Source organism: Salvelinus alpinus, chromosome 4 (assembly GCF_045679555.1).
Source record: "Salvelinus alpinus chromosome 4, SLU_Salpinus.1, whole genome shotgun sequence".
NCBI lineage: Eukaryota > Metazoa > Chordata > Actinopteri > Salmoniformes > Salmonidae > Salvelinus > Salvelinus alpinus.
Genome location: NC_092089.1, coordinates 50,824,569 through 50,957,703, shown reverse-complemented (window position 1 = coordinate 50,957,703; position 133,135 = coordinate 50,824,569). Strand labels below are relative to the sequence as shown.

At 42.6% G+C, this 133,135-nt stretch overlaps 3 protein-coding genes across 11 annotated transcripts; 1 reads left to right on the top strand and 2 right to left on the bottom strand.

The window, feature by feature from the left end:
* Positions 1-18,593: 18,593 nt before the first annotated feature.
* Positions 18,594-37,077, top strand: LOC139573882 (protein eva-1 homolog B-like). The gene is made up of 4 exons (XM_071397841.1): positions 18,594-18,915; positions 32,802-32,954; positions 35,072-35,171; positions 35,370-37,077. Exons 3-4 carry the CDS (start codon positions 35,105-35,107, stop codon positions 35,804-35,806), a joined length of 504 nt encoding a protein of 167 aa, XP_071253942.1. The 5' UTR covers positions 18,594-18,915; positions 32,802-32,954; positions 35,072-35,104; the 3' UTR covers positions 35,807-37,077.
* Positions 37,078-45,512: 8,435 nt separating this feature from the next.
* On the bottom strand, positions 45,513-65,312 carry sh3d21 (SH3 domain containing 21). Of its 4 annotated transcripts, XM_071397838.1 has the most exons (18): positions 65,132-65,312; positions 63,757-63,914; positions 63,409-63,466; positions 62,768-62,877; positions 61,713-61,803; positions 61,538-61,599; positions 61,380-61,425; positions 60,131-60,225; positions 58,666-58,767; positions 58,096-58,147; positions 51,835-51,885; positions 51,501-51,624; positions 49,921-50,086; positions 48,976-49,029; positions 48,550-48,740; positions 48,069-48,132; positions 47,703-47,770; positions 45,954-47,589 (listed from the first exon to the last, which is right to left on the bottom strand). In XM_071397838.1, exons 1-17 carry the CDS (start codon positions 65,133-65,135, stop codon positions 47,738-47,740), a joined length of 1,461 nt encoding a protein of 486 aa, XP_071253939.1. In that variant the 5' UTR covers positions 65,136-65,312; the 3' UTR covers positions 45,954-47,589; positions 47,703-47,737. The 4 variants fall into 4 exon arrangements, with proteins under 4 accessions (XP_071253938.1, XP_071253940.1, XP_071253939.1 ...); XM_071397837.1 differs by having other exon boundaries at positions 45,513-47,770; XM_071397840.1 differs by lacking the exon at positions 48,976-49,029.
* Positions 65,313-66,536: 1,224 nt separating this feature from the next.
* On the bottom strand, positions 66,537-94,092 carry LOC139573880 (thyroid hormone receptor-associated protein 3-like). 6 transcript variants are annotated; one of them, XM_071397831.1, is made up of 11 exons: positions 93,650-94,090; positions 86,000-86,121; positions 75,833-76,762; positions 74,375-75,103; positions 73,835-74,007; positions 73,171-73,282; positions 72,680-72,764; positions 70,358-70,539; positions 69,783-69,975; positions 69,351-69,500; positions 66,537-69,136 (listed from the first exon to the last, which is right to left on the bottom strand). In XM_071397831.1, the coding sequence occupies exons 2-11, from the start codon at positions 86,089-86,091 to the stop codon at positions 68,882-68,884; spliced, it is 2,901 nt and encodes a 966-aa protein (XP_071253932.1). In that variant the 5' UTR covers positions 86,092-86,121; positions 93,650-94,090; the 3' UTR covers positions 66,537-68,881. The 6 variants fall into 6 exon arrangements, with proteins under 6 accessions (XP_071253932.1, XP_071253931.1, XP_071253934.1 ...); XM_071397830.1 differs by having other exon boundaries at positions 75,833-76,768; positions 93,650-94,089; XM_071397833.1 differs by having other exon boundaries at positions 69,783-69,963; positions 93,650-94,087.
* Positions 94,093-133,135: the final 39,043 nt, after the last annotated feature.

Genomic DNA, 133,135 nt, shown 5'->3' with positions numbered 1-133,135 from the left:
ATCGGCAGACTCAAAAGCCTTGGTTTCTCAAATGATTGCCTCGCCTGGTTCACCAACTACTTCTCTGATAGAGTTCAGTGTGTCAAATCGGAGGGCCTGTTGTCCGGACCTCTGGCAGTCTCTATGGGGGTGACACAAGGTTCAATTCTCGGGCCGACTCTCTTCTCTGTATACATAACGGATGTCGCTCTTGCTGCTGGTGATTCTCTGATCCACCTCTACGCAGACGACACATTTGCAATCTTCAGTGGTGTGATAGTTTGCCGGCATCTTACCAGAATCCCCCAGAAGCGGCCCGATGCAATTTTAAATAAATTAATACTTATGTAAATGCTGCAACAGGCCTTTTTATCTCTCGGGTTGCGGCCAGCACAGGTCTCGAAGCAGCATCTGTAGCAATGCAGTTTGCACTATGATGCAGTGTCTTAGACCGCTGCGCCACTCAGGAGGCCCCATCCACAAAGTTTTTAATGCTTATCAATTGCCTTGCACAAAGTATCAAAAATACAAAAATAGTACTTAAACAGGTCTCTTAAAGAATTTCATTTTAATGTGAATTACATTTTTTGATTACAGAAAAATGTAGAAAAAATGAGAAAATACATTTGGGCTAGATATCTCACACCGGAATCGGTCCGAGCTCAATCCCCGCATCCTAGCCAGTATAAGTAATACTGCCGAAGGCGGCCCAGACTTGTGCCACATGACATCGGCCCGAGTCTGACTCTCAGCCGAGTACCCCGAGTCTCAGCCCGGAATCGGCCCAGATCCACTGTGCTAGCTGGACATTTACCCAGTACTTTAATTTTCTTCATTTTCAAATCTGCAGAATGTTTTTGGTCCCCCTCCCCAGATCTTTGGCTCGACACAATCCTGTCTCGGAGCTCTACGGACAATTCCATCGACCACATGGCTTGTTTTTTTGTTGTTGACATGCACTGTCAAATGTGGGACCTTATACAGACAGGTGTGTGCCTTTCCAAATCATGTCCAATCAATTGAATTTACCACAGGTGGACTCCAATCAAGTTATAGAAACATCTCAAGGATGATCAATGGAAACAGGATGGATCTGAGCTAAATTTCGAGTCTCATAGCAAAGGGTTGGAATACTTCTGTAAATAAGTTATTTCTGTTTTCGCTTTGTCATTATGGGTGTGTAGATTGCTGAGGAATTGTTTTTAATTAATACATTTTAGAATAAGGCTGTAACGTAACAAAATGTGGGGGAAAAATCGAGGGGTCTGAATACTTCCCGAAGGCACTGTATATATACTGTATATATATATACATATATCTGGACCACGGACAGGCAGCATTTTAATTAACCAGACATTTCAGAAATGTACTGGACCATGCATTGGGTGCTTAATCTGATTAGGACGTCCACCCATGGTTCTCAGAATGACAGAAATCCCATTTAGATTATGGTCATTCATCTTAACGGAACATGCAAGTGAGGTTGCAACGAAGTGCGTCCTTCTTACCGAATTTCGATGTGCCCTTTGAAAATGTTAGAATAACTGTCCACATGTACTTTTCCTCAGCCAACAAGACTAGTAACGAACAGCAGAATCACTAGCCTAGGGTCAATATACTATTTCCCATAGTAGAACAGTTGACCTATTCTATTGTTCAGCTTGTCGACAAAGAAAATCCTATTCCTAACAGACTCTGGGACAGTTGTGAGACGGTAGATCCCAAATTTATACAACCAGTGGGCCTAGGCTACATAAACAAAATGTAAAAATCAATGAGCCTGATGCAGCAGATCAGAACGTTTAGCTTAACATGTTGATAAACTGTTATTTCTTCACATTATAAGCTTAGCAATGCGCACAAGGCCGTAGGCTACGGGCGAATGTTCGTTTCATAATACAACTGGCGGAAAACACCATTGTCAAAGTGACAGATAAAAATATCCTTTAGAAATGTAGAGAGGGGAAATCTAAAGATGCAGCAACTATGGGTTGCTAATATGACCAGGATTGTGCCTTTGGCTACCGGACAATGAAAGAAAGTTGAAATCCAATAGAACATGAGAGAAATAGGCTAGTGGTTTCAATAGCATATGGAAGTCTTCATAAAATATTTGCCTCCACATATACTTTTCCTAGGCTACTTTGAAGCAAGGTAAAACATACCTCACAATGAGCTGGAGTAGTAAAACATTCAGGATTCAAATATGTTTTCAAAATGCATACTACCTCCAGCTCATTGTAAAGTAATGTGTGACACACTGATGAAGCCTGCCTTCCTGGTCGGACGCATGAAATGTGTTTATAAAAGGCCGATTTCTTCCCTTACCCTACTAAATAAAATCCCCATGCGTGGAAATCCAAAAAATGTGTGCGCTCAAACGTATGCTACGCAAATGTGATTATAGATGCATGCAATACGTTACTAAATATTGTTTTATTTTGTTTTCCTCCTATCCAGCACCCCTAACTCACAGCTATGCACTCTACCCACAGCTATGCAAAGGACTCCACATGCTATGTCAACATCAGCATCTCCTTTCGATTTTTGGCCCAAACAGTTATGAACTAATATAGCACTGGCTGGTAGGTTCAGATATAAGGTAACATGTGGTTAACTCAGGGTTTTCCAGAAAATTGTTGAAAACAGGCAGTATGTGTAAGTAAAACTGAATGTTCAAGTTATACAACGCTGCACAGAAGTGTTTCATATCCCCCTCTCTCTAGCACAAATGCTACAGGGGTAAAAGTTATACTTTCAGTGTAAACGAATGGTTCAGATACTCCAAAATTCCAATACTTGGAAGGGTGAATGGCAACATGTATACCTTACTTTGAAGCCCTGTCAACAGCCATTTTATAACAATGTTAAGTGTTCAAACTTCGTTCTGAACTTTCTAACCCTGTCCGTGTCCCGACCTACAGTAAATCAGTAACTGGTTGAACTCCTTTCAGGAAGGGGGTTCTAGAATGGTTTTAATCAACAACTGTGTGACCGAACGGCCCATGACAGGCATAGCTCGTAACATCACAGTCAGTCAGCATACAACGTTAATCTTATCCCCATTCACTTTATTAACATTTGAAACCAAGTTTATTTTCAACACTTTCAAAAGTGTTATTTTGACACCAGTTCAGTGAGTTAATTCAAAACAACACAGAAAAGTATTAAATGACATGGAAAAGTATGGAATGGCATTTAATGTAATTTTAACCCTAAACTAAAATCAACCCCATGACCAGAGTGGTTTTAACTCTTGCGCTTCTACTGTGAATCCTAAACTGTTTCAATCTGTTTTCTTCCGTTTGGTGCCTAATGAACATGACCTAGTATCCCTCCCTGGAATTCCATTCTGCAGGCGTAATAATGAGTGTTTTGGCCTTGTGAGTGTTTGATGCCGGTACCCATTAAATACTGATAATGACACATACTGTACAGGGGTTCAAAGGTGCCAGTCTGCAACTCCTGCCTCAAGGCTGAATGGGGAAGTAGTCCCGTCACACTATTTCCTCACAACACACACACACTGATCTATTTTGTATGCAAATCTAGTTCTTTGAAAAACTGCATTTTGACAATATCTCAAAGAATATGTTTCAAATTGTCATGAGTTTAGTCCCTCCACAAATGAAGACTAGTAATGACCGAGATGTGTCCAGTCTTTTGAGTTCATTCTGTAGAAAATAAATAGAACATACGCATTACTGCTGCTTTAGGTACCGTTTCACCCCACAAAGAGCAGTGGATGTCAATGGCCTATACAAAGCTCTCAAAATGTTCTCCTTAGGCAAGCTAATTGTTGACAACGACCGCTGTATGTGACCTGCCAACAATCCACTTTGTTGAATGAAACAGTTAATACCAACTAGTATGACGTTAGCGTATCATCTGGACAAGCTGAAGCACAGGAATGTAAGGAGTGCTTCCGACGTGTCTGCTGCAACCTTGCAGGGGCCTACAGCCCTGGGGGCTTGGCACAGGGCTGTCAAGGAGAGAGATGGAGGGAGAGAGGGACGGAGGGAGGGATGGGAGAGATGGGAAGAGGTAGATGGATGTCAAGATGCCTAGCTGCCAGGGTGTTGAACTGTTTATGTAATCCCTTCCCCTCCACCCTCTCTCCCCCAGACCTGTGCCTGGCTTGCACCAGTTCAAACTCTGTCACCTCCTCCTGAGGAGAGGGGAACACAGGGGCCTTATATTCGGCCCTCGGCCCTGGGGTTGCATGACGGGACCGCTGCCCACTACCGTGCAGGGGCCGCCCTCCCCAGTCTTCCCTGAGCCATTTCCTATACAAGCCTACCCAGCCTTTCCCGCCTAATAGAACATTTCTTCAGTCCTGAGGCTTACTGTATATTTTCCTCCTTCCTTCCACGCTGCATGGGTGTGCCAGAACCTTCAAAGTTCACACCCATTTCTTCATAGATACAGTCCCTCCCCGGAAACATAACAAGCCTTTAAAACCCCAATGGCTGGGTAACACCTCAATGTCCCTGATATTCCACAATATGGTCAGTTAACGAGGGGTTAAAACTGGCTGGAATAGAAGAATTCAGGCTTCTGTGAGGCTTCTCACTTAGGAGTAGAGGCAGGGGAAGGAGTACCGAGCTGGCTGTAATCACAACTCTAGAATCACAATGTAAGCAATGGCTCAGCAGGGAGTCAAGAGGTAGAGAGTGGAATCTGTGTGTGTGTGTGCATGCATGTGCACATGTTCTGTGTGGGTTCTGCGTATGTTTGTTTGTGTGCGTGTCAGCCGGCATGCGTGGGTGTGTGTGTATAGGAGTAGTTGAAGGAACGTGGTGTGTATAGGAGTAGAAGTAAGGAACGTGGTGCCACTGCCATGGAATCCCATGTGTGTCATAAAGTGGCTCCTGGCAGATGCCTCCAGTTGGTTTAATGAGGGACCTCTAGGGCCAAAAGACAAAGACATGTCTTTATGTACTGGGTGGAGGGTGTAGGTGTGGGCTCTACCTGCAGGGAAAACTGCAGTGCTGTGTGCCAAAGTGTACCTGAGAACCCTTTCAATAGAGGCATGGGGGAGAGGTATATGCCTGCCCACCTTAGGAAGAGGCTCAGTGACCCTGTGTGGTTGGACAGCTGGCAGCCCTCCGGTAGCTCTTGCCCCAAACTGTCATGTCCCACCTCGGTCAAGTCCCCCAAGAGCCCCCCCTGTCTCCGCAGGGCCACTGGACACTGTAGCCAGAGAGGCCACCTACAGGGCCATGGAGGAATTTGGCTCCCCGGAACTGATGTGCAGATTGGCAGCCTACAGCCCAGACAGTAGCCCCAGCATGTCTCGGCACTACCAGCAGCAGCACCGCTGCCACTCCTGGGGTGGGTCCCCGGTCCTGCCTAGGGGTGCCAAAATGCTGCCAGTCAATGCACGCCTCATAGACTCAGACAGGAACCGTGGTTTGAATGGCCTCACCAGAAGCCCAGCTTCTCACCAGCTCTCTGTTCAAGCTCTCTGTTCAAGGCTCTCTGACCTGGTAGAGTTAGCCTGGGACGGAGTGGGGTAGGGAATGAACCAGACGAGAGACAGAAGAAGTATCTCCCTGGCCACTAGCCCTCACAGGGCCCGTAAGCTGGCTGAGGAGGTTACCAAGCTGTCCACCATCTTCATGGACAGGTGGACTCCCTACCCCACTTCATCCCAGGCTAACTCCACCAGGTCAGAGAGCCCCAAGCCTGGCTACATCTCCAGGGAGTCTCAACCCTACGCCACCCTCCATGGCCAGGGTTCTCCAGCACAGCCCCACCCTGAAGCTAACACCCACACACACCTACAGGACCATAGGTGGACAGAGAAGGAGTCTCTTAGAGCTGGACCCCACTCCAGAGAGTCCAAACCAAGTCAAGGACAGGAGCAAGCCTTCCCCTCCTACAGCAGAAGGGCATCTCCTCCCCTGCTATGCCAGATACGCTGCACCTATTGGTGGCGTCCCGAAAGACAGCTCCACCCTGCACCGCCACCAGCCCCATCAGTACATGGGAGACCGGGACTCCCCCAGCCTGGAGAGGACACCGTATGACACCCGCTTCAACAGAGGGGGTCTGAGGGACAACCTGGAGAGCAGCAGCCGCCTGGTTATAGGACTTGACATGGAACCTCCAGAGAGCTGGAGCTCCAGGATGCAGCAGTCTTTAGCTAATGAATGGTTGCGAGGTGCCAAGGCATTTTGTTTTATCTTGGCATGCTATCTTCATCTTGGCATGTCTGACAGTCCATGTAAACTGGAAAAGGAACATGCTTTGCTCTTTCTCCTCCCTCCATTCCTTCCATCTTGCTCATTTTTTAAGATTTATATAATTTCAGTGTCAGTCAAGCTGAGCAATCACAGCTTGAGCCGAGGCTGAGCAACATGTGTTTGGAGTTTGAAAATGTTTCATACGTTTCTGATTTATAACAAAGTATGCTAATACCCTTAGGGAGCTCTCCCATGATATTCATTTCCAGGGTACTGCATTTCTACAGATAACTATTACAGTGGTGTGAGGTGTGTTAATCCCATGGATTTAACTCTCTCACTTTTGTCTGGGATTTTCAATGGCCATTGAAGCTTGACTGATGAAATCATTATAGTCAATTATCAGATTAGTGGCTGTGTAGAAAAATTGTGCAGTTGTTTATTACGATCTATGTTCCTCATCTTGAAGCTAGCTACTAGCTAGCATAACAGCTAACCATGAAAACTTAATGCCTTGTTCTGTTCACAGTTAAAGTGTAACATGTCCTTTAAGGCTTACATGTGGGATAAGGGGCATTTTTACTATGCATATGTAGCCTACATTATTTATGTATGTATGTATGTATGTATGTATGTATAAGGTTGGCTCCAGTGTTTGCCAGGCGTTTTCTGTCTTTGTGTGAATGTGTCTGTAAAGCAGCCCAGCCCTTCATCACCAGTGTTCCCAAGTACCATTCACACATCCACCCACACAATACAAAGCATCAACAAAGGAGTTTAATGGAAATCTTTTGGATTGCGTGGGCGAATCCTTATTCCTTTCTCTCAAACACTGTTCTATGAGGATTAATCTGAGCTAGAGGCTATACTTTCATAGGCTTTGTTCTTCCAAAACCTGCTTAACATTTATAGTCAACCTGGACTCAGGGGTGGACGTAACAAAGTAAACGTCTATCTCCCTCCATTTTATAATTTACATTTTGTATGGAATGTATTAATTTGTGGATGTCCATTAATTTTGTATGATATGTTTACGAATTACAATTAATATGATATGTTAGAAATTGCAACTCTAGAGGGCTAGGTGGCTCAGGCAGAAGAGTGAATTATAAATTGGACCTCTAGCCATGTCTTGAGGACGTCGGGAAAGTCCTTCAAAACCAGCCACTAGGGGCAACAGCAAGGGAGAACGACTGCCCCCCCCCCCCCCTCATTGAAGCCCCAGAGGTTCAAGGCGGACCGCAGTATTGCAGGCATTAGCAGAAAACAGGATCCCCCATTATCCTGAATAGAAAATGTTTAATCTTCATGGTCAATCTTCATGGAAAAAAATATAAAATGGAAGGCAATCATGGTACCAATACTGTATGTCCTTGAACCGATTATTTTAAAATCGCTCACAGAAAAAGTTATAAGGATAATTTAGTTGCTAATGGCAGCCTGCAGTACCCTGGTCGGCCTTCAACTTGAGTTACTTAAAGAGAAGGGGCAGCACTGACGTAGCCTGCAACGTCATTCCTGGAGTAGCTAAAACGGTGCATGTCAACCGACTTAATTTGGCTTCAATGCGCTATTTGAGCCTTCACAGAGGAATGAATGGTGTCACATGATCAATGGCTTTGTCCATTCATATATACAGTCATTGGGCAACAGTGAGTGCTATTACCATCAAGTATCAAATCAAATCAATTGTTATTTGTCACATACACGTACGTGTTCAGCAGATGTTATTGTGGGTGTAGCAAAGTGCTTGTGTTTCTATCTCCAACAGTGCAGTAATATCTAACAAGTAATATCTAACAATTTCACAAAAATACACACAATTCTAAAGAAAAGGAATGGAATTAAGAATATATAAATATTTGGGCGAGCAGTGTCAGAGCGGTGTAGACTAAGATACAGTAGAATAGGATAGAATACAGTATATATATATGAGATGAGAAATGCAAAATAGGTCAACATTATTAAAGTGACCAGTGTTCCATTATTAAAGTGGCCAGTGATTTCAAGTATATATATGGCAGCAGCCTCTAATGTGCTAGTGATGGCTATTTAACAATCTGATGGCCTTGAGGAAGAAGCTGTTTTTCAGTCCCTCGGTCCCAGCTTTGATGCACCTGTACTGACCTCGCCTTCTGGATGATATCGGGGTGAACAGGCAGTGGCTGGGGTGGTTGTTGTCCTTAATGATCCTTTTGGCCTTCCTGAGACATTGGGTGCTGTAGGTGTCCTGGAGGGTAGGTAGTTTGCCCCCGGTGATGCGTTGGGCAGACCGCACCACCCTCTGGAGACCCCTGCGGTTGCGGGCAGTGTAGTAGCTGTACCAGGCAGTGATACAGCCCGACAGGATGCTCTCAATTGTGCACCTGTAAAAGTTTGTGAGGGTTTTAGGAGCCAAGCTAAGTTTCTTCAGCCACAGGTTGAAGAGGTGCTGTTGCGCCTTCTTCACCACACTGTCTGTGTGGATGGACCATTTCAGGTTGTCAGTGATGTGTATGCCGAGGAACTTGAAGCTTTCCACCTCCTGCACTGCGGTCCCGTCGATGTGGATAGCGGGGTGCTCCCTCTGCTTTTCCACAATCAGCTCCTTTGGTTTTGAAGACATTGGGTGAGACGTTATTTCCTGGCACCACACTCCCAGGGCCCTCACCTTCTCCCTGTAGGCTGTCTCGTCATTGTTGGTAATCAGGCCTACTACTGTTGTGTCGTCTGCATACTTGATGATTGATTTGGAGGCGTGCATGGGCACGCAGTCATGGGTGAACAGGGAGTAGAGGAGGGGGCTGAGCATGCATGCATCCTTGTGGGGCCCCAGTGTTGAGGATCAGCGAAGTGGAGGTGTTATTTCCAACCTTCACCACCTGGGGGCGGCCCGTCAGGAAGTCCAGGACCCAGTTGCACAGGGCGGGGTTCAGACCCAGGGCCTCGAGCTTAATGATGAGCTTGGAGGGTACTATGGTGTTGAATGTTGAGCTATAGTCAATGAACAGCATTCTTACATAGGTATTCTTCTTGTCCAGATGGCATAGGGCAGTGTGCAGTGCGATGGCGATTGTGTCGTCTCTGGATCTATTGGGGAGGTAAGCAAATTGAAGTGGGTCTAGGGTGTCAGGTAAGGTAGAGGTGATATGTTCCTTGACTAGTCTCTTTAAGCAATTCATGATGACAGAAGTGCGTGCTACGGGGCGATAGTCATTTAATTCAGTTACCTTTGCTTTCTTGGATACAGGAACAATGGTGGACATCTTGAAGCATGTGGGGACAGCAGACTGGGATAGGGAGCGATTGAATATGTCCATAGACACAGTGAAGTTCTTTGAGAACCGTCATAGTATCGGCTTGAGGGGGAATATACACGGCTATGACTATAACCGAAGATAATTCTCTTGGGAGGTAATACGATCGTCATTTGATTGTGAGGTATTCTAGGTTTTGTGAACAAAAATATTTGAGTTCCTGTATTTTCTCACAATCAACCCATTAGTAGTTAATCATGAAACATACACCCCCACCCTTCTTCCTGGAAATATATTTATCTCTGTCTGCACGATAAACTGAGAACCCAACTGGCTGTACGGACTCAGACAGTATATCCCGAGAGAGCCATGTTTCCGTGAAACAGAGTATGTTACAATCCCCGATGTCTCTCTGGAAGGAAATCCTCGCCCTGAGCTCGTCAACTTTATTATCCAGTGACTGAACATTAGCGAGTAATATACTCCGAAGTGGTGGGTGGTGTGCGTGCCTACTGAGTTGGACTAGACGTCCACCCCGAGTACCTCTCCTCCGCCGGCGGTGTTTTGGGTCAGCCTCTGGAATCAGTTCAATTGCCCTGGGGGGTAAGAAGGAGCCGATTCAGGAAAGTCGTATTCATGGTCGTAATGCTGGTAAAACTGTTGAGTTACCGTCACTTTAACATCCAAACGTTCTTCCCGGCTGTATGTAAAAACACAAAAACTTCTCTGGGCTAATAATGTAAGAATTAACGCAGAAAAAACAAAATACTGCAAAGTTTCCTAAGAGCTATAAGCACGGCAGCCCTATCTGTCGGCACCAAGTAGGCTTGGTTTTTGCTAAGGTGTGTACAGGGGTGGCGGATGGGTGTAATCCCATGACTCTGCATCAGAAAGTTGTGTGTTTGATCCCAGTGGTGACATTTATATATTTCTTTTTTTTGTTTGAATCCCCTCCAAAACCTTAACCCATAAAGGAGAAGTTTACCCAAAATACAGAAACTCCCAAGTGATTCCATACATTGAAGCAAGTCCAGTGGAGTTTGCCCTCTCCTATCACATTTGAGCTAAGACCCAGATGCAGACAACGTCGAATTAACAACAGTTTATTAATCCAACAGGGGGAGGCAAAAGACAGGTCAAGGGCAGGCAGGGTTCAGTAATCCAGATATGTGGGGCAAAGGTACAGGATGGCAGGCAGGCTCAGGGTCAGGGCAGGCAGAAAAGGTCAAAACTGGGAAAACTAGTAAACAGGAACAATCAAGAGACAGGAACAGAGGGAAAAAATACTGGTAGGCTTGACGAAACAAATAAACTGGCAACAGACAAACAGAGCACACAGGTATATATACACAGGGGATAATGGGGAAGATAGGAGACACCTGGAGGGGGGTAGAGACAATCACAAAAACAGGTGAAACAGATCAGGGTGTGACAGTAACCCCCCACCCCAGGGGTGCCAACCTACATGGGCGCATACCTGGTTGACCGGGGTGTCTCCGTTGGAAATCTGTGATGAGGCCTGGGTCCAGAATATCCCTGTCGTGGACCCAGCACCTCTCCTCCGGGCGATAACCCTTCCAGTCAACCAGGTACTGGAACCCCCTGCCCCGAGGTCGAACCTTCAGGAGACGCCTCACAGTGTATGCCGGATGGGGAAGACGGGTGGGCCTGGAAACAGGAGGCAAAGGACTGTGAGTCATGGGTTTAACTCGGGACACATGAAAGGTGGGATGTATACTAAGGGTACGGGGCAACAGAAGAAAAACAGCAGAGGGGCCTACCAGTATTACGACCATGAATACGACTTTCCTGAATCGGCTCCTTCTTACCCCCCAGGGCAATTGAACTGATTCCAGAGGCTGACCCAAAACACCGCCGGCGGAGGAGAGGTACTCGGGGTGGACGTCTAGTCCAACTCAGTAGGCACGCACACCACCCACCACTTCGGAGTATATTACTCGCTAATGTTCAGTCACCTGAGGTTGAAGAGGTGCTGTTGCGCCTTCTTCACCACACTGTCTGTGTGGATGGACCATTTCAGGTTGTCAGTGATGTGTATGCCGAGGAACTTGAAGCTTTCCACCTCCTGCACTGCGGTCCCGTCGATGTGGATAGCGGGGTGCTCCCTCTGCTTTTCCACAATCAGCTCCTTTGGTTTTGAAGACATTGGGTGAGACGTTATTTCCTGGCACCACACTCCCAGGGCCCTCACCTTCTCCCTGTAGGCTGTCTCGTCATTGTTGGTAATCAGGCCTACTACTGTTGTGTCGTCTGCATACTTGATGATTGATTTGGAGGCGTGCATGGGCACGCAGTCATGGGTGAACAGGGAGTAGAGGAGGGGGCTGAGCATGCATGCATCCTTGTGGGGCCCCAGTGTTGAGGATCAGCGAAGTGGAGGTGTTATTTCCAACCTTCACCACCTGGGGGCGGCCCGTCAGGAAGTCCAGGACCCAGTTGCACAGGGCGGGGTTCAGACCCAGGGCCTCGAGCTTAATGATGAGCTTGGAGGGTACTATGGTGTTGAATGTTGAGCTATAGTCAATGAACAGCATTCTTACATAGGTATTCTTCTTGTCCAGATGGCATAGGGCAGTGTGCAGTGCGATGGCGATTGTGTCGTCTCTGGATCTATTGGGGAGGTAAGCAAATTGAAGTGGGTCTAGGGTGTCAGGTAAGGTAGAGGTGATATGTTCCTTGACTAGTCTCTTTAAGCAATTCATGATGACAGAAGTGCGTGCTACGGGGCGATAGTCATTTAATTCAGTTACCTTTGCTTTCTTGGATACAGGAACAATGGTGGACATCTTGAAGCATGTGGGGACAGCAGACTGGGATAGGGAGCGATTGAATATGTCCATAGACACAGTGAAGTTCTTTGAGAACCGTCATAGTATCGGCTTGAGGGGGAATATACACGGCTATGACTATAACCGAAGATAATTCTCTTGGGAGGTAATACGATCGTCATTTGATTGTGAGGTATTCTAGGTTTTGTGAACAAAAATATTTGAGTTCCTGTATTTTCTCACAATCAACCCATTAGTAGTTAATCATGAAACATACACCCCCACCCTTCTTCCTGGAAATATATTTATCTCTGTCTGCACGATAAACTGAGAACCCAACTGGCTGTACGGACTCAGACAGTATATCCCGAGAGAGCCATGTTTCCGTGAAACAGAGTATGTTACAATCCCCGATGTCTCTCTGGAAGGAAATCCTCGCCCTGAGCTCGTCAACTTTATTATCCAGTGACTGAACATTAGCGAGTAATATACTCCGAAGTGGTGGGTGGTGTGCGTGCCTACTGAGTTGGACTAGACGTCCACCCCGAGTACCTCTCCTCCGCCGGCGGTGTTTTGGGTCAGCCTCTGGAATCAGTTCAATTGCCCTGGGGGGTAAGAAGGAGCCGATTCAGGAAAGTCGTATTCATGGTCGTAATGCTGGTAAAACTGTTGAGTTACCGTCACTTTAACATCCAAACGTTCTTCCCGGCTGTATGTAAAAACACAAAAACTTCTCTGGGCTAATAATGTAAGAATTAACGCAGAAAAAACAAAATACTGCAAAGTTTCCTAAGAGCTATAAGCACGGCAGCCCTATCTGTCGGCACCAAGTAGGCTTGGTTTTTGCTAAGGTGTGTACAGGGGTGGCGGATGGGTGTAATCCCATGACTCTGCATCAGAAAGTTGTGTGTTTGATCCCAGTGGTGACATTTATATATTTCTTTTTTTTGTTTGAATCCCCTCCAAAACCTTAACCCATAAAGGAGAAGTTTACCCAAAATACAGAAACTCCCAAGTGATTCCATACATTGAAGCAAGTCCAGTGGAGTTTGCCCTCTCCTATCACATTTGAGCTAAGACCCAGATGCAGACAACGTCGAATTAACAACAGTTTATTAATCCAACAGGGGGAGGCAAAAGACAGGTCAAGGGCAGGCAGGGTTCAGTAATCCAGATATGTGGGGCAAAGGTACAGGATGGCAGGCAGGCTCAGGGTCAGGGCAGGCAGAAAAGGTCAAAACTGGGAAAACTAGTAAACAGGAACAATCAAGAGACAGGAACAGAGGGAAAAAATACTGGTAGGCTTGACGAAACAAATAAACTGGCAACAGACAAACAGAGCACACAGGTATATATACACAGGGGATAATGGGGAAGATAGGAGACACCTGGAGGGGGGTAGAGACAATCACAAAAACAGGTGAAACAGATCAGGGTGTGACAGTAACCCCCCACCCCAGGGGTGCCAACCTACATGGGCGCATACCTGGTTGACCGGGGTGTCTCCGTTGGAAATCTGTGATGAGGCCTGGGTCCAGAATATCCCTGTCGTGGACCCAGCACCTCTCCTCCGGGCGATAACCCTTCCAGTCAACCAGGTACTGGAACCCCCTGCCCCGAGGTCGAACCTTCAGGAGACGCCTCACAGTGTATGCCGGATGGGGAAGAGGGGTGGGCCTGGAAACAGGAGGCAAAGGACTGTGAGTCATGGGTTTAACTCGGGACACATGAAAGGTGGGATGTATACTAAGGGTACGGGGCAACAGAAGAAAAACAGCAGAGGGGCTAATCATTTTTTAGATGGGAAACGGGACGATAAACCGGGGGAGAGTTTGTGGGATTCCTCCCGGAGGGGGAGATCCCGGGTGGATAGCAATACCTTCTGCCTGAGACAATACAGAGGAGCCGGGGTCCGATGGCGATCCGCTTCTCGTCGACACTTGGAGGTGGTCTTGAGGAGGGCCAACCGGGCGCTAGCTTGGAGTTGTCACGACTTCCGCCGAAGTTGGTTTCGGCGGTCGTCGTCACCGGCTTTCTAGCTGCCACCGATCTACGTTTCTTTTTCCATTTGTTTTGTCTTGATTGTACACACCTGGTTCCCATTACGTTATAATTTATTCCCTATTTAACCCTCTAGTTCCCACATGGTTTTGTGCGTGTTTGTTCTTTGTTATGTGTTCAAGACTTCTGTGAGCTGGTGTGTTTTCCCTGCGTGGAAATGTTGTTGTTTCTTTTCGAGGACAGTACGTCTTTTACTCAGTTCTGTGTCCTGCGCCTGACTCCGTCCTAACTGCTGCACATTGACACTTGACAGGAGTTGTATTTTTATGATAACATGGCTACAGTACTTCACTTTTTAATGTGTATAGTATTGCCTACTAGGTGTCCATAGTACTATGGAATGTATTGCTTTCTTATTCTTGACACTTCTCCCAGTCATGTTTAAGGTTAGAACTACCTTTCTAAGTGTTCTGATACTTCTAGCTTGGAGTTGTATTTTTATGATAACATAGCTACAGTATTTCTCTTTTTAATGTGTATAGTATTGCTTACTAGGTGTGTCCAATCAATTTTGTAACCACTCCCTCTTCAAATTAGGGCTAATTGGATAAGCTGTTCAAAAGAGGACATTGTATTATTTCTTTGTACTCCCTGACGAAGGCCATGCAGCTGAAACGCGTCGGATTTAAAAAAAAAAACTTTGTTTCTATTGAACATGCCATACAAATAAAGGCATTTTAATATATTATATGAAGTGCCTTGGTCCTCCTTTCTTTTTGATGACCAATTCACCCCTTTTACCAAAGAGCACCTTCTGTCTACCAAAATGTACTATTGTGTACCTTAGTAGCGCTTCCCTTCCTCCTCTTTCTACTAGTATAGGCTATATTGTGTTTTGTAATGTGAAAACATGTGCAAATGTGAAAACACAACCCTAATAACGGTCCCGCTCATAGAGATTCATGATAAGCAATCATTCAATAAAGTAAAGTTTAGCTACTTATTCATGAAATAACTGTCCATTTTACCCAGCTGGAACAGGGTTGCGTCACCAATACATTTTTGGAATACCGAAAATTGTTTCCAGGACACCAGAGTTTATGTGGGCAGCAAAATCCCTGTGTTCGCAAAAGCAACCTTACCTCTCTTCATCATCATTACGTTCCTCTATTTCTGTAGGAATTGTAGTCACGTATTCAAATTCTCTGCAGCTCAAACATTCCTCATTCGCGCCATTGGAGCACAATTGCCACATCTGCACCACCAGTCTGTGTTGATCCTGGGGATGGGTTGCGGCTTTGGTCCAGCTACTGCTGCGGCTTTGTTGGCTAGAGCGGCAGCGACCATCTGAAGCTCAATTTGCCTCAATTCTTCATCCAAATACTCAGGCTCATATAAATACGGTTCAACAACATCATCGGTCACCCTCCAGTAGCGAGTATTTTGTTGTCAGACAATTGTAGGTTGTGTTTAACTTTGTTTAACTAACGTGTAACACTGTCTTCACTTCTCTGCCCAAACAAACGTGCATCTGTGAATAAGGGCATAATGTGGATTTTCTACATGGCAGGGATTCCCCCGAGAGCACACATGCACAGTTGTTACCCATCTCCACTGCTGTGGCAGTCAGCTACATGAAATAATGATATAAAATAATCACAAATGTTAATACTAAAACCGACAGTACTTTTGAAAATAAATCCTCATTCGGCCGTAAGCTTTCAATAAAACAACAAACTTGTCTGAATCATAAATTCACTGTCAACGGAGCAGAGCGAGGCCTGCATCCAGCAACGTTTTTGAAGCTGTTTCAGTACAGTAATACAGGCAGAGAGACGGAGAGGGCAAACTCCACTGAACTAGTTTCAATGTATGGAATCAATTAGGAGTTTCTGGATTTTTGGTCAATTTCTCCTTTAAACTTCTAAATTTGACTTTGGAGCAACCTCGAAATTTTACGTTTGGATAAACGGAAAATAAACGTCTAATTTTGGAGTGAGACTGTGAGAGCTTTTTGGGCTAACCTTAGCTAGGTTAGGGTTAGGTGTTAAGGTTAAGGGTTAAGGTCAGGGTTAGGGTGTAAGGGTTAAGATCAGGGTTAGGGTTAGGAGAAGGGTTAGCTAACATGCTATGTAGCTGTAAAGTAGCTAAAACGTTGTACGGTGTTTTAAAGTTGCTAATTAGCTAAAATGCTAAAGTTGTCCTTGATGTGATTTGAACACGCAACATTTTGGTTGCTAGACGTACGCATTATACGCCCACCCATCTTCCCCATACCAAAATTAACATATCATACTAATTTCAGTGTCACAGATTTACTTTTACTATGTTACATCTCGTCTTTGAGGCCAGGCTGTTATAGTTTATCACCTCAAGCAGCAGCTCGCTCAATGAACAAGCGCTATCTTGTCTGAGATCTTCCCCTCCTCCTTCCTTCATCCATCCACCTCTCATTTCATCGTCCTCCGTTCATTTTATTCTCCCACCTGGTCTAGAGATCCTTCACATCTCTGAACAAAGTCTCACCCACTCCTTCTTCCTGTGACAAAAGCCTCTCATAATCTATGGTCTACACTACCTTGACTCGCTGCGCCCCACTGTAAGGTATGCTTAAGTAACAGCCCACCTCTCCAACCCTTACAGACACACACACACACACACACACACACACACACACACACACACACACACACACACACACACACACACACACACACACACACACACACACACACACACACACACACACACACACACACACACACACACACACACACACCTCTCTCTCTCTCTCTCTCTCTCTCAGTGTTGGAGTGTAAATCAGTCCCAGGGACAGGGGGACATCTGCCAGCCATGAGAAGATCATCCAGGCAGGAATGCGATCAGGGATGGAGCTGCATGGCGACCTCAGAAAAAACACTGAGATCCTAGAGCTCAATATAGTATGTGTGTTCGCACGTATGGGACTGCAGTCTAAAAACCAACTGCTCCAGCCAACCCCACACTCCTCTCATCTCCCCCATCTTTTCAGCTGACACGGGGGGGGGGGGGCTGGAGAGATGCCTTCTGCTGTCTCTCTTTCTTCTCCAACTTTTATTAGGGACAAGGGAAAAGCAAAAAATCTGGGAAGAGAGGCAGAAAGGGAGGATGTTTGAACTGGAGTGGCGAAGAAGTCCAATTGAACTGAATCCATCTCCAGAGCATCCAAAGAGCTTGTGTCCCTTCATGGGCTGTAAAATTCTTCTCTCTTGTGAGCGTGGGTTAATGAGTGAAATATGTGGACGGATACCAAGGATGCATCCCAAATGGCACCCTAATCCCTTTATAGTGCACTACTTTTGACCAGGGCCCATAGAGCACTACATAGGGAATAGGGTGCTATTTTGGATGTTTCTTTCTTTTTCCACCTCAGCAGCAGGGTGTATCACAATAACAGCTTTGCGCCGACATTGACCTCATTGAGAAATAAGGAAACTCGATGACGCACTTTTTAATGCAGCTTCTCAAATATTGATTTCACAGCACTTTGTAGAGAAGAAGTCTTCCCCTCCCTTGATTCCCATGGAGGCCCGGTCCATGTTGATGGGAAATACTGTATCTCCATGCCCACCCACTCCGTCTGGCTTTAATTAAATCTGCTCAAGGCTTTGCTTGGTGGCCCAGTGTATTTACTGCTCACTCTCTTCAGTTGGTTGGGGGTATCCTCCCTGCTAGTAAGTCTGGGTTACAAAACAAGATGAGCATGTGCTGTGAGTCCGTAATGTAGGACTTATGGCCGTGTCATGCTGTCATGGCCAAGTGCTAAGCCTGAAAAGTAGGCTTTTTTTCAAAAGCGTTCAAAAGACAATGGATACTTACATGACTTTGTGGTTTTGCGTTATTTTGTTATTCAGCAAGGACAGTTACTAGATAGATATCATATATTATGCAGTCAAACCTGTCCAGTCTTCATTTTCTTCTCCATAATGGATTTAAAATCATATTGATAGCCATATGTTTATGAGTGTGGCTCACAACTGTGAGGGGGTTGTCTTATTATTCAGACTACATGTTTACTCCTACCCCCCAAAAGTCCCACTTTCCCATTCATCTTCAAATCAAAAAGGTTTAAGCTGCAATACAGGGTGTTTTGTTTCTTATATACAGTGATTATTAATAGCTCCAAAGGTAAACGATAATCCATCACTGTCGTGCCTCGTGTTTTGTTTTTGTTCGTGTTTTCTGTGGAAAATCAACCTTCGTTTGTCGGGGGTTGTGCTTTTCCTGCCCGTTTCCTTAACAGAGGGGACGAGGGGTAAGAACTCCCCTCCCACCCTCCCTCCCTCTTTCCGTCCTCCCTCCCTCTTTCCCAAACCCTGGTCATTTTTGGCAGTTCCTCATTCCTCCTTTTTTCTCTCTCTTTCTGAGAGGGATTGTATGACAGCTTTTCCTGCTGCTGGCAGAGAGAGTGGAGACCGTGAGGGAGAGGGGAAAGTCTGTTATTCAGAGCAAGCTGCCACCTCTTCCCTATAGGTTTCTCTACACCCTCCAGGACTGGAGAACAGCAGTAGTCACACACAGGGAATCGGCAAGATTGACAAAGTCAGGATTGCTTGTTGTGTTGATTTTCCCAACCTGGAGGAGAGAAGTGGACTGTTTTGACTGAGGCTAGCATTGAGCCTTACCTTATCTCGACAGGAATTAACTTTCCTAAGAGGACACTTTGACAGTACTACTTACTTGGTGAGTGTGACAACCCCAGTCTGTGTATGTACAATAACATATGAACCTCAACGAGGTATTTATATCACTGTATTTACAATATAAAGGCTGTAACTTTTTGCGTTTCCCTTAAAACCCATAAGCGTCTAAGCCATGCTTAAACCGGGGGAGAGGTTCTTTTTAAGAAGGTCATACCAAGGATAATTTTGCTATTTGATTTAGAATTTTAAGACCCCTTGAAGTATCCCCCCAAAATATTTTTTAAAAATTGTATGAAAAAGTATTTTGGGCCGTCCTATTATCAGCCCATACAAACGCGTTGAATAACAGATTCACTACATGGAACAACAGATAGTCCCCAAAAAAGATCAAAAGGAAGTTTGTTCTGAAATGTCTCTCCTATATCTGAGAGATATAAGAAAGATCAGGAAACATTTGTAAGTTATTTTTTGCATGTGTTTAACCCTTATTTTTGGCACAAAACAGTCTTCACATATATACATACTTCCATTCATTTTTTCAACTGGTATCATATTAGTGTGTAGCCCAAACTGTTCGGACTCTACAGACGGAAGTTGACAGATCGGCTGTACCGACTTCAGACGAGTCCCAAGACGCTTATTGGGGTTGTAGAGCAAAACGGAGAACACCATCGTGTTCGTGAAAGTCTCATCTTTCCATAGAGGGGTAATAATAGTTTGGGAAGACTGATTTTTGTGATGTCTCGTGGTATGACAAACACCGTTCTAGCTCTTTCATCTTCCACCACAGATGTGGAAGTGCGACATAGGCAGATGCAGTGGATTGAGATGCATCAAATGGAAAACTGATATCTCTAGCTTAAACTGACTGATTTTTATGTGGGTGCGACCTGTGGTGTGTGTCTAGGTACAGTGGGGTTTCAATGAGTGTCTGCTGTTTCATGTTTTGCAGTTTCAGTTCCTTCAGAACTCTGCAAAGCAGTACTCTTGTGGTTGCACGAGTTTGGGAACACTTTAAAAACTCTTTAAAACTCCAATGATGACTAGAGGTTCCCGTTTCTGTCAGTACACTCAGTAGAACACACAGCTATAGGTTCCCAGCGCAGTGTGTTGTAGCTTGTTTCCTTCCTTCCGGGAACAGTAGCTATATTCATATCTTTACGTGATCCAAGCTCATTTATAGGGGGTTATACTGTTCTTGTTGGAGTGTCCTCAAGAGAAGCAACGCTCACCTTTGAGTGTCTCAACAAGTGTCTCAACGTGAGCTCTTACAGGAGCTAAGAGCTCACTGCCCCAACATGTATCTGATGGATCAGTGCCAGAGAGCAGGGCTGATGCAGCTAGCTGCACAGTGGCTAACCTTGCGGTGATAAATTACTTCACTTTCGCCGCAATAAATACAAAACATCCTGCCGCATTCTGTATATTTGGTGAGGGCCGCATCAACAGCGTAATGCGATCAGGGGGAGCCGAGGTGGGAGCATCATGCTTCACTGATGTGCAGACCTCCGTTTCATCAACATATAGGGGTTCTGTGTGTGTGCGTATGTGTGTGTGGGGGGGAGAATAATGGTTTTGTCGCACACACCGTCTCTACTGGAGTGCTGTGGTCAGCTCTTCTTATCAGTAGGAGATAGTCATTCTCAGAGGTCCCCTCTAATTAGCATTTCTAAGTGGGCAGGCAGCTTGCTGTCCCTCCCTGTGTCAATCTGATAAAGTGACAGATAACAGAGGATAAGTGTGAATGCCTTAAACCCTCAAGCGTGTTTTGGGACAGTTGACTTGTATCTGACCTCTCCCAGCTATGTTCCCCACCATCCTCTTGTTCTCCTCAATCTCACTGCCCCATGTTTTATCACTGGGGTTTTTGCCTTATCTGTGACCTCTAAGGAGTCACAGGTCAATCCTTGACTTGAAACGCTTGTCTAAACTCTAAACCATTTGCCTGGCCCTCTGCTGCACAGGAGACAACAGAGCGCTTCAGAGTGCTTTCACAGACACACATACAGTGCCTTTCAAAAGTATTCATCCCCCTTGGCGTTTTTCCTATTTTGTTGCATTACAACCTGTAATTTAAATGGATTTTTATTTGGATTTCATGTAATGGACATACACAAAATAGTCCATATTGGTGAAGTGAAATGAAAAAAATTACTTTATGCAGAAAAGTGGTGCGTGCATATGTATTTACCTCTTTTGTTATGAAGCCCTTAAATAAGATCTGGTGCAACCAATTACCTTTAGAAGTCACAAAATTAGTTAAATAAAGTCCACCTGTGTGCAATCTAAGTGTCACATGATCTGTCACATGATCTCAGTATACATACACCTGTTCTTCAAGGTCCCATAGTCTGCAACACCATTAAGCAAGGGGCACCACCAAGCAAGCAACACCATGAAGACCAAGGAGCTCTCCAAACAGGTCAGGGACAAAGTTGTGGAGAAGTACAGATCAGGGTTGGGTTATGAAAAAAATATCAGAAACTTTGAATATCCCACGGAGCACCATTAAATCCATTATTAAACAATGGAAAGAATATGGCACCACAACAAACCTGCCAAGAGAGGGCCGCCCACCAAAACTCACGAACCAGGCAAGGAGGGCATTAATCAGAGAAGCAACAAAGAGACCAAAGATTACTCTGAAGGAGCTGCAAAGCTCCACAGCGGAGATTGGAGTATCTGTCCATAGGACCACTTTAAGCCATACAGTCCACAGAACTGGGTTTTACAGAAGAGTAGCCAGAAAAAAAGCCATTGCTTAAAGAAAGAAATAAGCAAACACATATGGTGTTCACCAAAAGGCATGTGGGAGACTCTCCAAACATATGGAAGAAGGTACTCTGGTCAGATGAGACCAAAATTGAGCTTTTTGGCTGTCAAGGAAAACGCTATATCTTGCGCAAACCCAACACCTTTAATCAGCCCGAGAACACCATCACCACAGTGAAGCATGGTGGTGTCAGCATCATGCTGTGGGGATGTTTTTCATCGGCAGGGACTGAGAAACTGAAGGAATGATGGATGGAGCTAAATACAGGGAAATTCTTGAGGGAAACCTGTTTCAGTCTTCCAGAGATTTGAGACTGGGATGGAGGTTCACCTTCCAGCAGGACAATGACCCTAAGCAAACTGCTAAAGCAACACTCGAGTGGTTTAAGGGGAAACATCTAAGTGTCTTGGAATGGCCTTGTCAAAGCCCAGACCTCAATCCAATTGAGAATCTGTGGTATGACTTAAAGATTGCTGTAAACCAGCGGAACCCATCCAACTTGAAGGAGCTGGAGCAGTTTTAACTTGAAGAACGTGCAAAAATCCCAGTGGCTAGATGTGCCAAGCTTATAGAGACATGCCTCGAGACTTGCAGCTGCAATTGCTGCAAAAGGTGGATCTACAAAGTATTGACCCTGGGGGGGGTGAATAGTTACGCACGCTCAAGTTTTCTGTTTTTTTTTGTCTTATTTGTTTCACAATAAAGCATATTTTGCATCTTCCAAGTGGTAGGCATGTTGTGTAAATCAAATGATACAAACCCCCCAAAAATCTATTTTATTTCCAGGTTAAGGCAACAAAATAGGAAAAATACCAAAGGGGGTGAATACTTTCGTAAGCAACTGTAGCCCTGGATCAAGATGAGTGGTGTATTTTATGAGTGGTGTATTTGCTTTTTTACCACTACAATCCTGTAATGATGCCTTGGTATTGCTATTTAAGCCATTGCCTTGGTCTTGCTGTTCTCGCCTAGCAGAAACTGATAGAGTAACTCACATCTGGCAACTTCTTAGTGTGAGTAAAACATTACTCTCACATTTGTTTTGGTTAAATTTTTGTTTTGTTGTGTAACATGAGAGAGAGTTTGAGACATGCTATCTAAATGAAGTGGGAGGTACAGTATATTATATTTTGTAGACCACTAGCCATTAAATGTTATAGACAGGTTTTCAAAGAGACGCAGAAGCTATGAACTGCCTCGTCTAATCAGATGTAAAGCCAACAAGACTGTATTCGATTCAGGTTCGCCATTGACAAATAATAGGTTGATGAGTGATTTTTCTCTGAAGCTGTGTTTAGCAAGACTCCAACTAAAACCACTGCTGTCTCATAAAGCCTCAATGCCTTCTAATGACTGCTTCTCCCTGGTCTCCTTAGACGTAGGGGGATGTTTGACATGCTTAATCCACTAGGGTTTGCCTAAGCCTCTCTATCTCTGCACACATGTGAATGTCCAAGAACATAAAGAGCCCTGCATTTAAGGTTGAATTTGTTTAAACTTTACATGGCAGGATTTAGGCTACCAACTGTTGTAGCTCAATCTTAAGCTGTCGGCTATATTAGCCACGACTTACCGTTCTTTGTGCAGCTTCAAATGTCGAACAAAGTTGGAGTTTCGAGTCCTAAACAAGTCATAATGTGCTCTTCACCAAATGTAATACAATTTCATATTTCTAACAAGAGTAATAGTTAGTATATTACATTTACACAAATCATGAATGCTTTTTAAAATATATATTAATTACTTTCCAAATAAACTTTATATTTCCATGGAGATACTACATGGGTAGCCATGAGAAAGACCCCCCCAATAGTGATCGACTATCGAGGATCGCTATGGGGCGCAATCGGGCGATGTAGGCTTGTACACAATCGCCCAACCTTCACACACACACACACACACACACTCTCTCTCTGTGTGGTTACAGTAGGCTAACGTATGTCAATAGTTTTAGGAACAGCAGTGACATCAGGCAGGATTTAGGCTACCAACTGTTGTAGCTCAATCTTAAGCTGTCGGCTATATTAGCCACGACTTACCGTTCTTTGTGCAGCTTCAAATGTCGAACAAAGTTGGAAATTGTTGCTGAGTCTTTTTTTTTTTGCAAGTTGCAATCCATTTTTTGTTGATACAGCGTCGTCTTTATATCCGAAAATAATTATTTTGGGTATCATCTTTCCAAGGGCTCCATCTGAATTCACCCACCGACATTCCTCTGCACTGCCACGCACAACTTTTTCTCAGCTGGCACAATTTGATTGGCTGCTGTCCGATTCAAACGGTAATCCGTTAAATGAAGAGTTAATGCGCTGCACACTTTTTTAAATAGCATAATTTTAAATATTTGGGCTTGGGGAGGGTATCAAGTCAGGTCGAGTCATAACGCTCAAGTCCAAGTCAAGTCACGAGTCACTGGTGTTAAAGTCAAAGTCGAGTTGCAAGTCATCATATTTGTGACTCGAGTCTGACTCGAGTCCAAGTCATGTGACTCGAGTTCACACCCCTGGAAACTGGTACAGTGACGTTTGCAAAGTATCTCTAGTATTCATTGATTGCACATTAAATAAGAGACACTTGACTCAGAAGCTCAATCTTATGATTGAATCATAGTTTAAGGTCGGTTATCAAATATTTATGGTCTACACCAAACAAGTCGTTTGTCCAGCTCCGACAAAACTGTACCCTGACGAACTAAAGAATTCATACCATACAGACTAAAAATGACACCACGTGTCACTTTCCCAGAAGACTAGGCTTAATTTATGTCCAGGAAACCAGCTCTACATGTTTGTGGACAGGACATGGTTAACTCTGCCCAGCCACTCATGGAAAGGGTTAACACATTTTGTGTCATAGGGTAATCACAAGTCTTGTGTAATGAATGCAGTGTGTGGTTGTGGTCGGATGGTACATGCTGGCCCAGATCGATCAGAGATCACAACTCTATTTTTGGAGCTTGAGGTTGGAGATCACCTGAGGGTTACTGTGCTTTAAGAAAGCACAGGGGTGCATATGAGAAGGCAAACATTAACACACATATGGGTGTATGCACGGACACACATCATCACGTTCTGTCTCACACACACTTTCCCGCGCACACACACACACTTACACTCTCTCGCACACACACAAACTCATTAAGTTCCAATTCTGAGCATCAATGTCCTGGGCCCTGTATGTACAGTATTTTATTTTTTATTTTTATTAATTTCACCTTTATTTAACCAGGTAGGCTAGTTGAGAACAAGTTCTCATTTCGAACTGCGACCTGGCCAAGATAAAGCAAAGCAGTACGACACAAACAACAACAGAGTTACACATGGAATAAACAAAACATACAGTCAATAACACAATATAAAAAAAGTCTATATACAGTGTGTGCAAATGAGGTAAGATAAGGGAGGTGAGGCAATAAATAGAACATAGTGGCGAAATAATTACAATTTAGCAATTAAACACTGGAGTGATAGAGACTGGAGTTATAGATGTGCAGAAGATGAATGTGCAAGTACAGATACTGGGGTGCAAAGGAGCAAAAAAATAACAGTATGGGATGAGGTAGTTGGATGGGCTATTTACAGATGGGCTATGTACAGGTGCAGTGATCTATGAGCTGCTCTGACAGATGGTGCTTAAAGTTAGTGAGGGAGATATGAGTCTCCAGCTTCAGTGATTTTTGCAATTCGTTCCAGTCATTGGCAGCAGAGAACTGGAAGGAAAGGCGGCCAAATGAGGGATTGGCTTTGGGGGTGACAAGTGAAATATACCTGCTGGAGAGCATGCTATGGTGACCAGTGAGCTGAGATAAAGCGGGGCTTTACCTAGCAAAGACTTATAGATGACCTGGAGCCAGTGGGTTTTGCGACGAATATGAAGCGAGGGCCAGCCAACGAGAGCATACAGGTCACAGTGGTGGGTAGTATATGGGGCTTTGGTGACAAAACGGATGGCACTGTGATAGACTGCATCCAATTCGCTGAGTAGAGTGTTGGAGGCTATTTTGTAAATTACATCGCCGAAGTCAAGGATCGGTAGGATAGTCAGTTTTACGAGGGTCCAACCGTCCAGAGTAGTGATGCTGGACGGGCGGGCGGGCAGGTGCTGGTAGCGATCGGTTGAAGAGCATGCATTTAGTTTTACTTGCATTTAAGAGCAGTTGGAGGCCACGGAAGGAGAGTTGTATGGCATTGAAGCTTGTCTGGAGGTTAGTTAACACAGTGTCCAAAGAAGGGCCAGAAGTATACAGAATGGTATCGTCTGTGGAGAGGTGGATCAGAGAATCACCAGCAGCAAGAGCGACATCATTGATGTATACAGAGAAATACAGCTGCACAGTATTGTCTCTTATCGATGGAGGTTATGATATCGTTTAGGACCTTGAGTGTGGCTGAGGTGCACCCATGACCAGCTCGGAAACCAGATTGCATAGCGCAGAAGGTACGGTGGGATTCAAAATGGTTGGTGATCTGTTTGATAACTTGGCTTTCGAAGACCTTAGAAAGGCAGGGTAGGATAGATATAGGTCTGTAGCAGTTTGGTTCTAGAGTGTCTCCCCCTTAGAAGAGGGGGATGACCGCGGCAGCTTTCCAATCTTTGGGGATCTCAGACGATACGAAAGAGAGGTTGAACAAGCTAGTAATCGGGGTTGCAACAATTTCAGCAGATCATTTTAGAAAGAGAGGGTCCAGATTGTCTAGTCCCGCTGATTTGTAGGGGTCCTGATTTTGCAGCTCTTTCAGAACATCAGCTATCTGGATTTGGGTGAAGGAGAAATGGGGGAGGCTTGGGCAAGTTGCTGTGGGGGGTGCAGGGCTGTTGACCAGGGTAGGGGTGGCCAGGTGGAAAGCATGGCCAGCCGTAGAAAAATGCTTATTGAAATGCTCAATTATCGTGGATTTATCGGTGGTGACAGTGTTTTCTAGCCTCAGTGCAGTGGACAGCCGGGAGGATGTGCTCTTATTCTCCATGGACTTTACAGTGTCCCAAAACTTTTTGGAGTTTGTGCTGCAGGATGCAAATATCTGTTTGAAAAAGCTAGCCTTTGCTTTCCTAACTGCCTGTGTATATTGGTTCCTAACTTCCCTGAGAAGTTGCATATCGTGGGGGCTATTCGATTCTAATGCAGTACGCCACAGAATGTTTTTGTGCTGGTCAAGGGTAGTCAGATCTGGAGTGAACCAAGAGCTATATCTGTTCCTGGTTAAAACATAAATGAATGGGGCATGCTTATTTAAGATTGTGAGGAAAACACTTTTAAAGAATAACCAGGCATCTTCTACTGATGGGATGAGGTCGATATCCTTCCAGGATACCCTGGCCAGGTCAATTAGAAAGGCCTGCTCGCTGAAGTGTTTTAGGGAGTGTTTGACTGTGATACGGGGTGGTTGTTTGACTGCAGACCCATTATGGACGCAAGCAATAAGGCAGTGATCGCTGAGATCCCGGTTGAAGACAGCAGAGGTGTATTTGAAGGGCAGGTTGGTTAGGATGATATCTATGAGGGTGCATGTGTTTACAGATTTGGGGTTGTAGCTGGTAGTTTCATTGATCATTTTTGTGAGATTGAGGGCATCAAGCTTAGATTGTAGGATGGCCGGGGTGTTAAGCATGTCCCAGTTTAGGTCACCTGACAGCACGAGCTATGAAGATAGATGGGGGCAATCAATTCACATATGGTGTCCAGGGCACAGCTAGGGGCAGAAGGTGGTCTACAGCAAGCGGCAACGGTGAGAGACTTGTTTGTGGAAAGGTGGGTTTTTTAAAGCAGAAGCTCAAATTGTTTCAGCACAGACCTGAATAGTAAGACAGAACTCTGCAGGCTATCTCTGCAGTAGATTGCAACTCCGCCCCCTTTGGCAGTTCTATCTTGTCGGAAAATGTTATAGTTAGGGATGGAAATGTCAGGGTTTTTGGTGGCCTTCCTAAGCCAGGATTCAGACACGGCTAAGACATCCGGGTTGGCAGATTGTGCTAAAGCAGTGAATAAAGCAAATTTAGGGAGGAGGCTTCTAATGTTAACATGCATGAGCTGGATTGCGATGGAGCACGTATGATAAAGTTGATATGGTGATAGAGCATGTGTTTTCTCTTCTGGATTTCCATAGGAGAGCAGCACTTTGTGTCTGTCTAACATCAAACCCCTCAACCCCACATCTGGCCACTATTAACCTCCACCCCCATGGGCTCGTATCTCCATTACTCCCCATACCCCCACCAGCCCAATCCTCACGGGGTAAAGAGATTGCTCTCTAGATAATTTCTTATGTCACTAAATTACCTGCTTCGGTTTGTCACGGATTGCAGTTACATTCGCACTGAAAAGCATAGAGGCTTCTCTGCTGAACCAAGTTGGAGTGGAGTTGAAGATGACACTCTCCGTTTAAATGAAATCATGGCCTCACGTAGAGAAGTATGACATAAAGAAACCAAAACAACTTCTTTATTGAGTAGCTGCCCTGTGAATTAGATCCGAATGTTTAGTAATGCCTTGGCTGAGAAGAAAGTTCTGGTCCTTGAAAGCTACAGTGTTAACTAGCTGTTGTTAAGTGAGAATAAAATCAAATTCAACAACTTATCAAAACTGTCCACCCACTGTGCACAAATGTCGGTACAACGCCAAGTTTCGATTTATATTTGATTGCGTTGTCAATGAGCCTGAATTGAAAGTGAAATCAAAACAATCTTTGAGCCATGTAAGTGCATTTTGGTTAAAAGAAAAAGATCTACAAAAATGGTTGATTCTCCCAGTTTGTGCCTGGTGGGCAGTTTAAAATGGCTCACTTATAACCCAGAGAAAGTTCATCCAAGGCTAATGTTTGGAAACCACCTTCACTGGGTGGCAATCCAGCTCGCTGTTCGGGAGGAGAAAACGAAAGCAGATTTTCTAAGTTTGAGTCTCAGCTCAGTGGAGCTCCCCATACTCTCAGCTGGCAGACATCTTTGGGGTCAGCTCTACCTTGTGCTCAGTGTCACTGGGCCTGATGGCAAACACATGTCTGACTGGGCTCAAACTGAAATAATTCCCCCCACAGTACGAGCCCATGGCCAGGGCACGGTGCAATGGAAAACAGCACCAACACTTAGCACAGCTTGATTCCCAAGATCCTATGTCAAGAGAAAACAAGAAAGAAAGACACTCTTTTCTCTGAAATGCCCTTACAACCCTTTACTGTCGTCAAGAAAAATCAGCCGCGCTGGACAGAAAATGCCTTCACCAGATGCTTACCCTCTGAATGCTTTTGCAGGCCCCGGCGAACAGAGCCCTAGCTCTTAGGAAAAGTGTCCGTGTTTATTAGGTGGAACATTACCGCCTGCACCTCTGCCTGTCTGTCTCAGGGAGAGGGTCATGGCTAGAAGGGATACAGCTTCTGTCAAATTAACATCAAAAGTTTTTGGGGGGGGCATTTTACCTAACCCTAACCCTTTTCTTAACCTTAACATAAATATCCTAACCTGCTACGTATATTCTCCTAACCTGCTGCGTATGTTCTCCTAACCTGCTTCAAAAAAATCTAAATGACAAAAGCTGTATCCCATCTAGTCAAATCCCAGAGGGAGCTTGAACTTGAAGTTCAGGCTTTGCTGGACTTGGATGCTGTCCTGCCTTGGTTGGTGGTCAGGTGATCTTGGTTGGCTGGTTTTAGGCTAGAGAAAGCCTGGGAGACCATACACTGCCGTGATTGAAGCCACATGGTAAACTCTTTTACAGAAATCTGTTAAAATGGGAAAGGTATGGAAAAAAACATCCAGTAGATTTTGCTGTGTTACAACTTCAGTTTATGAGCATCTAGGGAATAGCCATTAATCTGCTTTTCTGCTACTTACAGAATCTCACATCATGGCTTTCTGAGAAAAATGGGGAAAAAGTCAATCAAAGCAGTAGCTCGTCAGGCCGCACAATTCTAGCATAGAGTATTTATTCACGTTGCAAAAGTCAAGTGGAGTATATTGAGCTTAGAACTGCCTCCATGTGCTCAAAACACTGAATAAATTACTCCTCAGTGGTCCATTTGATCCCATGGATCATTAATCCCAGACAGATTTTCTCTCTCAGTAGCAGAAATAAAAAAAAAAGAAACAAGGATCTTTTTAATTAACATTGTCAGGGGCAAAGTTGATGAATGCTATAAAATTGTCCTCACTTTACACTCAAACTCAAAGTGACACCAGCTATGTATCTGATCTCCCATGCCAGAGTTGTTGTATAATAGGCTATATCTGTGTATAAAAACAACAAAATGCAAATTCAAATCTTTGCTTTTCACTGAAGACCTATGCCAGGCAAACCACAGAAAGAGCATCCATTGTGCCAGGGAAATATTGCGGCAGCACAGAAATTCTAGGTTTCAAAAATATCCCTTTCTCTCTGTGGTTCAAAGTGTGTCATTATCATGAGGAAACAGGTGTTCCCTTGTGGGATTTGTATTTTTTCATGCATTTTCTCATTGTTATTCAATTATGGCTACACTCCCTGGATAAATTCCTACTCATGGGTTGTTAATGTGATTTCTCAGACGTGGCAGAGGAGTACTATGGTTAGATACTTTATGAATGGTTTATAGTGTACACGTATCTGGGGAAAAGGGCTTCTGTTTGGTAATAGGAGCAAAACTCTTGCCTCTGAGGTTGGCCCCTGTCACTATGTGGCTAGTCAATCATTTAGGAACTATCTTTATCTAGAGAGACGGCATAATCAGCTTTTCCCCACAAGACAATAACAGCATGATTAGCTCAGACAATCAGACAATGTTATCCTTCACTTTAAAGGCCCAATTTAAAACTATCATGTTGACTTCGTGGACAGTCAGTCATTGTTTCCATACCTCCATCTATGAATTCACATTTTTTACATTTCTTTGACCCAGCTTTATAGCAAACCAAGTGGCGGGGCTGCCGTTTAAGGAGTGGGAGTTGAGGGCATTTGTCTGGACTAGGTTCCGGACTGACAGTACAACCGGATGTATGGGGGGAAACTTGGTAGGAAAGGAAAAGCTATTGTGCTCTTCTCCAAGATGATAAGAACAAAAATATCACACAACTTAACGGACAGGGTTTTCCTTCATTTGGTTCCTCTGTCCTCCCAACCAAATGGTTTGAATGGTTGAATGGTTTGACCTGAGGATATGAGGTCAGTTAGGAATGAATGACAGGCATTATTTGGTAACATGCGAGTTGATGTAATCCTATGAGTGAGGCCTTCAAAGCTGAAGCCTTCTCACACAACATTAGCTTGGAGTGTGCCTCCATTTATTTTCCAAAAAAGGTCCTAGTACCATAAAGGGTCTTTGGCATGTCGGTGTAGGAAAACCCTGTTTGGTTTTATGTCCATTTTTTTTGTAGTGGCATAATGATCCAGTTAGCATTTGAACCCCTTTAGAGGCTCTTGAAGGGAGTAATATGCCAGAACATTTTCAGCACACATTCAAGGTCCCCAAAACTGCAGAAACACTGAAACATATGTGAACAGTGTTTTTCTCTCCAGCAGTCAAGGGGCATGGTAACATCTGCTATTGAATAGAAAATTAAGTCACTTGGAGAACATGACTGAAAGTTGAGTCATGGGATTGAGGGAGGTGGAGAGCACGTCTGTTCATAATTTCTTCCTCCGGGCAAAACAAAAACAAAACAAAACAGGCCCAGGTTAATTATTGTTTAGATTGGCTTTAAACGAGTCTCCGGTTGTCTTTAACCACCCTTCTCAGATGCCTGAGTTCTGACGAATTTCATTCTGGTGCATTCCACTGTGAGAAAAGAGCAGTTAGGCCCAGTTAGCAGTCCAATCATTAGCCATGACCTTGGAAAACTGGTGAAGTCGCTCGGACCTTACACTTTATTACCCTTAAGACCAAAGCATAATATTGCATTGGAAAGCCTAAGCTCTTGAGACAGTATCCTATGCGCATACTGGCTGCTTTGCCTAGATGATGAATTGTTTCAAATAGCTCAGCAAGGATTAGGCCAAGGTGGCCTGGTCCGAGATCTGTTTTTGTTTGGCAATTACAATGACTGTAGTTGGCTATACATACAACACAAACAGATCTGGGACCAGGCTACAGGAATGATGTGCTGGGGGAAAGATGACCTTGTCTGTTCAGCAACAAGTTGCAGTAATTGAAAAGGAAGGAAGTAAAAACAGGAAGAGTGTGCGGATGGAACCCGCTTCTGTGGTCCAAAACAAAAGGCTCACAGGGGACTGACTGAACAAATGACTCGGTGGCCTGGAGTGGAGAGATGCTGTCATGGCGACTGTTCCCTGTGTCCCTGCTAGCCCCGAACACTCTCTCGGCCCAGCATTAGTGTACATAGGGTCTGGCAAGAGTCAGCAAGATCAGAATCTGCACTGGAAAGCAGAGGCCCTGCTAAACCAACTTAAACTGGCACTGGGCTTTTTCCTCTCAACACAAAGGGTTTGTGAAAAATGTTTGAATGTTTTTCACGGTCCTCTTTCCCCACCTGGCATTTAAAGAGCTGCTCATATTCTGTGAGATATACTGTGGCTGTCGGGTTTATAGACTAGGATTTTTACTTCTTGGAGACAAAGTGCTCTGAGGATATTACAGTGGTTTGATGCGTCAGAGATGGGATGAGACTTAAGTTTATGTGTTAAACTGTTTCCAGGAAAACATCAGCCTGTGACTTTATCAGAGATATTTGATATACTTTTCTTTATTGTAAGCAGCTTTGACTTTACTTCAAACATATCAGTGCTTAGGAGTACACACAAAAACCTAGAGAGAATTCAATCTTTGTCATGTTTGATTACAAACACCATGGACAAATCCCCCACCAAAAAATGCCTCTTTCTCCTTGCACATAATTTATTGTTGTGTAGTCTCCATACATTAACAAGTGCAATGTTTCAGTGTTTAACGTTTATAATATATTTTCATCATAGTTACTTACATGCCTTTTGAACATATGCGTATGTAAACTGTATTTATACCGTATGCACTGTATATGTACGCGTTTGCGTATCGAAATATGAACTTTTGTACTACTGAAAGCTAAGCCTGTATTTTGTCTGCTGCCGGACTGTGTATCCCTCGGCAACAGCAAAAGGCCTGTCATTGTTTGCATCGCAAACGCCTCAGTGAGTTTGGATCTGATGAAGGCTGACGGCTGTGTGAGTGTCTGTGTGTTTGCTCTTGTCTCAGGGCGGCCAAATGAACTGTTCGGCCTGAGGAGCGAAGGGCACGGGCATAGATCCAGAGAGACAGAGAGAGACGGGTAGCTCAATCATTCAGCAAACCTCTCCACTTCCATCATGAGCTGGGACTGAATAGTTACCTCTACAGCTTCATTTTATGGTAAGGTTTATGATACAATACAAGGTGTACATCTGTCTGTGCTTCTTATTGCCTATCTTTATATCTTAGAGAAAGAGTATTGTGCTTTTTTTTTTAAAGAGTCAGGCATGTGCAATACATATGGTTGACCAATGTTTTTGTTGCATTTTTCTATCCTTGCTGATTTAACAAACAAGCGTGATAACAACAGTATAATATCATCGGGATTCACATTAGTGTAAAATCCATAGACTGAAGAGATCAGCCAACAATTTTGAGGTGACAGAACAAAAACAGGTGGCCTGTGCCATTTTTGATGTCAATGATCTGTAGGCTATGAGAATATCATGCCATGTGCTATGACTTAGCTTGTTGTGAGCAATTCCACGGGTTAGTGCTGTATGTGGCTGTGCTAGTCAGCCATCTTTTCCTACTTGAACAATATGTTTGTTCCCCTGGGAGCCATAACACAGAACACGTGTAGAATGAAAGGGATCGAAGGCTAATGCTAACATGCTAACACACCAAAGGGTTCAGGGATACTCGTATTGGCTGGGCCCCTGTGTCACTATCTATCACATCTTGGTTTTCCTGTGCCACGTGCCTTCCATGTACCATGTGAGGATGTCATCAAGGTGGGTCGGGGGGGAGAACAATAGTGGAGCGGACGAGAAAAGGGCGGAGTCAGCAGGAAAGGGCTATGACAAGGGTTGAGGGTGAAGAGAGGGGGTTGCACAGGAAATGCAGGAGAGACCCAGCAGGACCCTGTGGATAGAGTGTTCCATATGGGCGAATCCACCCATTCTCTCTCTGTCTCTCTCTCTCTAAAGCACAGTGGTAGCATAGGGGCTCGCCTTTATAGCCTAGCTTATGTAATTGACAGAAAATAAAAACAGACCACATAGGAAAAGAAGCAGGACCAGGCATCATACTTTTGTTGTGTGGCGAGACGTGGCGCCGCAAGGTTCTCTGTGAGGGAAACTTGAGACTTCCTGGGGAGTCTGAGGTGAGGGAGTAATGACCGGGCCATCGAGGGCCTGCAGGAACACAATGGAGCCAAACAGAGCGACAGGAAACGCTGAGGAAAAGACTCAGACGACCAGAAAGCGTCACCAGGGATAAGCCCAGTGGCCAAAACTTAAACCAATTAAATTACTTGTCTAAACTCAATCATTCACATTTGGTTCTGCTCTCCAGGCAGAGCTGCCTTCAGAACAAGATTAAAAAAGGAACACCCAGTGACTCTGTTTCAGTCAGGGACAGTAAAAGTGTGACCAAAATACATAGCTAAACAATAGCAACAACACAGGTCTTCCAGGTTTTCACCCATGTGTGTCAGTCAGGGAAATTGAAAGGGTGAACAAAACAGGTACTGTAAAAATAACACAGAGGGCCGTGGGCCTTGCCCCCATTGATCCGGGAGGCTCGTTGGAGGAAGTGCTGTTCATTGGCTTCTGAGGAGAGAGTTGACCCCTGGTCCCTCACTGTAGAGGCCTGTCACGGCTCACAGGCAGGACCATGTTCCAAATGCGTCATGATCCCAGTTTGCGCTGTTGGTATTTGAGGACGAATAAGTGGAGCTTTTGTTTGCCACAGCTGGACCAGTAGGCCTGGTCCTCACCCACCCAAAGACAGACCGGCTCAATTCGGTCTTATGTAGCACAATGTAGGATATCATACACTACAGTTGAGGAACAATGTGAAAGTAATTCTGCTTTGAAAGTTGATAAACTTGTAACACCACTTTTGAGAAAAAGTCCCTATGGAGAAATTCTGTGGTCAGTGCGTTTGGCGCGATAGCAAACAAGAAAACATCTACTGTGGCACTAGAGGCATTCGTAAAACACTTTAACTACATTTTAAAGGAGAGGGGAATTATGGGGGTTTGTAGTAGCAGAAGTGTTTCAGTGGGGTGCATGAGGGTAGCATGAGGGTAGCGTGTGTCTTTTGGCCAAATGTGTCTTTTGGCCAAGTCTCGTTGTGTCAGTTTGTTTGTTGTGGAACTTTCTGTGGTACACGGTGGGAATAACTGAATTCATGCATACATTAATGCATACAGTACTTGGCATTGCATGCATGGCATTGAAGTTGAGATCGCAAGGAATTCTGATGCAGTGGGTTGTGTTTATTTGTTCTAGGTGTAAGCAAAGGCTACTGGACATATCGTCAGCATGGACGCAAAGAGGAAAGAGATGGACCTCCTGAGCAACAGCATAGCTGCCTACGCACACATCAAAGGTCAATCAATCAATCACTTTAACATCAGCAGTTCTCACATTGCTTTTAAAGTACCACAAAATGAATCAATGAAACAAAATCACCAATGTGCCAGTCATAACAATATTGATTTAGGCTACTAGCACAATGCCTTTTTGACATATTGTGGGGTTTTGTTATACTAGGTGAATTGACCAATTATCTTTTTCTGTCCTGTAGAGAACCCAGAGAGCTTTGGGCTGTACTTTGTGATCGGGGTTTGTTTCGGCCTGGTCCTCACCCTCTGCCTCCTGGTCATCCGGATCTCCTGCAAGCCCCGCACCAACATCCCGGCCTCCACGCCCGAGAAGAAACACTTAAAGGACTTCAGTGAGGACGAATGTGATGAAGATAGCGAGGATGAGGATGAGGAAGAGGAGGGTGACGTCGAAGCACCTGCCCCCCTGCCCACCACAGAGATTCCCATTGGCAACCACCACAACCACAGCCAATCGGACGGGACACTGAGCGTTAACGTGTTCACGTCGGCCGAGGAGCTAGAGCGGGCACAGCGATTGGAGGAGAGGGAGCGAATCATACGGGAGATCTGGAGGAATGGGCAGCCTGATATCCTAGGTTCAGGAACAGGCACTATAGGTCGGGTGCACTACTACTAACGTCCAGTACTACGGGGCCACTGAATAGACATACTATATAGAACTATGGTGCTATGGAATCAGGGGGTAGACGATGGTCCACATCGTGCTACTTCGATCTGGGGTGTATTCAGTGATGTGAAATGTTCTGAACGTTGCAGATAGAAATATAATGAATAGAGCTGACACAATTCACTATTCTACCTGAAAGACAAATATGTCTGTTCTGCACGACAAGTTTCTATCTGAACATTCTGTAACGTGACATCCCTCTGAACAGGCCCCTGAAGTGTAAGTCTTGACTCTAACACTATGTGATAGTGGTGTGCTGTGTGAATGTAGTTCCCCCATCAACATTTGTCACCTACTACCACTGCCATAATGGAGTTATACCACAAGGCACCTTTGAGACCAGTTCTGCTGCTTTGTGATTTAGGCATGTGAATGGGAACATTTATCATAATTGGAGTCTACAGTGTAGAGAGATGCCTGAATAAAGTATTGCCCTTAGAAAAACACAAAGGGAGTAAGGAAGGACTAATACAGCCATTGACAAATAGCCAGAGATACTGTAGGGAGTAGGGACCAAGTATTTTGCAATGAGAGGTCACTTCCTTTTGTTTGCTATGGGGCCATGTTTCCCTCAACACTGGTGAGTTTACAGCGGGACAGCGCCGTGAGCTGTTTGTCATTATATTAGGAAATGATCCTCAATGCTTTAGAGTGGTCTTGGAACCTTCTGTGAGGAAATAGCTTTGCCTAAGTAAGAAAATAGAAATAGATTCGGTGGGACCATTTTTCACCTGATGTCAAGTCATTTTGGAATTGGACTGCTCAGTTTGCTCAGTTTAAGGACACAGTTTTAGGATGTTTTCAGAACCAATTACACTAGGGGAAATTAAGTAATTAAAGTGTGAAACTCAAAAGGCCTTGTGGTTGTTTCTGTTACACTTAATGTCTTTTAGACAAACAATGCTCTTTCTTAACATGTCCCTGGACTATGTATTTTGAATATACTGTACAATATAAAGATTGTCTAGGGCTGAAATGTAACAACTGAAAAACCTCAGTTGAACCATTTAATTACAATGGATTGTAAGGTCACTCATAGTGAATTGTTATTCTTAATCAATTGCTCCCATGTGTGCCTTGAAATGTTAAATAGATATGATTTTTATAATACAATATCTTGAAAACTTGTTTGCTAAATGTTTTGGCAAAACCCAGTGGTCTATCTAAACGAAATAAAGTCTTATTTTATTGTCTGAAATAAAACACAGGACAAAAGGATATTTGATTGCCAACAGAATCATGTTGAACGTTGATGAATAACACAATGCGTATGTATCTTGGGTATGATCATTATCCAGTTTGGTTCTATTGGGCTTTAGCTGTACAGGTTATTAAAACTTCTTAGGGCTAGGCGTAACGTCAGCGGGACACCTGTCGACAATTTCCGGTGAAATTGGAAGGCGCGCAATTCAAATAAATAATCTTAAAAATTGTGGATATTAAACATCTACGTACATACAAGTGTCTTATATCGGTTAAAAGCTTAAATTCTTGTTAATCTAACTGCATTGTCTGATTTACAATAGGCTTTACAGTGAAAGCATGCCATGCGATTGTTTGAGGACGGCGCCCCTCTAGTGGAAGCCATAGGAATTGCAATCTGGGAGCTGGAATTGCATAGGACCCATAGCTTTCCATTGGGAGAGCATGGGATCTCCCACAAAAAATTCCAGTTGGTTTTTCTTTGGATTTTCTCCTACCGTATCAATTGTGTTATAGTCTCATGCATTATTTTAACATTTCTACAAACTTCAAAGTGTTTTATATCCAATGGTACCAAGTATATGCATATCCTGCCCTGAGTAACAGGTAGTTTACTTTGGGCACATCAGTCAGGTGGAAATTCTGAAAAAAAGGACCATAGCCCCAAATAAATACCTGGCCCTCCAACTAAATATATTTATCAGTGTATCAACTGGGCACAGACATCAATTCAACATATATTCCACGTTGGTTCAACGTAATTTCATTGAAATTACATTGAACCAATGCAGTAATTTATATTGATTACTGCATTGTTGGGTTTACAGCTTGCAAGAAAGGCATTTCACTGTACTTGTGCAGGTGACATTAAGGAGGAAGGCATTGCTTGTAGAGGAAACCAGCCAAGAACTTCTGTAACATGTCGTAAACCTCCTCGAAGTACACAATGGGCTGGAAAAGCAGACAGGGTAGCAGGTTTGCCTTGGCGAGGTTTTATCTGTTGAGGTCAGGGCTTAACCCTTATGTGGTCCAGGCCGTAGCTACCGTACACCGAGGTCTGGACCTCTGGAAGTTTTTCAAATTAGAATGAATAATAATTGGGGTCTCAACTTGCTGTTGAGAGTTATAGTAGAATACACAAGGTGCAATTTCGAAACTTCGTGGTGCATCAGCAGTTTCCCTCTTGTTATATGTCACTCACTGGCAGTCACTCAATTAGCCCATATCAATAAAAAATATGTAGATTGGTAAATTAGTATAGTTAGTCTAGCCAGCTATCTAAACTTGAAGTAATCATGTTCAAATTACCGACCCAGGTGCCCTGACCTCCACATTGTTTTTGTTAGTCACACTCACTCAGATATCATATTAAGGGCTGGACACAATCAGTATCGCAGAAGTATCGCAGAAAATCTGCGTTCAAATGTTGAGGTAATATCCAACAGAGCTGACCGCTTGAGCTCTCCGCAACTGCGGGAACATTGTCTTAACATGGCATAAGTCATTAGTCTGGCTGACACCTAACTCGAAGTCCTCCTGACTCCAGAGTCTGGAAAGGCTCTTTTGATGTTGTCAGCAGGATGTGTCAATAATGAAAGGGGCTGTGCTTCTATACTGATTGGTGCACCTCTGTGTCTTCCTCACTCAGACACCCACATGGACAGCCACTGAGGGGCACCCCCTTCCAATACAACTGTTGGATTTTCAAATCCAAACAATGTGAGGTCTCAACCCCTCTGAAAAAAAACAAAACAAACTGAAACAACCAATCAAAGCTCAGCCAGAAATAAGCACATATATGAATACTCCATATACAACGGCCTCCTGTCCATACCAGTGTCAGCTCTCCCTCGCTGACCACGTGAGTTGTGACAGCCAGGCTAATAAATCATGGCAAAATGTGTAGAATTGCAGGAAATTAGCCTTAAAACTGCAAAAATGTCTCCCCACCCCACAGACCTCACTAAAACGCAAACCCTGGCTACGGCCCTGGGAAGGGACTGCAGAGATTTTTGAGAGAGGTGTTTTCTATCTTCCCTTGTTTCCAGTTGAGAGGACAAGATTCTAAAGACAGGTAGGCCTAAATTCCATTTCAAATAGGTAAACTGCTTAGCCTAAATATAATTTGAATTAGGTCTGTCTTCAATACACTTTCCATTTAAAATTGCAGTGCATTTTTTTAAGCTATTACGTTGATGATGATTATAAAGCCATAACTTACATTGCTGGACAACACTTCTAAACGATAACGCTGACCTGGAGTGAGAGGAGTCTCTAATATCCATTTGAGCATGCTGATCGGTTGAAAGACCTTTTTTACAATGATGATGATAATGAAGTTGATGATGATGATGGTAGTGGAGGTGGGGATAATTAGGATTAGGGATGAAGAATGTGATGGTGATGTCGTGATGATGATTAGGACTATGCATTGCACTATAAGCAAAACATATTATTTTCACACCCTTCAGTTACGGTGTGGGCTATTCCTCAGCATTGTGGTCGCATCCCTGCGGTCACCACTTCTGCCATGAGTGCATAGATTAGATCAAGGGGCTTGGCTCAAGTTCCAGTCCACAGTGTAAATCAGTTATTCTAAATGTGTAATCATGACTGCATATTTGCTACTTTTGCTAGCTTTTCTATTCCAATGCTATTTTATTTTTTATTTTTTGGGATAGCTTACTGTGTAGTAGGCCTAGAGGTCAAAATCAATTAAATTAATATATCTTAATATAGCATTTCAGCTAAACTCCATCCAATATAAGCAACTACTTCAGAATAATAACAAATAGGCTTAAGCTATATGATGGAGTGGCCCAAAGGTCACTATATCAAAAACAAATACTGCTTGAACTTCAATAAGCACTTCCCATCAAATTCCGCCCAGAAATTCATCTAATTTCAACCTCATAACTTGACCTTTAACCTTCAATAATTTACATGGCAGTACATAGGTCATTATTTTCATCTGCAATGTGCCCACGTGAACTAAAAAAGAAACAATCACAGACAAAATTGCCACCTTTCAACCCCTTTATTGGTGAAATTTTGGCATAATTTCAAGATGATGTCAAGAGGAGTTAGATGGGCATGACACAGGTGAAACAGACAGAGGGGAAAGTTTTTTCTCACCTATGGTCTGAACCCAAGCTAGGGGGATGTTACGTTAGCTTTACTGGGGGGGGAGGAGAGCCTTGGTCTGGTCAACCACGGTCTGGAAGTCGTCAGCCAGAGGCTTGAACTGGGCCTGCATCTTGTCGTCCAGGGCCATTAACTGGGCCTGCAGGTTGTCGGCCAGAGGACTGAACTAGGCCTGGATGTTGTCAGTCATGGGGTGGAAGTGGACCTGCTTCTCGAGTTCACTGATGAAGGGCTTCTTCTGCTCCTGGATCTTCTCAGCATGCTCCTGGATCTTCTCAGCATGCTCCTGGATCTTCTCAGCATGCTCCTGGATCTTCTCAGCATGCTCCTGGATCTTGTCGGTCAGAGGCTTGATCGGAGCCTTACCCTCCGCCATGTAACCCGTATGGGGAGAGTGACACACTTAGTGAGCCATTTTCCAAAAGCTGTAGGCCCATGGAGGAAGCTAGCTTTATAGCGGACTCTATGGTACTGATGTGAAAACTGACATGTTGATTAAAATGTAATATCCCTGTCGAGTACAATGCCATGAATAAATAAAATGAATAGCAATACAATTTGAATGAGTAATATATTTAGAATGACTTGATATCTTACTGTGGCTGATACAAGTAAACTGAAATTCCAATTCAATAATTGAAAAAGGGCATCTATTGTCAACGACTTCTCAATAAACTGAAAAGGAGACACTATTTATGCCAAATGTTTTAGAATTTTGGGATATTAAATTCAAATCACTTCCTGAATTCCCCAAAGAGTTTAATTTGAATTGGCCCCAACCCTGGTGTAAACCCTCTTCTAAAGAGCTCGGGCTCTATTAAATCTGTAACACTGAAGCGTTACAGAGTCCGCGACAGAAATGTAAAGGTCATTTCCGATGAATGTCGTCTGGTAAAGCGAGAACATTGCCTTTAAATTTCAATCACGCTGGTAAAGCTGAACTTCCGCGATGCGGATTGAATTGAGCCCTTAGTCTTTATTACACAGCCACTGGACACACATTTCTCAGAAAAAGACTGATAGTAACACGACTAACAGCACCTTTTCTACTATTCAGACCGGACATTCCCTTAGAACAGTCATGGAGAGTGGGGTAAGCTGAGCCGAAGGGGTAAGTTGAGCCATCTTTGTTTCTAGGAAACCATACACAAAATGTATAATTTGACCAAACATTTAGGAACAGGTCATAATTTCATGGAGTCTGTGAAGGAAGAGGTTTCATGATGCTTGCATCTAAACCAAAGTAGATAATTGTAAGATTGTTCTATACATCAGTTGGGGTCTATATAAGCTCCAATATGAGCTCCTAAACCTAGCATACAAGTGCATCCTTGTATCTGTGTGGGCTAATGTAGTCAAAGTGTTTGCCTTGGGGTAAGTTGAGACAATGGCAATGGGGTAACTTGAGCCAATGGTTGAGCCAATGGCAAGTTGAGCAAATTGAAGTTTTCTTCACAGGAATAATGCAAGGTATTATTGCTGGGATATTAGGTAACAACAAGTACAAAAAAACAACACGTTTTTTTTAAGGTACAAATGATGAAAAGAAAAAAAAGTGACTGTGATTGTGTTGAATTGTATTTACGATATGAAGATAGACATGGTTTTGAAAAGGTAGTGGTAATATTTCATTCAGTACAAATTTTTGTAGGTGGCTTAATTTAGGCTGTCCTGAGTCTCAATACCCGGGGTAAGTTGTGCCAAGAGACTACTTTTATTGGACATGCTATTTTTTCTGAACTGAAATGTTTACATCAATTCTGAGGATTTCCATGGATACACTATATCCTGAAATATATGTAGATATCTTTGTTAGAAAGAATACTATAAATCAAATCATATCAAATGTTATTGGTCACATACACATGGTTAGCAGATGTTAATTTGAGTGTAGCAAAATGCTTGTGCTTCTAGTTCCGACAGTGCAGTAATATCTAACAAGTAATCTAACAATTCCCCAACAACTACCTAATACACAAAAACCTAAAGGGGCGAATGAGAATATGTACATATAAGTACATGGTTGAGCGATGGCCGAGCGGCATAGGCAAGGTGCCAAAGATGGTATAAAATACAGTATATACATATGATGTGAGTAATGTAAGATATGTAAACATTATTAAAGTGGCATTATTTAAAGTGGCATTGTTTAAAGTGACTAGTGATCCATTTATTAAAGCGGCCAGTGATTGGGTCTCAATGTAGGCAGCAGCCTCTCTGAGTTAGTGATTGCTGTTTAGCAGTCTGATGGCCTTGAGATAGAAGCTGGTTTTCAGTCTCTCTGTCCCAGCTTTGATGCACCTGTACTGACCTCGCCTTCTGAATGGTAGCGGTGTGAACAGGCAGTGGCTCAGGTGGTTGTTGTCCTTGATGATCTTTTTGGCCTTCCTGTGACATCGGGTGTTGTAGGTGTCATGGAGTGCAGGTAGTTTGTCCCCGGTGATGCGTTGTGCAGACCGCACCACCCTCTGGAGAGCCTTGCGGTTGAGGGCAGTGCAGTAGCTGTACCAGGCTGTGATACAGCCTGACAGGATGCTCTTAATTGTGCATCTGTAAAAGTTTGTCAGGGTTTTGGGTGACAAGCCAAATTTCTTCAGCCTCCTGAGGTTGAAGAGGAGCTGTATTCCCTTGATGGAGGGATACTGAATGTAAAGAATGTCTCAACTTACCCCACTTTCCCCTAATATCTGGCTATCAGCCATTGCCTCACTGCACCAAACTAATGTTACAGTACCTGGCAGAAACAGAGAAGGCCTTAGAACGGTAGTTTTAATATTTCTTAGTAATATTCCTTGAATTATTATTTGATGTATGGTCTAATGATAAATGTTACTCACACTACACATAACATATTATACATAGGTTCTATTTTTTAAATCTCTGGCTAAAATAGACTTGATAGATTAAAGCTTGGACTATGATTGCTATAGACAAGTCCCATAAGTCTCAACCTTTTACTGCAGTGGGCTAAATCAGGGTCACACAGAGTGTTTCTTGGTAGTCATTAACACATTTACTTTGAAACAAAAGCATGCACCTCAGACACACGGTTATGGGCTTAAACAAAAGAAGACGTGTACCATGTCAGATACAGTTGAAGTTGGAAGTTTACATACACTTAGGTTGGAGTCATTAAAACTCGTTTTCAACCGCTCCACAAATTTAACAAACTATAGTTTGGCAAGTCGGTTAGGACATCTGCTTTGTGCATGACACAAGTACCTTTTCCAATAATTGTTTACAGACAGATTATTTCACTTATAATCCACTGTATTACAATTCCACTGGGTCAGAAATGTACATACGCTAATTTGACTATGCCTTTATACAGCTTGGAAAATTCCAGGAAATTATGTCAAGGCTTTAGAAGCTTCTGATATGGTAATTGACATATTTTGAGTCAATTGGAGGTGTACCTGTGGATGTATTTCAAGGCCTACCTTCAAACTCAGTGTCTCTTTGCTTGACATCATGGAAAAATCAAAAGAAATCAGCCAAGACCTCAGAAAAATAATTGTAGACCTCCACAAGTCTGGTTCATCCTTGGGAGCAATTTCCAAACGCCTGAAGGTACTACGTTCATCTGTACAAACAATAGTACGCAAGTATAAACACCATGGGACCACGCAGCAATCATATCACTCAGGAAGGAGACGCGTTCTGTCTCCTAGAGATTAACGTACTTTGGAGGAAAAAGTGGGAGGCTTGCAAGCCAAAGAACACCATCCCAACCGGCCTTCTAGGCAGAGTTCCTCTGTCCAGTGTCAGTGTTCTTTTGCCAATCTTTTCTTTTTATTGGCCAGTCTGAGATATGGCTTTTTCTTTGCAACTCTGCCTAGAAGGCCAGCATTCTGGAGTCGCCTCTTTACTCTTGACTTTGAGACTGGTGTTTGGTGGGTACTATTTAATGAAGCTGCCAGTTGAAGACTTGTGAGACGTTTGTTTCCAGCTACAATAGTCATTTATAACATTAACATTGTCTACACTGTATTTCTGATCAATTTGGTGTTATTTTAATGGACAAAACATTTGCTTTTCTTTCAAAAACAAGGACATTTCTAAGGTACTTAGAAATGTCCTATATATATATATATCATTCTTTCCTGTATTATTCTCCTCTAACTCTACCACCGCTCCCCTAATTGGAGTAAACTAATGAAAAACAACACTTAGGCTTCTACTTCCAGCTTATACATAATATATACATTTTACGGAAACAATCTGTTTTACAATAGTTATATTTTGTTTGTTTTTAGTCCTATTCTTCCTCTACCCTCAACCTCTCCCATCTATTTCTAATGTTTGACATTTGACGTATATTTTTAACTATTCTGTTTCACAAATGTTCTGAACCTATATAGGAAGGAATGATTGACAAAGGCATTCAAAAAGGGCCCATGTCTTTTGAATGAAATGACAGTCACAACTGTACTGTTTGTGACTTGTCTCCTTATCAACACAATGACACATTTAAAAAAAATGTCTTTGTTGTTATTTCCTGGAGGTTAACCAGCTTATCTATATAGCTCGTGCCCTCTCCTCATCCCTCATTTCCTCTCCACAGAAGAGAAAAACTGTTCTCTTTCTGTCTGTATCAGACCCTTTTTTTATGAAGGCTAATTTTAGTTTAGATTTGACCCTCCTCCAAATCTTATTTCTGGCTCCATGCCTACTGCTGATACCATTTCTCTCCTCCCAAATCCCGCCTTTTTTACAGTAACTGTTTCCCTTTAAAAACCATTGCTCTGGACTAATGAAAAGGCTGTCTATTGTCTCTTTGGTTGATTATGGAGTTTCATGAAGTTGCAAAATTGATGTGTTTAATGGCAATGCCTGTGCTGTAACAGTTGTGATTAATGGCCTATCGAATATGTTTCATGAAGTACAGTTTTCAGTTGCCTTTGCAGGTACATAAGGATGAAGGATCACTTTCCATAGGCCTTATGTTAAAGAAATTATGAAAATACTTCTGTACCAACAAACCCTATTTATTTACTTTAGTTTATTTCATGTTATACTAGCAGTTTTAGCCCGAGAGGGAATTTGCACTCGATCACGTGTATTCAATGCCATTTTTAAAAATAGTTTTTTCCCATGGCAGTTTCAGAAGCCCACTCTCTCTAATGTGTTCCAGATGCTCTCCAGATGTGCTTTCCAGCTCACAGACTTCCCGGGCCATGCCAGAAGCATGTCGCCAGTGCCGAGATGGGGGAAACAGATCTATAGGACTCACTCAAGAGAAGCCTTAGGCCTAAAATGGTAACAACAAATACTGATATCTCATCAAATATCCGACAGTAAATCTCTCCTTGTTTTTCTTCCTTCATCCTTTATTTTTGTTCATTGTGATGAGTCAACTTGTTTTCAGTTTCAGTATGCTATAAGTTAATGTTCTGGTGTGACTGACGCAACCACTTTTATCCAGCTGCAAAAGTATAATACTGACATGCTTCACTGGCGGATCACTTAATTTCAGTGTGTTTGTATTTCAAAGGTTTTAATTAGTTTCACTTTACCCTTTATATGACTAATTTAAGATTTAGATCACAAGTGTGACCCCCTGGCACCTATTCTAAAAGACACATCCAAAAATGAGAAAAGGGTTAATTTATACAGAATTAACTTATATAGTTTTGTTTTTGTGGACTGAAAGCCAAATACAATGCAGCACTGAATTCACAACAGTAGTACAAAAGTGCCTCCCAATGGATGCATGCAGCATTGCAGAATAGTTGCTGAGTCACTGGAGTATTTTGGACAGGTTCTATTTTATATTTTAAAAAAGAGACACAAAATAGTTACTCTTATATACAATGGCAGTTTACACAAAAGACACAGGTAGTTTGCTCAGTTGACTCATGTTCCGCGAACACTATGCTTCAAAATATTCCCAAACGTGCTCATAAAAATAAGAAATATGCTTTTACAGGAAAATAATCACTGAGAAACGTGGCCCACATTCAATGTATAAAACCAGTCCTCTGTAATTTCGGGTGGTGTTGTTCTTTCAATGAAATATACAATATCATCAATATAAAATAAAAACATATTTTCTATCCAAAGGCCGGGATTCAATGCAAGGCATTGAGTGTGCCGTGTTAAAGCACGGCACACTATAACATACTTTTAAAAGTGATTTAGGCTTGGTCCAACGTGTGCAGTGTTTACCATGTAAATATTGGGGGAAAGTCCTTTTAAAAGGCACATTGTCAGTTGTATTGTGCACTGCGCTATAACCCACCTTGAATTGAATCCCGGCTACAAAGTATTTTGGTCGATATATACAAAGCATTTTGGCCCCTTGCCAATTTTGGTCCCTTGCCAATCAAGTCCAGAATGCCCTCAAACAAAATGGAAGAGTACAATCTAGGGCTGTATTCAATCGTTATCGCGACAGTATCGCGGAAGGTCCGTGTTAAAATATAAAGGTTTTGCCAATGAAGCCCTTTATCCATTTCCCCAGTCAGATGAACTCAATGTCAGATGAACTCAATGTTAGAGGTAGTTTTGTGAGCCAATGCTAACTAGAGTTACGGCAATGGCTGGAAGTCTATGGTATCTACTAGCATGCTAGCACGCCGCAGCCCGTCTGGTGTTCAACTTTCCCAAGTTCTCTCACGTCACCCCGCTCCTCCGCTCTCTCCACTGGCTTCCAGTTGAAGCTCGCATCCGCTACAAGACCATGGTGCTTGCCTACGGAGCTGTGAGGGGAACGGCACCTCCGTACCTTCAGGCTCTGATCAGGCCCTACACCCAAACAAGGGCACTGCGTTCATCCACTTCTGGCCTGCTCGCCTCCCTACCTCTGAGGAAGTACAGTTCCCGCTCAGCCCAGTCAAAACTGTTCGCTGCTCTGGCACCCCAATGGTGGAACAAACTCCCTCACGACGCCAGGTCAGCGGAGTCAATCACCACCTTCCGGAGACACCTGAAACCCCACCTCTTTAAGGAATACCTAGGATAGGATAAAGTAATCCTTCTAACCCCCCCCCCCCCTTAAAAGAGTTAGATGCACTATTGTAAAGTGGTTGTTCCACTGGATATCATAAGGTGAATGCACCAATTTGTAAGTCGCTCTGGATAAGAGCGTCTGCTAAATGACTTAAATGTAAATGTAAATGTAATTGCCCTAACGCTAGTTAGAAATTGAGCTAACGCTAGTTAGCAAACTCTTTCAAACTGCACACAGAGACATAAAAATGTTATCCACGGGTTCATCTGACGCCGGGGAAGTAGATAAAAGACTTCATTGCCAAAATCCCAAAGTATCCCTTTAAAAGGTAATTTCCGATGCAGTGTTTACCTTAAATGCAAACGCGGGAACATTGCCTTTACATTTTTGATCGGATCTATTCCAGCCCTTAATGTGGCCTCAGCTGGTTTGTCTGCAAAGGAAGCAGATATGCATCATTTCTATCTGCTCTTGCACTCCAATGCCAGGAACATTTTCATTTCACTTCAAGTTTGTGTTCAAGGGAATGACATTACAGAGCCTTACTTAGATGTACCGCCCGGTCATGGTGTCAGTTAGGATTAATGTTTAGTCCTAAGACCATGTACCTCCTCCTGCATAGGGGAAACATTGTGTTAATATTCAGTTAAATCAAAAGCTTGTGTTTATGCTCCAAACATTGTATGTTCAAAACAAGTCATGCTAACCTCTCACTATTACAATAACATGGGAGGTTAGCATGTCTTGGGGGTATGCTATTTGTGCGATATTTGTGTGATATTTAACAGTCTGCACTTTAACCTCATAGTCATGGTATCATTTCAAATTCAAAGTGCTGGAGTACAGAGCCAAAAGAACAAAAAATGTCACTGTCCCAATACTTTTGGAGCTCACTGTAAATATTCCACATACCTGCAGCGCCACACGTTTGTTTCTCTCGTCTCTCAGTTCCTCTTTCATTTCCTGTATGTCTCGTCTACAAGGAAAGAACAGAAAATATATCAATCTTCAAATTAAATTTGAAGAGGTCAAAGAAGAGTTTGAAAATTAAGGAATGGTTTACATTTTTGGCAGGAGAGATGTAGCCTGGTTAACCCATACTGAATTGTTTCAACAATGGTGAGCCCAGCATTCAGTCTTGTTTAACCAGGATAGGTGAGGTCTGACTGGAAGTGTCAGACTTTTTCCTGTCTTTCCAGTTTAGTATTTAGCATTTTGCCTTCAGCACCTTCACTAATTGTTTTTTGGGTGTGCTGTAGATTCTGCCTATTATCAAAATCGTTGAAAATATCTTGGTGGAACAATTGAACAAACGGGTTAATGTCCCAGATTCCTCAAGTTTTTTCCCCCCCTGGTTATCTAGAAGTCTGAAAAAATGGGTAATACTACTTACTCATGTCTGTTTTGCAGCAGCTCCAGAGCCATCTTCAGCTCCCTGACCTCAGCGTGTAAGCTGTCCAGACAAGGCTTCTCCTCCTGGGTTGCCCTGGCCTCCAATACAGCCTTGGGAAGTGCTAGCCTGGAGGGTACTGGATTCTTGGTAGGATGCTCAGGCTTGGATGGTGGTGAATGACTTTCTGAAATCTGCAAGGTATCTCTGTTTGATTGTCAAGGATTGACAGGTCCAGAATTCAACCCCTTTAAATTCTATTCAATCTCAGTAAGCTTATTTAAAGTCAGTTGTTACTTTGTGGCTAATTGATACTTTGAGAGAGATACATTGCTGTTATGTTAATTTTGTGTTCTATATACTTGCCAGCAAGGCCTAACATGATGATAGAGTATTCATGTATATGGAATCAAAGTCAATTTTGCAAACCTCCAGCAGTTTAGGCAATTTTTCTGCTTCTGTCTGGTCCCTGCCACTCAGAGCCTAGGGTTAGAACAACAACAATGACCTTAATGACGATTTCATTTTAAGAGTCATTCCTCACATCATGGCCTCACTAACCCTTCATGGCATGCAACTTGTCAAGCCACTTATGAACAGGCCATCTCTCTCTCTGGGCGGGTGAGTTAAGACTTAGTGGGCCAGATGGGCCACGTCATACGAACGAATAGTCTTCAGGGAAACTCTGGAGGAATGTAATCTAACAAGGGCCACTATTCTCCACTGATATGCCCCTATGACTGTGATGACAATGATTCCTCTAGGCAGATATGTACTTGTGGCGTGACATTAGAAAATGACATCAGACTAACCAGAGAATGTATCATCATCTCTATGTTAACCTGGGGTTGTGGGTTCATAATGTCACTACATGTTGATTGTTGGGCCACACTGCCCCCCTGTGGTTTCAGAGGGGATGTGGAGTATAGTGTGCACCTTTGGGCAGATATGGACTGGTAACGTCATGACAATAGACAAATCAGGGATTGTATCATCATCGCTATGATAACCTAAGGGTTGGGGGTGGGTCTACTGTCATGTCATGTGATGTGTCATGCGTCATGTGATTAAGCCACATTGTCTCCCTGTGGTTTCAGAGGAAACATAACTGTGTGGTGTCCATGTTAGAACACACATACGACAATGGCACTAACTCAAAGTAACTGACAGCTTCAATGGATGTGTGACTCTGTTCTAACGTGATCTGTAGTAAATCAAATCAAATACCATTCTTTTGGTTGCATACACATATTTAGTAAATGTCATTGTGGGTGTAGCGAAATGCTTCTGTTCCTAGTATGTCATATGTACAGAGGTGCATTCTGTACCATAATAATATTAATAATAATACAATATGGAATATTGTCGCCATACCTGTGGACTGATGACGAGGGCTGATGGAGGTCGTCTCTGTGGGGGTTTGGCTCTGTTGGCTGTGGGGTGACTCAGTTTCTCAGGGGACACGTCCACTCCGTCAAACTGGTCCGAGTTACTGTCCTCTGAACATTTTGGTGAAAGGGGAGGGAGATCGCCATTGGCTCTAATGGGGGAAAATATGTAGGCATTTATTTCAGAGAAATTAAACATTCATTATTTTAGGCCTACACTGGTTGATTCATAAGGTTAACTAGACCCACAAATCTGTGATGTAGACAAAGGAAATTGAAAGATATGCTTCATTTTCTACAGTTGAGATTTTCTTTTGATTAAAATTGTTGTGGTTCAGTGTGGAAAAAGTGGCATCCTGTTGCATGTTTTTCGAGGCAGGTGGTGATGTACTGCATATTGAAACCTCAGTGAGTTAATGTTTAGCCAAGCATTAAGACTTCCCCTTTCAACGTTCACACCCTCACTAGAACAAAAAATACGCAACAGCTTTTAATAAAATATACAAACTTGTTTGACCTTTGCAAGTATAATGATTTAATCCCAAGTGAATTTTACAAATAAGCAAAATGCTTTTAGCCAAGGCCACACTATCATTGCATTGCCTCCAACATGTGACAGTTACTCGGAAAGAACAGTCCGAATGGCTTTTTCTTCGTCAGTTGCCCCTTGGTAAAGACTGCCTTTTTGTTTTCCCAGTCGTGTTTGTGTGCGTGTGTGTTTGTTCAGGAAACAGGAAATGGGCTGCTCTCATCTGTTTAGGCCCACACTGACTCTTCCCAGAGTTTCCAGTGCACCGCTCAAGGTTTGGGAATCTTGGCAATTCAGCATTAAGACATGAAGACTGTGCTATAGTAACCTAGGCACCAACCAAAACTCTCCTCCACACTCTCCTTCCTTGCCAGTTTAAAGAGAATCAACAGTTCCTGTCTTGATAGAGATCTTTTGCTTTTCTTATTAGTGGCTTTTGCAATTATATAACTACTAAGGCTTCCATATGAGTGCCCTATTTGTCCATTCCGATCAGTAACAAAATCTGAAAGCAATGCTTCATGAAGCAATCCTTCATTTACAAGTCTCACTATTCACTTTCATACTTGATACTATGGAGTGATATTAGTGTCAACATTGGATTAAGATTGCATTCATGTTGGCAATACTATAGTGTTGGCACTACTCCATACTCTACCTAAATAGTTGGTGTTGACTGAGAAAAAAATTTGGTTTGAGAAACAGACGCCTCAAGTCCTCAACTGGCAGCTTCATTAAATAGTACCCGCAAAACACCAGTCTCGACGTGAACAGGCGACTCCGGGATGCTGGCCTTCTAGGCAGAGTTCCTCTGTCCAGTGTCTGTGTTCTTTTGTCCATCTTAATCTTTTCTTTTTATTGGCCAGTCTGAGATATGGCTTTCTCTTTGCAACTCTACCTAGAAGGCCAGCCTGTTCACTGATCAATTTTATGTTATTTTAATGGACAAAAAAAAAAGTTTTTCCTTTCAAAAACAATGACATTTTATAAGTGACACCAAACTTAAAAACAGTAGTGGATATTCTAGAATCACTCACTTGCTACTACCAAACTTCAGAGGCTTGTCCTTCACTGGAGGTGGTTGTGCAGGTCTACTTGGAGCAGGGAGCTTGACTTTGGTTGGGGGGTTGCTTCTCAGGTCTTTACTCTCTGGTTTCTCATCTGTGCGCACATGTGCACACTTAAGCATTGCTAGTAAGCAAACTGTACTCGTACGTACTTGTTAACAACACACACACACCTTGGTACAATTGTAAAGCATCATCTCCTCTGTATTTTAAAGTATCATTTAATACAACATCTGGTTAAATGAGACTACAGACACAGTAAAACTGTACTTTAATTGAACGGTATCAACATACTGTATCTTACCTTTTGCTTTTGCAGGGCTGCTCTTCTCCATCGCTGAACCCTCTGCCTTGACTAGAAGACCATAAGAGCACAAAATACACACCATATTATACACGGCCACAGCTATCTAACTTGCTACTGGTGTGTTCTCCTCGCTATGACAACGGTGAGTGTACAACAGCATCAAGACACAGACCTCCAGGGTTAATAATTCTCTGCAAAAATGTACTTAGCATAATTTCATTAAAATGCAAATTAATATTCATGTAGCGCAGAAACATTGTTCATTTTCTTCCATTTGAGTTTGATTAAATCCCAACCAGTATAGTGGCATGCGAAGCCAAGATTCTGCATGTCATAGGAGCAGGCTAGTTCACAGCCGTGTCCAATAAAATCCTACAGAATCCAACATACTGTAGTTACTGTTCCTAATAATCTCCCTTGAGAAGGCCTTGGCTTGGGGGGTGGAACTAACTTATCACAAAGGAGATCCCTCAAGTGTGAACAGCTAGGTATAATAGACTTATGGGAGTGTCTTTTGACAAAGCACAATATTCTGCCTTTCAATTACCATTAAGAGTTAACCAAGTAATTATAGTGTTTAATAAAAAAAAAAAATGATTAACTAGAGTGCAGTTAAGGGAACTGACCACAATACAGTCAAGTCAATAACCACATAAATCTACATTATAGCTTTTAGGACATCTCTCAAGATACAGAGGAAGAACATGATGAGTGTCATGCCGACATGTAAGACAATAAACCACCAAAAGAGACTGGTGATGATGAATTCCACAGACCGAGTACCAATAGTAAATGAATGAGAATAGAGCCTACCTTCTCAGTTCAAAGCACATGTAAAACTCCCTGACCAAGCCCTTCCACCAATGTGAAGCACTAGAGTTGTTGCAGAGTTGGCTGCTTGGGCCGCTTGTGAAAAGCCACTGTGACAGACAGCGCTCTCTACGGTCCCCCACCCCCTGGCATCCTCCAAGGCATCTCAGCCAGGTCATGTGACCAACTGTGTTACATTCCCCTCTCCATCATGGTGTATGACTTCCTGTGACATAACTGCAACCCCCCAGTGACACTAGACGCCAATGGAGTAGTAGGAGCGATGGGGTGGAGGGATTCAAGTGCAGTTTTGAGTTGGGATGATATTATCTCCAAATGACTGTTAGGCCCTTTAATGTTTGAACTCGAACTCAAAGCAAGATATGACCGTTTGTTATTGTTCAGCAAGAGCCAGTGCCTCTCAACTTCAATCAAAGGGGTCTTGTAGCAATAGCAAACTTCTTTTGAGTATTTGTGCACAGATTTATTATTATTAAAATACATTATAAGATTAAAATATTGCACCTTAATGTTGTGTACTCCTTGTATTCAATTAGAAAGGCTTTATTTATTTAAAGCTGGGAAGAAATGTCCAGCCTAACAGCTAACTAACAGTTAACGTCTTACACACAAGTTGTAACGTCAGCAGAAGTGTGTGTTTGGAACAAGATCTGGTGCACTTAGATAAAACCTGCCTGTGAACCACATCCTGCTATGTGTGCTACTGACAGTCTCAAGATTGGACTCCCACATCCTCTTTTACTGTTTAAGGCAAAACATGTGTTACATGCTGTCTATCCCTCCCCACTGGGAACAAACTGGTTGAATCAACTTTGTTTGAATGTAATTTGTCAGCGTATTGTGACATGGAATCTACATGGAAACGACACTGGATTTGAAAGAAGTAATCCACGTCAACTCTTGTTTTGAGGGTGAAATTACAACCACAGGATTATGTCATTACCAAATTTCAACATCAAATATGTTGCACTTGTTTCTTTAAAACAATGTCAGATCATTAGGCTAGGCAGCACCTCCTACTGGATAACTTATTTATAGCTCCCCTTTGGTCTCCCATCCAGGGTTTAAACCAAGCCCTGCTTACAGTACCAGACAAAAGTTTGAACACTCCTAATCATTCAAAGGTTTTTCTTTAGTTGAACTATTTTCCACATTGTAGAATAATAGTGAAGACACCAAAACTATGAAATAACACATATGGAGTCATGTTTTAGATTCTTCAAAGTAGCCACCCTTTGCCTTGATGACAGCTTTGCACACTCTTGGCATTCTTTCAACCAGCTTCATAAGGAATGATTTCCCAACAGTCTTAAAGGAGTTCCCACATATGTTGGCTGCTTTTCCTTCACTCTGCGGTCCAACTCATCCCAAACCATCTCAATTGGGTTGAGGTCGGATGATTGTGGAGGCCATGTCATCTGATACAGCACTCCATCACTCTCCTTCTTGGTCAAATAGCCCTTACACAGCCTGGAGGTGTGTTTTGGGTCATTGTCCTGTTGAAAAACAAATGATAGTCCCACTAAGCGCAAACCAGATGGGATGGCTTATCGCTGCAGAATGCTATGGTAGCCATGCTGGTTAAGTGTGCCTTGAATTCTAAATAAATCAGACAGTGTCACCAGCAAAGCACCCCCACAACATCACACCTCCTCCTCCATGCTTCATGGTGGGAACCACACATGCGGAGATCATCCATTCACTTACTCTGCATCTCACAAAGACATGCAAATTTGGACTCATCAGACTAAAGGACAGTTTTCCACCTGTCTAATGTCCATTGCTCGTGTTTCTTGGCCTAAGCAAGTATCTTCTTCTTATTGGTGTCCTTTAGTAGTGGATTCTTTTCAGCAATTTGACCATGAAGGCCTGATTCACGCATTCTCCTCTGAACAGTTGATGTTGAGATGTGTCTGTTACTTGAACTCTGTGAAGCATTTATTTGGGCTGCAATCTTAGGCTGGTAACTGTAATGAACTTATCCTTTGTAGCAGAGGCAACTCTGGTTCTTCCTTTCCTGTGGCGGTCCTCATGAGAACCAGTTTCATCATTGCGCTTGATGGTAGAAACGTTCAAAGTTCTTGACACTTTCCGTATTGACTGATCTTCATGTCTAAAGTAATGAAGGACTGTCATTTATTTTTGCTTATTTGAGCTGTTCTTGCCATAATATGGACTTGGTCTTTTACCGAATAGGGATATCTTCTGTACTTCACCCCTACCTTGTCACAACAAAACTGACTGGCTGAAATGCATTAAGGAAAGAAATTCCACAAATTAACTTTTAACAAGGCACACCTGTTAATTTAAATGCATTCCATGTGACTACTTCATGAAGCTAGTTGAGACAATGCCAAGAGTGTGCAAAGCTGTCATCATAGCAAAGTGTGGCTTCTTTGAAGAATCTCAAATATATCAAATGTATTTTAATTTAACACTTTTTGGGTTACTACATGATTCCATATGTGTTCATAGTTTTGATGTCTTCATTATTATTCTACAATGCAGTGGTGGAAAAAGTACTAAATTGTCATACTTGAGTAGAAGTTAAGTTGAAAGTCACCCAGTAAAATACTAGAGTAAAAGTATTTGGTTTAAAATATACGTAAGTATCAAAAGTAAATTGAATTTCTAAAATATATTTAAGTATCAATAGTAAAAGTATAAATCATTTCAAATTCCTTATACTAAGCAAAGCAAACGGCACAGTTTTCTTTCTTTTCTTTCGTTTTTTCTCCAACACTCAGACCTAATTTACAAATGAAGCATTTGTGTTTAGTGAGTCCGGCAGATCAGAGGCAGTAAGAATGACCAGGGATGTTCTCTTGATAAGTGTGTGAATTGGACCACTTTCCTGTCAAAATGTAACGAGTACTTTTCGGTGTCAGGGAAAATGTATGGAGTAAAAAGTACATTATTTCTTTAGGAATGTAGTGGTAAAAGTAGCCAACAAACCTCTTAAGTAGTACTTTAAAGTATTTTTACTTACGTACTTTACACTACTGTTACAATGTAGAAAGTAGTAAAAATAAAGAAAAACCCTGGAATGAGTTGGTGTGTCCAAAGTTTTGACTGGTACTGTAGCTATGTAATTCATCACTATTACCAATGTGCTATCGTGAGAACGATGGTTGAGTGTTCTCCACTTTGAAAATAAATAGATTCGCTGTTGCTATCAAAGTCATTCCACAGGGTAGGTTTAACAGAACAAATTAAATGTGACCATACTTTACCACTCATTTATCATCAATGATGCTATTTAGGTCTATAGCATTTGCAAAGTCATCACCAGCTATTGTTGTTTACAATAGGCCTAGGGTTTCAAGCTCTGGTTGATTTCAAATGTAATGTAATATTGAATTGTGTTTCGTTGTCAACGTAACCAAATATTAACATTTGAAGGAGAGTTTTTGCTTTGCTTCCATCTCTGCGACTGACTCAATATGACTTTAATTCCAGTTTGTCTGATATGTTGAATTCGCGACTCCATCTCAACCAAAAATCTAAGTTAAAGAATAGGATTAAATCAAATCAAACTTCATTTAGTGCATTTTAAAGTTTTATTTTATTTTATTTAGTCCTATTTTTAAATGTAGATGTTTGGTTGAGAAAGAGACGTGAATATAACATATCAATTATTAATTTGTAGACAAACTTCAATTAAAGTCAGTGGTACAGATGGAACTATCCAGGAGTTGACAACCAAACACAATGTCATTTTTGAACTATAATAAATGAACTTGTCGACAAGTAACAAGTTAACAAATTCTATGTTGGATTCACATCTCCAATTAAAAAATAAAAGTTAAAGAATGCGATTTAAGCCAGTGGCTCAGATGGAACTATCCAAGAGGTAGATGCATCTCTTTTAAATGTTAATGTTTGGTTGCGTTGTCAACCAAGCACAATTCAATATAACTTTTTTAGTACAGTAAAAGTTAAGTCTATCTTACAAACGAATAACATTCATCCTGAAAATGATTAACACATCCATGGCCACTGTGAGGTTACTGTAACTATACATTTCTTCTTATGTAATCATATGTTCAAGATGGCATGAATAGGTTGTCGCAGGTCTGTGGAGAGCTTCACAATTGCTATAATCATCTGTTCAGAATCTTGAATGCCATTAACTTATTATCCACATTGAAATGATGTGGTGTGCTCTATTCCTTCATTGAACAACATACAGTCATCAAAACGTTGAGACTAAATATACCACCTATTAAAATGCTAGCACTTTAGACTTTATCAGGTCAAGAGAGGTCAAATTGAAACATTTGAACAGCTTTGAAACTTCAATGAACAATAATTTATGCATAGCTATAGATAATTGAGAGGCAAAAAAAACTATCTGAAATAGGGATGATTGGGAGCTTCCATTTATATCATAGAAACCACATTTTAGATTGTCAAAGTATCTAATATAGGTGTGGTTGTGTGAATTTGACGCCAAAATAGCTGAGTATTCTGGGGCTTTCCTGCGTTTATATTAGTCTGGACTGAAGAAATGTGAGTGTGTCTGTGGTCTGGTTTGCTAATAAAAACCTCAGTGTGGTTCGGTTACAGACAGCCGACAGACAGACAGGCAGAGTGGATGTTAGCACAAGGCCATTATGAATCATCATCCTAGATTCAAGTGTTGATGTCACAACTTTTTTTGGAGAGAATAATATGATCGTCTCTGTGAAATAGCAAAGATCCTGATGTGGTTTCAGTCTTTGCAGGATTTTCTGTAGGTCTTTATAGGTGTTAAGGTTCTGGATGAGTAGAGAGGAGGTGAGGTGTCTCCCTGTGTCATTGTCACTCAATTTTAAAAGCTACTGTAATTTGACCGTTAGGGTCACCATACTCCCTCAACCTGAGTACAGTATTACATTTTTTGTAACATGCCTATCTTAATGTCTGTTTTCCATCTACAAGAACAGTATCTGTAAAATACAAAGACCTTGATTTTGAAATATTCAGGAAGCCATTTGGACCACACAAGCATCTCATATTCAGCTGCTAAAACAACAACCTCACACACCCTAAAAACATGAACACCGTGCCAGACTGAACACCACCGCAGACGAAAACAGTAGCAACCGTAGCCATTTCGTTGTGAGAATTCTCTAATTCAGCGCCCATTTGCATCTCTAAATCATATTGGTGTGTCACAGATTGGTGTCACCATAAAATTAGGAATTAAAATATTAATACTAATTATAATAGTAATTCATTGGGAACTCTATGGTATGTTTTGTTGCACCAGCTATTCTGTTTCACCTCATAAGCTCCATCGTCAGCATCTAAATCACAAGACATTCTGTACTGTCATATTGGTATCATGGACTAACTGATGTATCATGGATCATGGACTGACTGATGTACAGTATATCCTGTTGCACTGGTCTCTCTGTTAATACAGGAAGTTGCTGTCTTTACCTGAGCGTCTTTCCGTGCCACGGCGTGCAGGTGGTTGGCTGGTGCTCCCAGACTGGAGGAAAAGGGACGGAAATCACAACAGGTTGGCTCAGTCTCTCTTTACTGCCTATTTGCAGAAACACACACCCACTGATTAGAGCACCCAGTGATGCGAGCGGCCATTCGTATTGTCTTTTTTTTTTTTTTTTTTTTTATGATATAAAATGAATACAATTAAAATTAAACTAACACACTCTTTCCACAGACAGACATTTTTGTCAGTGACTCCTAAACTGCAAATGTTGAAGAGATCTTTGAGTCAGAAACCTTTTATAAGTTAGTTATATAAGAAAGACCTGACTGGAAATGTATTTTTATGTCAGCCAACTGTAGATGAAGGGCTTTGTTTTTATTGACCTGTTGCGGTCTAATAAATAGCTCATGTTCATTACTGATGGGTGTCATGGCTGCTTAGGTCAGTGTAATGTAATGGCTAAACCCCCATGGAATGTGTGGAGGGAAATTCCCATTCACAGGGCTACAGCAGGACTATTGCTGGGAACATTTCCCTCATTCCTTGCTACAACTCACTTGGAGACCGTCTGTCGTCGGTATCACCATGACGAAGTTGTCGGGGAAAAAACCTCTGCGTCCGTTCATCTCTCCCTCCCACCAGCCCTCGTCCTCTGTTTCCTTCAGAAGAAGAGATTGTGTAAAGAGCAACTCAAAAAACTACACATAGTACAAAAAACGACAATGTCCATGCGGACCATGGTCATTGCCCACAGTGGACACTATTATTTGATCTTCAAAGTTATCATAAACCTCCCTTTTCCACTTATAATTTGGCAGTGTGGGAAAAAGTACTCAATTATCATACTTGAGTAAAAGTAAAGATTCCTTAATAGAAAATTTCTCAAGAAAAAGTCAAGGTCACCCAGGAAAATACTACTTCAGTAAAAGTCTAAAAGTATCTGGTTTTGAATATACTTAAGTACAGTGGTGGGAAAAGTATTCAATTGTCATATTTGAGTAAAAGTAAAAAGTAAAAGTTCATGCTAGACATCAAAGTCCTTATTTTATGCAAACCAGACGGCACGATTCTCTCTTTGATATATACAATATAAGTCAAAAGTTTGGACACACCTACTCATTCAAGGGTTTTTCTTTATTTTTACATTTTTCTATATTGTAGAATAATAGTGAAGACATCAAAACTATGAAATAACACATATGGAATCATTTTGGAACCAAAAAAGTGTAATGATGGACTGTCGTTTCTCTTTGCTTATTTGAGCTGTTCTTGCTATAACATGGAGGGGTTTTTCTGTATACCACCCCTACCTTGACACAACTGATTGGCTCAAACGTATTAAGAAGGAAAGATATTCCACAAATTAACTTTTAACAAGGCATACCTGTTAATTGAAATTCATTCCAGGTGACTACCTCATGAAGCTGATTGAAAGCATGCCAAGAGTGTGCAAAGCTGTTATCAAGGCAGAGGGTGGCTACAAAATATATTTTAATTTGTTTAACACTTTTTTGGTTACTCAATATTACTCAATATTCAATATGTGTTATTTCATAGTTTTGATGTCTTCACTATTATTCTACAATGTAGAACATTGACCCTTGAATGAGTAGGTGTGTTCAAACTTTTGACTGGTACTATATATATATATATATATATATATATATATATTGGAGTAAAGTACAGAAACTACTTAAGTAATACTTTAAAGTATTTTTTACTTAATGTAGTTACTTTACACCACTGTAATTTGGAATATAATTTATACCATCAGATTTCTGGATGTTTTCCCTACTTATGTAATTGTGCATGCTTTGTCGTCTAGTGGCACATATTTTCACGGAATTGCTCACAAGTCACTTAACAGGTTTGTCTGGTTGAAGAGGAGAAAAAATATTTATGAAATTGTATAACCAGGTTAATTCTAGTCCAAAACTGGAGCAGAATATTTCTTGATTTTGGTCCCTAAAGTCATACAGGTATATTGTATTGGGGAACATGGATGACAGCATTCGTACAAACCTTGGTGATGATTGTAACAATGTCTCCCTTCTTTAGATTTAACTCATCCTCGGTCAAAGCTGGATAGTCGAACATGACTTGACAACATTCTTTCACTGAGTAGACATAAAAGAGAGAAGGGAGTGTTATAAAGAGAACCTAAGCAATGCATGACTGGAATAGGTTGGTTGTGAGATCATGTTGAACAGACGCTGACAGTAATTTATCACAATACCTCATCATGACCAGTGGTGGAAAAGTACCCAATTGTCATACTTGAGAAAAGTATCGATACCTTAATCGAAAGTTACTCAAGTTAGTCACCTAGTAAAATATTACTTGAGTAAAAGTCTAAAAGTATTTGGTTCTAAATATACTTAAGTATCAAAAGTACAATTATAAATCATTTCAAATTCCTTATATAAAGCAAACTAGATGGCACCGTTGTCTTGTTTTTAAAATGTAAAGATAGCCAGGGGTACACTCCAAAATACATCATTTACAAACAATGCATTTGTGTTTAGTGAGTGCCAGATCAGAGGCTGTAGGGATGACCACTTGTTCTCTTGATAAGTGCGTGAATTGGACCATTTTCCTGTCCTGCTAAGCACTCAGCATGTAATGAGTACTTTTGGGTGTCAGGGAAAATGTATGGAGTAAAAAGTACATTATTTTCTTTAAGAATGTAGTAAAGTAAAAATTGTCAAAATATAAATAGTAAAGTAGTACTTTAAAGTATTTTTACTGAAGTGCTTTACACCACTGATCATGACTAGCCAATCGACAAGGAAGAATATCAGTCCATACTTCCATATCTTTTTCTGTGAAGGGTGTGAACTGTGAAGTTTTGAGATTAACCTGTTTGAACCATTGACTTAATTAAACTGTGACATCAAGCCAGGGTTAACGTCAACGTTTCTGTGGGCCCACACCCACATAGCCTATTGGGTAAACTGCGGGAATTACTGACTGTCACATGCCAATGATGTGGCTGTCTATTCTTTGTGGACACCTGCCTAAGTGGTAGTTTGGTCCAAAAATAGAACACTTGTCACAAGCAGAGGTCTCACTGTTGTTGTAGTACATCAGAACATATATTCAGCCGAGACATTGCTTTGCAGTTTCATTCAATGTATCAAAAAGTCTCTCCCACAAGCAGGATGAATTTGATGATGGGTACAAGGATGGACCTTTTATTTTGCAATTTAAAATGTATTTCACTCATTTATACGACATACATAAAGTAGGAATAAGAACTATAGAAACTTACAATTTTTTGTTTTGTTCCTAACACTCGTCCTCTGAGGTAGCTTTGTCTTAACAAAAAAACAAATGTATTAAAATTCATCAATGGCATCTCACACCTACGTTTTCAGGAGAAAAACATCCCATGTGTATTGTATTTTGATTTTATCTTGCGTTCCATACCTCTTTACTAAACATTGTATCTGAGAGTTTGCGTCTTGTTTTGCCCTCGTTATGCTTGACATCTGAAAAAGATTGAGGAGGAAGTTCTATAAGGATATATTGATTCAAGTCCACTCTCAGAACATGTACAGTAACTCTGCAGTGCAAAAGAAAAAAGGCCATTTGAAAATCCCACCTTTTGGAGAGACAAATATCTCTTTGGCGAAGTTTGATGGGAACGCTCCCACTTTACCACTTTTCATTCCCATCCACCACCCATCTTCAATCTGTCCGGTGTTAAAAGAGAAGTAAAAAGAAAGAGAAACAGAAATATAAGAAAAGCACCGTATAACAGAGTTTCACCAATCATCCACGTGCATAGGACTTCTCAAAACAGGTTTGGTCAGCATAGTGTCTACAGATGTAGGATCTTAATTTGATCACCCTGTTGCAGGAGAACTTTCCTGGAAATGTAAAACTCTGAGTGTATTTGAGGTTTAAAAAGGTATCTGAAGTTTAATTTATTGTGAAATATCCATGAATCATAATCCACAGTGGAGGCTACATGAGGGGAGGACGGCTCATAATAATGTCTGGAACGGCGAAACCATTACCACGAGCCCGTGCTCCTCAATTAATAAGGTGCCACCAACCTCCTGGGATCCACATAATAACTATCATTTCCTGTTACTGCTGCAGGATTATTTTCCTGCTGTAGCAAACTGGCTCAAATGAAGAGCCTACATCTGTACACACCTCAAAGTAAAGTTGTAATGTGTGCGAGAAACGTGATTTCTCAGGATAATCTTGGGGAAATATCACAATGAATATGCATTGCTGGAAATGTCTGTGTGACTATTTGTTTTTCTGAGCTTTTGGAGGGGTGACATTTTAGTATCATATCATTTTAGTATCATATATCTACTCAAACAAGATAAATGATTTGTGGTTGATCCCTCATGAATTTGCCATTAGAGATATGATGCAAAGAAAGTAAATATGATATGACACTCCAATAAGGAAGTAAAAACATAAACATATCCTTCTAAATAGAGCAGCCAATGTTCTCTCCAACAACCTACAACAAATTTACACTGATACTCTATAGCAGGGGTCTCAAAATCATTTGGGTGTAGGGCCTCGTTAAATTGTCTCGTGGGATATTTGTTTGATTCCTTCTCTAGTATGTTGGCAAGTGTCTTCCCATCTATTGATAATCTAGTGTCAGTAATGATAAAAGCAGCGCTTTACCTCTCTGAGGATCTCAATGGTCTCCCCGGCAACCAGCTCCAGCTCGTCCTCATTCAAGGGAGTGTAGGCAAAGGCCACCTCACACTTCCTTGTTTGTTTAATCATCCTTGCTGCATGAACAAAGCATTGTACCAGCCACAAAATTAGTCAAAACCTTTCTTATTATTGTAAAAAATAATAGTTCAAACTAATGATGAATAGAAATTCAGTAGAGAAATGTAGAAGTAAACAAATACAGAAGTCTCAATGTGATAACTTATAGACTCCAGACTCAAAGCATGACTAGAAGAATTGAAGCTTCTTCGTGTTGTAACTAATTGAATCCCTCAAAGGGACTGTGCCATAACAGTTGACCCTGTGTGGCTTTTATCTGTTCCTTCTTTGTACATTTATAATTATGCTGTATATCTACACAGGGCCTTTAATGACTTGTTTCAGCCTGTCTTGCTGACAAAGTGTGTGTATCTCGATGGGCACAAACCAAAACACTTCCATATTTCAGTACAAAACAGGGTTCATGTTTGATAGACTGGGGAAACAACATATCTGGATACAGTTTTTGTTACGGATCAAGTTATGGGAAACACAATAAGCAGAGTGTCACGGCGGTGGACGTTTAAAGACATTGGAGAGTGACATACATTTCCGTAGGCTTCTTGGTTCCCTCTTGCTGTCACCTATCAAAAACACTGGCACCTCCTGTGTGGGAAATAAAAGATATAAACACATACAAGGAAAAAGCTAACGAGTCAAGTAATACAGTATACAATGGGTAGTTCATGAAAATGCACATACAGTAGGCTGATCAGAGTTGTGGTCAAATCGATTTCAAATCAGTCAAGGAAGGAAGTAAACTGAAACGATGGAATTTCAGTTCCTTGACAGAATATCATTTCATCTGACTTCCTTCGTCGACTGAATTGAGATGGTATTCATCCTAATCCTGGGACTGAAGGCGTGAAGGCAAACTCTTGATGGACATACCGTACCTTGACGAAGTTAGAGGGGAAGATGCCCCTCTTGCCCCTCAGTTCCCCCTCCAGCCAGCCCTCCTCGCTGGCATTGGTGACACTCGTCACCACGTCTCCCACCTGCACCGTCATCTCATCTCCCATTGTGCCCTCAAAGGCGATCAGCACCAGCACCTCTGAGACACACAAATAGGGGAGGAGGGGGAAGAGAATATGATGTTGCAAGTTTCATTCTCTTTTCAAACAGACCTAAAAATATTGCTTGAGGAACTGCAGTTATTTAGGGTCATTTAACAAATGTGGGCCAACGTCTAGAAGGTTAACACCATAGTCTGGTAACTCAAAGACATAGGGAGGGGAGAGAGATTACGTGGACCCTTTTCACACCATTGTGCTGATCAAAACCGTGTGCTGGCATAGATATTGCCTATCACATTGTTCTCTCTAGCATGGTTTTGGCAACTATGGCGGGTATATAACCAGCTTGTTTGACTCAGCTTGGCTGCATAGTGTGAGAAGGGTAATGGTATTGCACGTTTATTTGAACTCATTAGACAGGTAATGTGCCCCAACGTCTAGAAAGGCAATGCTTGTTTCAACAGGCTATGTGGTATGTTCCAGGCAAGGCGGGGAGGAGAGGAGTAGAGTTGCAATGGACAACAATGTGACGTCAAGATGATTGTGTTTGGAACGTACAGTAAATCATAGGCGAGAAACGCGTTTGTTTTTTCCTGACTAAACACCAAGGCCTTTGTAAACCAAATCAGTCTCCTGTAGCATATTTGTGCTTGAACAACACGTATGTAAAGCAAGGTTACAGTACAGTACCGGGGCAGCAAAATGGATACCAAACATTACAGTTTGGAATTTGCCCTGGGATAGTGACAAGGTTTCTGTTCAAGTAGTTTTTTGGCAAGGAATATATATATTTTTCTTCAGTACCACACACACCCATTGCCTACAACCAACCTGTAAGTAAGAAAATAATAAAAAATGTACCTTACCCACTGCTAGTACTAGTGCTAACCTGTTTACCTGTCTTTAGGCATTTATGTCAATGTTAGCTATGAAGCAACCCTGCAACACCAAATACAAAAGTATAGTGGACACCCAGATATCTACTACCACTTTGTTTTCTGGATAATAAAGCAGCAAGATCATTATCTCTGTTGTCTGTTTTCTGACAAAGAGGGTGTATAATCTAGAAACATGAACAGGCCTACATATCTGGTATACTAAAATCACCTCCACTCGCAACTATTATTTGGGAATACAAACTATAGTTCTTGTCAATTGCCCTGAATATAACTGATTGATTGACAGACATTGTAAACATTCCCCAAACCCTTCTAGACACTGCTGAATGGACAACAGTTACAATGCACTTACTTACCCATGACTTCTTAGAAAGCTTTACTCTCTCTTCTAGACTGTTATGTAAATCCTCTTCAGAGGACAGACAGACACCTCATGCTACAGAAGGAGAACTGAAAGAAAGTATTGCCCAAGGAGCAAAGCTATATATGGCTAGCCAGGGCCCTCCTTCCCTCTAGTCAATCATTAACATCTACTTCGGCTAGTCATGACAAGCCACCAGCCAGGAGGAGGACACCAGCCAGGAGAGAGAGCAAGCGAGAGAGTAAGAGGAGAGAGAGATAGAACAGGTGGGACAGGTTTCTTTTTGGAGAGAGACGATAGGCAAGGGTGAAAAAAGAACATGACCACATATTTTCAGCTGCACAAGTAACTGTCATACATTGTATGGGAAAGAAACAAGGTAGTCACAATACGTCAATGTGACGTAATTGTGTGTGGACTGTATGTGTGTGTGTACCCCTTACGGTAGAATAGGTGTCCATTCATAGAAAAGCTTACATTGGAGATTGCAGATAACGAGCATGCTTGACTAAACCTGAACAACTCTGCAATGGCGTGCATGAAAAGGACATTGCTGCAGCAAAGAATAAATTCATTGCATTACTCTCTCAAGTTATTGAACATTTGTCTTGGAGGCTCCAGGCAGTAATATGTGAACATTTTCACCCTCTATTGCTAATACTGTTTTACTTCATTGAATGGTTTCCCGTTAAATATTATCTACCTCATGTTTACTCATGTTGACCTATATTGTCACAGAAAGAATACTACAGCGACAGGATTTAAATGTTTAGTCCATAACGTTGATTGAATGGTTAGGCTATTAACTGGCCTAAAGTAAGCTACATGAACGTGCAATACTGTTAAAGACGTCCTACAGCGATTTGGAACTTTTACTGTTGAAGAGCGATATCCCAAGCATAAATACAGTAAAGTACACACACTAAAGGGTAACTGCAAACTTCAAGGGGTAGGGCATTCAAGGAGTTGGTTTGATGGGAATCTGTGATGTCAACAGATGCTTGAGGAACAATAGAGGAGCAATAGAGTAAAAGGCCCACCGCCCCACGTGTGCTATTGTAACAGTTTAACTTTAGTACGTTTAGTACGAAAATTCTCAGCAACAAAAGAGGGATCGAATTAAGGTCCTACATCTGTAAATCAAAGCTTTCACCACTTCTCTTCCCTATGCACAGAATGCAGTAATGAAAGTCAGTATAACGACTTATACATCTCTGCACTTTTGTGTCTAGTGCATGTACTGTGCTCTGCATGTACTGTGTGGCCTATGCTCTGGCTCTTACAACCTTCCCTTACCAGTACAGTATAGACAGGTGTCAATAATGTAAATGTTAGATTTTCAACTCCTTATTGAATAAAGATACATAAAATAAGCAACACGGAAGTACATTTAACAGATGTTAAATTAACCAAAGTTCTTTTTAATTTACATCTGAAAAACATTGGCTATAGGAACCATTTAAAAAAGTTATTGCCCCCAACCACATAAAAGTGAACATGAATGTGTCAACCACAACGTTTATCATGTATATTAAAGAGAAGTGCCTCCCACAGCAAGACATACAAATCCAAATAGTGCAACAGTCTACTTTTTCTATATTTTCTTGAACAGCAAAAATAATTACCTTAAATTACCAAAAACCTTAAAACGTATTTTATATTTAACTAAAGTTGACTGTGTTGCACCCCACACAGTGTACTCTGCAATCCAAACTTAACATAGACGTTACACAAGGGGCAAAGTCCCCATTCAATGAAGAAAACCTATCACATCAAAGCATTGAGTGTGCCATGATCTAATCAATCACCAAATGTTCTTAATATACAAAGGAAGCATTGATTGCTACAAATAATTACAAATTGTCACCTAATCAAAAGTTAAATGAATGACTTTGCAAAGGTATTTCTGAGGCACAGACTTCCAATGGTGAGACATTAATACGTAGTACACACCCAACCCAAGACTAAGTTAACAGTTCTGAAATGTACAAGATATAACAAACCAATACAGGATTCTCAACACACTAGACAAGATAACAAACATCCAGGTAGCCCATTGTGACTTTGCAGACAGGGTATGCCAATTTATTTAATAACAGTCTCTGTTTGCCAGTGGTGTAAAGTACTTAAGTGAAAAATACTTTAAAGTACTACCTAAGTCGTTTTTTGGGGTATCTGTACTTTACTATTTATATTTTTGGACTTCACTACATTCCTAAAGAAAATAATGTACTTTTTACTCCACACATTTTCCCTGACACCCAAAAGTACTCTTTACATTTTGAATGCTTAGCAGGACAGGACAATGGTCCAATTCACACACTTATCAAGAGAACGTCCCTGACCCTATTGCCTCTGATCTGGCGGACTCATAGAACACATGCTTTTGTTAATTATGTCTGAGTGTTGGAGTGTGCCCCTGGCTATCCATAAATTAAAAAACAAGAAAATGGTGCTGTCTGGTTTGATTAATATTAAGTTTGAATAAGATTAATTCAAGGAATTTTAAATGATTTATACTTTAAAGTATATTTTTAAATTAACTTTTGATACTTAAGTATATTTAAAATCAAATGCTTTTAGACTTTTACTCAAGTAGAATTTTACTGGGTGACTCAACTTTTTGAGTAATTTTCTATTAAGGTATCTTTACTTTTACTCAAGTATGACGATTGGGTACTTTTTCCACCACTGCTGTTTGCTCTTCTGGGGGACTGTGAGCATCTGTTTCGCTCCACAATGCAGGTCTGTAGAATATAACCTTTGACCCGAATTGGTCCCATTGTCAAAGGGGTCATTTGCAAGATGCTGGACTAGCAAGACCACTATAAACCATACGGCCTAAACCATATAGACCATTAGAAACTGTCCCAGTTGTCATGTAAAAAGGGCTTTCGATTGCCTCTAGCTGTACTTTACCCTGGTGGAATCCAAAAACATGCTACAAAGTTGAATGTTAAGTAGTTGAATGCTACGTATTTGAATCCGTAGGTTACATTGTTGAATCCTAAAACAGTATACTGCATTTTCTGCGGTTGGCGGATAATAGTGTACGATTTATCACTACTGTATAATAAATAAATAAAATGTGTATCTTCTAGTATAGTATTAATCTGTTTGGCCTCAAAAGTAATTTAATTAGATAAATATGTGTCTGACATATTTGAACAAGTCTAAGGCACAAAAATATCCTCGTCATGCTTTGCAAAAAGGTGCGACTTTCTCGCATCAAGATATAAAAAAAACTGTTATGCAATGTTGCATCAGCCCTGTACTAAGAGGCATAACACCCCACAATGCACTGTTCATAGTGCTAACCTATCAAGCGCAGAGGTTGGTTACGTATAGTTCCTTTTCCAACACAGCAGTTCACTGTCTAACAGTGTTTCTACTATAAGCAGATAAAACAAGTTAGCTATACCCTGACAAAAGTATAACATAATGTTGCAGAAAGATATTGTGTCAAAGAGAGTCCTGATTGATTCCTAATGTGTGTATTTGTGGACGGGTAACTCTCTCCCAAGTCCAGCCATTGTGATGGATAAAGGCTGAGAGCAGGGTCTTTTCTTATTGGACAAGTGCAGGTAGTTTCTTATTGGACAATGTTTGTTACTGGACAAGTCCAGGTAGTTCTTTCCTCCCCTGTTTCAGTCTGTTTTCATCCATTTGAACACGACCCAGATGACTTGAGACAGTAGAACATTGCCACTGTGCTGGTACAATGTTTCTCTCTCCCTGTTCTCCCTCACTGCTCAGTGTTTTCAATGTCTTCAGACTTCTCCTGGTCTTTGTGGTCCTGCTCCATTACCTTCTCCTGGGGCTCGCCCTCCTCCTCCCCCCCGTTGACCTGGAACTTGTCATGTGTCCACTTGGGGCTGCTTTTGTTGTTGGGTGGGCCAACGCTGGCCTTCCGGATAATGAAACGGCCCCTGCTGCCACGCAGGAAGTTCCCCCGTCCTCGGTTGTCCACCCACTTCCTCTCGCCCTCCCTGTCATCATGCTGAAGGAGAAATGGAAAGACAGGAAAGGAGAGAAATAATTAATATCTTGACGTGAGCTTGAAGGTAGTACCATTATTAGCAAGTTCAAATGAGTTGTGAATTTGGTGAATTCACCGATTTGATTTGAGTAATGAATTAATTTGTGTATGCAATTTTATATATAGGCAAGAGGAAACAAATATATAATTTATAATGGCATGGGTACAAACCTACCAAGTAGTATTTTCGGCTCTTGGGGGTGTACTCTGGGTCCAAGTCCTCATTCTTGGGGTGAACTGGTATGGCCATGTTAGGGGGATTACCGTTAGCATTGTTTCCCTGGTCATTTCCCCTGTTCCAGCCCCTTCCTCTTATTCTAAATTGCTGCAATATGAGTCAGACACAGAGAACACAGATCACAAAAACAAGACAATTATTGCACAAATTAAAATAACTATCGATGAGTTTGATTTCCAGATAAATCTTTCCAAGTACAAAGCCAAAGAAGAAAATAAACTGCTATCATGGTATATTTTTCTATTTTAAATGGGTTTTTTTCAGGTTAGTTGTGGCGGTACTTTGTATTGTTCTTTTAATGATTCTATTCTTTATCAGATCCTTTACTTTCCAAAATTAATATGAGTGCACATCCATGAGCAGACTTACAAAGCCTCCGCGTCCTCGTCCCCTCTCCGTGGGGCCGCCATAGTCCCCCCGAGGCCCCAGCCTGGCCTTGTTAAAGCCCTCGTCTTTGAGCTCAGGCTCCTTGTGGGGATAGTCTCCTCCCCTGTGAGATTCGGCAGATGAAGAGGAGGAGCGAGAGCGAGATTGCCTCTTCTTGTTTTTCCTGGAGGAAGAGCTTAAGGTTGAGGGACCAAAGTAACTTTAAAAGTCAGTTTATTGTTAGCTCCATTGCTTGTCTTGTAAGACCCTGGCTAGTTGTAGATATGTACATGACTTGTAAAGTAAATGTAGTAAATGGAATGTAGTAAAGTAAAGTGATTGTGATGCTTGTGATAGAGAAGTGGTTCTAAAACTTCTCAGGGACCATCAGACCTTTCACAATTTTGTTGTAGCTCTGAACTAACTCACCTGATTCACATTGTCAAAGGCGTGATAATTAGTTGACAAGTTGAATCAGGTGTGCTAGCTATGTAATAAATCAAATACATGGAACTGCGGGGGGCCCCGATGAGAGGTTTGAGAACCACTGCTATAGAGTCTGAGTTGGTTGAACATACTTGGACTTCTTGTGGTGCTTGGAGGATTTCTCAGCGGACCTATCCATGCTAGCTTCTGGGGAGTCTCCTGAATCTCTCCCCCCATCCTGTTTATAATCTCTCTCCCGGGTGGAATATTTTTTACGGCGCTCAATATCCAGACGAAGGTCCATTGAGTCACCCTTAATTTTTTTACCTTCGTCCTGTGCAGGTAAAAATAAAAAGAACACAAGGACATGGACATGCTATGGGTTAGCATTGAGAGGTGCTGTCAGTCTGCAATCAGTCTTGTTTGTACACTGCATGCGAGGGGCCGGGAGAACTGTTACAAGACCATAACTAACCAACAAACTCTGGGAACTGCCCGTTTAACGGCTGCTGTGTAACATTTGACCGTCATAAGTGAAAACAGACCATTCAGGAACTACACTGAACAAAAATCAAAACGCAACATGTAAAGTGTTGATCCCATGTTTCATGAGCTGAAATAAAATATCCCAGAAATCTTGTATACGCACAAAAAACATATCTCTCCAATGTTTTGCACACGTGTTTACATCCATGTTAGTGAGCATTTCTCCATTGCCAAGATAATCCATCCACCTGACAGGTGTGGCATGTCAAGAAGTTGATTAAACATCATGATCATTACACATGTGCACCTTGTGCTGGGGACAATAAAAAGGCCACTCTAAAATGTGCAGTTTTGTCACACAACACAATGCCACAGATGTCTCAAGTTTTGAGGGAGTGTGCAATTGGCATGCTGACTGCAGGAATGTCCACCATAGCTATTGCCAGAGAGTTGAATGTTCATTTCTCTATCATAAGCAGTCTCCAACGTCGTTTTAGAGAATTTGGCAGTACATCCAACCGGCCTCACAACCGCAGACCACGTGTAACCACGGCAGCCCAGAGGACTTCCACATTCGGCTTCTTCACCTGCGGGATCGTCTGAGACCAGCCACCCGGACAGCTGATGAAACTGTGGGTTTGCACAGCCAAAGAATGTCTGCACAAACTGTCAGAAAACGTCTCAGGGAAGCTCATCTGCGTGCTCGTCGTCCTCACCAGGGTCTTGACCTGACTGCAGTTCAGCGTCGTAACCGACTTCAGAGGGCATATGCTCATATGGCCACTGACAAGCTGGACAATTGTGCTCTTCACGGATGAATCCCGGTTTCAACTGTACCAGATGGCAGAAGGCATGTATGGCGTCATGTGGACGAGTGGTTTGTTGATGTCAACGTTGTGAACAGAGTGCCCCATGGTGATGGTGGGGTTATGGTATGGGCAGGCATAAGCTACAGACAACGAACACAACTGCATTTTATTGATGGCAATTTGAATGCACAGAGATACCGTGACGAGATCCCGAGGCCCATTATTGTACAATTCATCCGCCACCATCACCTCATGTTTCAGCATAATAATGAACAGCCCCCTTTGGCAAGCATCCGTACACAATTCCTGGAAGCTGAAAATGTCCCAGTTCTTCCCTGGAAACCCATTTCATTAAGCTCCTGGCGAACATTTATTCTGTATATATAGTGTATCTGTGACCAACAGATGCATATCTGTATTCCCAGTCGTGAAATTCATAGATTAGGGCCTAATTCATTTATTTCAATTGACCGATTTCCTTATATGAAGTAAAATCTATTTTACTCAGTAAAATCTACAAAATTGTTGCGTTAAAATGTTTGTTCAGTGTACTTTCCCCGGTCTGCACAACACAATGTTGAACCTCTGCAACACAACATAATGCGGTTTCAAACTCCTGAAGGCCGAGTTCATTGACTTTCACGCTGTTTTATTCTCCTAAAATGTTTCCGTTTTGAAGAGAGTTCAATGTAGCCATACCGCAAAATGGTCTCAGTCAATGTCATCAAATGACCGAAGTTATAAGTAGGCCTAGAGACTGTATAAGCACTCTATAAGTACAACAGGTTTTGCTTTTGACTATATTTCCCCTTATTTGTTGAAGAATAATACTTACTATGACATTTGTTTAGAGTCCTTTGAATGGCTTGTACACAGGAGCAATTGGCCGTTTCCATTTCTGACCCCTCATGTTTTTCGACTCAATGGCCTCAGGCAGGCTTGTACCCACAGTATAACCAAATCATCATACGTGGAGGGGGAGTATATAACACACAACAAATTGAATGTGCCTCGTTTTGCATTTGCTTTGCTTTTAGACGTTATGCATCTCCCTTCAAAGAAAAGCACAGGCTTAGACAGAGAACGCAGTCTAAAAGGTGGATGGCTGGCTCACTCGCTCGCTTGCTGTTGTTTTGTCAGGTTTCCCAAAATACTTCATATTTCAAAATGTTCAGTCACCTTGTAACTGCCATCCCCGGAGTTTTTCATCCCCTCAAACAGGTGAGAGTGTTTCTTAAAAGCACTGAGAGAAACATCAATTATCCTGCAAGAGAGAAACACAAGGTCTAACTTTGCCACAGCTCAGGTGGCAAATATAACATAAGCAAGGGATTACTCTAAAACATTTTAGGTCAGTGCTGCTCAGATGAGGACTGAAATGACTGCCAAGAATTACTCTTAGTTTCAAGTCTGCTGCTCAGGTGAGGACTGAAATGACTGCAAGGAATTATTCTTATTTTCAGTGACGATCAGATGAGGACTAAAATTAATTGTCTACGAGCAATGTATAGACCCGGATGACTCCAGGATATCACATAGCAAACAAGACGACCATTGAACGTGCACTGAATGACAAAAGGTAAGACAAATACCTTTGCAAGCTTTGATAAAACTAAAGGTGATGCCACAGCACACTCTAGGTGAGATGGTCACTCAGAAGGAGACTCTACCTGTGTATCTCTGGGCTCTTTCTTGGCTTCATCATTTCCTTTTGTGCAGCTCTCCTTTGGTACATGGCAAATCTCTCATTTAGAGTCATTCCGTTGGATGGAAAGTGCTGTGCTGTAATCAACAGGAACCAGAACTTGTGTTACACAACAGATATGACCATACATTCTGTGCCAATGCACTTTCCTATTACTTTAAATTCATAAGTTACGCACAGTGTTAGCTTGTGACCATAAAAACAATATTTTCAGCTGTATCAAAGGTTATATATTTTAATGTGAGTTCATTAGCCTCATAGGGTCATAAAATGTATTATACCCATGCAAATGTTTCATAGCAATGAAAAACATTTTTGGAAAACTTCTCGAAACCAAATTCAATTAGATAACATTTGTGCCTGAAAAACGACTCAATGTTTTTTTGGTGTACAGCAATATTTTTCCAGAATCTTTCCCACACAGGATTGCAATGTGTGGCAGGGCTAGATAGGCATACTGGCCAAGCTATTTCACAAGCATTTGGCAACCCTTTTCAGTTTGACCTATCAAATTATATACTCTATAGGCTATATAAACCTTTTGATATCGCAATTGCACCTGTGTTAAAGCACAGCTAGCAGAGAGACTGGTCAGTTGCAAAGGATCATGGGTGAGAGAGGTCAGTCACCTTTTATGTAGTGGACAATGGTGACAATGTGCTGTGCAAACAGCTCTGAGGGACTCCTTTGTAACTGTGTGGCCTGAATGTGCTGGAAGACAGAGCGAAACTCCTGCTCCTTTTTAGTAGGATGCACAAGATCCCGTGATGACCTTCGCTCACCAACCATAAAGCCAGAGGAGCTGGGGAAGAGACAAAGCAAAAACATTTCATTTGATGTTTCACCTTTTCCCTTTATGGCGAAAATAAACAGAGAACAAAGAGAATGGGATCTTTCTCATGAGACTTTAATAAACACCTGAAAGATTTAAATCGGGAGGGGTAATGTCAGTATCTCAATTGTCATAGCACACATCTTTATTCATTTTGACAAAGCTCATGGTTTCATAGAACTATGACTCAAAGAGGCTATAAAACATGGTCCAGGCCTGAGCCAAAGAGTGTGTCTCATGATTCATGGCTTCCTGCTAATGGAGATTGAAACCTATCCAAGGCGATAAGGCATCAGAGTCTCTGTGAATCTATGTGATGATGGTGCATACTGCTTACCTTGCCATGTCATCCCTGAGAGAATCCATTCTGACACTGAACTCCGCTCCTCTTTTCTCAGAGGCCCTTGGGGGAGAGTCCTCCCCCCTGACCACGAACATCTCTCGGTCAGAGTTCCTCCATGGTGCGGGTGTGGGGGACGGGCTGGAGGCAGCTTTCTCCTTCCTCCTGTCTTTACTGACGTTCTCCGGGGAGAAGCCTCTGAGCATGCCCGCTATGGCCTCTCTCTTGGCCAGGGCCGCAGCTATGGCCGCAGCCTTCTCCTGCTTCCGGCTGCGGTAAATCTCCTCCGCCATGGCATCAAGATCATCATATTTGGCAGCCACCTGCAAGTTGGCCAGGTCCTCCCACTTGCCGAAGCGCTCCTCAAATAGCTCGCGGGCCGAGAGGGTGACTTTGCTCTTGGGCTTGGGCGACTCGTCGTCCTCCCGGTCATGCTCTTTGCGGAGCACCTTGGGACGGGGCTTGGGTATCAACTCCTCTTCCTCGCCATCGCAGGAAAAGAAAGGGGAGGCTTTCAAGAAGCGGTTCAACGACACATTCCCCTCATCGTCAAAGTCTTCCCTGTACTTCTCATTCTCCCCTTTGTCGGGCTCTCTGTCAAAGATGCCCCCAGAGGCCTTCATGCCATTCCCTTTCTCCCGCTCCACATCCCCACCTTTGGTTTCCATCTCTCTGCCATTCTCCCAACCGGACTGCTTTTTCTTATGATTGTGCTCTTCCAAGAACCTAGACAATGGCGAAGAGAGAAAGAGAAACAACTGTGTTTAAATGCATCTTGAACAACAGTTCAGGTGAGTGCCCTGCAACTTTATTACAAAACAATGCGAAAGAAATAAGGATGCTTGTCAATGGTGTAGGTAAAAATCCCATTTATTGTGGAAGACTTAGGGTAATGGATGATAAAGTTGTAAACATAGAATATGACGGCCAGGAAAAGATCTCCCTTCTTCAAAGGCCCAAGCCATGAGGGATTTGTCATGGTTAGTGCAGCGTTGACTGGCCAAGAAAACACACACATCTCAAACCTCCCAAGGGTCTGGTATGCCTTCTCAACTTACAAACTCTTGTTTCAGCATGCTATGACGACCACCGCTTCCCCAAGGGCTTAGGGCCAAGAACAAATACCAGGGACAAATCATTCTACGTGGTGCATGACGCATTGGGAAAGAACCATGAATTCTAAATACAAATAAAAGACTCATACAATTGGCACATTACAACGATCTACTAACCTCACTAAATGAAAGGTTTCAATAAATATGACAGATATTTCCTAGCCATGAAAAGGGTCTTTCACCAAAATGTTGACAATAATCGTGTGCTACAACGTGAACTTGGGGGCAGTAAATTCTTGCACCAGAAATGAGAAAAACATGGTAGTGTGTGTGTTAACCTTTCACTTCTAAAGATATTTCATAAGTGGCAAAGAGAAAAGGAGACAAATATTTGTATTACCTTTTGAACACTGAAGAGATAGCTGCTTTATCCCCTGCCAGGTTGTCTTTAGAGAAGAAGCCAAAGCCAGAGAACACAGGTGTGGGGCTTTTCTGAGAAGGGCTTTTGGTGGAAGGTGAACTGCCCACCGTCTGTATCTGCCATGAGGGGGCACCATTGTAATTGGGGCCATTAGCATTAGTGCTTTTAGGAGAGGGACTAGACTGAGTCGAAGCTGGAGCGCCCTGACCAATGATAACAGCTGAGCGCACCTGAGGACTTGACCCCTTGGGGCTGTTGCTGTGATCCGTCACGCCCTGCCAGTTAGCCTTGGGCTTGTCCCCACTGTCGCCCCCATCAGGCCCTGCAGACCCCCCTGTGTTCTCCACGGGCTCACCATGTCCTCCTCCTCCTTTCTTCTGGACCTCCTTGGAGGCAGAACGCTCCTCCTTGACATCCTTAGAGTTCTGCGTAGCCGACCCAGAGCCCGACCTGCGTGTGGGAGAGGAGGAATGTGAGGAAGAGGAGTGGTGGGAACGCCGGGATCGGGGCGAGGAAGAGCGGTCCGAGTACTTGGAGTGGCTGTGGGAATGAGGGCTACCAGAGCGCTTTTTAGGGATACGGGATCGTCCCTGTCTCGGGCTGTGGGGTTGTTGCTGCTGCTGTTGTTGTTGCTGCTGCTGCTGCTGTTGGGGGTGCTGCTGTTGGGGGTGCTGCCTGTAGTTCTGCCAGTTATTGGGGCGGTAGTTGTTATAGCCGCCTCCCCCACCCCTCTGGAAGCGCCCCCGTGGGAAGTAGCCACGCCCTCGGCCTCTGAAGTAGTAGGGCCTCCGGAAGCCTCGGTTGTAGCCCCGGAACTCGCGGTTATTATTCTGGTACTCCCTTGGGTAGTTCCGTTCTCGGTTATTGTGGGATGGAGAATGAGATCTGGAGCGCGAGCGAGTGCGGGACCTAGAGCTTTGAAAGTGGGAGAAAGAGAGAAGGCAGAAGGGATAGAAAGATGAAAGGGAGGGAAGACGAAGAGAAGATGACTGATTACACCTTCCATTGTATAAATATCATTAGAAAAAAAGTACTTTGAGGAATAAGGTGTGCAATGCTGTTTTTCTCAAGACTATAAACAACCTTATAGCCTGAGCAATACATTTGTTTGTGTTGCTTAAGAAAGTGATGCTGTCCTCCTTCCAAGACGTTTGAAACAACTAGGCCAACACATTTTGTTTCAAGTTCACATTGGGTCTACAGCTTAAAAAATAATCAAGTGCCTGCTGGTTACAGGAAGAAAAGAAAAAAAGGGACAGACACTCATGTACTTAGCAGTTTTGTTTCTGCAAAGTACATCATAATCCCATGTATATGGCACACTGACGCATCTGTGTGCATCTGACAAATATATTAACAGAGGTAGCAAACCACATCTTAAAATGTAACTGCTGGGAAGTGGGAATACATGGGTGCACAATGGAGAAAAACAGACTTCTCGATTCGTCTAGAGACATGGCTGTGAGGTCTACCCAGTCCACATGGTGGCTCCATAGCACCATGGACACTAAAGCATAACCGAAGTAGCCTTCAGTACCACTAGACAAGTTTCTCCAGGTTCTAAACAATCTATCGCCTCTGTAAGTATTAAGATTTAGTTGACCATCTGTAGCTAAGATGGTCCATCTTAGCTACAGTAAAGAAAACAACCTAATTTAAAGAGGATACATCTGAGACTACTCACATATCAGCACGATCCGACGATAAATAGCCTAGTAAATAGTCAGAATCCTTTGATAACATATGAGTTAAGTCATTAAAATCTCAAACTGCTCAGCAGCTTTGCACTGCAGTCGATATCCCTACGCAGGCAAAAAAGTCAGCATTACAGAAAAATACCTCAAATTACATCACTTAGACTAAAAGCGCACAAAATCGAAAAAGAAAACCACTATTGACAGAACAATCTAGTACTCCTAAGTAAGACCCATATGGAAACCTTTGAAGTAAACAACAGAGCCCTGCGGTACTACTCACCCAGTGTGTTTTTTCATTGGAATAAAGAGTGAGTAGAGAAGGTAGTGCACCGAGCAGCATTGCACACTCACATTGAAAGCAAGACACTCTGCATCTCTTATGCTGAGCACTAGTGGAAAGAGGCAGTCACATGGGCCATATGGGAAAAATGTCTACTCTAATCCTTCAAAGCAAAAGGAGGGGGCTCGGCTTGCCAATTACCCTGGCTGGCCAGCCTGCCCAGAAACCTAGACTAAAAGGAGAAATTCAGTCAGCCAGCTACTATATACAGGGATTTAGGACGGCTAAAAGCAGTTTTATGATGGAAATGGCCTAATATTACATAATACAGCATGTACAGCATTTTAAAACCAAACAGTGTAGGCTATCTTTGCATTGGATTTAAATTTCACTTGAAATGCTAAGGATTTGTGGGTAAATGCAGTACTTTTGATGAAGGAACATTTCATAGAATGCTTACATCTAAAATAAGTCATTTTTTTGGCGTGTGCCGTCTTGTACTGCGAGAGGGTTACATTTCATACACTAAACAGTGATAGGCCAATCCAGGTCCAGCATTGACTTGCAAGTTCAAGCCATCTCTTTTCTGAACTCACAGAACTCAAGACCATGGCTTAATAGTGCCATGCAGTGTCACTCCACAGGAGAATAGCTGCCATGCATTTTAGACTCCACAAAACAATTCTGCCAGCAGTTTCCCTTGCAAATGAACAACATTGCAGCCGACTGACAGATTCATTTCCATTTAGGGCTACACATCATAGTAAAAGCACTAGGTAGATGTTGAACATGTAGCCTATTAAGGAATGCCAATATCGTAGTAAGGGAAAAGGGGGTACCTAGTCAGTTGTACTGAATGCATTCAACTGAAATGTGTCTTCCGCATTTAAACCAACCCCTCTGAATCAGAGATGCAAATAATTCTGAAATGTTTCTGGTGCAAGTCAAAGGCCTGTGTAGTAGTGGGCGAGCTCATTACAATAGCCAAGAACCAAGTCTCACTGAGGCAAGTGTGCCATCACAGCACCAGAGCTCTTTCCCACACACATCAATTCCCTTTGTATAAAGTGCACCCGACCCTGGGTAAGGCCAGTACAAAGCTGTTGTCGCTCTGCAGTTAATATGAGCGCCAACTCACCATAAAACACAGGAAATGCATGGGTTGAGGCAGGAAATCAAAAAGTGTATGCTTCAGCACCACTGTAACCCCTTCCAAGCACACTCAAATATTACACCATGGACATCTGCAGAAAGACTGGGGTGTCAGCTATGACATGACACCTTGACTGTAACGAGTACACTGAGAGTCGGGAAGCAAGTTCAGGGAGTGAGTGAGTGTTTTAATAAATAAACAAACCAACAAACACAAAACACAAACAACGCACCGACATGAAACAGAGTCAATAACACCTGAGGAAAGAACCAAGGGGAGTGACAGATATAGGGAAGATAATCAAGGAGGTGATGGAGTCCAGGTGAGTGTCATGAGGCGCAGGTGCGTGAGACGATGGTGACAGGTGTGCGGGATAATGAGCAGCCTGATGACCTAGAGGCCGGAGAGGGAGTATACGTGACATTGACTTTGAAAAAATCTATTTTGGTTATTGAACTACACTAAGTGAAGTGGATTTACACTATTAACATAATTGAGTTAAAGGAATTTCATCATGGGTCTCTGATCTGACCTACATATAAATGCATAACTATGGATATGAATGTCATTCTCTTCATGGTGATGTATCCTGAATAGGTACACAAAGGTAGAAATATGCAATATCCTCCTTTGCATATTTGGATATTATTTTTAATGAGCTCCGCCACCAAACAAGACCCTATTTGGTTGGTCCAGAACGGACCAAATCTGAACCAATCATTGACGTCTATGTTTCACAAGTTTGGACATCAAAGTACAGCACAGTAGAGCTCAGTAGAGTATAGTAGAGTACAGCACAGCACAGTAGAGTAGAATTCAGTGCAGTACAGTAGAGTTCAGTAGAGTAGAGTATATTAAAGTAGAGTAGAATTTAGTCAAGTATAATTCAGTTCAGAACAGTATTCGGAACTGTACAGTTCAGTACAATACATTATAGTGTACTCAACTCTAGTGTGCTCTACTGTGTACTGTACTGAACTCTACTCCACTCTATTCTCGAGTACTGAACTATACACTGCTTTTCTTTACTTTACTGTTGTAAGGGGTGCGTACTGGCGGCAGAGAAGTCAGACGCAGGAGAGCAAAAACTGTGTTTCCAACGGCGCAGTTTAATAACAAAAACCCACCGGAAAACAGAACAATCAATAAATGGGTACATAACCCGACACACACCAGACAATACGTGCACAAGCACTTACAATAAACAATTCCGGACGAGGACATGGAGGGAACAGAGGGTTAAATACACAACATGTCATTGCTGGAATTGAAACCAGGTGTGAGGGAAGACAAGACAAAACCAATGGAAAATGAAAGGTGGATCGGCGATGGCTAGAAGACCGGTGACGTCGACCGCCCGAACGCCGCCCTAACCAGGAGAGGGACCGACTTCGGCGGAAGTCGTGACAACTGTACTCTACTGTGCTCTACTGTACTGTAATGTACTGTGCGTTCCAATTTTGTGTAACATAGATATCTATGATTGGTTCAGATTTGGTCCGATCTGGGCCAAATGAAGGATGAGGATGCTGCTGGTTACAGTAAATGGAAAGAGAGGGGGCTCATGGGTAGGTGTCAGTAAGAGCTGTGAGAGGTGACATTAATTGGAGGTAGAGAAGGAGAGAGAGAGGGAGGGGTTGTCCGACTCTTCACACTCTTGCTTTGACCACCTGACGACAGAAATAGAAAGGATACCGTTATCAGCTGAACATAACCATATTCCAGTGGAAGGACAGTAGCAGGTGACCCAACTGTGGTTTGTGACTACTATGATTTCCCATTTTAGCAGAAATTCTGTTACCGATCTTTCTGAAATTCTGTTACCGATTTGGTCGCAGAATTACAAGTTTTATCCACTTAATAACTCATAAACAAAGTGTATATTAGTAAAAACACTATAACTAATTGATAGCTCTACCTTTACTTGTTATTTCTGTGAACTTTCATTATCCTCTCTCCTCTTATTAGAAATTAGAAAATATCTTAAAGATAGAGAATGTGGGATATTGGTAACAGAATTTCAAGGCACAAGGCAATGTTTCTTAAACTTACTGAAGGCAGAAAACATGTTAAGTGTTGATATTATTTGGCAGGGGTCTTTACTTCAACATTATTGTGTTTTAATGTATTTCTAATTGATGACTTTATGACTTTCTCTGGTAGATGTTTTATAAGACCCATTTTCCATGTTTGACAAGAAATCAAAGCCTTCGCTTATTCCAGCTTTAAATGACGTGCAGCTTATAAAGGCTTCATAAAGCCTTCAAAAAGCCTTCATAAACACTACATAAATGTGTTACAAATAATCTATAACTATATGTCATGCCTTATAAAGAAACTAAGAAACGTAGATTTTTTTGTGTAGTTGCCCTTTAATTCTGCGCTCATGCCCTGCACTGTGGTTTGGTTAGAGGGTTTTCCGTAGTGCAATAATCGCACATGTGATGATTATGTATTCCATATACAATGATTCGTATTGTGACCGCCAATGGAATGGGTGGAGTAAATGGCAAGCAACACTTCATATTATTCAGAGCCCCAAGAAATGACACCATATATACAGTACCAGTCACCTACTCATTCAAGGGTTTTTCTTTATATTTACTATTTTCTAAATTGTAGAATAATAGTGAAGACATCAAATCTATGAAATAACATCATGTGCTAACCAAAAAAGTGTTAAACAAATAAAAATATATTTTCTATTTGAGATTCTTCAATGTAGCCACTCTTTGCCTTGATGACAGCTTTGCACACTCTTGACATTCTCTCAACCAGTGTCATGAGGTAGTCACATGGAATGCATTTCAGTTAACAGGTGTGCCTTGTTAAAAGTTCATTTGTGGAATTTACTTCCTTCTTAATGCGTTTGAGCCAATCAGTTGTGTTGTGACAAGGTAAGGGTGGTATACAGAAGATAGCCCTATTTGGTAAAAGACCAAGTCCATATTATGTCGAGAACAGCTTAAATAAGCAAAGGAAAACGACAGTCATTCATTACTTTAAGACATGAATGGACATTAGACCGGTGGAAATCTGTCCTTTGGTCTGATGAGTACAAATTTGAGTTTTTTGGCTCCAACCACCGTTTCTTTGTGAGACAGAGTAGGTGAACGGATAATCCCTCCATGTGTGGTTCCCACCATAGAGCATAGAGGAGGTGTGATGGTGTGGAGGTGCTTTGCTGATTACACTATCAGTGATTTATTTAGAATTCAAGGCACACTTAATCCGCATGGCTACCACAGCATCTTGCAGTGATATGCTATCCCATCTGGTTTGCGCTTAGTGGGAAGGCCCTAAAAATTGTAAAAGACTCCATACACCCTAGTCATACTCTTCTCTCTGCTACCGCACGGCAAGAGGTACCGGAGCGCCAAGTCTAGGTCCAAAAGGCTTCTCAACAGCTTCTACCCCCAAGCCATAAGATTCCTGAACAGCTAATCAAATGGCTACCCAGACTATGTGCATCCCCCCCAATACGCTGCTGCTATTCTCTGTTTATTATCTATGCATAGTCACTTTAATTCTACGTACGTGTACATATTACCTCAATTACCTCGACTAACAGGTGCCCCCGCACATTGATTCCGTACCAGTACTCCCTGTATATAGCCTCACTATTGTTATTTTACTGCTGCTCTTTAATTATTTGTTACTTTTATTTCTTATTTTTTACTTATCTATTTTTTACTTAACACATATTTTTCTTAAAACAGCATTGTTAGTTAACGGCTTGTAAGTAAGCATTTCACTGTTGTATTCAGTGCATGTGACAAATACAATTTGATTTTATTTGTATTTCAACAGGACAATGAACCAAAACACACCTCCAGGCTGTGTAAGGGCTATTTGACCAAGAAGGAGAGTGATGGAGTGCTGCATCAGATGACCTGGCCTCCAAAATCACCCGACCTCAACCCAATTGAGATGGTTTTGGATGAGTTGGACCACAGAGTGAAGGAAAAACAGCCAACAAGTGCTCAGCATATGTGGGAACTCCTTCAAGACTGTTGGAAAAGCATTCCTCATGAAACTGGTTGAGAGAACGCCAAGAGTGTGCAAAGCTGTTTAACACGCGCTATTTCATAGTTTTGATGTATTCACTACTATTCAACAATATAGAACATAGTAAAAATAAAGAAAAACCCTTGAATGAGTAGGTGTGTCCAAACTTTTGACTGGTACTGTACATTCTATAGACCCTACAGAGTACTCCCTACAATACTTTTACTGCAGCACCCAGAATAGTTATTGCTCTATAAGCCAATGTGAATGTGGGGTGTGGTTCTCTATCAGAGGCAGCTGTCTATCGTTGTCTCTGATTGAGAACCATACTTAGGTAGCCTTTTCCCACCTGTGTTTTGTGGGTAATTATTTTCCGTGTGTGTTTGTGTGCACCTCGGTTTGCGTCACGCCCTTTGCTGTTTACCTGTTTGTTTTTTGGTTGTTTCGGTTTCACTTTCATTAAAAGATGTGGAACTACATGCACGCTGCGCCTTGGTCGATTTATGACAGGGAGTTTGAGGATAGCGAGCGTGACACCAGCAAATGAACCTTTATTTGCTGTAATTTAAAGTAGTTAAAGGGTTGAATTAGATTATATACTGTAGCTGCCTCAGTCGTTATTTAAAATAATTTTGGTAATTTTACAGCAATTGCTAGCTAGATTAAATTTAGCAAGCTAGCTAGCAGGCTCAGCTAAATAAAAATCCCCTTAAATACATCCACGTCTCATAGTCACATCATGAAATTTGTAAATGAAAGGGGAATATAATAATATGAATCGAGTGGAATTTCCCATCTCCCCATTTAGTTTCTGGCGCTGCACAGAAATGCCCTTATCCAGATGGTGTGACAAAGGCATTTCCTAACAGACATGCTAACTTTCTTTGTTGTTACGTTTAAGGTTGGAACCAACATCCAGTACCTCCATGAGGCAGAGAGGCAAGAACCATTTGTCCGCCATCTCAGGGACAAGCTGCATATTCATAGTTCTGTGTAATGTTCAATGTAATTGCATTGCTGGACTTGAAACTTTTAACTATTTGTATTGTTTAAAAATATGCATATGAAAGGACATGTATGGGTTAAACATGTCTTTGATGTTTATTTGTTAGAGATAATTAATTTGTGTTAACATCATTAAGCCTTGATGTATGTGTTAGGAATGACCAAAGGTGTCTGACTTTATAGTAAGTACAGCATCATATGACTTTATTTTTATTTAACTAGGCAAGTCAGTTAAGAACAAATTATTATTTACAATGACGGCCTAGGAACAGTGGGTTAACTGCCTTGACAGATTTTTACCTTGTCAGCTCGGGGATTCGATCTAGCAACCTTTCGGTTACAAAATGTTTCTGACTTTAAATGAAGTAAAACATCATGTAATATAGTCTGAATGGATGTGCTATGAATGACGGAAGATGTCTCACTTCAAAAAAAGTATTACAGGACACTACATAGTGTCAGTAAATAGGTTATTAACGTTCTGCTGATTTATGAAGGTTCTCTCATGATCCACAGGTTACTGTGAGGTATTTAAATGGGTTAATGGACCTGCAAAGCTTTTGCGTGTGTCAGAGTCAAGATGATTTGGAGTAGTCCAACCTGAGACCACCGCAACAGGTGGTTGCGCAACAGGTGGTCTTCTGTTCCCATGCATGTTCCCATGCTGGGAACCCTGGGCTTGTTCACAACCTGTTACAATGGTGCCAACATTTTGTGGCTGATCTTTCAGTGGGGGAGTGGGTGAATGTGTCGAAGACCTGATGGACCCAACACCGCACGGCATGGCTCGTTTTTGTTGTGTGCGTGTTTGTGCACCGAGGAACATGTAACTTGGTTCCAGAAGAAAGACACTTTCAATTTCTTTAGGTTGGGAGCTTTCATCAAGGTAAGTGTTTCTTGGTGTAAAATCGTCTCCAGGCTATTGCACACACAGCACATATAAGCCTGGGATATCAACCATTCAAAGTTGTCCTTAGTGGGAGTGACCATATAATTCTAAAGGATTGACCTTACTGAGTAACGTATTTGTCATTGTCACTAGCTAACACAGTAAAAAATAAATAATTATGGCAAAATCCTGCCCACTTCCACAATTTATCTTCTTAAAATGTGATTTTAAATCTAACCATAACCAATAAAAGCCAAGTTTGATGCGTTGGTCGTCCAGAACTTCCGCACATTTGGGTGGAAGGGTCTGCGAATGAGATTAGGGGTCTTGTGACTAACATGACTTTTATTTTAGATCGTAATCCAATCCTTCGACCCAACATCTCACCCTTTATAAAGCACATGGTTATATCACATTCGACATAGTGATTTATGTTACATTTGACATTGGTGATTATGTCACACGGTCATGCCACATTTATGGACCCTTTATAAAGCATGATATAAGGTAATAGATACTTTGTAACACATTTATGACTCAGCTTTCATTTGACACCCAATTTGACATGCTCCTATGAACTTCACATGTTGGTGATGACAAATGAAACAGGTCATGCATTGAGGCCCAAAAATAGCATGTATAGTCCACACATAACTGTTGGAGGTCAGCAACCAATCAGGAGCATTTAAAACATTTAAAACCTTGACTAATCGACATAGCAACAACCTTTGTTGGGTCAAAAGCATTTCTTACAATCTATGTGTAGCATATCTGTCAAGACGCTGTCAGCAGCTCTTATCTCGTTTTCAATATAGACAGAAAGACGGAAACAATCTTTCTCAGAAAAAGTGTTGTTGTCTTGTTTCTGTTTCAAAATCTTCTTCAGGCTCTCTACGCATTTATTGACCTTTTGTGAAATTTATATACAGAAAAAAAATACTTCATAAGTCCTTATAAGGTGGAATATGTTGCCTCATCCATCTTAACCTGTTTATAGACAAAATAATATGAATTCATAACAATGCCCTAGTTTGAGGTGGTCCTAGTTTGAGGTGGTCCGTAATTTGTAGGTAAGCAAGTTAGATAAGTTACAGTAAGTTACGTTGTTAGCCACCTGTAGCGATGTTTCCGAGATCTGGATCGTGAGCTGCTTCTGGAGCGGGAGTGGGACCGAGACTTGGAGGCTGACTTCGTTGCCTTGGACATCACTGCAAGCTACCTCTTTGAGACAACAGCCTGTCAGACAAACAGAGGGGAGTCAGTGATCATGAGCATCTACTCAATTTCAACATTTCACCCACATTTTAATAGGCCCACATAGGCAACATTGAATAAGTAGAACAAGGAAAAATGTTATCAGCTAAAGTGCTGGTCATAGGATTAATAAACATGATTGATTATGATTTAATTTTTGCGTACAAAAACTGATATTCTTCAATGAGGCCTACTACATAGGAGATACCCACACTTTAATACAACTTAACAAGATAAAGGATTATTTTTTTGAAGATTTAGAGCAAAATGGCTGTCAAAGAGTAAAAGTGGGCAAATCTGTAAATCACTGTGACCGAAGTGTCAGGTGGCAAACTACAACCAGACGGCTAGGCCGCTGAATGATTATCTACAGTCAATGCAGAAACGGAGGGATTAAGATAAAGATCTATGACTCCAGAAAACCATGACAACAATACCTCCAAGAGACATAAAGCTTTTGTGCAAAAATGTGCAGTGAAGCAACTTTAAAAGAAGTGCAAAAAAAGCTACTAGCGTACACTAACTATTGCTGCCAAAATACTGTTGGAGAACAGTGTGGATACTGCAGCAAGTAACATAACCAGTTTCATGTAGTCAGTCAAACCAGTTTCATGTAGTCAGTCAAACCAGTTTCATGTAGTCAGTCAAACCAGTTTCATGTAGTTAGTCAAACCAGTTTCATGTAGTCAGTCAAACCAGTTTCATGTAGTTAGTCAAACCAGTTTCATGTAGTTAGTCAAACCAGTTTCATGTAGTCAGTCAAACCAGTTTCATGTAGTCAGTCAAACCAGTTTCATGTAGTCAGTCAAACCAGTTTCATGTAGTTAGTCAAACCAGTTTCATGTAGTCAGTCAAACCAGTTTCATGTAGTCAGTCAAACCAGTTTCATGTAGTCAGTCATTTGCATTAAGGAATCTGTTTCATTCCAGTGATGAGACTGAACTTTTGACTTGTATTAGTCCCAAGAAAAGATGAGGAACCTTACACTAAGTCTGCTTACGTCTAGACGTCACTATAATGGGATAGATGCATTCTAGGCTCAAGCCTCTATACACACTTTATATATCCAGTAACAAATGGAACAATCACCTTACATTCCACTAGCCTGTCACATTGTCCCTAATTATTGTGCTAGTCTAAGAATGGTTGATGGGAATGTTTGTTCTCCCAAGAGAGGAAACCTTATAGCCAGCTGTTCAAAAATAGACTAATGGCAGCTTTCAACAAAGATAAAAGAGGAAAGAGTAGGGGTTGTTTCACCACTATCTTTCTTCTTACCAAACACCCATTAGTCTCATTGTTATGACAGCATTCTATGGTATCTATCCGGCACAGAGTCATACTGAAAACTCATTCATCATTCCAATATTTAATAGTATTACAACCCTGTTTTTGTTCACTTGTAGAAGATTTTAGAACCACTTCATGTGCAAAGGTGGAAAATAAAAAGAGAGAAGGAGTATGAGGAGTGACAGCAAAGGCTTTATGGACACGATGCGACCAATGAAGAAATAGCAAAATACATGACTGATGTTTATAACACGTTTATAGCATACAAATCAGTCTCAGCGCTAAATGGAATGTAATAGAAATGACAGCCAACATTTACAGGTCAGGGGCGTTACTATATCATCATTATACACGACAGAACAAGATGGTGCCGACAGACACGGTCGCCCTGTTTCTAGCTCCTAGACAACTTTGCAGTTTTTTTTATGTTGTTGTGTTATCTCTTACATTATTTGCTCAGAGTGTTTGTTGGATTATTACAGCTGAGAAAAAAACTACTTTTGGACATTAGATCAGCAGTTGCTCACCATAAATTTGAGCAGAAATTTGACTTCCCTGACCTGAATCCTTTGTTTGAACTTTCCGAGGGAACTCTATTCATCTGGGGGCTGCACCAAAATTCTGACGTCGGTGAAGAGGAAGAAGTCCAGAGAAGTGGAAGAAGAAGTGGGGCCCTAGTCAGACTCAAGCGGCGTGTATACCATCCCTGGACAATAAAGTAAACAAGTTCAGGGCGAGGATCTCCTTCCAGAGAGACATCAGGGAGTGTAACATACTCTGTTTTACAGAACCATGGCTCTCTCCGGATATATTGTCCCCGTCCATTCAGCAAGCGGGGTTCTCCATCCATCGCGCAGACAGGAAGAAAAAACTCTCAGGGAAAAAGAAAGGCGGAGGGGTTTGTTTCATCATTAACAACCCATGGTGTGATTGTGGTAATGTACATGAACTCAAGTCCTTTTGTTCTCCCGATCTGGAATACCTCCCCATCAAATGCCGACCACATTACCTCCCAAGATAATTTTATTTGGTCATCATCACTGCAGTGTATATTCGACAGTACAGGGACAAAGTGGAGTTGCAATTCAATGGTCAGGATTTGGCATAAGCAGCATGAGTCCATGGACCCATCATGCCTGGTACAGGCTGGTGGCAGTGGTGAACTGGTGTGGGGAATGTTTTCCTGGCACACTTTAGGTCCCTTGATATCATTTGAGCAACAAACGTTTCCAACACCTTGTAGGCCCCGAATAATTCAGTCTGTTCTGGAGGCAAAGAGGGATCCGACCCGGTACTAGATGGGCGTACCCAATAACTCTGACATTGCTCGTTCTGATATTTTTTATATATTGTTTAATTTTACTTTTTGGATTATGTGCATATTGTTTCATATTGCTAGGTATTATTACTGCACTGTTGGAGCTGCACTGTTGGAGGATTTCGCTGCACCTGCAAATACGTGTACGCGACCAATGAACTTTGATTTGATTATACAAAGTTACAAGACATTACTGGAGAGCTTTATAAGTTTCACAGACTGAACAACTGGGCTGCCAATAAAGAGAAGGGAAGAGGTCCCTCTGGCTCACCTTGAATGTTAACAATGTGTGAAAAACACTCTCCGAAATAAAGTAATTGAAAGGATAATGGTCATATGGTGCCGGACCAGCAAGTGGATTGGCTCATGAGAGTTGAGAAGATGATCTGATTATTGGGCCTAATGCAACTGCCAATCAGTGGCCCGAGAGTGTCCATTCTAGAATAGCACTAACATCTTAACATGTTCCTTACCCCCGTGGAGGGTAAATACGATTCCTTAAGGGGATTCTGGCTATATTCTGAGAATGACTCATATGATCCAGCAGATGAGGTTATTCAGTCTATGGACACTCTCCATGGCACATGATCTTCGGTCTAAGTGAGTAGGGATCAAAACATTTATTTTTCATTTTGAGAAGCATCTGAGGGGGAATGCCGTGAGGAGGAAATTGCAGACTAAACATTGGGAGGACTTCAAAAACGGTGCACCGGCATCAAGCAGCACATGGTGGTCGTAGAGTATATCCCTGCTACTGTTTTGGTGAGTACTGAAATGGATCCCTCCTCCTGCTACTCCTCTATGGTACTCCTTCCCTCGCTTTTCTTCATTGCAGACTGCACTTGTTATTTTTGGCTTCCAGGGCTAATTTCCTGAAGGCACTGGAATATGCTTTTATTCTTACCGGGCACATTTCATGACCAGCATTCAGAGCGTGCTCCCGTATCCAGATTTGGAAAATAAAGGGAACCTAAACCCTGGTCAACAGATGGTATGGCATATTAGGAAATTAGAAATTTTGTAAAGTACTCTCTGCAGAAGACCTTTATCTCCCAGTCATACACAGTTGACTTAATACCCGTAGCCTATAGCTGTATAAGTGCATATACTGTAATACCAAGAATTTGTTTAAAACTCATTAAACAAACAAGAAAAACATCTGTTTTAAGGGTTCTCTCGGGACAGGTTTCATATGGCTGAGAATAAACCTTTCTGAAAGCTCTCAAATGCCTGTCAAATGAAACTAAACAAGATGGGGGCCATAACTGTGCATTCATCCACTAGGTAACTAGAGTATAATCACTTCCTTCACTTAATTTTGTGTGACTGGTTTATCTTACTGGTAAAACCGTGTAGTGCATTGCAGGGGCCAAAACTGGGCAAACTGGGCATTCACTAGGTAACTATTGTATCATGTATCATCATCTTTAACTTAAATAGATGCTCCCCTGAATTGTGTGTGACTGGTTTATCTTACTGGTAAAATGGCAAGGATATGTGTAGCCCATTCCAGGTGTAGTTAACTGTAACTTAATAAGTAATAAGTGTCAGTAAAGTGTGATGAATCATGGGTCCATTTCAGTCAGAGCACAGTGACCCACTTCCAATTGATAACCAGAGGCAGCTGCCTGTCTCCTCCTAGCAGAGTGTGCTCCCCAGCCTAATCACTAGGATTTAAACATCCAAAAGGCTGTAACAAGCATCTACACTAATTATGTACCCTCTACTGACAGACACACAAAAACACCCACCGTGGTGCAAAGAGTGACAGCTGCTCAAGCCCGGTCACCTGTTTATTTTATTTAAGGGCAGAAGTTGTTGCGGACAATGGTTGGGCAACTCGATACAGCAGCAAGAGTATAAACAGACACACCCCGCTCAATCAACTACTCTATCATTAAGACCTGGATGCCTCAGAAGCAGCTGGAATCACATTTGGCAACTATATGGACCACTGAGACAACACTCCCAACAGCAACTGTCACTGAAATGTGGGCATCATTGTCAGAGTGTCAGTGTTTTCCCTCAAGATGTGGCTTTGTAGAGGCGGTTCATGGATTGCCAAGCGGACTCTGCTGCTGGAGTCAAGATACACTGTGTCGCTTCCTTCCATACAGTTCCATGGACATCATAGGATAATTATTATGCTTCTTAAAGTTGCCTTATTACCAAATAGGCCCATTGTAACTTGATTTAGGCCTATTAATAATGGAACTCTCAGATAAGAATTAACTCAACCATGACTGCGTCATTGTGATTTTCTGAGGCAAACTCATCACTGACCGAAGCTGACAAACCAACATTGAATTGGACAATGCAACAATAATCATTAATACCACCCCCCCCCCCCAAAAAAAAATCACTTAATAACTGAAAGGCTGAGAAAGTTATGTGGTTTATTTTCTCAGAGTGAGAAAATACAGGGCCCCATAGCAGTGTCCTCACTTAAAGTTCAGTGTCTGTCTACGTGAGACAGTCCCTCTATTGGGTGCAACCGCCACAGCGGATTCACATCCACTCCCACCAATGGAGTAGGATCCATGTGCAGTACATATAATCACTCTTTGTTCCTACTCGAGATTTCTTAAAAACCTCCTCAGTCAGCACTATAATCAGTATGTTTATTTCTTGCTGTAAATAGGAGGAAAGTTCATATCTATGTGAGCTTTTGATTTACACAACTGTTGTCCTGAAAATACATAGCAGAACAGTACTGAGGCATCCTCAAATTGTGAGGACATGCTACTCAACTTGCTGCTATCAAGATGGCACTCAACAGCTAAAGGTCCTCTCTATTTTGGTCCGTTGTGAACAGCATGGCAAATGGCAAGCTATCGTTCCTTATATCAGCAATGTGATGAGATGATGTATATGTTAGGTATTGCCCATTGACAGACATCTTCATTCAAATGTAGTCTAAAGCTGTAGATATCTGATGTATTTGGTCAACTTTCAGTGTCAGCCATTCTACCAGGGCCAGGGTCGTTACATTCACACACACGTGATGTTATCCCAGAGTTGACAGAGTCAAAAACGCCATATCAAATTGTCGACTTCTCCTGTGAACTCCACCTTTTCTCATCCCGTTTTGCGATTGTCTGAAAAGAAATGTCACGTAAAGTTGTGAATCCTGTGAAAAGACAAGTGTTGATACAGCACCCTGTAGATACAACACCTTGACACTGGAGAGTGCCAGTTACAGGGGTGTCCTCAAATGTACACCACAAAGAATTGAAGGCATCACCCATGCATTCACAGCATCAACTGTAGACTAGTCAACAACAGAGCATACATACTGTAAAAGACCACAAGGCCAATTACTGTAAATCCTATTGCTTTACAATGATCCCCATTAACAGCAAATAGAAAAGTTATTCTTAATAAATAAACAAGTGACAGTACAGTACAGCCTCTTTGTTATAAGGACCTGTGCCAGGATACAGGTGGGAATGTGGTTACACTTTTCTTATCTGTGTACATTTGAACAGATATTATTAACAATAAACCAGGATCTTAGAGCAAACTGCAACAGGATATGCTATGATGTAGTGATTATTTATGAATAGGGCAGCACAATTAACCATGTCCCATTTTTTACTCAGAAATAATTAGAAATTATAATTGGGGGGTGAACTATGAACTATGAATGGGTTTTGCTCTATGCAACTGATGCATTTATGAAGAAAGCTGGATACCTCACTGGCTGACTGAACTCTAGCATTGCTGATCAATCAATTGACAACATGAAATGCATTTAAAGTGAAAGTGACATCGAGCTGTTGACTTTCTGTAACTTGTAGTGATGGGCATTCCGGCTCTTTTCAGTGAGCCGGCTCGTTCGGCTCAGCTCAACAAAAAGAGCCGGCTCTTTTGGTTCCCAAACGGCTCTTTAAAAAAAATATGTTTTGTATCGTTTCAAGTCAAAACAGTTTGCGATAGTTTGACTATGACTGGTGTTAAAACAATTCTAATTAAATTTTTAAATGAAACCATCTCTACCTTAACCACAATGTATTTAAAAATGCATTAGTTTGTTATGAAAAAGAATGCTATTAAACATTTACATTTAAAGTATAACTTTTTAATGTATATAAACAAAGTGCATATAAATCTAACCATTCAAAACGAATACAATCTGAACAGCGTAATATAATATTGCACCATATCAAAGAAAAATAAATAACAATGTGCAAAACGGTAGCATCCCAGTTAAAACATTAAACTGGTCCCTCTTTTCTCTATCTTCTTTATTGCCATGTTATAAACAGCAGCACACAGCAATGCTGACCATATTTTGCTTTTATGAGAGATTTGCATTCAGAAATGCAAGCTGCCTCACTTTCGAGGGGCTGATGCGGTTTCTTCTCTCAGTAATTATTTGTTTCAAGAAGACCCTCTGAGGGAACGGATGTGGCAACTATGCAGAGACTCTCTGTCATGACTTTAGTAAACCGTGGGTAGACAGAGGCCTTGTTCTTCCACCAGCTCAGAAGATCTGCAGATCTTTCAGAACGAATGTGTGGTGCACTTGAGTATTTAGGCCTAAATTATTTTATACATTTTTTCGTTCTTTGAATTAGTTAATTCTATTCATTTAAATATTTTGATCATTCATATCTTATTTTTTAAATATTTTTATAAATAGATTCGGTTCTTCTGATATGCGAGCCGGCTCCCAACGTTCACCTACAAGAGCCGGCTCTTAGAGCTGACTCGTTCGCGAACGACCCATCGCGAGTAGCTTGACAAATGGTGTCGAAGAAATCCCAGAGAAATACAAACATAACATTACACTGTATCGTGCCACGAGAACAACCTCACATGTAATACATTATAGCATATATAGTAGCTGGTTGGGATAAAATGACATACTACAGCAGGGATAGACAGGCTATAGCTTACCTCCGATAGTTCTGTTTTTTTCACGGTCCTCTGGCGGGTCCGGGTCGTATAGCTTCTTGGGTCACAGTCGGCGGAGGATCCGTTTTGTCACACTGTCAACCAAGTAATTTTCGATGATAGGTTGCAGTCCGAATAAACAGGCCAGTTGAGCTAACTTTGGCTACTGTGTGTCAAGCATCATATTGACCGAAAAATGTGCGGGAATTACGTTTATCAGCTCGTTCAACAAGCCTTTTATCAGGTCCGTTTTGTATTCATGTCACATTAAATAACTAGAGCAGTTGTAATGCGACACTGCGCTGTGCGCTCACGAGGAATGAATTCAAAGTGGAGAAATTATCCGAGAACGCATACAATACGAAGCTATAGTACTGACTACAGTAGAACCTTCCTTCGCAGCGCAGCAGGGGGTGTGAGTGCTGCTCAGTGCTCAGCGCACGCAGGTCAAATTTCCTTCCTGTTATTCCCTCGTCAAACATACACTGAACAAAAATATATACGCAACATGCAAAGTGTTGGACCCATGTTGCATGAACTGAAATAAAAGATTCCCGAAATTTTCCATACGCAAAAAAAGCTTATTTTCTCTCAAACATTGTGCACAAATGTGTTTACATCCCTGTTAGTCAGCATTTCTCCTTTGCCATAATAATCCATCCACTTGACAATGGTGGCATATCAAGAAGCCGATGAAACAGCATGATCATTACACATTACCTCTTGCTGGGGACCATAAAAGGCCACTAAAATGTGCAGTTTTGGCACACAACGCATTGCCACAGATGTCTCAAGTTTTGAGGGAGTGTGCAATTGGTATGCTGACTGCAGTAATGTCCACCAGAGCTGTTACCAGATAATTGAATGTTAATTTCACTACCATAAGACACCTCCAACATTGTTTTAGAGAATTTGGCAGTACGTCCAACCGGCCTCACAACCGCAGACTACGTGTATGGCATTGTGTGGGCAGGCGGTTTGCCGATGTCCACTTTGTGAACAGAGTGCCCCATGGTGGCTGGTAGTGTTATGGTATGGGCAGGCATAAGCTATGTACAATGAACACAAGTGCATTTTATCGAGGGCAATTTGAATGCACAGAGATACTGTCACGAGATCCTGAGGCCCATTGTCGTGCCATTCATCCGCCGCCAACACCTCATGTTTCAGCATGATAATACACAGTCCCATGTCGTAAGGATCTGTACACAATTCATGGAAACTGAAAATGTCCCAGTTCTTCCATGACCTGCATACTCACCAGACATGTCACCCATTGAGCATGTTTGGGAAGCTCTGGATCGAAGTGTACGACAGCATGTTCCAGTTCCCGCCAATATCCAGCAACTTCGCACATCCATTGAAAAGGAATGGGACAATATTCCACAGGCCACAATTAACAGTCTGATCAACTATGCAAAGGAGATGTGTTGTGCTGCATGAGGCAAATGGTGGTCACACCAGATACTGACTGGTTTTCTGATCCACGCCACTACCTTTAAAAAAAAAAAAGATATCTGTGACCAACAGATGCATATCTGTATTCCCAGTCATTTGAAATCCACAGATTAGAGCCTAATGAATTTATTTCAATGGACTGATTTCCTTACATGAACTGTAAAACGCCGTAAAACCTTTGATATTGCTACATGTTGCGTTTACATTTTTGTTCAGAATAGTTACACTTTAGCAAAATGTTTTCTATTTCATCAGCAGCTGCGAGTTACATTGTAACCAAGTCCACCACAATTGTTACAATTTGCAGTCACTACAGCGCTTCTGCAGAAATGGCATTGGTCATGTACGCTGCAAACACCGTATAAGAAAGAATCCAAGGCAGGCGGGTTGTAACGGTTTTCCTCCTCCTCTTCATCCGAAGAGGAGGAGCAGGGATTGAACCAAAATGCAGCGGATTGTGAAGACATAATGATTTATTAAAGTAAAGACGGAAAAACACGAAAACGAAATACACTTGAATAATTAACAAAATAACAAAACGGAGTAGACAGACCTGGACATGGAACTTACAATAAACACGAAGAACTCACGAACAGGAACAGACTACAAAAAACCGAGACAGTCCCGTATGGTGCGACAAACACTGACACAGGAGACAACCACCCACAACGAACACTGTGAAACAACCTACCTAAATATGACTCTCAATTAGAGGAAACGCCAAACACCTGCCTCTAATTGAGAGCCATACCAGGCAACCCTAAACCAACATAGAAACAGAAAACATAGAATGCCCACCCAAACTCACGTCCTGACCAACTAACACATACAACAAACTAACAGAAATAGGTCAGGAACGTGACATAACCCCCCCCTTAAGGTGCGAACTCCGGGCGCACCAGCACAAAGTTTAGGGGAGGGTCTGGGTGGGCATCTGACCACGGTGGTGGCTCAGGCTCAGGGCGAGGTCCCCACCCCACCATAGTCAATCCCAGCTTTCGTCTCCCCCTACGAATGACCACCCTCATTTTACACCCCCTAAATTGAAAAAGTAACCTTAAGACAAGGGGCAGCACCGGGACAAGGGGCAGCACCGGGACAAGGGGCAGCACCGGGATAAGGCAGCTCAGGACAGAGATATAGCTAAGGACAGAGAGGTAGGTCAGGATAGAGAGGTAGCTCAGGATAGAGGGGCAACTCCGGACTGAAGGGCAGCTCCGGACAGAGAGACAGTTCTGGATTAATGGCCGCTCTGGGCTGAGGGGCAGCTCATGACTGGCTGACGGCTCTGGACGCTCATGGCTGGCTGACGGCTCTGGACGCTCATGGCTGGCTGACGGCTCTGGACGCTCATGGCTGGCTGACGGCTCTGGACGCTCATGGCTGGCTGACGGCTCTGGACGCTCATGGCTGGCTGACGGCTCTGGACGCTCATGGCTGGCTGACGGCTCTGGACGCTCATGTCTGGTTGGCGGCTCTGGCAGATCCTGTCTGGTTGGCGGCTCTGGCAGATCCTGTCTGGTTTGCGGCTCTGGCAGATCCTGTCTGGTTGGCGGCTCTGGCAGATCCTGTCTGGTTGGCGGCTCTGGCAGATCCTGTCTGGTTGGCGGCTCTGGCAGATCCTGTCTGGTTGGCGGCTCTGGCAGATCCTGTCTGGTTGGCGGCTCTGGCAGATCCTGACTGACGAATGGCTCTAGCGGCTCCTGACTGACTAACGGCTCTGACGGCTCGGGACAGACGGGCGGCTCTAATGGCTCGGGACAGACGGATGGCTCAGACGGCGCTGGGGAGACGGATGGCTCAGACGGCGTTGGGGAGACGGATGGCTCAGACGGCGCTGGGGAGACGGATGGCTCAGACGGCGCTGGGGAGACGGATGGCTCAGACGGCGCTGGGGAGACGGATGGCTCAGATGGCGCTGAGGAGACGGATGGCTCAGATGGCGCTGAGGAGACGGATGGCTCAGATGGCGCTGCGGAGACGGATGGCTCAGACTGATCCTGTCTAGCGGAAGGCTTTGGCTGCTCCTGTCTGGCGGAAGGCTCTGGCGGCTCCTGTCTGGCGGAAGGCTCTAGCGGCTCCAGTCTGGCGGAAGGCTCTGTAGGCTCATGGCAGACGGGCGGCTTTGCAGGCTCATGGCAGACGGGCGGCTTTGAAGGCTCAATACAGACGGGCAGTTCATGCGGCGCTTGGCAGACGGACAGTTCAGGCGCCGTTGGGCAGACGGCAGACTCTGGCCGGCTGAGACGCACTGTAGGCCTGGTACGTGGTGCCGGAACTGGAGGCACCGGACTGGAGACACGCACTTCAAGCCTAGTGCGGGGAGCAGGGACAGGGCACACTGACCTCTCAAAGCGCACTATAGGCCTGGTGCGTGGTACCGGCACTGGTGGCACCGGGCTGAGTGCACGCACCTCAGGACGAGTACGGGGAGAAGGAACAGTGCGTACAGGGCTCTGGAGACGCACAGGAGGCTTAGTGCGTGTTGTCGGAACTGGAGGCACCGAACTGGATACACGCACCATAGGAAAAGTGCGTGGAGGAGGAACAGGGCTCTGGAGACGCACTGGAAACCTGGTGCGTAGTGTAGGCACTGGTGGTACTGGGCTGGGGCGGGGAGGTAGCGCCGGAAATACCGGACCGTGCAAGCGTACTGGCTCTCTTGAGCATTGAGCCTGCCCAACCCTACCTGGTTGAATGCTCCCGGTCGCCCGACCAGTGCGGGGAGGTGGAATAACCCGCACCGGGCTATGTAGGCGAACCGGGGAAACCATGCGTAAGGCAGGTGCCATGTATGCCGGCCCGAGGAGACGCACTGGAGACCAGAAGCGTTGAGCCGGCCTCATGACACCTGGCTCAATTCCCAATCTAGCCCTACCAGTGCGGGGAGGTGGAATAACCCGCACCGGGCTATGCACACGTACAGGAGACACCGTGCGCTCTACTGCGTAACACGGTGTCTGCCCGTACTCCCGCTCTCCACGGTTAGCCTGGGAAGTGGGCGCAGGTCTCCTACCTGCCCTTGGCCCACTACCTCTTAGCCCCCCCCCAAGAAATTTTTGGGGTTTCTTCACGGGCTTCCGTGCTAGCCGTGTACCTTCATAAATCCGGTCTCGAGCTTGATTCTCCGGCTTCCATCCACGTCTCCTTGCTGCCTCCTCATACCACTGCTGTTGGGCTCTGCTGCCTCCATCTCCTCACGAGCGCGGCGATATTCCCCAATGTGCGCCCAGTGTCCTTTTCCCTCCAATACTTCCTCCCAAGTCCATGATTCCTGTGTAGCAGGCCACTGCTCGAATTCACGCCGCTTGGTTCTGGATTGGTGGGTGGTTCTGTAACGGTTTTCCTCCTCCTCTTCATCCGAAGAGGAGGAGCAGGGATTGAACCAAAATGCAGCGGATTGTGAAGACATAATGATTTATTAAAGTAAAGACGGAAAAACACGAAAACGAAATACACTTGAATAATTAACAAAATAACAAAACGGAGTAGACAGACCTGGACATGGAACTTACAATAAACACGAAGAACTCACGAACAGGAACAGACTACAAAAAAACGAGACAGTCCCGTATGGTGCGACAAACACTGACACAGGAGACAACCACCCACAACGAACACTGTGAAACAACCTACCTAAATATGACTCTCAATTAGAGGAAACGCCAAACACCTGCCTCTAATTGAGAGCCATACCAGGCAACCCTAAACCAACATAGAAACAGAAAACATAGAATGCCCACCCAAACTCACGTCCTGACCAACTAACACATACAACAAACTAACAGAAATAGGTCAGGAACGTGACACGGGTCTTATAGACATGTTCCATAATTTGTTGCTATACTACAGCAAGTTATTTCTGTCCTGGCAGAAATTGGACAGGAGGAAACATCATTAGTCTAGATTAAGATATACCAGAGTCATAAAGACTGAAATGATGAAGGTGGCATGAACCTTGCACTAATTGTTCAATATCTACCATAGGTGCTTGACATATTCATTTATCAACATACCTGAGTGCATGGACCAACTGGATGCACTGACAGTTCAGATGCTGGGGTTACAATGACATTGCCTTCAGCTGTGTATTTGCAAGGCAAATATTGGTATACATTAGGATGAATCAAGCTAACACAGTCTGGAAAAACAGGGAACAAAACAACCCCTTAGGCAAAGTTCTGTTGAGTAGTACTGAGCCCATTCAAATCACAAGAACCACAACCCCAACTACGGACTTCTATTACCAGGGGATGAGACAACACAATGAATCCATCATACAATGATACATAATTCATAGGTCATGGTTAAGGCAACTATATTTTTTTCTGACCATGTGATCTAATCCTGGGAAAGGAAAAACACCTGGCCCTAGCAATGCCAAAGACAGAAGCCAGATGAATTGAAGCCAAATGAAATGAATTGTCTTCCAAAAAAAAAACAGGAGGTAGAGTTATAACATCAGCATAATGCATGTGGAACTATATTTTACAGTAGACTATTTAACGGTAAACATCCATTGTTGTGAGACCTTTTCATCAACTGTTGGCTGTCACACTTCTTTTTAATCTTTGCTTTTTATCTTGACATCGACCAGATAGAATGCACAGTACATAGTGCTAATGTTCCCATGCCAAGTAGGCCTACAGCTTTCCAGTGGTAAGCCTACAAGTAACCCACAAGTAACCCACAAGTAACCTACAAGTAACCCGCAAGTAACCCACAAGTAACCTACAAGTAACCCACAAGTAACCTACAAGTAACCTACAAGTAACCCACAAGTAACCCACAAGTAACCTACAAGTAACCTACAAGTAACCCACAAGTAAGCCTACAAGTAAGCCTACAAGTAACCCACAAGTAACCTACAAGTAACCTACAAGTAACCCACAAGTAACCTACAAGTAACCTACAAGTAACCCACAAGTAAGCCTACAAGTAACCTACAAGTAACCCACAAGTAACCTACAAGTAACCCCTTGCATAGACCCAGCTAGAAGACAATACCCAAATAGTAACTAGCCGGTGGTGGAATAAGTACCCAATTGTCATACCTGAGCAAAAGTAAAGACACCTTTAATAAAAAAATGACTCAAGTAAAAGTGAAAATCACCCAGTAAAATACTACTTGAGTAAAAGTAAAACAATATTTGGTTGAAATGTAAGTATAAAAAGTAAATATAATTGCTCAAATATACTTAAGTATCAAAAGTAAAGTATATTAAGCAGACCAGATTGCACAATGTTCTTGTTTTTGTTTTTTTACAGATAGCCAGGGGCACACTCCAACACTCAGACATCATTTACAAACAAAGCATTTGTGTTTATTGAGTCCGCCAGATCAGATGCGGTAGGGTATTTACTTAGTTACCCTACACCACTGTAACTAGCAAAGGGAAGTTAGACTTTTCCACTCATAGCAAAAGCTTTTTGCTCAAGATGCAACACAGCCTATAACAGTGCCAGCTAGCAAATCACCTAAAGACACTTTTGCTTTTGTCTTTGCGTCCTGTTTTCTACTGTGTAACACTTGTTCTGCCAGGTGGAAAACTCCTTGTGGGAAAACCACATTAAGAGAAACAGAAAACCATACCTGAGTACAAACTTAACCTCCTTGTGAAGCTTACTGTAGCATTACTGGCATTTGTGGTATGTCATTATCAATATTTGAAGAGCAGGGCCTGTATTCATAAAGCCTCTCAGAGTAGTAGTGCAGATCTAGGTTCAGATCCCCCGTACATGTAATGTTACACATTATGATTTTGAAGGCAAAACTCATCCTACATCAGCACTCCTACTCTGAGATATTTTGTGAATATTATCAAATTATTCTCATGTGTGATAAAAGAAGAGGCCTTGGAAGGTTCACACCTTGAAACAGACTGCCACTTCTGCCAGAACCTTGGACAGCGATGATGAACCAATTTTGCATTGCAAAGACAAATTCCTCTAACCAAATGTGTGGCATGTATAGCACAAGTCAATCTCAAAACAAAGAGTGGTATCTGAGAGCTGATTTGATTAATTTAGAACAGGAAGCCAAAAGCAAAAGCCTACAGTACATTGTTCACCTCATGAGTAGATGTGAGAGCAGGCAAAGTAGAGGTCAGTGGTTGTAAAGTGGTTAAAGTGTCAAAGAGAGATGTCTCTCCATCAAGCAGGGGTTGTTATGCAGTGTTTTACGGTTATAAGGGATCACCAAAAGGCCTCACTATCCTACTCTTTATCCACCAAAATAATTTAGCTGCAATACTTTATTTAATACACTGTATCTCTGTCCGAATATTTTTGGGGGTTGGGAGTGAAATGTAGTGTAAAGGTGTTAAACTGTCTTCAGGAACACCTTCCAAAAACGTTTAACACTTGAGTTTTACCGACATAAGTTTTGTGCACTCATATCTAAACAAATATTCTATATGATTTACTATCCAATTGACAGAATTCATTTGCATGTGTTCAGAGCCCAGTCTATGGTTCAGAGCAGCTATGACACAAGTATTTTACTAGTTCAACACATTTGAATACATAAATAGAGACACATTTGTCTTTATTGTAAATTAATGAATAGTTATCCAGTGATATATCGATTCCAAGGATACTTGGGTTCTCTTTGACTGAACAGCGCACACTTTACAAACCTTTTTGGACAATCCCAAACACATGCCACATTCCCTCCTCAACTGTTTTGTGTGTGTGTGTGTGTGTGTGTGTGTGTGTGTGTGTGTGTGTGTGTGTGTGTGTGTGTGTGTGTGTGTGTGTGTGTGTGTGTGTGTGTGTGTGTGTGTGTGTGTGTGTGTGTGTGTGTGTGTGTGTGTGTGTGTGTGTGTGTGTGTGTTTACCAAAGAGTGGTTTTGCATTAACCCTTACAGTTGAATAGTTGCCCCCTGAGTCACGCCCATCATGGACTTCCCCACGTACCCTATTAGCCCTGGACTGTGACCCACAGAATTGGTATAACCCACAAGTGTACAGACATCAGGGAGGTTTATTTTTGGGCGACCCCTCTGACACCACTTTCTTAATCTGTGCCTGGATAAAAGAGGTCTCACTCCCCCACATACAGCCCACCTGTTGGAGCCGTTTGCTCCCTAACTGACAGGTCAGGACACACAATATCCAAACTCAGTTCTATTAAACTGCCCTCATCTGCAGGGGGCCACAGACAGTGCAGCTTTCATGGTAAAGAATAATATAAGATACTGAAGCAGGAGATGCTTAAGGACGACAAGCACAGATTCAACCAACACCTATTCTGAACCTCAAGAAGAAAATCATCTCAACTCTACTGTGCAACTCTACTGTGCAGAGTGTAGTGTATAATGTCAGAACATCTGCTGTCTCAGCCACTACCTGTCACCAAGGGTGTACCCCAAGGCTCGATCTTTGGCCCCACGCTCTTCTCAATTTACATCAACAACATAGCTCAGGCAGTAGGAAGTTCTCTCATCCATTTATATGCAGATGATACAATCTTATACTCAGCTGGCCCCTCTCCGGATTTTGTGTTAAATGCTCTACAACAAAACTTTCTTAGTGTAAAACAAGCTTTCTCTGCCCTTAACATTGTTCTGAACACCTCCAAAACAAAGGTCATGTGGTTTGGTAAGAAGAATGCCCCTCTCCCCACAGGTGAAATTACTACCTCTGAGGGTTTAGAGCTTGAGGTAATCACAATAATTGGGAGTATGGCTAGACAGTACACTGTCCTTCTCTCAGCACATATCAAAGCTGGAGGATAAAGTTAAATCTAGACTTGGTTTCCTCTATCGTAATTGCTCCTCTTTTACCCCAGCTGCCAAACTAACCCTGATTCAGATGACCGTCTTACCCATGCTAGATTACGGAGACGTAATTTATGGATCATCAGGTAAGGGTGCTCTCAAGCAGCTAGATGTTCTTTACCATTTGGCCATCAGATTTGCCACCAATGCTCCTTATAGGACACATCACTGCACTCTATACTCCTCTGTAAACTGGTCGTCTCCGTATACCCGTCGCAAGACCCACTGGTTGATGCTTATAAAAACCCTCTTAGACCTCACTCCCCCCTATCTGAGATATTTACTGCAGCCCTCATCCTCCACATACAACACCCGTTCTGCCAGTCACATTCTGTTAAAGGTCCCCAAAGCACACACATCCCTGGGTCGCTCCTCTTTTCAGTTCTCTGCAGCTAGCGACTGGAACGAGCTGCAACAAACACTCAAACTGGACAGTTTAATCTCAATTTCTTCATTCAAAGACTCAATCATGTACACTCTTACTGACAGTTGTGGCTGCTTTGCGTTATGTATTGTTGTCTCTACCTTCTTGCCCTTTGTGCTGTTGTCTGGCCCAATAATGTTTGTACCATGTTTTGTGCTGCTACCATGTTGTGCTGCTGCCATGTTGTGTTGCTACCATGCTGTGTTGTCATGTGTTGCAGCCATGCTATGTTGTTGTCTTAGGTCTCTCTTGTCGTGATGTGTCTTTTGTCCTATATTTTAATTGAATGTATTTGTATTTTTAATCACAGCCCCCGTCCCCGCAGGAGGCGTTTTGCGTTTTGGTAGGCCATCATTGTAAATAAGAATTTATTCTTAACTGTCTTGCCTAGATAAAGAAAGGTTAAATAAATTAAATAATAAAATACTGATTGAGACCAATGATTAACCAGTACCTTACTAGGGATCAAGGACACACTTTGAATAGAAAGTGACGTGTTTGGCAGACTGTGTAATTTCCCAACATTGCTGTGTGGACACAAGTATCATAAATGGGCATACAGTCTGAACCAAACATGTTTTCTCAGAAGCACTTCTGAACTTGACTATTTTCCCAGTGTCTCCGTGCCAGTGACTTTGCATGATTTTGATTTTAAAGCCTTTTGACCATCTGTTAATGGTTACCACAGCGTGGCGGGATCTACAGTTTAGCAATACAGTTGGCCATGTTTCGATTATTAAACTACGAAGCATTGTGATGACATGAAGGCATTATAGATTTAGATCTCATTGTATGCAAATAAACAACGTTCTCAACATTCAGATCAATTTCTCTGTAAAGCCCAAACTATGTAAGTGATGCATAGAGCAGTCATACATAGAGCACATAGTGCTACACACTTTAACCGTTTCCTGCCCGGTAATGGCGGCGTGGGGAGACGGGGTTGGTTGGAGCCAAGAGGCCATGCTATCGTCAAATCCCACGTCAACTCCCAAATCCAGCCTCTACTCACTTTCCTACTCCAAGCTGACACAACCATGGCACCTGTTCCACCCTCTACAAAACACTGCTATTCAATTAAAGGCCTTTTTATGTGAACCTCTTGCAACTATCCAGCTACCCAGGAGCCCAGAAAGATCAGCTTCAAAGGAGAGGACAATGAATTGAAATTGGATTTAAAGGATTCGAGGTGAGGACCCATAAAGGTAAATCTTTTCACCTAAGTACAGAGGCCTTTAACCTTTCTAACCAAGAGAACAACTACAAGGTGAAATCCACAGATTTCACAATGTCCCATACAAATGAATAAGAGAAAACAAACAAATGAAACACTAGTTCAATGTCCATTACCCTCCATTGACTGTCACTACTATTCAGCCCCCAAACGACATTTGATTATGGTTGTCTGATCTGTTGTTGTTTGCAGTGAATTGAAGGATGGGTTCTTTTTGTGCCACAAGGCTAGAATTAGTGACTGCAATAATATAAATGTCAGTGTGGAGGAAAGTACATTTCATAATTTCAGTTGTAAATTCCTAAAGCCACAGACCTCCATCAAATGTGTTAAAAATCTTTATATTTCAGGATGGTAGAGTTAGTTAGATGTCATATTTGTTCATAATGAGTCCAGTAAATTGATATGCGATGTCTCTACCATCTGGCCAGTCCTATCATAGTCCACAATCAGTGTGGACATCTCACACTTTACCAAGTCGGGCTCTATGTCTCTCTCAGTCTCTTCGTCCTCTTCTTTGAAAGACAGGCCGGGGCTGACCTGAGGTTGGGTTAAGAGGATGATACCGTTTGTGGTGGGCAGCTGCCCATGACTCCAGACTGACTCCAGAGGTGGTGTCATCCCTCTGTTCAGAACCTCTTGTCACCCTCTAGATGTTTCCACAGACCTGTGGGCTCGGACCTCCTCAGACCACATGGATCTGTGTGAGCGCTCAAGTGAGACGAGGGTCGGAAACCCAAGAAGGTGCCATCTGATCTAAGATTTTATCGGCCGTGTCATTATAATCAACAGTCCAAATTTGATGAGCAGACAGATGGCACGTAACGTTGACACGCAGATTTACGATCATCTTAATTGACGCAGTTCTTTGCCATTCCATATCAAGAAATGTGGAACAAAAATTAAACCTACACACTGGTATATGCTCCCAAAGAGATAGTTTAATCAGAAAATACTTAGACCCTAACTGGGTCTGCACCAGCATAAACTGGTCACCAGCACACCATCATAAACCAGCATCGAAGTGCTTAATTATTTAAGGCAGTACATTACATATAGTGCATCACAAAATATTCAGACCCTTTCACTTTTTCCACATTTTGTTATGTTACAGCCTTATTCTGGAATTCCCCATCAATCTACACACAATACCCCATAATGACAAAGCAAAAACAGGTTTTTAGAAGTGTTTGCAAATTTATTAAAAACAAAAAACAGAAATACCTTACTTACATAAGTATTCAAACCCTTTCCTATGAGACTCGAAATTGAGCTCAGGTGCATCCTGATTCCATTGATCATCCTTCAGATGTTTCTACAACTTACAACTCCGTGACAGGATTGTGCCAAGGCACAGATCTGGGGGAGGGTACCAAAAAATGTCTGCAGCATTGAAGATCCCCAAGAACACAGTGGCCTCCATCATTCATGAATGGAAGAAGTTTGGAACCACCAAGACTCTTCCCAGAGCTGGCCGCCTGGCCAAACTGAGCAATCAGGGGAGAAGGGCCTTGGTCATCGAGGTGACCAAGAACCCGATGGTCAGCCTAACCAGCTAGACCATGCTAGTCAGACCAGCTTGACAAGCATAGACCATTATGAACCAGCATAGACCAGCTTGAAATTTTGGCTAGTCTATGCAGTTTTTTTCAGCCTGGAAGTCTGTCTAAGGTAGTAGTGAGTTGGTTATTGTTCCGTCGCTGGCATTGCTATGGTTCAGATTCCCAAAACTGCCCAAATTTCATGCTGCTGTAAATCTGGATTACATTTGCATAGTGCCAGATTAAATATGAGTCTCCATTAACATGGCTACCCATTTCCTGAAAGCTAATTCAGGAGTCCACTGGTGAAGGTAATTAAGGCTGCCAAATCGCTTACATTTTTACTGTGCTACACTTGTCAAACCACTCTGAATCTAAAGACTTATGACAGACATAATTGCTGTTACAATAGTTTCGGAATTGTTCTACTTTGATACATTCAAGGCATACAGTAAGATGAGTACAGCTCAAGGCATACAGTAAGATGAGTACAGCTCAGCTGTAATGACATTTGAATGTCAACAAGTCTGCTATTGTGTAAATGGTTACATGCAGCAGAAACAAAAAATAAATGTATAGTACTGTCTGTATGTACAGCTGTGAGGCCGTTTTGGCCAGTCATTAGATGGATGGACTTCCTGAGGATGCTTTCATCCAGGGACGTGATGTTAAAAAAATTAAACTCAAGTGGTTTGACAAATGTGATAGAAGCTGCCAGCAGGAAACAAAACAAAGGACGCTACTGTATTTAACTGGGCCAAGGACAGTGTATACAGGTGAACACAGTATCAGTAAGTTTGTGGATTAGCACTGGTTTCACTATTTATTCCCTCATGAGAATAACCATCTTACCAAGCATTTCTGGGTTTTAGAACTCTGATGGAACAAACAGAACTTGTTGAATTTTTTTCGCATTGGAAGAAACTGTGAACTTGGCTTAAAATGAATGATGTTTCTGTTTTGAATTGTGACAGGGACGAAAAGGGCTAATAGATTCGAAGTAAACAGCGTCATTAGAAAAATAAGAAGAAGTCCATACAAGGAAGCTTATGTGTTTTCCAAAATATGACCTTTGCATTGGAAATACGTGGGAGAAAATGAAAAAATAATAATGTTTGAAGAGAACCGGCCAACGCATAATAAGACGGGCATTTTATGCACATTTCCAGTATTTCATTTCCTCTGTAGACTAGACCCACATAGTTTTTATTTCAGACTTAAAAAATAGACTTTGTCACATTGAACCTGAGCTACAGTGCCTTCAGAAAGTATTCATACCCCTTGACTTATTCCACATTTTGTTGTGTTACAGCCTGAATTCAACATGTATTACATTTGTTTTTTTTCTCACCCATCTACACACAATACCCCATAATGACAAAGTGAAAACATGTTTTTAGAAACTTGTGCAAATGTATTGAAAATGTAATATGTCATTTACAAAAGTGTTCACATCCCTTAGTCGATACTTTGTAGAATCACCTTTGGCAGCGTTTACAGCTGTGAGTCTTTCTTGGTACATTTTTAAGAGCATTCCACACCTGGATTGTGCAACATTTAAAAACGTATTCAAGCTCTGTCAAATTCGTTGTTGATCATTGCTAGACAACCATTTTCAAGTAGATTTTAGTCTAAACTGTAACTCGGCCACTCTGGAACATTCAGTCCTTAACGATTACAAGAATACCCATAACATGATGCATCCACCACTAAGCTTGAAAAGATGGAGAGTAGTACTCAGTAACGTGTTGTATTGGATTTTCCCCAAACATAACAGTTTGTATTCAGGAAAAAAAGGGAATTGCTTTGCAGTATTACTTTAGTGCCTTGTTCCAAACAGGGTTTTTTTTTTTGGTGGAATATTTGGATTATATAGAGGCTTCCTTCTTTTCCTTCTGTCAATTAGGTTAATATGTGGAGTAACTACAATGTTGTTGATCCATCCTCAGTTTTCTATTATCACAGCCATTAAACTCTGTAACTGTTTTAAAGCCATCATTGGCCTCGTGGTGAAATCTCTGATCAATTTCCTTTGGTGTCCACATCACCAACAAACTAACATGGTCCAAGCATACCAAGACAGTTGTGAAGCGGGCATGACAAAACCTATTCCCCCTTAGGAGACTGAAAAGATTTGGCATGGTGAAATCTCTGATCAATTTCCTTTGGTGTCCACATCACCAACAAACTAACATGGTCCAAGCATACCAAGACAGTTGTGAAGCGGGCATGACAAAACCTATTCCCCCTTAGGAGACTGAAAAGATTTGGCATGGTGAAATCTCTGATCAATTTCCTTTGGTGTCCACATCACCAACAAACTAACATGGTCCAAGCATACCAAGACAGTTGTGAAGCGGGCATGACAAAACCTATTCCCCCTTAGGAGACTGAAAAGATTTGGCATGGGTCCTCAAAAGGTTCTACAGCTGCACCACCGAGAGCATCTTGACTGGTTGCATCACTGCCTGGTATGGCAACTGCTCGGCCTCAGACTGCAAGGCACTACAGAGGGTAGTGCGAACGGCCCAGTACATCACTGGGGCCAAGCTTCCTGCCATCCAGGACCTCTATACCAGGCGGTGTCAGAGGAAGGCCCTAAAAATTGTTAAAGACTCCAGCCACCCTAGTCATAGACTGTTCTCTCTGCTACCGCACGGCAAGCGGTACCGGAGCGCCAAGTCTAGGTCCAAGAGGCTTCTAAACAGCTTCTACCCCCAAGCCATAAGACTCCTGAACATCTAGTCAAATGGCTACTCAGACTATTTGTATTGTCATCGTCCCCTCCCCCCTCCCTTCTGTTGTCATCTACAGTATGCATAGTCACTTTAATAACTCTACCTACATGTACATACTACCTCAACTTACCGGTGTCCCCGCACATTGAATCTGTACCGGCACCCCGCTGTATATATTTATATTTTTTACTGCTGCTCTTTAATTACTTGTTACTTTTATCTCTTATTCTTATCCATATTTTTTGAAACTGCACTGTTGGTTAGGGGTTCGCAAGTAAGCATTTCACTGTAAGGTCTACACCTGTTGTATTCGGCGCATGTGACTAATACAATTTTATTTTATTTTATTTTATTCCTCACCAGCAACTGAGTTAGGAAAGAAGCCTGTATCTTTGTAGTGACTGGTGTAAATGTGTAAATGTAATTTAGTGTAATTAAGAACTTCACCATGCTGAAAGGGATATTCAATGTCAGCTTTTTTTATTTTTACCCATCTACCAATAGATGTGTAAAATTACGTGATATAATTTATAGATCTTTAGGTAAGGGTGCTCTCGAGCGCCAAGCTGTCCTTTACCATTCGGCCATCAGATTTGCCACCAATGCTCCTTATAGGACACATCACTGCACTCTATACTCCTCTGTAAACTAGTCATCTCTGTATACCCGTCGCAAGACCCACTGGTTGATGCTTATTTATAAAACCCTCTTAGGCCTCACTCCCCCCTATCTGAGATATCTAATGCAGCCCTCATCCTCCACATACAACAGCCGTTCTGCCAGTCACATTCTGTTAAAGGTCCCCAAAGCACACACATCCCTGGGTCGCTCGTCTTTTCAGTTAGCTGCAGCTAGCGACTGGAACGAGCTGCTGCATCAACCACTGCAACAAACACTCAAACTGGACAGTTTTATCTAAATCTCTTTATTCAAAGACTCAATCATGGACAATCTTACTGACAGTTGTGACTGCTTTGCGTGATGTATTGTTGTCTCTACTGTCTTGCCCTTTGTGCTGTTGTCTGTGCCCAATAATGTTTGTGCCATGTTTTGTGCTGCTACCATTTTGTGCTGTTGCCATGTTTTGTGCCGCTACCATGTTGTGTTGCTACCATGCTGTGTTGTTATGTGTTGCTGCATTGCTATGTTGTTGTCTTATGTCTCTTTTTACGTAGTGTTGTCTCTCTTGTCGCGATGTGTGTTTTGTCCTATATTAATATATTTCAAAAATATATATTTTTAATCCCAGCCCCGGTCCCCACGGGAGGCCTTTTGACTTTTGGTAGGCCGTCATTGTAAATAAGAATTTGTTCTTAACTGACTTGCCTAGTTAAAATAAAGGTAAAACAAAAATATATATATATATAATAATAAATACATCCCCTTTTTGGCGAGGCATTGAAAAACCTCCCCGATCTTTGTAGCTGAATCTGTGTTTGAAATTCACTGATTGACTGAGGGACTTTACAGATACTTATATGTGTCGGGTACAGAGATGAGATGAGGTAGTCATTCAAAAATCATGTTAAACACTATTGTCTATGCAACTTATTACGTGACTTGTTAACAAACTTATTTAGGTTTGCCATAACAAAGGAGTTGAATACTTATTGACAAGACAGTTCAGATTTTTATATTTAATAAAATTTGGAAAAAATTTGAAAAAATTTGAAAAACATATTTCGATTTTGACATTATGGGGTATTGTGTGTAGGCCAGTGTGTCAGAGTCGTGTGTATAGGTGGCAGGGAAGTCAGGCGCAGGAGAGTTAAACAGAGTGTAAATGGAGACTTTTAATAAATGTCCACTTAACATGCTCCAAACACGAAAATGTACATACAAAAAATAAACATGGGTACGAGGACCCGTCGCGCACCTATACACCAAGAAACAACACTTGACATGATACAATCTCTGACAAAGACATGAGGGGAAACAGAGGTTTAAATACACAATAGGTAATGGATGGGATTGAAAACAGGTGTGTGGGAAGACAAGACAAAACCAATGGAAAATGAAAAATGGATCGATGATGGCTAGAAGACCGGTGACGTCGACCGCCGAACACCGCCCGAACAAGGAGAGGCAACGACTTCGGCAGAAGTCGTGACGCAGTGACAAAAAACGATCAATTCAATACATTGTAAAATCAGGCTATAACACAACAAAATGTGAAAAAAGTCAAGGGATGTGAATACTTTCTGAAGGCCCTGCATATAACATGTATCCAAACAAAATGTTCACATGCTAGAGACCAATTTGAGTTGTTAACTTCTACCATTGCTCTAATTGCTCTGGGGCCTCACATGGGCTCTATCGTGGCTCGTTATTGCTGAACGTAGAACAACTCATGGCAGAGTCAGAGAGCTCTGTAACATGGCACAGCCATGGCACAGCTTATCCACATTCCAGGAGCTAGCTTTGAGAGAGCTGAAATAGGCCTTTGAGAACACTACTTAAAGACTGCTGGTATAATGCTTCATTACTTGCATGAGCTTTAATAGTCGCTTCAGAATGCCTTATACTTGAACGTTTCAGTAAAGTGTTAGCAGGCCTTTTTGTGCACAGAGTCAACGTCTTGAGAAGGCTTAGCAACAGAGGAGATTCTCTCTCTCCTGGCCCAGGCCTCTTTCCTCATCTAAGGTTGGTTCTTAAGCCCCTACTTAGAGGTCTCTGCCAAGAGCCCAGACCTAAATAGACATCCCTCGTTATAATGCACTACGGTGCACTCATAAAATAAGAACTCTCCCCGCGTGTGGCTCACACACACAGCAGCTGGGTCAGTTGGAGTTACTGCTAAAGAGCAGTCTTTACGTCAAGCAGGGGATGAGGGGAATGGTGGTATTGAGGGGTACAACCATTTTCCACCTGGGGGACTTAAGAGGGAAAGCGTTGAGCTAAAATTGAATGGAAAAATATTTGAACTATATGAACCCCCCCAAGGTGGAAAGGCCTGTCATCGGGTAGGGGGGGAAATGGGGGAGGCGGATTCTGCCCTAACATGATTCGATGTATGTTGTTTACGGCTTTGTGCTGTAGCTGTAGTCTTAACTCATCTCAACGGAAAGGGGACCGGCAGCTAACAAAGCCATTCAACCCTCTCCACCGATGACCAATAAATGATCTGAACCTGAACTCAGAGGTGTCCAAGGCCACATGACACCTCTTGTGGTGGATTCTCCCCAAAGTAATTAATGAGATGTGAAATGAAAACATGCTGTCAGGTTGCACAACTTGCCTTCCACTGCCTTTGCAATGGAGTTCCTCCAATTTGATAGATCCTCGACCATGGAATACCAGACAGAGTAGCGTCACCCCATGATCAACTGGAATGCTCATCTTCAGACCCAAAATTCAAGGAAGCACTTTGGCATGTCCCGGGCCTTCTAACAGATAATATGGCACAGATGTGAAGCATGATATCGCACAAGTAGCAGCTGACACATGACATTTCCATCCACTATGTGCTGACAAAATACATTTTCTTCTTCATTGTGTTCACTGGGGTTTATATAAAAGCCAGCTGATCCATATCAAACTCAGATCAGACCAAATGGAATGGGAATAGACATACTTCTGTAATTGACGGAATGCTTCTGCAACAGCCTCCTTCCACAACTAACAAGGCTTCAGCTTCTTCATAGTCAATATCTACGTTTCTGTTGAACATTTTAGAGCTAGTCTCTGGAGAGTGTGTGTGTGTAGAGAGAAAAGAGAACAACGCACACATCCAGCGTAGAGCTGACATTATGCAAATAGTTATGGTTTTGTTTGAAGCTCATTCCTCTGAGGACGGTGAGTGTTGTAAACAATACAGGTGGGGCCACATAAAGGACACAGTTCTCCAGTTGTGCAGGTTGTGAGTACGCGGGTGCATATATGCATGTGAGTGTGTGTTTGTAATGAAGCATGTGGAAAACACGGTACAGTACAAACCAAACTCCTAGGAGGAGCCAGTGACCCTAGGGGAGAGAGATGCCCGGGGAGGGCAGCTAAGACCTTGATTCTACGAGGGTTAACAAACTGAACCGTTTGCTCCATAGCGATAGGCTCAATCCCATGGTGGGAAGGTTGGGATCTGTTATTTCAATGAAGAAGAACACAAGCAGGCTCTATGGTCTGATGCTATAAACAGGTCTCTCTTCGCTTGATGTGAAACATCACAAACACATCCCTGATGGAACCCCATGTGCCTACACATTCCACATGCACACACGCGCGCACGCGCACGCGCACACACACACAAACACTCCACACAGACCCTCATCACAGGTGCACCCGAATTCCCCATCCCGCCACCACCCATGCACGATTGGGTAAAATGAGTGCCCGCGCAAATCCTACCCTACCTCAGACACCCTATCTCCCAGGCCTGTCTGTCAACATTTCAGGCTATTAACGGTCTCGCTTACCGTTAGTGTTCCAGAGTATCACTGGTAACCGGAGATCGCGGGAGAGGGATGGGGCGACAGTGAACGATCCTATGGTTTCCATCATAAAACGTTCATATGGCCTTTGCTGACACCCGAGAGTCCAGTTTGCTTTTTTATCTGGGAGGTTTGAGAATCATATAGCACATCGCTAATGCACCTCTAACACACACAGAAAGAGGTTCAAGGGGAGTTCATTTAAACTTAGTTCGAGGATCATTTGGTCTGTGAATCTACTATCACACCACAAGTCGTTTGTTTTTTCTTCGGATCCCCTCTGCCCTCTAGAAGTGGCCCCAGAAGTCAATCAATCTCACTCTCTCTCTTTCTCTTTCTCTCTCTTTCAACAGAAAACATTCTGCTCTTTTCTTGTAATGGGGAAACTGATTCGGCGAAGTGGGCATGCAATAAATCATGTTTATTTGTTTCCCTCTCTCATTTATTAGATGGCATATTTTCAAAAGGCCATCTCTTTAGCCGTAACTTAATCGCAGCAATCAATGACTGACATACAGTACTTTATTTATGCCAGTCTCTAGGACCTGAGGGCCTAGGCCCCAAGGTCCTAAGTCATGGCCTGACAAGCTCCACACCAGCACATAGACAGAGCCTCACACTCTCAAGGAAAGCGACATTAATAACTTAACAGTTCAACCCGCCGTGAAACGCATTCAAACACGACAAATATTAAGCACCACTATTACTGAAAGTTACAAAGGCATTGAAAGGGACCTAAAAACTCAGTCGCTATAAGAAAGATGTTCTGCTGTGTGTGAAGACATTAGCTGCTCTGCTACTCTAGCAGACCCATTTTGGAGAAGTGATCAGTCTAAAGCAGCAAACAAATATATGTCAACCACATTTTGACATATGCACCCTTTGAAAAAAAAGGTGCTAAGTAGAACCATATAGGGTTCTTTGGTTTGTCTTCATAGGGGAACCTTTTTTAAAAACCTAGAACCCTCTATGAACCGTCTGTAAATGGTTCTACCTAGAACCCTATTAATGGTTTGCACCTGACGTCATAAACAGTGGTGCCTGCTGTGGTGTCGTTAGCATCGTTCCATTAAAATCAGTTGCGGCGCATTAGCATTCACACTATTTTCCTCAGTAGTTTTATCTAAATCGCTGAATTAGCAAACATGCCTGTAATATGTCGTGCTGTCGAGTGTAACAATTGCACCTTAATGGAAAGGGTTAAATTCCATCGTATCCCAACCGATTTAGACTGTCAGCAAAGGTGGCTTGCTGCCTTACGGAGGAATGAATGGACACCCACAAAGCACTATCAGCTGTGCAGTGTACATTTCATGTCTGGTACGTCTTGTCACAGTTTGCTGCCTAGCTATGTTTTCTGTTGTAAATCATCAACTTCATTCAATTCAACTTGTTCAGCATTAATACTGTCATCAGTTAGCCACAATTGCTTTCTGATTACCTACCTAATATTAGCTAGCTACATGACAGTATCAATGCTGTTGTATCAAGTTGAATTTAATGAAGTTGATGATGTCATCTTTACATGACAACCGACACCTGAGGAAAGCCTGAGGGAATGGCGACAAAAGCTTCACACTGACTACAGCCAAAACGAGTGCCATCCATATGTGTTTATCTACTATTTATTTGCATTTTAATGAAATAACCTGCTAATCTATCTCTATTTTAAAAGTGGATGATTTCACTGTTAGCCTGCTAGCTACAGCAGTGTTGCAACTATTAAACTTACTCTGAACTATTTACTATAAGAATAACAGGAAGCAGATTACGTTTGCTGATGCCAACTTCTGAATCTTTTCACAAGGAAAAGTTATAATCCACTGAGCCCAGACTACGTGCCATCTGTCTTCGCCCACCTTACATCCCATTAGAAAGACACCTGTCACTACATCCTAAACAAATTTGAAGCTAGACAGGAGATGAAGAGGAAAACGAAAAGGGGTAAAGGCCCCACTAGAGGCAGAGGAAGAGGCAGATGTCACAGGAGATCGACCTGGAGGTGGGTGTCACAACAAAAACTCATCAAAAATTGTGAATAACCCACCACAGGTTAATGAGAAGGGTGTGCTTGAAAGGATGCACATAACTCTGCAATGTTGGGTTGTACTGGAGAGAGTCCCAGTCTTAAATCATTTTCCACACGCAGTATGTGCCTGGATGTGCAGTATGTGCAGTATGTGCAGTATGTGAAATTGTTAGGTTATATTACTTGTTAGATATTACTGCATGGTCGGAACTAGAAACACAAGCATTTCCCTACACTCGCATTAACATCTGCTAACCATGTGTATGTGACAAATACATTTGATTTGATTTGATTTTGATTTGATTTAGATTTGATTTTGATTTAGTTTTCATGCTAGTGAGGGCCAAGAATCCACTCTCACGTAGGTACGTGGTTGCAAAGGGCTTAATGTGTCTTAATGCAGACAGAGAAGAGCTCCAACTTCTTAATCATAGCCTCAATTTTGTCCCGCACATTGAATATAGTTGCGGAGAGTTCCTGTAATCCAAGATTCAGATCATTCAGGTGAGAAAAAACATCACCCAGATAGGCCAGTCGTGTGAGAAACTCGTCATCATGCAAACGGTCAGACAACTGAAAATTATGGTCAGTAAAGAAAACTTTAAGCTTAAAAAACGTGTCAATAACTTGCCCCTTGATAACCAGCGCACTTCTGTATGTTGTACAAGCATTACATGCTTTCTGTCCATATCATTGCATAATGCAGAAAATACACAGGAGTTCAGGGGCCTTGCTTTAACAAAATTAACAATTTTCACTGTAGTGACTGTGGTGCTGCCAAGGCATTCCCATGGCAGCAAAAGCCTCTCGGTGGATGCTGCAGTGTACCCAAGTGGCATCGGGAGCAACTTCTTGCACGCGTGTTACCACTCCACTATGTCTCCCTGTCATGGCTTTTGCGCCATCAGTACAGATACCAACACATCTTGACCACCAAAGTCCATTTGATGTCACAAAGCTGTCCAGTACTTAACAAATATCCTCTCCTGTTTTCCTGTTTTCCCGTGGTTTGCAATAGAGAATGTCTTCCTTAATTGACCCCTCTTAAACGTAACGGACATATACTAGGAGCTGTGACAGGCCCGCCACATCTGTTGATTCATCCAGGTGTAACGCATAGAATTCACTGGCTTGTATGCGAAGCAGTAATTGTTTCAAAACATCTCCTGCCATGTAACTGATGAGTCATGAAACTGTGTTGTTTGATGAAGGGATTGTCTGTATAGTTTTTGGGGCCTTTTCCCCCAGCATTGTCCCAGCCATATCTGCAACTTCAGAAAGAAGTCCTCCACAATACTATGGGGCTTGCCTGTCCTAGCCACTCTGTACCTCACCATATAAGACGCTTCTAGCCCCTTCTTATTAATGGTTTCTGATGCTTTTATACGTCTTACTACTCGAAAGTCGTCTTAGTTCTCGCTCCAAAAACTCCCGTGGCTTATTTTTCTAATTGCCATGTTTCCCGCGAGAGAGTAACGGTTCATGTGATTGGATGTTAATTATTTGACTAGGCTACCTGTATTTGACATTGTGTTGTTATTTCGCTGAACACTAGATGGCTTAATTAGATTTTTGGCAGTGAAACGAGGCTAATCAGGCGAGAGGAAAACATCACCCAAATGTATAGCCCTGTTGGAAAATCAAAATTGACTGTTTAAAAATGTGTCGTACCCCCGACGGCATTGCGCGTTCCACTCGGGGTACGTGTACCTCAGTTTGGGAATAGCCGGTCTAGGGATTCAGGTAAGGTGGAGTTGGTATGGTCCTTAACTAGCCTCTGAAAGCACTTTATGATTAGTCATTTAGTTCAGTTACCTTGCTTTGCTTCTGGGCCGGCAGCCTTGCGAGGGTTAACACGCTTAAATGTCTGACTCACGCCAGCCATGGAGATCGGGAGCACGTGGTCCTCGTAAGCGGAGGGGGTCCACATCGGTGGCCCACATCGGTGGCTTGGTGTCCTTTTCCTCAAAAACAGTTTCTGTACGGAGGAATTATTTACAGTAAAGGGTTGTTTTTTTGTAACAAAATGACAAAAAATATATAAATGTATGCCTTGTTCACATTTTAGGCAACAGTCTTATCCAGAGTGACTAGGATTAAATGCCTTGCTCAAGGGAACATTGGCAGATGGTGTCACCTAGTGGGCTTGAACCAGCAACCTTTCAGTTTCTAGCCCAATGCTCTTAACCACTAGCCTACTTGCCACCCTTGTCTTGTGCTAATGTAATTCCTTCTGTAGGCCAACTCATTCCCAATAGGCCATAGTAAAGCTGAAAATATGGCTGATTAACCTTTTCCTTGTGAGAATGGTCCCATTATTTTGAGTTAATCGAGTAGAAAGAGAATGTTTTAGTCAAATGCCACCTCTGGAAAGGCAGCGTGGATCTGTTCGTCCAGAAACACCACATCAAACATGAAAAGGCATCTGGAGGTTGTGCACAAAGGCACTAAGCTGGTTGCCAAATGCGTGAAAGAGGAGAAATCTATACACATTATGATAATAAACAGATATGCATCAGTAATATTTCCAAGTGTAACTAAAAATGGTAATAATTAACATACACGGAGTGTACAAAACATTAGGAACACCTGTGAAAGCTATGATCCCATATTGATGTCACTTGTTAAATCCAGTTCAGTCAGTGTAGACGAAGTGGAGGAGACAGGTTAAAGCATTTTTAAGCCTTGAGACAATTGAGACTGGGTTTTTCATGCTCATCAGTTTCCTGTGTGTATCAAGAATGGTCCACCACCCAACTTTCGAGACCTTGTAGAGTCCATGCCCCGATGAATTGAGGCGGTTCTGAGGGTAAAAGGAGGGTGTGCAACTTGGTATTGGGAAGGTGTTTCTAATAGTTGGTATAGTCAGTGTATGTGTACCATTCAGAAGGTGAATGGGCAAGACAAAATATTTAAGTGCCTTTGAATGGGCTATGGTAGTGGGTGCCAGGCGCACCAGTTTGAGTGTCAAAAACGGCACCGTTGCAGGGTTTTATACGCTTAACAGTTTTCCGTATCAAGAATGGTCCATCACCCAAAGGACATCCAGCCAACTTGACACAACTGTGGGAAGCATTGAAGTCAACATGGGCCAGCATCCCTGTGGAAGGCTTTTGACACCTTGCACAGTCCATTCCCCGACAAATTGAGGCTGTTCTGAGGGCAAACTCAATATTATGAAGGTGTTCCTAACATGTTGTACACTCAGTGTATATCGCTAAGAATGTGAGAGTAGGGTGACTGAACTAGCATGTATCGAACCCAGGCCACCACACCGAGGCCACCAGCATCTTAAACTGACTCCATAAAGATGATTTAGCAATACGCAAGAGACTATGTTTTAATTACAGGAATTGAAAGGTCAAGAAAGTCTGAGAATGGAATTCTAAATGCTGGTGTATTTAATTAATATTATAAAATGTATGTATTCACATACAATACATAAATCTTAAGTTACAAAGCATTAACACGCATTACAAGGCATTATTTTATGCATGATCAGAGACGGAAAGAGGGAAAAATAATGGCCCAAAGCTTTTGGTGGAGAGAGAGAAAGAAAGCTCTGCTAAATGACTTAAATGTAAATGTAAATGTAAAGCGAAAGAGAGAGAGAGACAATCAACCCTTTTATATCCATTTTACCATGTTTAGATTCTAGATCTAAGCTGTTGACCAATAGCATTACTGTTAACTTCCAATCAGACATCAGACCTACAGGATGTCATCACAACAGAGAGAGCACAGAGAAGGCTGGATTCCTGAGAAGACAATAAAACGTCTTGCATAGAGTGTTGATAAAAGTCACTTCCAACATTAGACAACTATACAGAAAGCCCGTACATTGCTGAAGTAAGTAAATATAATCAATGATGAGAGAATAGTCAGATTAACTAATGCCTGCCATGGACATGGTCGCGGAGCAGGAAGATCGGAGTACCGTGAACTAAGAAGTTGTGAGTTCAAATCCCAGAGGGAGACATGTTGAATAATGATTACTGAATAAATGAACATGCACAATGTAGTTTGGGTGTGTCAAATATGTACAGTAAATTGAAATCACTGTGTGCGTGAGTATTTCTGATCTCGCCAACAGACAAAGAGCTATCAATGGTTCACCAGTCAGGGCCTTAATTGGCTTGGCAACAGTAACAAGACTTGATGTGTAAAGTCGTTTTTAACACATACATTTTCTTGCAACGTTCCAATGAAACATTTTATGTTCTAAGAACATGACAACCATGTTCTGGGTATGTTTTCTGGGACGTTGATGAAATATTCTCCTAACCCACAGAAAACTGGACACATTAATGTTTCTGCCATGTTCCCATGAAACATGTCTAGAACATTCATATCTTATATTCTGAGAGCATGGTAACCACGTTCTGGGAAAACTCCATTTGACATTAAGGGAATGGTCTCTTGGAAACATTTCTTGCACATCACAGGAACATTCCTATGAAAACGTTAGTTAATGACCTAATGAGAATCTTAAGGGAACATTCTCTAAAGTTGTGGGAACGTTTGTCGTTAACTGGGGAGAGTGCCGTAAAGAATCTTCATCTCATGAAGACGATACAGATGCCCACTGGGTTCATACATCGGTTGATATATGCCTACTGCATTTAGAAATAGCTTTTATGATATCCAAAACATTGCTTCAGTGGTTTTCCTCTCTCAGAAGTGTGTGGCTTTTGGAGGAAATCAAAATGGCCGCTCCCTCCAGGAGACATAGAGTCAGAGAGGAATGCCCTTCGGGAAACTACAATGTGAGTCCCTTCTAGAATGCTCCAGGGCTGAATCTCCGACCGCATTTTCTCAAGAGAGAAAGAGAGACAGAGAAACAACAAAATGAAAAAGATATTTGGTTGCGATTATGCCACGCTCCCTGTCCCAATCTTGCCAGTCATGGGATGGGATTTCGAGGTGAGCATGCATAGAAATTAAACATTGGCGTCAGTCACGGCGCTGGAAATAGCATCTGGAAGATGGCCAGACCATTCCAGTATCCGCTGGTGTGGATCCGTTTAGGCTTTAGCCGGTGGTCTAACTTGTGGGAAGAACACAATGGCTTTTGGAACACTGAAGTCATAGCCATGTTTCCTCCAATGATGGATAAACAAAATTTGTATGTCTATGGTTTTCTCTGTTAAGGTACACAATGGCTCTCTTGGGCCTCACAGTGGCTAATCGAGAATGTTGTTGTGTAGACCCTAGTTGTGTAGGGCTCTGAGCCTATTCTAACCAAACCAAATCATTCTGAATCTGATCAGTGCTAAATTATCCCAATTGGAGAGCAGAAAAATGGGGGATGAAAGAGGCCAAAGCCAGAGACCACAACCTCAATGACGAGGGAGGAGATCACATTTCTGGGTCTCGAGTCAACATGGTAACAACAAATTGGAGGAAAAAAAATCATCCTAAACAATAAAATGAAAGAGGAATCTTCCTTCAACCATTATAAACCTCAGTTCGCAGTAAAATGCAGTAAAACGTTGCATTTCAGCTGACAATACAAAGTCTATTTTCCATCCAGGCTCATTAGTATTCTTCAGTGTCGACTGTTCCATTTAGCTTGGCTTTGCAGGTATTGTGCATGGCTTTGGGCTGAGCACGGACTGTGACCTACAGGTTTAACCCCCCTAGCAACTCCAGAGCCAAAGTAGGCATACATTTAGAAGTGTTTGCCAATTTAAACGGCACCTCTCACAAGTGGTGGCTTTGCCACTTCAAAACTTGTTTCCATAACACCAACTCCCTCAGACACAGAGCACATCACAAATAAGTTTCTAATGTTAGGTCTTGTGAAATGTTCTAAAAGTGACCCCTCTTCATATCACACTCTGTAAAGATGACTGAATAGATCAATGGACACTACTGTGTGGTCCTGTAGTTTACGTTGCTGGAGTGGAGCTCGACCTGCAACTGTAACCAAGGAGACATCAGTATCAGCTGACTGGAGTTGTTTACAGTAGTTGCCCCAGGCCTCTCCACGCCACTAAGTGGAAACTGTCATCCTTGAAGTGAGACATCGCACTCCCTATGGTTGTTTGTTCTGTTTTGGTTTGATCAAACTCTTCAGATTGGGTCGCCTGGATGATCAGCATAACTTCATGACTCTGTGACTGATCCTATGACTGGGATGAGGTTGACAGTGTGATAAGGGAGTATAAGCTCATTTGAAACATTGTTTCAACAGAATGTGATCTTTTTGGAGGAGATGGGTTCTACTAGAGATAGCTTGAAGCTGACAATGGATTGATGTTGGGGATAAAAACCTAAACGCTGGCCTTCTATAGACAAGATGTGGTGTGTGTGTGTGTGTGTGTGTGTGTGTGTGTGTGTGTGTGTGTGTGTGTGTGTGTGTGTGTGTGTGTGTGTGTGTGTGTGTGTGTGTGTGTGTGTGTGTGTGTGTGTGTGTGTGTGTGTGTGTGTGTGTGTGTGTGTGTGTGTGTGTGTGTGTGTGTGTGTGTGTGTGTGTGTGTGTGTGTGTGTGTGTGTGTGTGTGTGTGTGTGTGACTCGAGAAAGAGAGAGCCTGGAAGAGTTGAGACCAGTGCCTCATTGTCTCATCTTCCTGGCATCTGGGAAACTAAGTAAGAGACCATCCTGTGTAGATAACCAAGGTGGCTTATGGGAAGGTTAGAAATGACTGACTAAGCAATCTTGCTATCAGCTATATAAAAACTGTGCATCGTCTATAAAGGCTAGACTCTCAGCCTAACAGTCAGTCAAGACTGGTGGGCTGGCGGTCTCATTATTGCAACAATGAATCAATATTAAATAAAGATGATTGTTTGAAGAAATTACCAATCTCTCTCACTACTGAATTTCCATGATGAATTTCAGAACCCAACGACAGAACCCAACGTATTCACTTTGGTGATCTATTCTTTTAATCCTGGAGGTCGTCCGACCCTGAGCCACAAGAGCCAAAGCAACCCATCTGGCTTTGAATCCGTACCACATTTGGTTACTTAACTATAGATAATCATATCATTATTTCCCACAGGCCTAGCGCTCAGAATAGAGCATGTACTAAAAACCTAATAAGCTAGCCATTCGTATCAGATTTTGTGTTATTAACATCCCCTGCCCCCTATCTGTCCATCAAAGTGGTCCGGTCCAATTATCACCTTGTTTGGCAGTTGGTGCTGTGGAGACCATAGAGCCTTGGCGTTCAGGGTTTGATGAGGGCATTCAAAATGTTCAGTTCAGAGTCTTAGCTACAGTGTGTACCGGTGCGGTTGTACCAAACAGCCGCTGTTTCTCTACACATGGCCAGAGATAGGGAGGGAGGGAGGGAGCAGAGGGATGAGGGTCGAAGGGCAATCAGACTCATAAGAAGGGATTTATTCTTCCACTCCCCTATCCAGATGAAAACAGTTCATGTCTCCTGCACTTCTGAAATGAAACAACCCAATGAGGAGTGAATAAGGTTCACGGTGCAATTTGCATGCAACCGAAAAAGAGACCAACGTTTTTCTCTCTCTCTTGTCCCCATAGCTATGCCATTGCCGTGAAGCGAAACTGAACTGTAAGACACAATAACCACTGCTGAGCTGCTGTTTCGGAAAGGAAAATACTTTATTATCCTTTTTTCTTTTCATTTTCATTTTCGCTTGATGTTTTTTGAATGTGAAAGAAAATGGTGGTCTCATTTTATATAATTTCCGTATACTGCCGAGGGAAAATAGTTGGTTTGAATAGACCCACTGTTCTGCTCTGCTTGGCTCTGTTCTGTGCACAGTCTCACTCCCACTAGGAGTCTGTGATGCTGGATCCAGAGCTCTACTCTTGTGGCTCTTGGGCGCAGTCCAAAGTTAAGTTAAGCAGCGTTACCCCCATTCCTCACCTCTGCACCATGGTGCAGACACATGTACTGTAAATGCACTCTCCGTGACACACATTCTGTATGCTTAGACGTGGGACCATCCAGGGGCCAGATCGAGAGGGCAAGTTTTCTGTCAATAGACACAGGGCTCAAAGGCTCTTGGTCTTCACAAAGTAGCTGTGTCGACATGTGACACCATTGTAAACTCGCCAGGCACTCTTAAAATCTTTCCTCTCATAAATGGCTTTAAGATCTGAACGATGAAATAGTATACTCTACATCTGGTTCAATCTAAGGCCAGATATACAGTGCTTTACCTCTTTTAATTTGGCTCTATCACGTACACATACACAGGCGCACACGCGCACACACACGCGCACACACACACGCACGCACGCACGCACGCACGCACACACGCACACACACACACACACACACACACACACACACACACACACACACACACACACACACACACACACACACACACACACACACACACACACACACACACACACACACACACACACACACACACACACACACACACACACACACACTGCTTTCATTTTCAATTACCTCAAAGCAACACCAAATCACAGGCAACACCATGTTAAACTTCCATTCCCATTAACTCTGATTCATAGATCCCATAACTACATCCCATACCTTTGAGTCATCATGGCCATTGTATATTATATTAATTAAACCACAAAGCCAAGCCTTGGTTCTTTATAGACTAAATCTACCACACACAATCATGCACTGAACCACACCCAGTATACTTTGTCAGCAACATCCCACACATGCAACTACCCACTAACAACATCTGCACTCCACAGCTGAGTCATACTACTGGCAACGAAGATGTTGAAGAACACAACACTACATGAATCTGGTCTTCCTCCAGTTTGCATAATGTTAGACTGTTGTTACCCCAGTCCCTTGATCCTACTAAAAGACAAGATGTTGCGCAAGTCGGACATCTCTCTGGATTCACAATCATCTTTATTCAGGCTGATAATTCTTTACACTAGTGATATGGAGAGTTTTACTACCATCATGTGCAAAGAGGTTTGGCTTTGCATGGGTATGTTATATTACAAATGTAGGATATTAATTTGACCCCCCTTTGTAGGAGAACTTTCATGCGATGCAGGAAATGTAAAGCTTGTGTTGTATTTGACATTTAAAAAGGCTTCTTGTCACGCCCTGACCATAGAGAGCTGTTTATTCTCTATGGTGGTTGGGCCGTGACAATAACTAGGGTGGGTTATCTAGGTGTTTAATCATCTATGTTGGCCTGGTATGTTTCCCAATCAGAGGCAGCTGTTTATTGTTGTCTCTGATTGGGGATCATATTTAGGCAGCCATTTCCCCTTTGTGCTTTGTGGGATCTTGTGTTTGTGTAGCTGCCTGTGAGCACAGAACGTCATGTTTCGTTTGTGCTTGTTTTGTTTGGTGAGTTTCGATTTATTAAAATATGTGGAACTCTACGCACGCTGCGCCTTGGTCCATTCCTTGTAATGATCTTGACACTCCTGAAGTTTGTAATTTCCACTTTGACATTTCAGACTTGATTTTCCCCTAGGAAAAATGTATCAACCCCTACAAAAATGTCCATGAATTATAATCCACATAATTAACATTTCCAGTTGCTGCAGGATTATTTTCCTGCTGTTGCTAACGGGCTCAAATTAAGATCCTACATCTGTATTATGTGACTGCCCTGGAGATACAGTAGGTGGACTTGTAGATTGCAGGCCAGTTCTCATCCATTCTCTTCAGTCTGACTTCCTGAGTCCCAATGCCTGTGGAGATTGCCTCTCCCTATAGAATACTGATTTGGTGCCTCTTTCACACCAGATGAGGAACACATGTCTAGAAATCCGGTCGTTCTCTCTTCCCAGTTATTTTCTCCCTCTCTTTTTATGGAAAAGACAAACAGATGACAGAACAGTACAATTATATTTTGTGCAGAGGAGGGAGCATTCTCCCATGGTCATTTTAATAGGCTCCTGAACAGAACGAGGCCCATGAACTTGAATTTAAGCAGGTTTATTGATTTTTGTACAAGATGCCTTGTGAGTGGCAATGGTCTGAAATAGCCTGCTCTTAGCATTGCCCTGCTTAGCCTGGTCCTTCAGAATGACAAATGGCCTTCAGACCTACAGTACGGTGGTCCTTGTTGACCTTTTTACGTGGAGTAAAGTGCAGACTTTGTCATTACCGCACGTAAAATTGCCAAAAGATATTCTCACCAGTATACATTACAAGTTGTCTATTACAGAGCACTTTTTTCTCCTTCTATAGTTTATTCAACCTTTATTTAACCAGGCGAGTCGGTTAAGAACTTATTGTTTTAAGTTAAAGGGATACTTCGTAATTCACGCATTAGCACAATGACTGGAAGTATATGGGTATCTGCTAGCATGCTAGTAGATACCCATAGACCTCCCGTCTTTACGCTAATGCTAGTTAGCATTGGATCGCGAAATTACCTCTAACTTCATACTGGACACAGAGACATAAAACTCTGGGGAAGTAGATAAAAGGCCTCGTTGACAAAATCCTGAAGTATCCCTTTAAGGCAATCAAAATGCGAAGATGATGTTTGGGTGGTAGATCAACAGGTGAGACGTTCCAAGAAGGCAGAGGGATGGGGAGAGTGGAATGCTGTGACACAAAAAGGTAGACAGTTTGTGTGCTATGTCTTTCCATAATTGTAGGTTAGGTGGACAGTGCCAGGTGGCATGAAATAACAAATTCTTATTTACAATGACAGTATGGCTAAACTGTTCAAGTCTCCTACAAGTCAAGCAGAATGCAACACAGCCGTGACAACAGCATCACTCTCATAACCTATAATCAAACCCCCTCTGTTTTCTCCTGATTGATCTCTTTTGTTATTCAGTTGGTGTTTGTTACATAAGGGGAACCAGATCCACTTGGGAACACATGTGCTACTCTTCTGTATGTCCGATATCAACTACCCCGCTTTTCGCAAACACTGTGTCCTATCCACTTGCAACCCTAAATTACTTTGTTTACAGGTAATCTTCCTAACAGCAAGGCCAATAGGCCATGCCAAAGGCCACATGTCAAATCAAATCAAATCAAATCAAATTTTATTAGTCACATACACATGGTTAGCAGATGTTAATGCGAGTGTAGCGAAATGCTTGTGCTTCTAGTTCCGACAATGCAGTAATAACCAACAGTAATCTAACCTAACAATTCCACACTACTACCTTACACACACACACAAGTGTAAAGGGATAAAGAATATGTACATAAAGATATATGAATGAGTGGTGGTACAGAACGGCATGGCAGATGCAGTAGATGGTATAGAGTACGGTATATACGTATGAGATGAGTACTGTAGGGTATGTAAACATAAAGTGGCATAGTTTAAAGTGGCTAGTGGTACATGTATTGCATAAAGATGGCAAGATGCAGTAGATGATATAGAGTACAGTATATATACATATGAGATGGGTAATGTAGGGTATGTAAACATTGTATTAAGTGGCATTGCTTAAAGTGGCTAGTGGTACATTTTTACATAATTTCCATCAATTCCCATTTTTAAAGTGGCTGGAGTTGAGTCAGTATGTTGGCAGCGGCCGCTAAATGTTAGTGGTGGCTGTTTAACAGTCTGATGGCCTTGAGATAGAAGCTGTTTTTCAGTCTCTCGGTCCCTGCTTTGATGCACCTGTACTGACCTCGCCTTCTGGATGATAGCGGGGTGAACAGGCAGTGGCTTGGGTGGTTGTTGTCCTTGATGATCTTTATGGCCTTCCTGTGACATCGGGTGGTGTAGGTGTCCTGGAGGGCAGGTAGTTTGCCCCTGGTGATGCGTTCTGCAGACCTCACTACCCTCTGGAGAGCCTTACGGTTGTGGGCGGAGCAGTTGCCGTACCAGGCGGTGATACAGCCCGACAGGATGCTCTCGATTGTGCATCTGTAGAAGTTTGTGAGTGCTTTTGGTGACAAGCCGAATTTCTTCAGCCTCCTGAGGTTGAAGAGGCGCTGCTGCGCCTTCTTCACAACGCTGTCTGTGTGGGTGGACCAATTCAGTTTGTCCGTGATGTGTACACCGAGGAACTTAAAACTTTCCACCTTCTCCACTACTGACCCGTCGATGTGGATAGGGGGGTGCTCCCTCTGCTGTTTCCTGAAGTCCACAATCATCTCCTTTGTTTTGTTGACGTTGAGTATGAGGTTATTTTCCTGACACCACACTCCGAGGGCCCTCACCTCCTCCCTGTAGGCCGTCTCGTCGTTGTTGGTGATCAAGCCTACCACTGTAGTGTCATCCGCAAACTTGATGATTGAGTTGGAGGCGTGCATGGCCACGCAGTCGTGGGTGAACAGGGAGTACAGGAGAGGGCTCAGAACGCACCCTTGTGGGGCCCCAGTGTTGAGGATCAGCGGGGTGGAGATGTTGTTACCTACCCTCACCACCTGGGGGCGGCCCGTCAGGAAGTCCAGGACCCAGTTGCACAGGGCGGGGTCGAGACCCAGGGTCTCGAGCTTGATGACGAGTTTGGAGGGTACTATGGTGTTAAATGCTGAGCTGTAATCGATGAACAGCATTCTCACATGGGTATTCCTCTTGTCCAGATGGGTTAGGGCAGTGTGCAGTGTGGTTGCGATTGCGTCGTCTGTGGACCTATTGGGTCGGTAAGCAAATTGGAGTGGGTCTAGGGTGTCCGGTAGGGTGGAGGTGATATGGTCCTTGACTAGTCTCTCAAAGCACTTCATGATGACGGAAGTGAGTGCTACGGGGCGGTAGTCGTTTAGCTCAGTTACCTTAGCTTTCTTTGGAACAGGAACAATGGTGGCCCTCTTGAAGCATGTGGGAACAGCAGACTGGGATAAGGATTGATTGAATATGTCCGTAAACACACCAGCCAGCTGGTCTGCGCATGCTCTGAGGACGCGGCTGGGAATGCCGTCTGGGCCTGCAGCCTTGCGAGGGTTAACACGTTTAAATGTTTTACTCACCTCGGCTGCAGTGAAGGAGAGCCCGCAGGTTTTGGTAGGGGGCCGTGTCAGTGGCACTGTATTGTCCTCAAAGCGGGCAAAAAAGTTGTTTAGCCTGTCTGGGAGCAAGACATCCTGGTCCTCGACGGGGCTGGTTTTCTTTTTGTAATCCGTGATTGACTGTAGACCCTGCCACATACCTCTTGTGTCTGAGCTGTTGAATTGCGACTCGATTTTGTCTCTGTACTGAGACTTAGCCTGTTTGATTGCCTTGCGGAGAGAATAGCTACACTGTTTGTATTCGGTCATGCTTCCGGTCACCTTGCCCTGGTTAAAAGCAGTGGTTCGCGCTTTCAGTTTCACGCGAATGCTGCCGTCAATCCACGGTTTCTGGTTTGGGAATGTTTTTATCGTTGCTGTGGGTACGACATCGTCAATGCACTTCCTAATGAACTCGCTCACCGAATCAGCATATTCGTCAATATTGTTGTTGGACGCGATGCGGAACATATTCCAATCCGCGTGATCGAAGCAGTCTTGAAGCGTGGATTCAGATTGGTCGGACCAGCGTTGAACAGACCTGAGCGCGGGAGCTTGTTGTTTGAGTTTTTGTTTGTAGGCTGGAATCAACAAAATGGAGTCGTGGTCAGCTTTTCCGAAAGGGGGGCGGGGGAGGGCCTTATAAGCGTCGCGGAAATTAGTATAACAATGGTCTAGTGTTTTTCCAGCCCTGGTAGCACAATCGATATGCTGATAGAATTTAGGGAGTTTTGTTTTTAGATTAGCCTTGTTAAAATCCCCAGCTACGATGAATGCAGCCTCAGGGTGTGTGGTTTCCAGTTTACAAAGAGTCAGATAAAGTTCGTTCAGGGCCATCGATGTGTCTGCTTGGGGGGGAATGTATACGGCTGTGATTATGATTGACGAGAATTCCCTTGGTAGATAATGCGGTCGACATTTGATTGTGAGGAGTTCTAGATCAGGTGAACAGAACGACTTGAGTTCTTGTGTGTTGTTATGATGATCACACCACTTCTCGTTAATCATAAGGCATACCCCCCCGCCCCTCTTCTTACCGGAAAGATGTTTGTTTCTGTCGGCGCGATGCATGAAGAAACCAGCTGGCTGCACCGACTCCGTTAGCGTCCCTTGAGTTAGCCATGTTTCCGTGAAGCAGAGCACGTTGCAATCCCTGATGTCTCTCTGGAATGCTACCCGTGCTCGGATTTCATCAACCTTATTGTCAAGAGACTGGACATTGGCGAGTAGTATGCTAGGGAGTGGAGCGCGATGTGCCCGTCTCCGAAGCCTGACCACGAGACCGCCACGTTTTCCCCTTTTTCGGCGTCGCACAGGGTCGCCGGCTGGGATCAGATCCATTGTATTGTGTGGAAGGCAAAACACTGGATCCGTTTCGGGAAAGTCATATTCCTGGTAGGAACGATGATGAGTTGACGTTAATCGTATATTCAGTAGTTCCTCCCGACTGTATGTAATGAAACCTAAGATTACCCGGGGTACCGATGTAAGAAATAACACGTAAAAAAACAAAATACTGCATATTTTCCAAGGAACACGAAGCGAGGCAGCCATCTCTTTTCGGCGCCGGAAGTCACATGTGTGAATGTGTGTGTGTTCTATGTGTGTATCAGTGGAGGCTGGTGGGCAAAGCTATAGGAGGATGGGCTCATTGAAATGGCTGAAGTGGAATCAATGGAATGGAGTCAAACATGTGGTTTCCATATGTTTGATATCGTTCCATTTATTCCATTCCAGCTAATACAATGAGTCTGTCCTCCTATTCTCCTCCCACCAGCCTCCGCTGGTGTGTATGTGTGTGTATGTCTGTTCATACGTGAATGCATGACGCAGCGTGCGCGAGTGCATAAGTGTGTATGTATCTGTGTATTTGAATCCCATCCCTTCTGTGCTCTGGATTGGATTGACATCACCCAGCTTGGCAGCACCAGAGGCTCCTCGACGATTCAGTTGAAGTAAATCAAGTCCAGACAGCCAGACAGCTAGAGGGTCCACAACATCCAATGCCAACCAAACTGCTTTATTAATGCCAACCATCAGCAGTTATTTATTAGCTTGGCAAATTCAGCAGTAGAACAACTCCACTTTATACCATAGGAGTCTGGAGCCTATTTATGATGCAAATGTTCTGCTCACAACGTCTAGGCAGTGTTCAACATCCATACTAGGGTCCCTGTATTGCTTCCAATGTGAGTGTACAAAAGAAGTCAGTTGTAATATTTTGAAGCTGTAAGTACATCTGTAATAATACTGAGCCAAACACAAAATGTTTAAATAAAATGGAGGTTGGTGCTGAAGTAGGGAAATAGCTGAAGAAACCTTGTCGCCGGAGAGGGGTCCGAATGGGCCCAAAGTTTGTGGGGTTGCTGACTGCTGGTGGCATTTCTATGAAAACACAAGCTTCATCCAATGTATACTTTTCCCAATGTATACTTTTCCCAATGTATACTTACTTGTGTATCCTAAAAAAGAAGGCCTGCATTTATTAGCCCTGGGGGAGAAACTTGACTTGTGGCCCCAGGACTCGCCACCTCTGTTGGTGTACAGCCTGCCCTGAAACGGTTTATTTTTAATTAAGTGGGGCCCGCCAATTTAGGGGAGTAAAATTAACCAAGGGGTTCTGTCTAGATATGGATGGGATTCATTGACAAGCTTTACTAGGTTGCCATGAGGTTATCTGAGGCACTTTGGTGGTTCAATTCTCTACCCTTGGATTTGGACTCCACCTCATAGATTTAAAAGCTTTGGAATGGTGTGAGCATGGGGTAGAGGGAGTTTCCACCATATTTCCTACACCAATCGCATGCCTTTAAATCTATGAGATGGAATGAACGAGTGCACACTTAGGGGAGAAGGGTACTATATCAAACCACAACCAGTGTTTAGACGTTTAGTGCGAAAGGTTTACCTAATGAGGACACTCAGCAGCTGGACCCTAATGCGAGATAGTTGGGAGAACTGGGGGGAACCAGACTCAGACATCATCAACCAGACTCAGACACCATGTGTGTATGTATGTATGTGAAAGTTCCACTCTGCACTGTGTCTAGGCGATGTGTGATGTGTTCATATAATGTTAGCATTTGCAAAATGTGAAGTCCATTTGGGTTAAATGTGAGTGAACAAGGGTGCTGTATTTTTTACTTCAAAATATGAGGTTAATTCTAAATTCAAAGTCATTGTCACGTTCCTGACCTTATTTCCTTTGTTTAGTATGTGTTTAATTGGTCAGGACGTGAGCTGGGTGGGCATTCTATGTTATGTGTTTCTATGTTGGGTTAATTGCATTTGCCTGATATGGTTCTCAATCAGGGGCAGGTGTTTTACGTTTCCTCTGATTGAGAACCATATTAAGGTAGGCTGTTCTCACTGTTTGTTTGTGGGTGATTGTCTTCCGTGTCAGTTTATGTACCACACGGGACTGTTTCGTTTTGTCTAGTCTGTTCCTGTTCGTGCGTTCTTCGTTTTATGTAAGTTCTCATGTTCAGGTCTGTCTACGTCGTTTTGTTGTTTTGTAGTTATTCAAGTTTGCTTCGTGTTCGTCTTGTTTAATAAATCAACATGTATTCATCACCCGCTGCATTTTGGTCCGATCCTTGCTCCTCCTCAGACGAGGAGGAGAACAGACGTTACAGTCATACATTCACTATAGTATTATTACCCTGACCTGCCACAGAGACATACAGTACAGTCGTGGCCAAAAGTTTTGAGAATGACACAAATATTCATTTTCACAAAGTCTGCTGCCTCAGTTTGTATGATGGCAATTTGAATATACTCCAGAATGTTATGAAGAGTGATCAGATTAATTGAAATTAATTGCAAAGTCCCTCTTTGCCATGCAAATGAACTGAATCCGCAAAAAAACATTTCCACTGCATTTCAGCCCTGCCACAAAAGGACCAGCTGACATCATGTCAGTGATTCTCTCGTAAACACAGGTGTGAGTGTTGACGAGGACAAGGCTGGAAATCACTCTGTCATGCTGATTGAGTTCGAATAACAGACTGGAAGCTTCAAAAGGAGGGTAGTGCTTGGAATCATTGTTCTTCCTCTGTCAACCATGATTACCTGCAAGGAAACACGTGCCGTCATCATTGCTTTGCACAAAAAGGGCTTCACATGCAAGGATATTGCTGCCAGTAAGATTGCACCTAAATCAACCATTTATCGGATCATCAAGAACTTCAAGGAGAGCGGTTCAATTGTTGTGAAGAAGGCTTCAGGGCACCCAAGAAAGTCCAGCAAGCGCCAGGACCATCTCCTAAAGTTGATTCAGCTGCGGGATCAGGTCAACACCAGTACAGAGCTTGCTCAGGAATGGTAGCAGGCAGGTGTGAGTGCATCTGCACGCACAGTGAGGTGAAGACTTTTGAAGGATGGCCTGGTGTCAAGAAGGACAGCAAAGAAGCCACTTCTCTCCAGGAAAAACATCAGGGACAGACTGATATTCTGCAAAAGGTACAGGGATTGGACTGCTGAGGACTGGGGTAAAGTCATTTTCTCTGATGAATCCCCTTTCCGATTGTTTGGGGCATCCGGAAAAAAGCTTGTCCGGAGAAAACAAGGTGAGTGCTACCATCAGTCCTGTGGCATGCCAACAGTAAAGCATCCTGAGACCATTCATGTGTGGGGTTACTTCTCAGCCAAGGGAGTGGGCTCACTCACAATTTTGTCTAGGAACACAGCCATGAATAAAGAATGGTACCAACACATCCCCTGAGAGAATTTTCTCCCAACCATCCAGGAACAGTTTGGTGACGAACAATGCCTTTTCCAGCATGATGGAGCACCTTGCCGTAAGGCAAAAGTGATAACTAAGTGGCTCGGGGAACAAAACATTGATATTTTGGGTCCATGGCCAGGAAACTCCCCAGACCTTAATCCCATTGAGAACTTGTGGTCAATCCTCAAGAGGCGGGTGGACAAACAAAACCCCACAAATTCTGACAAACTCCAAGCATTGATTATGCAAGAATGGGCTGCCATCAGTCAAG

Excerpts from the sequence above, each read along its gene's own strand:
- LOC139573882 (XM_071397841.1), top strand. The coding sequence starts at position 35,105 with ATGGACGCAAAGAGGAAAGAGATGGACCTCCTGAGCAACAGCATAGCT. Across the intron at positions 35,172-35,369 it reads TGCCTACGCACACATCAAAG|AGAACCCAGAGAGCTTTGGG; the intron begins GTCAATCAATCA and ends TCTGTCCTGTAG.
- sh3d21 (XM_071397837.1), bottom strand. Across the intron at positions 62,878-63,408 it reads ACCAAGAAGCCTACGGAAAT|CAAGGATGATTAAACAAACA; the intron begins GTATGTCACTCT and ends TTGTTCATGCAG. Across the intron at positions 51,886-58,095 it reads TGGCACGGAAAGACGCTCAG|TCAAGGCAGAGGGTTCAGCG; the intron begins GTAAAGACAGCA and ends ATGGTCTTCTAG.
- LOC139573880 (XM_071397830.1), bottom strand. The coding sequence starts at position 86,091 with ATGTCCAAGGCAACGAAGTCAGCCTCCAAGTCTCGGTCCCACTCCCGC. Across the intron at positions 69,976-70,357 it reads AAGCACCACAAGAAGTCCAA|CTCTTCCTCCAGGAAAAACA; the intron begins GTATGTTCAACC and ends CTCAACCTTAAG. Across the intron at positions 69,137-69,350 it reads AGAGCCGAAAATACTACTTG|CATGATGACAGGGAGGGCGA; the intron begins GTAGGTTTGTAC and ends TTTCTCCTTCAG.